General features: G+C 39.3%; 11 protein-coding genes across 25 annotated transcripts; 6 read left to right on the forward strand and 5 right to left on the reverse strand.

The window, feature by feature from the left end:
- Nucleotides 1-357: 357 nt before the first annotated feature.
- Nucleotides 358-6,173, forward strand: LOC137940229 (NADP-dependent malic enzyme-like). 4 transcript variants are annotated; one of them, XM_068785173.1, is made up of 20 exons: nt 358-555; nt 893-1,182; nt 2,272-2,392; nt 2,483-2,557; nt 2,649-2,800; nt 2,882-2,987; nt 3,081-3,146; nt 3,251-3,346; nt 3,439-3,510; nt 3,597-3,680; nt 3,827-3,925; nt 4,050-4,097; nt 4,221-4,274; nt 4,361-4,459; nt 4,603-4,692; nt 4,799-4,876; nt 4,980-5,054; nt 5,151-5,241; nt 5,510-5,638; nt 5,740-6,173. In XM_068785173.1, exons 1-20 carry the CDS (start codon nt 526-528, stop codon nt 5,826-5,828), a joined length of 1,944 nt encoding a protein of 647 aa, XP_068641274.1. In that variant the 5' UTR covers nt 358-525; the 3' UTR covers nt 5,829-6,173. The 4 variants fall into 4 exon arrangements, with proteins under 4 accessions (XP_068641274.1, XP_068641275.1, XP_068641277.1 ...); XM_068785174.1 differs by having other exon boundaries at nt 896-1,182; XM_068785176.1 differs by having other exon boundaries at nt 359-555; nt 943-1,182; nt 5,740-6,086.
- Nucleotides 6,174-9,637: 3,464 nt separating this feature from the next.
- On the reverse strand, nt 9,638-17,633 carry LOC137941839 (uncharacterized). 2 transcript variants are annotated; one of them, XM_068787436.1, is made up of 10 exons: nt 17,375-17,633; nt 16,274-16,356; nt 16,113-16,190; nt 14,066-14,178; nt 13,921-13,986; nt 12,219-12,320; nt 10,813-11,356; nt 10,475-10,680; nt 10,124-10,287; nt 9,638-9,869 (listed from the first exon to the last, which is right to left on the reverse strand). In XM_068787436.1, the coding sequence occupies exons 1-10, from the start codon at nt 17,494-17,496 to the stop codon at nt 9,728-9,730; spliced, it is 1,620 nt and encodes a 539-aa protein (XP_068643537.1). In that variant the 5' UTR covers nt 17,497-17,633; the 3' UTR covers nt 9,638-9,727. The 2 variants fall into 2 exon arrangements, with proteins under 2 accessions (XP_068643537.1, XP_068643536.1); XM_068787435.1 differs by having other exon boundaries at nt 13,921-13,998.
- A 2,066-nt stretch (nt 17,634-19,699) lies between these two features.
- Nucleotides 19,700-23,855, forward strand: LOC137941346 (transcription factor MYBS3-like). Its single transcript, XM_068786710.1, has 3 exons — nt 19,700-20,116; nt 22,649-22,857; nt 23,028-23,855. The coding sequence occupies exons 1-3, from the start codon at nt 19,825-19,827 to the stop codon at nt 23,538-23,540; spliced, it is 1,014 nt and encodes a 337-aa protein (XP_068642811.1). The 5' UTR covers nt 19,700-19,824; the 3' UTR covers nt 23,541-23,855.
- A 3,567-nt stretch (nt 23,856-27,422) lies between these two features.
- LOC137941724 (probable protein phosphatase 2C 6) lies at nt 27,423-43,409 on the forward strand. Its single transcript, XM_068787263.1, has 4 exons — nt 27,423-28,044; nt 31,367-31,651; nt 33,920-34,025; nt 42,724-43,409. The coding sequence occupies exons 1-4, from the start codon at nt 27,520-27,522 to the stop codon at nt 43,050-43,052; spliced, it is 1,245 nt and encodes a 414-aa protein (XP_068643364.1). The 5' UTR covers nt 27,423-27,519; the 3' UTR covers nt 43,053-43,409.
- A 302-nt stretch (nt 43,410-43,711) lies between these two features.
- LOC137940754 (tryptophan--tRNA ligase, chloroplastic/mitochondrial) lies at nt 43,712-58,292 on the forward strand. The gene is made up of 15 exons (XM_068785886.1): nt 43,712-43,779; nt 43,881-44,036; nt 44,402-44,489; nt 45,901-45,942; nt 48,765-48,854; nt 49,018-49,140; nt 49,269-49,340; nt 50,570-50,682; nt 50,820-50,841; nt 50,938-51,003; nt 51,202-51,258; nt 53,169-53,215; nt 53,283-53,364; nt 55,652-55,741; nt 57,936-58,292. The coding sequence occupies exons 1-15, from the start codon at nt 43,712-43,714 to the stop codon at nt 58,086-58,088; spliced, it is 1,269 nt and encodes a 422-aa protein (XP_068641987.1). The 3' UTR covers nt 58,089-58,292.
- A 2,333-nt stretch (nt 58,293-60,625) lies between these two features.
- Nucleotides 60,626-62,534, forward strand: LOC137941670 (pseudo histidine-containing phosphotransfer protein 5-like). Its single transcript, XM_068787173.1, has 6 exons — nt 60,626-60,682; nt 61,596-61,726; nt 61,829-61,897; nt 62,094-62,165; nt 62,293-62,365; nt 62,456-62,534. Exons 1-6 carry the CDS (start codon nt 60,626-60,628, stop codon nt 62,501-62,503), a joined length of 450 nt encoding a protein of 149 aa, XP_068643274.1. The 3' UTR covers nt 62,504-62,534.
- A 178-nt stretch (nt 62,535-62,712) lies between these two features.
- LOC137941669 (putative ABC transporter B family member 8) lies at nt 62,713-70,271 on the reverse strand. Its single transcript, XM_068787172.1, has 10 exons — nt 70,131-70,271; nt 69,978-70,032; nt 69,711-69,889; nt 66,238-66,695; nt 65,972-66,164; nt 65,624-65,893; nt 65,369-65,548; nt 63,877-65,169; nt 63,355-63,770; nt 62,713-63,240 (listed from the first exon to the last, which is right to left on the reverse strand). The coding sequence occupies exons 1-10, from the start codon at nt 70,269-70,271 to the stop codon at nt 62,889-62,891; spliced, it is 3,537 nt and encodes a 1,178-aa protein (XP_068643273.1). The 3' UTR covers nt 62,713-62,888.
- Nucleotides 70,272-86,749: 16,478 nt separating this feature from the next.
- Nucleotides 86,750-92,849, reverse strand: LOC137942200 (putative ABC transporter B family member 8). Of its 3 annotated transcripts, none has more exons than XM_068787898.1 (10): nt 92,777-92,849; nt 92,375-92,685; nt 92,136-92,190; nt 91,459-91,637; nt 90,866-91,323; nt 89,932-90,472; nt 89,416-89,595; nt 87,955-89,295; nt 87,427-87,842; nt 86,750-87,274 (listed from the first exon to the last, which is right to left on the reverse strand). In XM_068787898.1, exons 2-10 carry the CDS (start codon nt 92,636-92,638, stop codon nt 86,923-86,925), a joined length of 3,786 nt encoding a protein of 1,261 aa, XP_068643999.1. In that variant the 5' UTR covers nt 92,639-92,685; nt 92,777-92,849; the 3' UTR covers nt 86,750-86,922. The 3 variants fall into 3 exon arrangements, with proteins under 3 accessions (XP_068643999.1, XP_068644000.1, XP_068643998.1); XM_068787899.1 differs by having other exon boundaries at nt 92,375-92,632; nt 92,731-92,842; XM_068787897.1 differs by having other exon boundaries at nt 92,375-92,842.
- Nucleotides 92,850-95,289: 2,440 nt separating this feature from the next.
- LOC137940960 (uncharacterized protein C3F10.06c) lies at nt 95,290-99,407 on the reverse strand. Of its 9 annotated transcripts, none has more exons than XM_068786093.1 (8): nt 99,096-99,407; nt 98,797-98,954; nt 97,769-98,471; nt 97,112-97,215; nt 96,892-97,000; nt 96,732-96,791; nt 96,151-96,218; nt 95,290-95,779 (listed from the first exon to the last, which is right to left on the reverse strand). In XM_068786093.1, the coding sequence occupies exons 1-8, from the start codon at nt 99,373-99,375 to the stop codon at nt 95,696-95,698; spliced, it is 1,566 nt and encodes a 521-aa protein (XP_068642194.1). In that variant the 5' UTR covers nt 99,376-99,407; the 3' UTR covers nt 95,290-95,695. The 9 variants fall into 9 exon arrangements, 6 of the variants coding, with proteins under 6 accessions (XP_068642194.1, XP_068642192.1, XP_068642196.1 ...); XR_011110339.1 differs by having other exon boundaries at nt 95,697-95,779; nt 95,856-96,218; XR_011110340.1 differs by having other exon boundaries at nt 95,760-95,779; nt 95,852-96,218.
- A 583-nt stretch (nt 99,408-99,990) lies between these two features.
- On the forward strand, nt 99,991-105,774 carry LOC137941407 (clavaminate synthase-like protein At3g21360). The gene is made up of 3 exons (XM_068786798.1): nt 99,991-100,441; nt 101,604-101,857; nt 105,202-105,774. The coding sequence occupies exons 1-3, from the start codon at nt 100,076-100,078 to the stop codon at nt 105,560-105,562; spliced, it is 981 nt and encodes a 326-aa protein (XP_068642899.1). The 5' UTR covers nt 99,991-100,075; the 3' UTR covers nt 105,563-105,774.
- Nucleotides 105,775-107,880: 2,106 nt separating this feature from the next.
- LOC137941305 (lysM domain receptor-like kinase 3) lies at nt 107,881-119,784 on the reverse strand. The gene is made up of 11 exons (XM_068786654.1): nt 118,328-119,784; nt 117,162-117,245; nt 115,939-116,244; nt 115,088-115,233; nt 114,857-114,946; nt 114,653-114,758; nt 109,222-109,373; nt 109,038-109,135; nt 108,804-108,951; nt 108,509-108,616; nt 107,881-108,282 (listed from the first exon to the last, which is right to left on the reverse strand). The coding sequence occupies exons 1-11, from the start codon at nt 118,911-118,913 to the stop codon at nt 108,118-108,120; spliced, it is 1,989 nt and encodes a 662-aa protein (XP_068642755.1). The 5' UTR covers nt 118,914-119,784; the 3' UTR covers nt 107,881-108,117.
- Nucleotides 119,785-135,515: the final 15,731 nt, after the last annotated feature.

Consider the following 135,515-nt stretch of genomic DNA (forward strand, 5'->3'; position numbering starts at 1 on the left):
GAAAATCGTACTAACCTTATTTGTGATCAAAATACATTATTAACGTTTAATTAACTTTTATGGGGAGAAACAGGAAAGTGAGACTGAGACGCGTAGCAGTGGGTTTTAATGTAGATGGGCAGTTGGGGACGTGGAGCGGTGGGCGCAGATTGAAGGAAAGTGAAGTTTTAACCGGCTCGGCTCAGTCAAGAGAGCCGCGGAAACAACTCCTGGGAACGGGAACGGGAACATCGCAGAAACAAAGCGACAAAATGAAATGAAAAAGGGTAGAAAATGTGGGGAAAAAACATAAAAAGTAGACCACCCCGTCCGGACCTCGAGGGAGTATAAAGAAACGAAACTCACGCATCCGAAGCTTTCTCGCTCCCTTTTCTCTCCCTCTTCACAAATTCTTATTTTGTTGCCCGAGTTTCTCTCCTGAGAGGGAGAAAGGGAGCCGAACGAGGAGCAACCCCGAAGACTCTCTCCTTCGCTGGACACAGACAAAACCGAAAGACTCTCTTTAGCTCTCTCCATTTCTTCGCCATGATCTCTTTAAATCGAAGCGCCTTCCTGGTAAAAATATTAACTGCGCTACTTTTATTGTTTTATAGAGCTTTCTAGACAATTACTGCAAAACCAGAAAGGGTAATACGAATCGAGGAGATCCCTCTTTTTTGTTTTCCCATTCGTTGATTGGGTTTGTTTATGTGGTCGGTATTTTTGACTTGCCAAACCAGAAGATGGGATTTTATTAATTCTTTTTCCGCTCTGCTCTCTCATAGTAGTAGTCTTCTAGAAACTGGTTATGATTTCATTCTAGCTTCTCTTTCTTCTTCTTCTTTTTTTTTTTTTTTTTTTTTTTGTTATAAAAGGCGTTGTTGGGGTGCTTTGTTTGTCTGTCTGATTGTAGCAGAACACAAACAACAACTCCCTCGGTTTTTCTGGTATTTCGTCTTCTAGCTCCTCTCCTTCTCAGAGAAAAGCTTCCGGAGTCGTGGTTTTGTGCTGTGGTAACGGCAGAGGAGGATTGGACGGCAAAGGGAAAGTTCGTGCTTTCACTTTGAAGGAGACGATGGACGAGGCTGCAATTCTGGAAATGGACTCGAAATCGACTGTGGGAGGAGGAGTTCAAGACGTCTACGGCGAGGATCGTGCTACGCAGGATCAGCCTGTTACCCCATGGGCGGTTACGGTTGCTTGGTCAGTGACAGATTTTTTTTTTGTTTTCGATCTTTAATCTTGTGTCTTTCTTGGTTTAATATGCAAATGTCTACTTCTCTATGTCCTCCTTTTCAATTTATTTTGGGTGTATGTATATCCTTTTTTATTTTACTTTGGTATTTTTTTTCTATTGTGCGTGTATTTATGGTTATGTTGACGTTGTGTCTCTTTTCTGTTTCTCCCGTTTGGAAGTAAGGTTTCCGGGGATGATGGCTATGTCGTGTGTATGTGTTTTTTAACTTTTCGTGTTCGGTTGGCAAGCTGTCTAAATTTACTCTTCGTGTTTTTAAAAAAAAACTACTGCTTTAGTTTTATCGATGCATGAACCGAACTTCTGCTCTTTATTTTGTTTCTACCCGATGCTTTGAGTATTTTATTCCGGTTACTGTGACGACCTTTTCTTTTCCAGGTAGGATTTCACTCCGTCGTCAATGAATATGTGATGCTTTAGAGATTTAGAAACAGAACCAGGGGATCGTTACTCTTTTCCTCCTTTTTAATTGTTCCTTTAAGGATCTGTCGAATCCGGTATTACGTAAACGATTAATACCGCAGTCCACAATTTCCTTTTGACTTCGTGTTTTCGAGTTATTGTCACTCGCAAGATTTCGAATCGTGAAGTAATTTCTAAAGAACAAAATTGTCCAGGCTTTTCCTATTCCTTTTACGTCCTACCCTTTTTTTCCCGTTTTCTCCAACCGACGGAGCTGTTCTTTTCTCTAAATTGTTTGTCGACTATGTGTTTGGTTTTCCTTAAAGGACTTCACTGAATGTGTTTTCCGATGTTTGCTGGCTTTTTTATTTTTTGTCCTTCTGTTGAAGAGCAAGGCCCTGTCTAGGTCCGTCTATCTTCTTCATTATCCCAGACAAATTGCTTTTTAATTCATGCACATTATTGGTCGCGTTTGCCCTAATTGGAATTCTAGATATATCTGTTTCTACATCTTTAAATTCCTTTTGGAAAACTGTTCCCTTTAATTTGGTTTTACCACACACACTCCATTTCCAAGTCTCCATTCAACGTATAATTTGTCTCTGAGCTAATTCATCTTTCATTTTGTGTTATAGCGGGTATTCTTTGTTGAGAGACCCTCACCACAATAAAGGCCTTGCCTTCACGGAGAAGGAGAGAGATGCCCACTATTTGCGAGGCCTTCTTCCTCCAGCATGTGCGTCTCAAGAGCTCCAGGTACGTGATTCTCTTTGTTTTCAATAAGAAAAAAATTATTTATGACCTTTCCTCAATTTTTGACTTGTTCTGGTTCTGTTATTTTTGCAGGAACGAAAGATCATGCATAATCTCCGTCAATACCAAGTTCCTTTGCACAGGTACATGGCGCTCATGGATCTTCAGGTATTGACTTGAGACCCACATTTTTGGCATTGGGCTGCCAACTAAATGCTGTTGGTTATCTTACATTTTTAAAATTTTTTTTCTCTTGCAGGAGAGAAATCAAAGGCTGTTTTACAAACTTCTTATGGATAATGTTGAGGAACTACTACCTATTGTCTACACTCCAACAGTTGGTGAGGCTTGTCAGAAATATGGAAGCATTTTCAGTCGTCCACAGGGTCTTTACATTAGCCTAAAAGAGAAGTAAGCTTTTGATGATTTATGTGATTCTATTCATCTTTTACGCTTTAAAGATGGTTCCTGAATCTTCTACGATTTTGGCAGAGGGAAAGTTCTTGAGGTGTTAAAGAATTGGCCTGAAAAACGAATTCAAGTTATAGTTGTCACTGATGGTGAGCGTATTTTGGGTCTTGGAGATCTTGGATGCCAGGTAGCTTCCCTTTAAAATCCAAGTCATATCCAAGTGTTCTACTTTCTCCTCATTTAAAGTTTAACAGGTGACTTGTTGATGTAACTTCTGCAGGGAATGGGTATTCCAGTTGGCAAACTTGCTCTTTACACTGCATTAGGGGGTGTTCGACCTTCTGCTGTAAGAAATTTGTTATTCAAACTAATCAATACTATATCTCTATGGCTTCTGGTCCTTTATCTACAAGAACTTTGGAATTATAAATTCTGGGTTCTTATTTGCAGTGCTTGCCTGTAACTATTGATGTTGGGACAAACAATGAGAAGTTGTTGAATGATGAATTCTATATTGGCCTTCGACAAAGGCGTGCAAAAGGCCAGGTACATTTAGCAAATTTATGTGTAGCTCTATTTATACATTCTGTTACCTTCTATTAGCATTAAGCCTTTTTTGGGTTTCTATGTACAATTAGGAATATGCTGAGCTTCTTCAAGAGTTCATGACCGCAGTAAAACAGAACTATGGGGAGAAAGTCCTCATTCAGGTTAGTCATGTTCATAGCTCCATTGCCTTTTATTTTGAACTCACGCACTGGTTACACAGTTAAAATATTCTCTTCTCATTTTGCAGTTTGAAGACTTTGCAAACCACAATGCTTTTGACTTGCTTTCAAAGTATCGAAGCTCTCATCTTGTCTTCAACGATGATATACAGGTGATAATTGGTTTACTTAATCTGTTGGCAAATCATATTATATGCGCTACTTTTCTGAAGCAGATACGAGGTTGAAGAAGTTTGAACTGTCATCAGCTTCCTTCTAGTTTGCTTTCTTTTGATTGATGGAATGCTTTTTGTTGCAGGGGACAGCTTCAGTGGTCCTAGCAGGGCTTGTTGCGGCCCTGAAGTTACTTGGTGGGACCTTAGCTGAGCATACTTTCCTATTCCTTGGTGCTGGCGAGGTGAATTTGCCCTTTCTCTATTAGAATACTCTTGTCTTTGCAAGTCGGTCTCCTCTCTGTCTTTGCAAGTTGGTCTCCTGCTTTTCAGTTTATGACAGTATAAACATAATTGTTATGGTTGCAGGCTGGGACTGGTATAGCAGAACTCATAGCTTTGGAAATGTCAAAACAGGTATCAAGTCCCTGTGTCTTTTTACTCTGATGACTATTACCTAAGTGTTTTAGAGAGGTTTTGTTGTTTTTCCGCATCCTTTACATGAAAGATAATGAAATTTATCTGTTTGCTCTTTTTCAGACAAAAGCTCCACTGGAGGAGACTCGTAAAAAGATCTGGCTTGTGGACTCCAAGGTTTTGCTTTATTGAAGTTATTTGTCGTGGACTAAGTTTATTTTATATCTGTTTCAGCAAATTATTAATGATTTTCCTTTCATCAGGGGTTGATTGTTAGTTCTCGTAAGGAATCACTTCAACATTTCAAGCAGCCATGGGCCCACGAACACGAGCCTGTTAACAACCTCTTAGATGCTGTTAAGGTATGGAATCTTGGTTTGAAATTCAATTGTGCTTTTCTTTTCATTGATTGCGATGAAGTCGTTATTTTTGCCATGTTTTTTGAGTCAAGGTGTTCTGATGAGCTCTTCATTGTCTTATGCTTTCCTTTATTTATTTATTTCAGGCCATCAAGCCGACTGTTTTGATTGGGTCTTCTGGAGTGGGTCGAACTTTCACAAAAGAAGTGGTTGAGGCAATGGCTTCCTTCAATGAGGTCTCTCTCTCTCTCTCTCTCTCTCTCTCTCTCTCTGTGTTATGTATGAATGTCGTTTTGTCATGTCTTTACTTTATCAATTAATTAACATTTTATAATGGATCAGAAACCTCTTATATTGGCTCTCTCCAACCCAACTTCACAATCGGAGTGCACGGCTGAAGAAGCTTACACATGGAGTAAGGTAAGTGGAGTCTCTGCTGCTCTGCTGTTTTCCTCATAAAGTAAATCAGAAACGTAGCTTAATCTAATTATAAAACTCAATATAACCTTTTTTCTCTGAACAGGGTCGTACAATTTTTGCTAGTGGAAGTCCATTTGATCCTGTTGAGTACAATGGTAAAACTTTTGTGCCAGGCCAGGTTTGACTTCAAATTTTGCAACTTTAGATCCTTTATTCCAATTGGAGCAATTCTGATGGACTTTTCTTATATATATGTGTTCTCTTTGTAATGCAGGCTAATAATGCATACATCTTCCCTGGATTTGGTCTGGGGTTGGTTATTTCTGGAGCAATCCGTGTGCATGATGACATGCTGTTAACAGCCTGTGAGTTTGGTCTTTTGTCAGCTTGTGTCACTAATTTGGAAAGAAAGAATGAATATCGAACACTAGACCACTACAATGTGTCGTAGATCAATTCTGCTTAGTTGAGCTAGGCATTTGAAGTTGTAGGAGAGCATTAACTAACCGCTGACTGCACTCTTCTTTTTTCATAATGTTTGTCATAATGCATGTCATAAGATTAAGATTATTGATAGCAAACGAAGATTTGCTTTTGATTATAATGCTTATTAGGTTCTTTGCTTGGAAACAGCGGAAGCTTTAGCTGCACAGGTGACGCAAGAGAACTTTGACAAGGGACTGATCTACCCGCCATTCTCCAATATCCGAAAGATCTCAGCCCATATAGCTGCTAAAGTCGCTGCCAAGGCATATGAACTTGGTAAGCTTTGGATGTTCATTTGTTCTATGTGTCTGAAGCCTTCTTACCGGCCAGGCTTCAGAGGCTTTTTTAACTCGTTTTATTGGTCTATCCGTGTCCAGGTTTGGCAACCCATCTCCCTCAACCAGAGGATCTAGTAAAATATGCGGAGAGTTGCATGTACAGCCCTGCCTACCGCAACTACCGATAAATAGGCGCAACAGTCTTCAGTTTTGTAACCTCCAGGGCTCTGATGTTCGGTCCTTTACGTGTGGAAGCTTGTCGTTGTGCTTTTATCAGTGGGTTCTTCATTTATTTATTTTCTTTTAATCCTATTCTCTCTCTCCCTATTGGTTTTTTTTGGGGTTCCTCTTGTCTTAAGTTAATAGTCAAAAGGGAATGAATGTAATGGTTAGTAGGTAATTGTAGCTTTGGCTTATTTGAATAATGGTATCGTCCATTTTAAGTACGTTGTAGATCACTCTTAGCTCATGCATTTGTATTTCTTTCCGCTGTACACCAGCAACGCTTAATGTAGCTTCTACGAGTTGATATTTGGAGCCATCTTAACGAAGGATTGTAAGAAGCGGGAAATTCATGCGCAAGAGATGTTTTACAGCAAATATTCAGAACTTGAAGACATTTGGAAGGTAAGATCGGGCTCACTTAGAAGGCTTAGTTTCTATAATGAACCATCAAAATTGATGGACATTTCTTTGGGAAAGCCTTGCCTCGTCTATGAAACAGAAGTCGTTTTGGGTTAACCCCATTAGGCCCTAAGTCCAAGCAAAACTCTCCCCACTTTTGTTGAAATTGTGATTTTGATTTTGATTATAGGAAACAAATTTCACCCTATCACTGATTAAATGGGTTTGACTACAACAAAACATACTGAATCCTGAATATGTTGGTTTTATCCTAATTCAATTTCATGACTATCAATCTCATATCCAGTTCTCATCCTGATTTTTCTCAGTTCATGTAAAATCCCAATTTTCCACTCCTGATTCATCACCCGCTGCCTTGTCAGCTAGATTCTCTTAGGTTTCTCTCCAATTTCATCTGAGGTCACCTGAAATCCCAATGTTCCTCTCTGGCTCTCCCTATTTCTATCCCATTGTTTTGTCAACGGAAACAAAGCTAACCATCTTAGCAGGATATGCCATCTCACCTTTCTCTCCAATTTTTTTCTCAATTTACTCTAACAGTCTTTAATGCTTTCCAGTTTCTACTCAAATCCTTTGTTCATAGTAGGAGCAGGTTTTAACAAACTGTCATCTCATGTGAGATCGTCTAGTTGTTCCTTAAAACAGTCGAGCCCCCTTCCTATAATATATATAAATAATAATGATCTGGGTTTACCAATATCTCGTATTTTAATGATAAAAAAACTTAATTTATTTGAGTTGATGATTATAATTCAGACATTTCTTTCAAGAGTCTGTATATCTATACGAACTGAATCTGTTTCAATCACCATGGTTCGACTTGATTAAACCACTAGTTGGACCGTTAAGCAGAAGGAGAATTGTTGGTCTCGGTCTGACTGACTGATTGATTTAATGACTTTAGTAGCGTTTTGTTGTCCGATTAGAGAAAAATGTTTTCGACATCAAAAAGTCTAAATTCTTTTGCTAGATATTTATGGCTTTGGTTCCAAAGAATTACTGTCACTAGAGACATCAGCAACAATCAATCTTTGGTAGACATTTTCCACAACCAAATATCACCATCTTGTTTAATGAGTTCCACAACCAAATATGTTTGCTTCTTGCATGATGTATCAGATTCTTTTTTAGTCTTGCTACTCCTACGCCAACATTCAGTGTCTTTCGCATAAAAATAAATTGGCACTTCATATTATACTTCAAATGTTGAACCTTCTAAAATACCATATACATAGTGCTTACAGTTATAAGAATAGAATCTAGCTCACTTAGACGTTATATTTCGTTATAAGATTATATAATCAAGATCCAGTGGCAAACCACTGTCGGCTTCTCTTAGTAAGAAAGAATACCTAAAGAATCTACACTTATTTAAGCTTTTAAAGTAAGATACTCTAAAATAAGAGAAAGTCCGCCTCTTTCAGTCCAGGTTACAAACATGGAAAATAGATGTCTCTTGCTTATATTCAATGTAGCAGAAGGCTTTGTAAAATAGTGATGTGATGTGCCTCTAAATTGTGGAATTGATCTCACTACTTCGTAATCAATTATTTGATAACCTTCGCACTAGACCATACAAATGTTTCTTTAAGAGATTAATTGAGGCTTTGATTAAGAATTTCCCAAAGTCAACTCGAAATCTGTCTTTCGAATCTGGTTTTGCCAGCTCCATGGGCAGCCAAAGAGTAATTGAACTTGAGCAACTTGTTGCTGGTAGCAGGTAGGTCTACAGGTCTCTTGAATTCGCCGACGATCACAGATGCGATGATAGAGTTTCGCCGTTAACCACTGTGACCCCATTACAGTGGTTACATTCATCTCTTCGTAACTAATAAAATCCTTAGAGGTCTTAGCCGTCGGCCGGTTTGCCACCAAGTTTGCCGGAAGGAAAATAATTGAGAGATGGATGGATGGATGTCTCCTCGTTATGAACCACAAGATCGACGGAATGGAATCCAAAAGCAGCGACTAACAGAAGAAAATATTAAATGTTAAAAAGGAGTTGATTTTCTGATTGACGTACAATACAAACAAAAGGAGAAGAAAACGAAAAATAAATAAATTAAATGGCCGGAGAGAACTCGTCTATTGTCGTCGGAGAGTATCCTTCTTTCAGATACGATGTGAAAGCTGATACCGGCAGACCGGGCAAGAGTCCCCGCGTGAGAGCCATGCGGAGATGCAACTGCCGTGGAATACATGGCAGCATGGCAACCGCTTGCCGCCTCTTCCGGGCTCAAAATCCTCCATGCAAACCGAACAAAGCCCGCCAGATGCAGCCGTCGGCAAACTAGAGACAAACGTCTCCGCCGCTGTCGTTGTGCCGGAAACATCTCCGATGGTAAGAACTTCATCGAGATCGAAGCATAAATCCAGTGGACAAGCAGCCGACGTTGACGACATCCCTCTCTCCGAAATAGATTCAACTGGGCGTGTCTGTAATGGTTTTTATAGACTGAAAAGAGAAAAGTTCATGGGAAAGGCGGAAGGCGTTGGCTATCACTTTTATGAGGAGAAGGAACGCCGCGCGAATCTACGGAAGCTTACTCGTGGAAAGTGGAATAATTCGATCTTGGACTTTCTTTAGGGGTTAGAATACTAGGATCGCTTTTGTCCCTCAATGTTGACTGATCTGCTCGACGCGGCGCTTGATTGAATAGAAAAACAAAAAGTACCACAGATTAATGGTGGCCTGATCAGTCTTGCTCATCCAAGCGTCCTAATTTCGAGCTAGCAACTTGCACTCAAAGACTTAATAGCCAAGTGCAGCTAAACTGGACTCAAAAACCATAGTTATGACTTTTGGGTTCCACCACTCCCTTGCACAGGGAAAACCGTGGATAAATTAACCGGAAAAATCCGGGATAAATTCTGATACCATGTTGACTAAAATACTCGAACTTTTTAGAAAAACAACCCCACCGATCTTATACAAAGACTGACCCAGTTAATACAAATAAATATTCCAACATACTTCATCAACCCACTAAGTTGATGATGTCCGGGGTTCTTTGGATGAGGGCCTGAACTTTACAAAAGTCATATAACGCGATAGATATGGGAGATTTAGTGGTTTCTTTGGCGGCTACAAGAGGTGCTCCAAACGTCAAACTTAGAGCAAAACTTTACTGATCCGGATAACGCTTGCTAGTGGAATTGACTATTGTTTTTGTGTGTTTGAGCAAATTCGAATGACTACTTGATTATTTTGTTTCCATCAGACTAGTAATATTATCTGTATCAACAAAAAACTAATATTTCGAAAATAAAGAGGTAAGAAATATGGCAAAAGTCATATGAAATTTTCCACTAATGGATAGTCATAGTCACATAATAGAGATAATGTCTTGAGACCAATCCCTGCTATATTGACTGTACATGTATAACCATTTTGTATGAGACTTTGAAAGTAAGATAAGGAGGACCTCTCATCAATTTCCATTTAGAGAATCTCATCCGCCACTTGAGAACTCCTGATCCCCCAAAATGCTTTAGGACGAAGAATCTTATCGGTTGCAGTGAAAAACCAGCCCATGTTTGTCGTCGCTCCACAGGTAGCACAATAAGCAATTGTCCAAGCATACCTAAAACTAATTGATATTATGCTCCTTCCGTCAAAGAAAAAGGAGTACATAGCAAAACTGAACATGAAAAACCAAAAAAAAACAAAAAAAAAAAAAAGTCCAAAAGAGATTCCTGGCATCTACTTTCAACTAGAATCTTTGAGTTTACCCCCTCGCAGAGAGAAAAGACATTTTTTTGAAAAAAAAAAAAGATGTTTACAACCAAAAGCTAATAGAAGATGAAGCATCCAAAAAATTTAGAAGGTTACACATACCCAGGAAACCAGCTATGTTCTCTCTGTGGAGATCCCATCAGTGCTAGTCCCGTAGCTTTATTCAGAGTCATGACCTCGTGCACATAACCATGTGGGTTTGCATATGCATTGAGTGGACCATCTCTTGACATCATTACAGTATCGCTTCTCTTTGCAATCACAGTCTACATAAAATAAAGATTTTTAGACCAAGAAAGCTTCTAGTCTACCTGAGCACTATGTCTCTCTAATTCTTAAGTAATAACCAAAAAAAATTTCTGTCAAGTTTATCAACAAATGGAACTTTGAGAGAAAAGCCATGTGTGTGTGTGTGCACATGCTTGCCCGTGTATCTAGAGATATAAGTATTACCAAACAGTTTTTACAGCGAACTGTATCAAAGTGCTCGAGTAACTTGATTTCCCTTTGTAATCTATAGGAGATCCCATCGATCTCTAATAGCTCCTGTCTTGTAGATTCTGAGACAGGAATTTTACTGCCAATATGAAAGGATAAAATATCTGGTTTACTAGTAAGAGAATCTAAGTTGGAAATGCCAAGTATCTCCTTCCACATATCTGCAAGAAAACCATTCAGAATGATTGACAAGCTGAAGAAATAGCAATGGGGCAAAACTTTTTGGGATAGTTGAGTGACTCCATGTCAATGCAAATTTCACATAATTAAGAAAGAGAATCAAGAATTATTACCTGCTGCTCTACGAGCAAGAGAATAAGCATCATACATCCGATAAACCCAATGCGACCAAAAAGCCCTCGGTGCTCGATGTAACCACTTAGGCTCGTCCGCAGCCCAAGCCTTGACAGGTTGTCTATCCGGTAGTAATGCAGGAGGGACGGACCTAGGTTTACTGCTTTCACGCATTCTATTGCCCAAACTAATGAACCTAGATTTACTGTTTTCACGCATTCTATTGTCCAAACTATGCGGCTTATGTTCTTCATCACTACTGATGAACTCACCACTACTTCCATTATCTTCAGATACATCAGCATAAGAATAGTGACTTTCCATATCATAAATTGAATCATCACTTGCAGCTGAATCAGAGATGTGATCCAAGTCATTTAGGTCTTCTTCCTTAAGCCACATAGCAGAAGATGTATCACTGGATCCTCCACATAAGCCAACTTGGCTTCTCCTAGAGCTACTTATTGAAGCCAACGCTCCAAATGCATCTTTCGGTGTTCTCATGGGCTTATCCTCCTGGATAATCTGAACTTCAGCCATTGGCTGGTAGACAGCAAAGCAAAGTCATTAAAGGAAAAACACAAAAGTTCAAAGTCAGTGACTTTAACAAAAGGGCTTTCATCGGCAGTACCACATTGAGAATTTTGTTTACACAAATGTCAACAAACTCAAAATAATTTTCATACTACAGTATTCGTGCATCAGTCCACCATCATCTTATGTCACTGAATGACTACGACACTGAATGACAACTAACTTTTTCTCAAAAAGAAAGTGTGCCTTCTCTTCATGGTCAAACAGAAAAGTAGGCATCTGCAGATGCCTTGACACAAGGCAGCCTTCTGAGGTGGGAAGACAAAGATTTGGATGAAGACATTGATAAATTTGAACCTTATGTAACTCATTGCTGACTTGTGTGTTTCCAAAAAGAATGCAACAATCCACAGATTATATTTGGCTCAAATATGAAGAGACTTCTTGTCCTCCTTATAGAGATTGGATATGTAAAGGAAACTCAAAAACTTTGGGGCATGAAAACTGAAGCAATAAGCTCTCAGATGGTTTTTTTTCTTCTTCTTTTTGTTATTTTTTCCAATGAACAAAGCTCAAGACCTTTCCAAACTCACTAGCTTGATTGCCTCATTCTTCCTCAAGAGAGGCGGTGCTCACAGTTTTGCCTCTAGCTTTTCCCCAACTAATTGAGTAGGTGACTTTTCCTTGTCCACTTCATCATTTACTTATGAGAAAAATGCAGTTCACCCACCATGCTGGCAAGTAGACTGCCAGCCGAAGTCTGAACCGAGTAGATTCAGAACCATTCTTAGTTCATCAGTATTTCTGAAACTTAAATTTCTCTCCATGGTAGTAAAGAGGACATTTCTCCATAAAATAAAATAAAACATACCGTTCCTTCATTATCCACCCACATGCGACGCAAACGAAACCTTTGTTGGCCACGTGTAACCACATTTAATGAACCATTGTGCAGTTGCTTGTACTGCTGAATCTAAAGAGCATAATAAAAAAGTACAATATATCAAAACAAGATGTTAATCATGAAAACACCTCCGACAGTAATTCATAGTGTAAAATCCTCAGGATATTAGGAATATCTCAACAAAAAATATATTGGCCGTCACCACACCACCAAATTAGAGAATTTATAAAAAAGATAGCAGATTGAAGAATTTTATTGTTGTATTACAATAGTTATTATTAGGTTAAAAGGAGTATGGACTGAGGTCCTAACATAGCTGGACCCAAGTCTCATTCAACCATTAATTTTAATCTAATGGCAAACATTTCATTCTCTCTACACTAGCAATTCCCTCCCTCCCACTTCATTCACAGTTTCCTGCTCAAAACTTGACTTTCTGAAACCAGTAACTGGGGCTCAAGATCTTCTTTATCTCATAGGTATGATCTTCTCTAGTTTTTTCTTCCTCTTCTTTTACCTTTTTATTTTTCTATGCCCCCGGCCCTTCATTTGTATTTCTGTTTTTTACTTGTCATACTTTTCCTCCAGCAAATTTCCCCCTTTCTACCCAAGCTTCATTCTTTAACTAACATCTTCAAATTTAAGTTTTTCTTGCTCTCATGCCTACTGAGTTGTTCTTCTTTTTCTTTTCCTTCTTCATCTTCTCCTCCTCCTCCTTCTCCTTCTGCTTCTTCTTCTTATTCTTTAAAGAAAAGACTTGTGTTGTCAACGACTGAAGAGCAGATAAACGAATAAAATCTGAAAATGGAGCAGGATATGGATACTAATGCACACAAAAAAAAAACAGTTGACCTTACGAACCTCTAGCTGAAGTTAAAAAGATAATAAACCTAAGTAGATATTTTGTTTAGTTAAAATGGTTTTAGAGAGGATTTCCTGTTCTTGAGTACAGAGACAGCAGCAAGTATAGTCCTTCAATCTTTTGCTGCAATTTTCACTTATTTTCTGGCAACCTTGTGTAGATCCCATTCTTTTGTCATCCTTAGAATCAGGGAAAGGAGAAAATAGACGGATGGCAGTTTGGTAAATGCAACTAGACGTCTAGCCCGGTTTCTGTCTACCTATTAAGTCAGTACCTCTTTTGAAGCAGCCGATTACAAATGCAGGTCCAGCCAATTGTGACTCCAGCCTCAGTGATCTTTTGTTATTATTATCATTATATGAATATTCGCTAGACACATATGGCAAACATAGCACAGATATCAATGAAACTGAAATCTAAGACCTTTAAGAAAACCCCCATATGGCCATCAAACCAAAGGTCCCAACCACTATGAAATAAATTCAAACAATTAAGTATATTGAAGAAACTCAAAAAAAACTAAAGGTGCTTAAATGAAGAGACAGACATAGGTAAGCAGTACAATAGTGAAATTTAATGGCATAGCAATAAATACGCGTCCCAGCATACACTGTTGTAGCTTAATTTGGTTTCTTAAAGCATTCAAGGGCTTCAAGTATCCTATTCATTTGGAATGTCTTTGAATTCCAGGAATTTTTCAGATGAGATGTTCAAATACTTCAAAAACACAAGCATATTCAAATTCAAAAAAGGCTACTTGAATGAAATTTACAGAGAAAAGACCTAAAATGCACACGAATTTTAAACCTCAGCAGTTGTTCCAACTTCTGAACAATAACGCCTGGTATTGCCGGAACGGTGGTAAATGCGTATCTGCAACAAGCTCTCAAACATATAAAATATTAATTAAGAAATATGAGAGAGACATTAAAAAAAGGCAAGATTGACTTACTACACCAATAATGTAAGGAGCATCAGCCTGTCTCATTGCTTTTTCCACTGAAGCTTTATATCTAGATTGAATAACCCTTATAGGCAGAATGGCTTCAGGGAACAAAATAACACCTGGAAATTTATTAAATAGAAAAATAAAAATTACCCACCACGTGGAGAGGAAACTATCCATAATGAATTACACATAAATATTGACATAACCTACACTTCTTTAACCTTCTTGTTCTTCATGAAATTTTTTGTCAACAAATGAATTCAAATAAAGCCAACTTCACAATAGTCCTTTTCTTCCTAATTATAACAAAGCATTCAATTAGCATCAGGAGTGGGTAACAAAGCATTCAATTGGTATCAGGAGTGGGTGTCTTGCCAAGACGTCATACGTATCAAGCGAGACGTCTCAAATTTTTGGGGGATGAGACATCTTGCCCATGGTTCTCCAACCTGGAGAAGAGAAGCAATTCAAGCATATGAAAACTCATGTCAGGTTGCCCGAGTCAGGTTGGGACTCACATGTCCAAGAAGAGGACTCAAGGTGAATGGGCGAATCTCACCCACCCCCTCCCCAATCCAAGTAAATCAAGTTGAATTGCAGGTCAACTTGACGAATTATAAAACTAGGATTTTGTCCCTTGTATAAAAGTACCATTATATAGCAATATACTCGAAACCTCCCAAGGCATCTTAGATTTTGACATGGGCAAGAATCTCAGAAACGAACACAACCACCCCAAATTAGCATTAATAAGAATGACAATAGGATGATAGTTGTTCTAAACAATAATTGGCATATAAAATACACAGGGATGATACTAGTTTTTAAGCTATAATTGACATATAAAATACACCCCCGCATCCTAAATTTTGTAAATTTAGAGAACAGGAAAAAAAATTGACATGGAAAATAACCAGCACTGATGACATTTACTGGTGACATTTTTTTACATGCATTTACTGGTGTTGAGGGCATTTTTTGACTCTTCTACAACCACTGGGAATAGGAGTTCTGTTCAAGAACAAAGTACTAAGAGAAGATGCATCAGCAATTTATAGACCGAGGGAGTTCCCTATAACAAGATGTTGAGTGGAGTTTGCTTATTCGGACACGAGCTAACATTCGAAAATGATCTTAAAAATACAGAAAGTTATCTCTCAATAGGAGATCCAGCCCTCCAAGCATGGACGATAATCTTCAGCCCAGATATCCTAACCATCAAATCCCCCTTAACAATGAGGGATGAGAAAGAAGCTTACATGATCTTTGAATGTGAAGGAGGCCTTCAGTATTAGCCACAACGTAGTCTGAAGTCCCAAGAAGCCTTGACCCTTTTCATATTTTATCCATAAAGACTCACTTACTTTTCGAACAACTTAACTATTTTCAGCATATATGGGTTGACTATCTTCCAAAAATCTCCGCAATGTTAATACATCCAATAGTACTTTGCCCATATGGCAATTCGTAAAAGTCTTCTGGGAAACTTCAAATTGTTTTTCAGAGATGGAGTAAGCAAACAAAACAGTGAATATCCAGCATCTTACCCAAGGTCCAGTCAACAATATGGATGTTAATATACTCGAACTACCTGAAAGACCTGAGCTGGTTCTACTGAGGCTCGGCTTTCTTGTAGGAACCGTGAATAACCTCGTTCATCCAGACTCCAACTCTGCTATCTAATTAGTAAGACTTCAGTAAGACATAATGACCTTACTTTCATATGATCTGAAGTTATTTAAATTGAAATTAACATTAAACATGGGTCCTCAATCTGTCAGATTCTTATGAAAAACTAACCTGACATGTCTAGAAAAACATCTTTGAATTTCTATTCAAGCATCCTTTTAGAAATGCACAAGAAATAACACATTTAAGCCTCAGTGTTGTTGATGACTTCATATAATAAATTACTGGAAAAAGACAATGATGTAAACTTTCTTCTTTTTCAAAGTAACCAACATGTTATACAAAGAGAATATCATAAAAAGGAAGGGAGGTAACATCAAGATGTGCACTACCAAGCTAAGATCCTTTAAAAAATAATCACCTTCGAGGTAGAACATCGGAAGACTCAAGATTGCACCACCATCCAGGAAACTTACTCTACCCCGAGTGTGCTCAACATCTGTTACACAGAAGTTACCATAAAGCAGATCTCATGGATGAAGTTCTTCAGGAGCAAACATCAGGACATGTTGATAGGCCTACCACCCAGATATGAATGCAAAGAAGGCAGAGACGTATCAAAGGTGAAGTCAGCATCAGAAGAGTCTCCTCCATCTCCATACTCACTTCAATGCAAAAAAATAAAAAACACTCAAAACTGATGAGAAATTATACAAGTCACTGTGATTACAGCACAGATGCTTGAATAATTTAAATATGCTTCACTACAGAAAAAACTGTAGGTGTAAAAGTTACTATGTTTCGAGCATTTTAAAGTAAGAAATGTCTACATAGACAACTTGTTTTTCCAACTCCCAGCATAGAAAAGTCGTACAAGTTTTTTCATTAACCTTTTATATTGATTCCCCATAGACTTCTTATAATGAATGACAAATAATTTTACCAAAAAAAGGATCCACTACATTTACAGGTCCTGGTGGCATCATCTGCAAATTTTGTTTTCTGCCATTTCAGAAGGTGTTCTCTCATGGCATAAAAAATCACCAAGTTAAATTATGACATTACCCTTCACGTGATTATTGGGGTGTAATATTAAGGAGAAAGATGCCATATGAACCTCTTGCCACCACTGACGGAACAGGTAGCGGGAGAAGAGGACACTTTTCAAAGCAAACCAGTCCCTAATAGTTGATAATTCAAAGTTAGAAACATCGAATTGTGGGAGAAGTGATACTTTTTTTTAAACACTGGCATACAGCTGCCAACTGAAGAGTTCGACTGAAATCAGGATACATTCTAGTCCAACGGAACTTTAAACACCCAGAGGAAGCAATTTTCCACTCTCCTTTTAAGGAGAGCGGACAACCAAAACTGATTAGCATTCCTTTCTCTCCAACAACCTCTTCTCCAATAGCTTGTCAGAAATTTGGCAAAAGCCTATCAGATTAAGGTGGTCACTTTGTAAGAAAAAAAAAAAAAAAAACAGAACACGGAGAAAAATCCCAATTCCGAAATAAAGGAAACACTGAAATGAAAACAAAGATAAAGACATCACTTTCCTTACGAAAAATCAATGGAAAAACCGGAAGCAATACAAAATCAATACATGTAGCAATGCTGTAGAGGAGAATCAATTAAAAGATATCAGAAACCAAATCCAAGGAAAGAAGTAACAAACTCAACCTGAAATCAGAAGGATCTTCGGACTCTTCATCAGCTTCCTCGACTTGTAGTTCCTCCATATCCAGCTCTCTTATTTGATCCATTTGCCGTTGTTCATTCTCACGTATCCGGTCGTTGTCCATCTCTAGGTGTAGGGCGGGTAAGAGAGGAGGAGAACGGAACCGGAAGCTCGCTCGCAGTTACTACTACTATTACAGATACAGAGAAGCTCTTAACGTTTAAAAAAAGAGTGGGTTTTGGAGAAGAGTGGAGAGACGGAGGTTTCTCATGTGGGTTCGACGCTTGTGCGAAACTACAACGAACAGAGCAAATGCGCCAACAAATAGCTGGCAGAGCGCTTTGTCCACGTTGGTTATACAGTAGACAGCGGTCAGCGAAAGCCAAAAGTTAGTAGCTTATTGATGGACCCAGCAAAGCTTCACTTAAAGGAAGGGAAGCTTCACTTAAAGGAAGGGTCCACGGCAATATTTTTCTCAATGAAAGCAATTAATAAGGGAAAGCTCACAGCACACTTCCAAGCAATATAGGAGGTGGCAATAAATATAATTAGATACTGACGTCACTAAAGTTTTAAAAGTAAACTTGAAGAACCCTTTGCAATCGGCCCTCTGCAGCATTGAGTGATCTTTGATGGTAAAGCTTGAAAGAAATGAAGATGACCATTTGACCATTTCTTTGTGAACTACTAGCCCTAGTATCACACTGTTTATGGGTCAAACAACCGAAACATTCTGTGCCCTCATTCGTTGCATCAGGCGCACACCTTTGGTTATCTCTTTTCTGATTTGAGTCGGATCATCGAGGGAGGGAAACTTAGCCCCCTCTCTATTGATAATGGCCAGAGGAGGAGGAGCTGTCGCCGCTGCCCCTCGTCGCCCAAATTATGACATTAGAATTTGTAATTTCAAAAATTCCTCCTCGAATAAACAATTCTAATTATGGGATACGACTTTGTCGGATTAGCGCTGAGTAATTCGGCGGACATTCGTATCTCGCACCTTGTCCTAAACGCCTCCAACCCCCTTCAATAAAACCCGTATCACGTCGCGTCCAAAGTTCCGATACGACAAAAACTTCCTCCATTTCTTGTGGATAAAAGTAAACGGATGCGAATTCGGCGTATCCCTTTCCCGACGATATCCCTTTATTAGTCACTGTGTACGCAAATAAGAAATTACATGAAAATTTCGACCAAATTAACACGAACACGCGTACTATCTTCGCAATTTGACAGGGGAAAACCACGATCCCATGTGGCCCCCACTCCACTCCAGTGCACCGTATCGTGCTAAAAAATATTAGCCACGGCACTGGCAAGCTTCGCGTTAAGACGTCATTCTTGGCAGGAAATATGAAACTCCAGTTCTTTAGTATCTTTTCTTGTAAAATAATCATCCCCTGCCCCGAATTATGCTTATCTTTCCAGTAAAGTCTGGGCAGTTCTGGGCCTCGCCTCGCCTCGCCTCCTCCTTAAGATAATATAGTTATTTGCACGAGAAAAAGGTCTCCCTCATCCTTTACGGATATAAAGCAAATCCTAAGCTACGCTTTATCCACTTCGGTTCTCCCACACATGAGAGATCTTAACTTAAGCCAAATTTGCTTTACCACGCGTCCATTGCGATAAGGCTCGTTGCTTTTTTCGTCCGAATGGATGCTCCATGCCTCCAGCTTTCCCATAAGTAAACATGCATGAGGTCAGAGCGAGCGGCTTTGATCCGATCTGAAGATGCCATATTATTATTTAAATACTCTAGTGGATGGCTCGTCTGGCGCAGGGATCTAAGCCAATCACGTGAACGCCCTACGCGGGCCTCACCAAACAGATGTGTATCTTCAGGCGAGATGGACGACTGTTTTTTGGCGGACTGTTGGGTACAGTAACCATGATGGGGGGGGTGCGGGGGAGTTAGTGTGGATTTAGTTTAATTTTTTTTTCAAAATCAGGTGGTTAGAAGGAATTAATAATTTAAGATTCGATTTGACGGGCCGAGGGAATGGAGCAGATCTCTGAACGAGGAAGAGTAGATAGAATATGATCATGTATGGGGATTTATTGGAGGGGATGGATATATGAGACAACTAATTGATGGAGCATTAAAACGTAAAAGTATATTTAGCGGAGAACATTTTATGTGAGCACAAAACAGTAAACACGCCAAGGACGTAGCCGCATGGCTTACGGCACTCGCAATCATGTATACCGTACCCAGAGAAGAAATATCTTCCAAATGTCCGATGGCATTTTCGTAGTTGTTTGTCGTCTGTCCGACCTTATAAATTCGCGCTTTCTCTACCTCGACAACAAAGAAAGCCCGACACGGCGTCGCCTCCTCTTCTAAAACTTCCTGCCCTTCTTGGTCGAAGAGAAAAACGCAGAAAACTTTCACAAAGGATCATCATCCTTCACCGTCTGGCTGGAGTGGCCCAAGGGGAGTTGGGGTTGAACCATGACTCGGAGGTGCTCCCATTGCAGCAACAACGGGCACAACTCTCGAACGTGCCCGTCGAGAGGCGGCCTCAAGCTGTTTGGTGTGAGGCTGACGGATGGGTCGATCAAGAAGAGTGCGAGCATGGGCAATCTTTCTTCTGCGCACTACAACTCCTCCTCCTCCTCTCCTAACCCTGGCTCTCCCTCCTCTGATCCTTTGCAGGATCCGGCACCCGTGGCCGAGGGATATGTTTCGGATGATCCTGCCCATGCCTCCTACTCCTCCAATTGTCGTTCCGAGAGGAAAAAAGGTTCTTTCTTCATTTTCTTATTTCATGAATGTTGATTTTTGCTGTATTTATTTTTTTAGTTTTTTTTTTTTTTTTGTTATTCAAAAATTCAAGTTGATTTTTGTCTATCCTTGATCGTTTCTATGTTCATTCCAACTGTTTTGATTTTATCCTTTCGATATTTCTAATATTATAGCTTTTCCAGCTCTCCTATTACTACTATTTGTTTTCATTTTCTTTTCCCAAAGTTGAAGTGTTTGGGGAAAAAACAATGTCTCCTTTGGAATTGGGAAGGATTCCTAGTGTTTATTGCTTATCTACTGATTGGTAAAGATGGTTTTCATTTGAATTCGTTTTTTTTTTCTACCATCTATTTCCAAATATTATCCTTTAGGTCTGACGTGGTTTGATTTTGTTTCGTTTCCTCTTGTCTCCTTCTTCCTTTTTGTATTCATGTACCAGTTTCTGTTTTGGGCTTTTTTAAGACATCTCTCTACCTTCCTGTTTTGGCTATTATCGTCATTATGTATATTGTCTGTATAAGTTCGGAATCTACCTTGTATTACATTTTAGGAATCAGCTAAAGTAGACTTCGTTTCATTTCCTACTAAGTTTTCATGTAATTTCTCTGTTATGGTGTCGTGAGTGAAGTCTTTGGCTTTCCTCTTTAGAGCTCCTTTTTTCTTATTCTCCCGATCCTGTCTCTAGGTTCTTCAGTATGAGGCTTCTGCCTTTTTTGGCCTTCAATTACCCCTGCTGGAGTATTAAAAATGTTTTGGCAAAATGCGTCTCACGAAATTCTAGCATAAAATAAAACTTAATGGAACATGTGATGAACGCACTTTGAAGGAGGCATCCACCATTTTTTACCTGGCGGCATCTGTTTTTTCAAGGTCTTTTTCTCTTTTTTAGTTAATAAAATAAAAGTTGTATGACTAACACAAGCACAGGGCTTTCCTCCAACTTCGGGTGATTTTTCCGTTAGTTCAAATCTTCAGGGGTTGTTGTTGAAACAATTTCCCTACATGAAATTTTTCTATTAAGTTCTTGGCTCTTTTCGAGTTTTCCAAATTGATTGTTTGGGTTCAACCGAACAATATTTTTGTTGCACAATAGGTGTTTGAAAAGAGGGCTAACATGTTTATCAGCTGGCCTCTTAGAACTCTGTATTTGTCTTGTATATTTTTCTATTGTCAGTTTGCTGGAAAGTGGTTAAGATCCATCGTGCAGGCCATAAAGCCTTATCTTTATGCTCTTTCTTTCTTACGAATCTTTTTTACTTTTTTCCGGCTTAGTTTGACACGTCCTGTTGAGAATCTCCCTCCGGTCTTCTCTGCTGTCAATTTGTTTGTCTTTTATGATTTCTCTTTCTATCGTTACTACCTTTTTATCTGATATTGGTCTTTTATGATTTCTCTTTCTATCGTTACTACCTTTTTATCTGATATTGGTCTTTTATTGTGCATTTCTAGGTTCACTATTCTCCTTTTCTTTTCATGGATGCAAAATACAGTCAAAAGGGTTACACATCAAATCTTGTTATTCTACCTAAAGAAGCCCTTTTTTTCTCCCCTGCATTTGTCTTTTGATAAAGTTAATGCATAAAAATGAACTTTAGATATAAACCGTATTCATGGAAAATAGAAAGTGAGAGGAATGAAATGGATAATGAGAAGATCTATTCTTGCTAGAGGCTGGGATCAACCATATGTATGCTCTCGGCTGTCTGTATTATGTCTGAATATGACTGAAGCTCACATCTTCTTTGCTAGTATTATGCCCAATACAGCCTGAGATGCTATGTTTTTTATTTTTTATTTTTATTTTGCTTAACATGTTTAATTTTTCTTTCTTCCTGTTGCAATAGAATTTTTACTAGAAAACCTCTTTGAATGGCTGGCTTCATATCTTTATAGGTAATATGGTATGTATGTAAAAGACAGAACCAGTCCACTGCTTTTAAATACTATCTTAATTTTCATTTGCATCACATTTTATTTCAAAAAAAAAGAAAACTCTTACCCGGATAGCGGGTTGTAGATGTAAGAACTCAATATGTTTTTGGTCTAGCTTTAAGTTTTAATTTTAAGAGATGTGAGATTGAAATTGCAATTAAATGAGGGTTGAGGTGTTTTAGGTAGGCCTTTCCTTTTATGTCATATTATAATTTTTCCCTCGCCTACATATTATAGTTGTTCCTTTCCGAAGTGAGAACTATTGAAGAAGACAAGGAGTAACAGAAACTAACATGAGGAGGCGATTAAAATTCAGCACGATGATATCTTCTGATTGACCACTACTAATTTGCAAAAGAGTGGTCAAGCAACATCTGTGCATCCTAAAGAACTACTCCTGGTAGAATGTATTAGTTGCTTTATTGGATGATTAGAAAGCTGTATTAGTAAGGAACTAACTCTTCAATATGAGATTTTTCTTGAAGGAACATGGTACAGAAGTTTTTAGCTGTTTGTCTTTTACACTCGAATGGCATTTTGCATGGTTTCATCAATTAGTTGGTTAGTAATTTTGCCCCATTCTTTCTGCTGGTTTTAGGCATTCCTTGGACTGAAGAAGAGCATAGGTTATTCTTAGTGGGACTGCAAAAGCTGGGAAAAGGTGACTGGCGGGGGATAGCACGGAATTTTGTTGTGTCAAGGACTCCTACCCAAGTTGCCAGCCATGCTCAAAAATATTTCATCCGGCAGAGCAACTCAACAAGAAGAAAGAGAAGATCAAGCTTATTTGATATGGCCCCAGATGTAGTATGTTTCTTAGTCATTTTTTTTTATTTTTTTTATTTCTTGTGTTCTATTTTTTTCATTTTCTTATTCTGGTGGGTGTTTTTTTTTAACATACATGTTCGTGTTTCAGCTGTCAAACATATTATCCTGTCGTGGGCTTATTCCTTTCTCCTATTTGTTTTGCTGCACAGCCTTCTGATCGAATAACAGGAATGGAAGAGCAGTTTCTGCTACCTTCTGAAACTGAAAACAGAAGTCAATTGCCTCCTGTACATCTCTCTCTCAGTCGGGAGTCTGAAAGGTTGGAGTCCATTTCCAGTAATGCACCAACTGATCCAGAAGATACTGTTCCTTCCAACAGTTTTATGCCTCCAATGCTACCACCGTTTTACTCTGCGTATATACCCATTCCATTCCCTGTGTGGCCACCAAATTTTACTCCTTCATGTGAGGAGAGAAGGGAGACACATCAAGTTCACAAGCCTACTCCTATACTCTCCAAGGATCCTGCCAATGTGGATGAGCTTGTGGGCATGTCTAATAAGCTTAGTCTTGGAGAGACTTTTTACAACCGTATAGAACCATCAGAACTCACAATAAAACTCCTCGGTGCTCCCTCCCGACAATCGGCATTTCATGCAAACCCGGCACCCCGTGGTTCAGGCTTGAGCCAGGGCAGCAGCAGCCCCATTCATGCAGTTTGACTTCCAGTAGAAAAGAGAGAAGGGGGTTCATATCTTCTAATAGTTCCTTTTTCATAGAAATGATATTATGTATATGGACATACCTGTCTCCGCAGCAAGAGTTAGAACGCATGGTGCAGAACGAGTCTGTTTTCCCTAACAACCGAACAAAATTGTGACATCGGCTTCTTTTCTTGTCATTTGGATACCTTTTGGCATGGGAAAGGCAATTATTTTGCCACCAACAGCCCTGCGCTTGCAGCTTGTGCGATTCAATGTGACTAGCATTCTTGGGATGTAATGGTCGTTGTGAGACCAGTTTCCTACACTTCCATCCTTATTCATACCGTTTGAAAATGAGGGATTGGCCTGTTAAAATGCTGATATTGGTAGCAACAATTTAGTTGCTTCAGTCGGATTCTAGGATTAGTATAAATCTGAAACAAAATCTAAGAAGAAGATGAGAGAGCTCCTTAGTATTTGTAGGGAACAATACTCTTATCCAATGTAGGGGCTCGCCTTATATGATTTTTAGGTTTTGTATCAGCTTTATTTTCAACAGGTTGGCCTTCGATTGTCGACTTTCTTTCAGATAATATAAAATATATTCAAACCTACAACTAATGGATTGAACCTAAAAAAATTGGCGGTGTCAGATTTGGATCTGATTCGAGTGTAATGGTCAATAAATTATAATTTTTTATTTCTTGCTTTGTAGGTGATCAAAATCATAGTAACGAAAAAGATAAAATAACAATAAAAAGAGAATAACATTATAGTAAAGATGATCAATAGCAGTAGTTATACATATTCTGGGAAGACCATCCTTCATAGGTATCAAATCAGGCGTCTTGGATTTGGATAAGAAAATTTTCTGGGCTAGAACTAGACTAATGGCCAGACTTAGTGAATAGCATGCACGAGTGATTGATAACACAAAGATTGGATTTCCCAGAAACCGAATCTCTCTACTTTAAACAGGTTTGGCTCAAACACTTAAATCCATTTTTACGAACGTTTTATCTTAAGAGCTTAAAATAAAAAAGAACCTCCTACAATTATATCTGGAATCATCAAAACTTTGTAGAATTCGAAAGCGGCGCAGCGTTGAAGAATCGAGGCTCCGTCCCTGTCAGATGTGCTGCTGGTACCTAACAAGCCGGGGTGAGGTGTCCAACGACGGACAATCTCTTCCCCTGGAACTCTCTTTCGGTAGCAGCAGACGACGATAAGTACGAATACGGCATCGGACGTCGCCAATGGAAGTCAATTTCAGGAGTTGTGCAGGGACCGAAACGTTGAAACGCAGACCCGATAGGGAAAATGGTTGTTGGCCCTCGGGACATGGGATTCCCTGTTAAATTGGGGTTTTCCTTGACGACTGGAACTGGGGGGTCATAGTTATGAAAAGCAACGCAATCACGGGCATGTGTTAGAAACAGAGGGCTCGGTGTTTCTATCCTAATTAATGTGCAGGAACAATGCATGAACCTTTTCTTCCTTTGCGGCCTGTAATGTTGTCTTTTTTATCGGCAGTGATGCCGCAAAAGGAACAATGCATGAACCTTTTCCCCTAATTTTCGATTTTTTATTTTTTAAATGTTTCTATTTTTCGGAGATGGGAAATGGGATGGGGGCCGGATAATAGGAGCCGGGACAGGGATCAGGTTTGAGGACGTCACCCGTACCCACTCTTAGCCCGAACCCGAGCACCCGCCATGACTCTACTGCCCTCGCCACATCACAACTTGTAACGTCTCTCTTGTCTCTCTGTATTTTAAAGTCGTAACATACCATAAGAAAGAGTGAAAGCAGGGAAACATCTTCTAATAATCGAATTATTTGGAATGAAGATACAAGATAATAATTAATAACTGTTAGAAGTCCACAGTTTAAGCTTATGAGAGAACGTGTCGACGATGAGTGGTGACAGCGACGATCAGAGGAGCCTTCCACTCTAAGAATGGCTTAAAAGCGGAATTGTAATCAAGCGGAGCCTCCTTTGATAGATGGACGATCAGAGGCAGTTTTGTAATTTATTGAATTCGAAATATCATCGTAACTTTCCACTCTATCAGAATCTCTTGCAGGGAGATACGTGTCATCGGATGAAAGCGACGTCCAAACACATTCTAAAGCATCTATTTATCGTTTTTATCACTTCTCGTTAGGGGTGGCGTGAATCGATCGGAACCTATTTTGATCTCGAGTATCCTAACTCTAACCCAATAATTTTAATTGAGTTTGAACGTTTATTTTTATAAAATATATATCAAATAAATTATTCTATATACTATATAAAATTATTCATAAAACTATATAATTATACATAAATTTTATTTATTAATTAAATACAAAAAAATAATAATAAAACTTATTATTGTTTGATAAAAAATATTCTTCTATTATAAATTATTTAATGTAGTTAAAAATATTAAAATTAACAAGATGAGAAAAACATAAAAAATATGTAACGGATAACATTATCTCCAAAATCTTCTTTTCAGGTTGTAATCATAAAACAAATTTTTAATAAATAAAACTAAATAATATACTAAATAATATTATAATAAATAATTATTCAAAAAAAGTTTACCTTTTAATTTTTCCTTGACATCGTGAAGAGCCCAAACCTATATGTTAATTATTAAATATAATTTAAAGGATAGTTTGGTTATTTTATAGAGTCTATATATTCCAAGTTTCATAGTGTTTGGACATGTAATTAGGAAGATGTAAGAAGATGCATATAAGAGGCATAGTAAGAACTCATATAACTTTTATATACCTACAATAGGGTGAACCTTCCAAAATCATTAAAAAAACACGATGAAAATATAGTGTCTATACAATAACTAATGTTTCAATTTAAAAGTATAACAACAAGGGCATTTTACCAGTTACGGTGACCTAGGAGGCAAAAACATACGATGACCTAAAAACATAAAAATCAACAGTAGGGTGAGAGATTGAGAGCCATTATCCCTGAGAAAATGAGTAGGAAAGAGCTCTTAAAACAGCATCAGCATGAGGCATTTGTCTGATCGAAGATAAATAATAGAATATAGAAGATAAAAAAAAAAAAACCTAGAAGATTAAGAATAAAACAACTTACCTTTGTTTTGTCACTTCTGTCGACGAGAAAAAAGCTTGGAGGAATAAATCGAAGAGGAGGAAGATCAGAGAGGAAGAAAGTGAAGACTGAGAATGAGAGTAAGAAATCGGAGATTGAGACTGAGAGTAAAAAATCAAAAAGGGAGAATGAGGAATAAGAAAACGAAATCCCCCCATTTTTGCTGAATCATCAAACGCCGTTTCTCTATTCTCCCTGATTCCTGAGAGAATGAAAGACAAAGAGACTTGAACTCAAAGAGTCTGGCTTCTTGCTCCCGTTCCTGTCTCTCGATTCCTGAGTCCCGGGCCCTTGTCAAGTTAACAAACTAGTTTGCGAGTTTTTGAACCATATCATGGTTCAGTTGAATTCGACTCATTAACTGAAACAAATTTTATTTAGATCTACAATCAAACCGAACCAAACTCTAGCTGCCACTCCGGCCGCACCGTTAACTGGATATTTCAGAAAACTCGGTGGGAGACCTCGACTTTGCTCATGTAGAAAGAATTGAGCCGCCTGGCGTTACGTTTTTAAACGGGTCTCAACTCTTACCTCAAGCCGTTGAATTTCCGGCTGTCGACCCAGCAGGGCGGTGGGTAGTTGTATGCAGTAGCTAATCACACGTGGCTTAAAGAAAAGCGGAGGATACATTGATGAAAGCCTTTTCTCTCTCTTAGCGCGGATGCGAGTGTCCTTTTACTCATCAGGGAACACGTGTTATCACCTCCACGTCCGTTATATGCTTTTATCCCATCTTCTCCTTAGCCTTCTCTCCCCCTTCTCTCTCTTCTCTTTATGCTGCTGTCCGTCTGTTTTCCCCTAACAACTCTCTCTCCCTGGACAGCTGCAGCTTTTAGTGAATGTAATGACTTTCGGTTTTGACTAATGGACGGAGATTCTCCTCTAGACGACGAAGAAGATCCGGGATCGCACGAGCCCAGCGCAGCTCCACCACTCCTCCAACCCCCTGAGGAAGAGCTCCCTGGGGTGAGGTCTGATTCTGTTGCTTTGACGTCGGTTTTCGGATCTGACAACTGCCAGAGTACTACCAGTTCCGCGGGCATGTCGAGCAGTAGCGGCGAGATTCCGTCCGCCCTCGTCGGCGACGCGAAGGTGGTGGTGCGATCACCTGGAGCCGGCGGAAGGGACGATGGAGGAGGCGGAAGTGCTGGTGGTGGTGTCTTGATCAGTAAAGATAGATGCGTTGGGAGGTGGAGGACCCTTTCCTGGGGCTCCGCGTCTCTGCTCGGGAGACGGAAAGAGATGGAAGACGCCCTGGCCGTCGTCCCGGGGTTTATGTCGCTAACATGCGAGGCTTTCGGAGGATGTACAGCACCGGGTTCTAGAACCTCCGCCGAGGTCTCGCCCGTGCATTTCTTCGGTGTTTATGATGGCCATGGCGGTTCCCAGGTATTTCCCTTGTTACTTCTTCCACTTCCTCTTCTTTAAATTTCACTCTCTTTTTCTTTTGAAAATTTTCGTGCGAAATGAATGCGTAGATTTTCTTCTTTTCTTTTTCCGAAATTTTGAATTATGAGCGCCTCGTTTTTATCACAGTTATTAGAATTTAAGAGGAGCGTAAAAAAATTAAAAAACATGAACAACACATGAACAAAGTACAATTCCCTCCTTTTTATCTTATCTACAGCAGCAGACCCAACTTGAGCTCTTTTTTTTTTTTTTGTTCCCCTCGTAGTTTATCTTATTTTTTTTGTTCTTTAATGCGTCCCTTCGTTTCTCCAGTTTTCCTCTAATAAAAAGAAAAACACTGGTTCGTTTTCTTTCTGAAGTATTACGAGAATCTCGTCACGTTCGATATTTCCGACTGCTAAAGATGACCGCAAGTCGTGTGCCGCGGCCAAAGTTTCTAATAGTGAGAGTCGACTTTTACCGTCCGTCAGCGTCGGGAGGCTATGGAGGAGTTCACGTTTGGCCTCATCTCGAGAAGCTTTCCCCCTTGGACAGCCAGGGCTATCCTTGATTCCTTTCTTTTGCCATTCTAGCTGAACCGACGCTTCGGACACTCCAGTGCAATTCAGCATTGCCGGCAGATATGAATTAGGATTGATAGAAACAATGAGATGACTTAAATTTTTATCCTCGATCGGTGATGAAGTTAATTTATAAAAAAAATTATAAAATCCAAGCCGATTGAACAATTGAAAATTTGAAGGCTGTATGGGGATGGTAACTATATCGTAAATTGAAGATTAGTATCCTTTTGTAATGCAATTCCTCGATTTTAGGGATACTTACTTTTTTTATTTTTATACAAAGGACATTCTTGAACTAAAGAGCCCTGTAGATCCTCCCTATAACCCTTGAATGATTTTCATTTCTTGTAAAATCATGAAGTTGGAGCTTCAAAAATGTTGTGCCGTTACTCGCATTTGATCCAGACTCATCTTAGAGAAGGTTTTCTTACTTCTGGAGTAATTCTATGTGGGGTTTCCCTAATTCAATGCATCGCCATATTGGGAAAACGGCATTTCGAGAGAAACAAAGATGGATTTGAAGATTCCGTAAGCTAGAGGTTGTCTATATAGCTACTGATAAAAGTGAACTATGATGAAGCCATGAAGAAGTGACCGACTATGTACCTATTAAAAGAAGAAAACTAATACAAAGGGATGCTACAGATGTTAATGTCCAACCTTGGGTTTCCGCCTAATCTTCTGGACCTAAAGTACCTGCATGTTGCCTTTAAATTGGTGATGCTTCCCATCTCACTGAATCTAACAGTTATTCTCTCAAGCAAAATTGATTTATTGTGGTCTGATCCTGCTTCTGCCTTAAACCTCATTATTTTAATGGAGTCGAAACCACTCTTCATTATATTACTTGCTCTAGCAAACTCTTGCAATTAAGAGAAAATTTCTTGCTGTAAGCCAAATGCATCACTTAGTTTTCACGAGAAAGAAGTTTCTGCTCTTATTTTCTCTTTCGGCAAGACAATCATCAAAACTCTGGCATTACCTGTGAATCCCTCCCCAGACGCCTCAACACAGTTGGAATTCGTAGGAATTCCTGTAGAACCTCCGGAAGCCTCTCCAACAAAAGCCTAGAATTCATTCGTCCAGGTGGAGCTTCTCAATTCCTTTGGTGAGTTTTACAACCAGTAAAAGAAAAATGGCATAAACTGGGAGAAAACGACAAGTAGCTTCCAAACACCCTGGTATTCCAACACTATGTTGATCAAAAGCCATGGTTTTAAAGGAGAAAACCCAAAATTTTAAGTTCACCAGAGCAATGAATCAAAATTTGCTATGATTTGGGTAGACTGAGTTTTGCTGGTGGCTTCATGACAAATGACTTTCAACTAAAAGATCTATTGTAGAGGTCATCCAGAGATTTTTGTTAAGGCCACCTCCATGATTTTCAGCTCTTGGAAAGTATTTCAGAGGGTGGCTTTTGTTGGTCAATTTTTTGTCGATTACTACTAGGCCCGGATAAAAGAAGAAAAATGGGTAATAACTGATGACTATTAATTCCATGATAGTTTCGAGTATTTCTCTTAAAATATATTATTACATCAAGAATTTGTTCCTCCTAAGACTGCGTAAGAACGTGTTTTATATCAAAAGACTAGTTTGCTAAGAAACGTTGTATACACATAAATTCACAAAAGACTAATTTGCAAATGATCTTGATGGGAAGATCTGGAGCTCATGGCTATATCATTTTGATCTCAAGATCATTTTTTTTGTAAAAAGCAAACAATATCAGAACACATTCTTTTCTGATGACTGCATTTGGATTGCTTCTAGTGAAAATTTAGTCAGACGAGGGCTTGAAACTTTGCATATTTATGAGGGTGAATTTTCTATGGATAAAGCGAGAAGATCTAAAGCCGATTTAAAATTTTTTATGCGACAATATGAGTTTCAGTTAAAGCGAGTATACGGAGTCGTCACGTAGTGGAACACAGAACGACTTTTGTTGACGTCTACTTCCTACCAAAAACAAGAACATTTATGACAAAACGTGTTTGATGGTTTCGATTTTTCGATACGTGGTGACGGTGACGGTGACGGTGACGGACACCTCTCGCGTGGCCAGGCCAACTACACTGTTTCCATTATAACACTGTAATGGTGGATGAAAAATATTACACAAAAAGAGGATAATTTTTTTATCAGGTGACACATGTGCCCGTAGTCTTTATTATTCATTCGTATTGACTTTATGTATGTTGACTAGTGACGCCAATCTTTTAATTAAACATAAAAGATGACGTATGTGTATTTTTATTTATATATGAAAAAGAATAAATTTGTTATCAAACACGGTGTGTATTTGTATTAGGAATAAAACAATTTGTTAACAGACCAGATGAGCGACGGTATTTGATCGGGTCATTTCTGTTCGTCCGATCTTCTTGTTGCCCCTAAAAATGGTACTCTCTGCGAAGAGACAGTTTCTTCCTTTTTTTTTTATGAATTATTGTTTTGGGGACGAAAGAATGAAGCTTACAGAAAAACCAAGATGCGGTATATTTTTTTTTCGTTTTATAGGGGGGTAACGTTGATTGGGCCATTGGGAGTATGAAGATTTTAATGATGAGTAGGAGAAGTGTTAGACTTTTAGAGGGAAGAACCTATAAGCAGTACTATTTTTTTTTTTTTTTTCCAGTTTCAACGAGATCGATCTTTGCTTCCGTTGCTACTAGTTAAAATTTAAATATTGACGGTTTTTATATTTATGCTCTCACTTGTATGACAATGCACTCCAGGTTGCTAGATATTGTGCAGAGCGGATGCACGAAGTGGTTGCTGGAGAGTGGGATAAGGGAGGTGATGAAGGGGGATGGCGCAGAAGGTGGGAGGAAGCATTCCTCAATGGGTTCGGGAGGGTGGATAATGATGTTGCAGGAGAGTCTATTGCTCCAGACGTGGTAGGCTCCACGGCTGTAACCGTGGTGGTGTCAAGTTGTCAGATCATTGCTTCCAACTGTGGTGACTCAAGGGCTGTCCTTTGTCGAGGCTCCAAAACTATTCCATTAACCATTGATCACAAGGTCCTGGTGTTCATTTATGCACATTTATTGTTGCTGCCAGCATTTTGTTTTTGAACTCTTTCCTTTTTTTTTAGGGATAATGTGTTGCTTCAATTGTAGTTTATTTTTCCTTTTTTTGTTATATCCATGTTTGATTTTCTGCTGTTTCGCATGTTCCTTTGAGTGACTGCTTGAATCTCATTTAACAGTGCAGAGTCGTTTGTTAAAAATTATCCATTGGTGCTGATTCTTCACAATACGTGAATAACTCTAGTTTTTAAGTCCTAAAGCCTGTTAACCTGTTTGAAGAAGGAAACGTATCCCAGAAAAGAAACATGTTAGAAAATTGATTTCTTCCTTGTGGCTTCAGCAAAAATGACATTATAATCAAACAAGTAATTATTCCTGTGCAGGAAGTTGGAGCGTCTTTGGGGTAGATTTTTTGTTTTCTGTTTTTACTTGTTACTTTTTTTGTTTTTGTATCTGGTTTTGGAATCAGAGGGAAATGTTTTCAACGTTGGTCTTTTATCCAGTGTGACCCGGAGGAAGTTTCTCAATCCTGTTCGAAGAAAAGGAATGGGTGTCACTTTTAGAGACAGGATAAGTAGCAGGCAATTTGACCAAAATAATTGGATCATGGCTAGGAAAATGTTTGGCAACTCAAATAAAATAGTTTGCTCATGCTTTTGTTTATTTTTTCCTTGAAAATATTGTAAAAAATTGCTCTATGGTCAAGCTTAAATCTTAAATTGCAAAGGTACAGTCACCTACAGCTGTTGTTACCTTTCCTTGTTGTCTGTATCCTACTGGAAGTATTCTATAGAAATATATTTTATCAATGAGTTTTGCACTTAGGATGTGTTTCTGCTAATAAGAAATCGTAGAGAACAATGACTAGCAAAAATATTTTTGCTAGACCAAAATTTTCTGGCGTTTATGCTACTTTTTGAGGATTGAGAAAAATTCTCTGATTCTTCTTACTCTTCAAAATCCTAAGTGGATAGGAAAATGACTGTCCTATTACTCCGATAGGATATTATGGGAAAACTAAACAAAGAAGTTAAAGTGGTCTTGGACCACAGTCCTTTTTACCTCCACCTAGTATTTTACTATTTATAAAACCTTTCAGTTTGTTTCAAGTGTAGACACTAGCACTATAGTTGATTTTTCTGTTATTTCATATGATAGCAGAATGCCAGAAAACTAGTCAATGGGAATTTTTTCCAATAGAATTTTTTAACGGAAAAATTTGTCAAGGGAAAATGATTTTTTTCGTTGTTTTGCTTTCCTATGGATGCACGAATGAACCCTTAGTATAATGAGTGAAGTAAAAAATGTACATGTATTCCCAATTACACAGTTCTGTATACCAAACATGTTTAGAAACATTAACATAACGGAAAATGCACTTCTATCATACTTGGAGTAATAGAGAAAATGTCTGAAATGTAGCCATATTACTCGTGGGTTTTAGAGCTCAGTACTCTACCATGATAGCGTTGTTATGTCTGAACAATTTTGTTTTATCGGGACTATAAGATAAGATTCACCTTCTATTGAGCTTGTCCATTTTTTGGACTTGGTAGGTTGTTCTTTTTACTAGACTTGGTCATGTGCACTTGTCTAATTATAACCAGCAGCGATGTCAGTTTTCTACCTTTTTAGAGTCCGTTCTTCCTATAGTTAGGATATAAGGATAATATGCTAAGGTTTGACTAATATGGTAATTAATTCTGGTTTAATGTCACCATTGCCATGTCACCATTGCCACGAGCTTTCAATTCCGGTGAAGCTGGATAGATCTTATGTATGATATCCTTATCATAGTTAAGACAGTTTTGTTCCTAAAGGCTGATGATCGAAACATAATTTGGACTTATCTTGTTGCAGATTTACTCTTAAACTGCAACTGCATGAAATTTAACTTCTAAAACTGTCCTATTTTGCAAACTTTTTAGAGCAACTCTCTATTTTATTGATGTTCCCGAAGAAATAGCCATTTTGTGCATACTATCCTTTATTGTCACTGGCAAGAAAAATGAGATGAATGACAAGTTTGTTGTTTTAGCTGTTAGCTTTTAAAGTTGCTAGACTACTTTTAGGGGAGAAAATGTTCTAATGTTGGTGCTAGTGATTTATTATGTTGATAACCGTTCCTGGTGCACTCTTAAGTTAAAAATTGTTTTGTTTTTCTATACTGTTATCTTGCACAAATCCTTGATGCCATTAAATACGTCTTTAACTGTATTTTTCCGTTGCATATTCATTTTGTTCACGTTGTTTATGCAGCCTGATAGAGAAGGTGAGCTGGCAAGGATTGAGGAAAATGGTGGGAGAGTCATAAAATGGAATGGTCCTAGAGTGTTTGGTGTTCTTGCCATGTCCAGAGCGATAGGTAATTTCTCAACCATGATCAGTCATTTTCTTCCCCCTTTTTGAAAGCAATTTGTCTTCTGACATATTGACTCTTTTGTCAACTTGACCAATACCTTATTGATCAAAATTGTCAAAATATCTCAAAATATCTCACCTTTTCCATTGGAAATTCCTAAAACTGGTTGTAGTTTTTATTATCAATTGCCAGAAAAGGATTCATTTATTGGATTAGTAAAAGACTTTGGATTCTATTCTCTCCTTTGCTGCACTTCAAAGGATTTGGCTTGTCACTATTTGTAAGCCATGTAATAGATGCATAAAATAAATGGCAGGTAGTGGATAATGTTGGATGCAGCTGTTTGCAATTATAATTTGTACTGAGCTGGATTGTAGGGTTAGGCTCTTTTTGGGCCTATAATAAAGCTGTCTCACAAACTCTTTGGTTTTATGAGTACCTATAACTTATAGATTGGTTATAAGGCATGTATTTTACTCCAGTACATGCCTCCTACTTATGTAATACCTTGAAAAGGAGTTTGTTATGATTCGGGACTTTGCTAAGTTGAACAACACGAATGGAGCTTACTGCTTACGTGGTTAGCCACACGTAGGCATTCCATCGACACACCATGTAACTTATTCTTTCCAAAATTTTCATTTTATTTCTACTTTATGAGGTAAAGGTTTATTCCAAAGTAGTCAGTGCAGATGCAGTAAGACACTCCAATCCAGTCCATAAATGGTTAGTATAATATACTGTAGGATGAAGATTTTGTTCAAATTAAAATTTTGAAATTAACTATTGTTATATTTAGTAAAGTGAACAAATGGGGAAGTAATTATCACAGTTATCTTTAAAGTCTATATCCAGAACACTGTTAACTAGTATTTCTATTAAAAAAACTGATTTTTTTATGGTACTTTATTTGGCTAATGTCACTTGCCACTTATGCATCGTTAGGTAGAGGCATGTTGGGTGGCAACAAGCCAAGCTCGAACCTTGGTAGGTTTTGACTTGGCTTGAACCATGAACCTCTAGTTTAAGCTCAAACTTGAGCCTGTACATGAGCACCAGCTCAACTGGATTAAAACTTTTATGAGCTTGAGTTTTCACTTGAGCTCAATTTGATTGCAAGGTGGGAAGGGGTGCCGTGGTCCCTCCCAGTGGAGGAAACAGGGGACGTTCGAGTGCGCCACCCCTGTCCCCCAAACCAAAAAGTTTAAAAAAGAAAAGGAGAAGAGGAATGAGAGAGAGGAAGAAGAGGTAATTTTTTTTTTAAAAAAGAACAGGAGGAATAAAAGGAAAGAGGTAAGAAAACTGAACGAGAGGGGGAGAGGTTTCAACCCTCCCCTTTCTTTGTATTGGGAGGTGTAGTGGCGCAAAGAATTAAGAAAAAGATGAAGAAGAGAGAGAGAAAAAGACAAAGGAAGAAGAGGAGAAGAAGATGGGAGGAAGAAAGAACAAAGGGAAGTAGGTGGGATGAAGAAAACAAATGGTAAGAAGGTAGGATGAGAAAGAAAAGAGAAGAGGATAACTGAGGACCAAGGCTGAATGGATGTCTTTGCTAAAGAACCCAAGAACAAAAGATGCCTTTCTCTACTGCATTTATCATTTTGGCAGAGAAAAGTACAACTTTCTCACATTGCATTTATTGTGAATGAGAGAGATGGGAGGAAGATGCTAGCGGGGCCAGTTTTATTGGGAATTCGATCTACCCTGTTAAATGTGGGGATGACCTCATGGAATGTTGGATAGGTTAAAGTCTAAAAACCCACACAAGTTTGAGGTGGGAACAAGTTTTTCTATCCCTGCCCCATGGGATTTCGAAATATTTACCCTTAAATCTTTTTAATTAAATCATTTTTGGTTTGTTGATTTTTCAAAATATTATGTGATTTTGTAGGTAAACTGCCATATGACGCAAGGTATTGACATAATTACAATCAAACCTATTATGTGGTGGGGTAGCATTGCAAGGTAAGATAGGGTTGAAAAATCAACCATGTGGTATGTGCGGACAGGGTTGCTGACTGGGGTTGAAAAACTGACCCCGTTGCAAGGGCAATGTTATAGGATGTTGGGGCAGGGTTGGGTCCTTAAAAAGCCGCCCCAAACCCGCCATACTGTGATGCCTAGATGGGGGGAGTTATGAGTGGGAACAGATATGAACGGCATAATTTTGCTCCTATTGCAAATTGATTTTCAAACGACTAGTTTTTATTCTTACTCTTTTAACATTTTGGTCATTCTTGTTTATTATATTCTTTGTTTATTGTCAAGGAGTAAGAACAGAGGTAGCATTTAATGCATTATTATTTTCCCCTTTAAAATACTAAAGTGTTTGTGCCGGCTCGACGAGCCTCTAACAAAACTTGAGCTAGCTGGATTCAGTAAACAAGCCTTATTTAATGCTCGAGTTTGATTCAAACTTAAACCTAGCAGATTCTAAGCTACTTGCAAATTTGCTCAGCTTAGTGCCATCTATAGAGGTATGAGTTTGGTTTAATCAATATGGTGCCGTAAGTGCTGAGTAGATTTATCATTGTTTCAATCATAAAATACTATTTGGATCCTGCTCTAGGTATTGAACTGCTTTTATTTCAGGTTCTCTTTTTTTTTTTTTTTTTTTGAACGGCAAAATTTATTAATTTATTTTTTATTCTTTAGGTGGTAAAGAAGCTGTAGAGTATTTGTCCTTTTTTAATGAAGAAAATTAGGTAAAAGAGCTTTAGAAACGGCTCAATAATCTATAGAATTAGTTACATGTGTTTATGCTGCAACAACTTTTTTCTATCTTTTAATGTCAATCCGATTGAGCCTTTAGCTAAATATTTGCAATGGGGGTTTCTCATTGTGAGATCTTCATTTCAAATCTCACAGGTTTGGTGTCTCTGGCAAGTGTCTTGGGGTTTTTGGTATCATGGGCATTGTTGTATAAATATTCATAAGAAACATCTCATTAGCATCATACTTTGAAGATCTAATTGGTCCTCTAGATAGTTCAGACATGAATGGCTACTAGTTCTTTTAAGAGTTTAAACAAGAGATATTGAAGTAAGAGAAAGATAAAAAGAGAAATAGGAAATCAACTATGGATGATTGGGAAGAAGAGGAGGAAGAAGAAATGAGGTCAGATTGGGGAAGTGAAAGTGGGAGAGAAGACAAGAAGAAGAAGAAAAATAAAACCTTGTAAAATAAAAGGAAAACATGTAGGAGAAGAAGAAGACGAAGTAAGAAGAAGAGAGGAAGAAGGAGAAGGCGAAAGCAGTGTGAAGGTTGTTGTTCGATTAGGGGAGGAATTGACCCCTAATCTCTTTTATTAAATTAAGTGTGAGAGGGCCTAAAAAGACAAATGCACCTCTTCTACACTCTTACATAATACACATAAAACCAATCAGAAAAAGATAACAAAAAGACTAATTATTAAAATACTCTTGTAGGTTAGCTCCTAACAAGATACCTGGCTACTAAGAGACAATATTACATAGGTAAAATTACCAACATACTTCTGTACCATATTTTCTAACACTTCTCAAACTGGAGCATAAATATTTAATAGATCTAGCTTGTTATAAAGTATCAAATGCTCACATATCTCAAAGGGTTTAGTGAAGATGTTTCCTACTTGTTTAGATGACCGGACATAGGGAGTACACTCTATCCCTGTATGACAACATTTCAAATAAAATGACAATTTACTTCAAAGTGTTTTGTCCTTTTATAAAGCAGTGGATTGTTCGCAATAAATATACTAGCCTGACTGTCACATTTCTTAACCATAGACTCATTAACTTGGAAACGCATTTCCACCATAACAGATTTTATCCACATGAGTTCACTAAATTTATGTGTCATGACTCTATATTTCGCTTCCGCATTTGATCTAGCCACAAGTTTCTTACTTTTCCAACTCACTAAATTGCCTCCCACATAATAACAATATTCAGTTGAAGATTTTCTGTCTTATTTTGACCAAGCATAGTCAGCATCAAATTATCCCATAACATCAACCTTACCATGTGATTTATACGACAATCTTTTTCTAGGAGATCTTTTTAGATACTTCAAAATTCTGTGGACAACTTCTAAATGTACTCTGTGTGGGTATTCCTTGAATTGATTAATCGCTCCTACAACAATGAAAATGTCTGGTCTTGTAACCGTAGCATACAATAGCTTTCCAACCATACCTCTATATTGTGTTTAATCCTGAAGTTCAGAACTTGTGTCATCATGAAGACCATGGTTGATTTTCATAGGAGTCTTTAGCGGATGTGCACCTAACAATTCATACTCCTCTAACATGTCCATATACTTCTTCTAAGATAAACCAGCCCCTTTCTGACTTGAGACTACTTTGTCAAGATTATATTTCAATTGCCCAAAATCCTTTCATTTGGAAATGTTTCCCTAGATATTATTTCACCTCTGAATACCCTTACAATAATTCCCGGATAAAACAATGTCGTCTACATACACAACTAGAATCACAATACCAAATTGTCTCTATAATATATACATGGAATGGTCACAATGGTTCCTAGTAAAACTAAACTCTTTAACCCCTTTACTAAAATTTTCAAACCATACTCTAAGGACTTTGTTTAAGGCAATAAATGGCTTTCTTCAACCGACACACTTTCCTTGTCTCTCCTTGAGCAACATACCCAGGAGATTGGTCTATGTACACTTTTTCTTTCAAATCCCTATAAAAAATGTATTCTTAATGTCAAGCTGAAATAAGGGCCACCTTTTATTGACAACTATTGAGTTCAAAATTTGAATAGACATAAGTCTAGCAATAAGAGAAAATGTCTCAAAGATATCTATGCAAAAATGTCTATGTGTACCCTTTTGCTACCTGTCGAGCCTTATATCTTTCAAGTCCCAACGGAACCCTACAACAGCTGCACAGGTAGGAAGGTAAAAAAGAATTCAAATCCCCCTAGACACCAAGGCATCCATCTCTTCATCCAGAATTCATTTTCACTGAGCAAAGCTAGAGTATCCTACATAGTGGGGTATAGAAGATATAGACAGGAACATAGCAAACAATCGATAGAAAGGTGATAATGAATCAAAGGTACATATTTTGATATGGGATGAGAAGTACCTGACCATTTAGCTTTGCAAAGGGAAATAGGCAAATCTAAATCAAAGGCGAGAGGATTCGTAGGCAAGGAAGAGGATGGTTGGTCTAGAGAGGGGGCTCAGGAATTTGAACATGCACATCTCTGTGGCTGGTGGTAATGCACGTGGGTTGTGACTATACACTTTAAGTGTTTGTGGATGTGTCTGAGGCATTTGAGACAAGAGTATTCATAATATCTACAGGGAGTAGACTGTGTCCAACTGAGAGTGAGACTGAGAAGAAGAGTGATCTGAGAACAAAAGAAGTATTCTCAAAGAATGTCACCTCTGTAGATATATATGTCTTGTGAGTTATGGGATCATAACATTTATCCTTTTTAACGACATGAATACCCCATGAGAACACACTTGTAGAATGAGGAGATAATTTATTAGTGGAAATATGAAACAAGTGGCCAAAACGACTACAACCAAACACTCTAGGTTGTACATCAAAAAATTTGGAATGAGGTTTTAACACTTACATAGGAACATCCCTATAAGACAGATGACGACATTCGATTTATCAAAAAACATGATGTTAAAACAACATCACCCCAAAGTGATTTTGGACAATTCAAGTGAAACAATAAGGCGTCTGCAACTTATAGCAGGTGTCTATTTTTCGCTTCTGCTGCTCTAGTTTTACCGAGGGATATAGACACATGAAGTTTGGTGAAGTTTGCACCAAAAGTATGAATAAAAGCACCAAATTGATTTTTATGTCTGAAAAGAACTTTAAGAACTCATCCAATACTTTGGACTTTTCCTTCAAAAGATACACTCATGTAACCCTACTGAAATCATCAATAAATGAGACAAAGTATTTAAAACCAAACAAACTAGGAATCCGACACGGGCTTCACAAAGTGAAAATTATGGCACAAAATCAACTCCACACACCTTCTAGCTACTCTCCATTCTTCAAAACTATACTAGGAGACTTTATTCCAAACATTCAGCAAGTAAACCAATCAATACATCAACCAGTTCCAAATTTTAGGGCAGATGCAAGCACAAAGATGATGATGTAGGCAGCATTTCAGGGAAAAACTCAGAAATTAACCCTCATAAGGCAGTAACAGCAGGATAGGTAACTCAATGAGCAGTACTGGCCATTAACCTGACAGTTACGTCAGAAAAAATGGGAGGATTTTTCAAAGAAGAACCTTCTTGGAGAGATTGAACCTTGAGAAGAAAGAAGAATTCTGTACAGTGGAACTCCCAAGCCTGATGTAATACTCTGATACCATGTAATATCAGAGAAAATTAGATGGGAAAACAAGAAGAAGTAAGAAGAAGAGAGAGGAAGAAGGAGAAGGTGAAAGCAGTGTGAAGGCTGCTGTTCGATTAAGGAAGAAATCAACCCCTCGTCCCTTTTATTAACTTAAGTGAGAGAGGGACTAAAAGGACAGAAATGACCCTCTTCTACACTCTTACATAATACACTTAAAAAAATCGGAAAAAGATAAGAGAAAGACCACATATTAAGATACCTGGCCGCTAAGAGACAGAATTACATAAGTAACATTACCAACATACCCCTGTACCTATTTTTAACAAAATTTCTTTTATCTTCTCTTTTTATTTCTTCACTTTTGAGAAAAGCCGCATTTGATTAAAGCCCATGGGAAGAGAACAAATCTAGAGGGGGCACCCCTTACAATGAGGGATTGGAGGGTGACCCCCTTCGGCCAAAGAATCAGCAAAATAATTTCCTGCTATACATGAATCTGATTATAAGCTAGGGAAGATAAATCTTGAAATTTTGGAAAAATAGGACCAATGACGCCAAGGTGGGTCCTTGTTTCCAATACACCAACTGATAACAAGGGACGAATCCTCTTCCACATGAAGGATCCCATTAAAGTGATCCCTGAAAATCTTAAACCTTAATCTCAGTGCTTGGAGCTCGACTATAGTGGAACCCAACACAGCAAGAGGCCTGATAAAGGAAGTGAGAATAACATCAGAGGCGTCACAGAAAACACCATCGTAGCTGGCCAGTCCTGGATTACTGCGTGAAGAGCTGTCGAAGTTGAGCTTGAGGACAGTGTCACCTGGAGGTTGTCATTCAGCATGCCCAGACCTTTCACTTATGGATAGTCCAGCAACAAATTTTCAAGTACTTCTTAGATTGCCTCCTCCAATGTCATCAAAGGCCTCAAGGATGTTGAGCCAAGTCATCAAAGGCCTCCTTATATTTTCTCTCTTCACTTATTCTTCTTTTTCTTCTCTCCAAATCCTCTGTTGCCGCATTCTTTTTTCTGACTTGTCTTCTTGTTCTCTCTGAACCTTCTGTTGCTGATTTCCTTTTCCTTTTCTCTTTCTTTTACTCTCACAATTGAAAGAAATCTGTCATGCATGATTTTTGTTTTTGGAATTTGATGGCAAATGCATACTCACCCCTTCTCACCTTAGTGAGATTTGGACCCAAGACCTTTGATTCAAATTAAATGTCCTGCTTTCAAATTACTACCTGTCCTTGTAATATCATAAAAAATGCCATCATAGTCTGTTATTTATGTGATACTGTCATTCAACTCTCACAATAGAATGAAAAGTTATTAAAATACCCTTATTAAAGTGGTTTTATGACTAGTGGTTGTATGTGGCACTCGTTCAACATAGTTCTATGCAAATGAGATGGGCCATACAACAACCATGTTTAGAATAATGACAACTATAATGACAACTACCTAAACTAAGATTATTAGATGGGTTGCCCTAAAAATATTTATGTGTTGCGCTTAGAAGACTGCCTTTACTGCTGCATGGGAACTTTTACGCCACAGGTTCTAAGGGAGATAGTTGATGGCCAGCCTGTTACATGATGATTCTGGAAGAAGCTAGACAGAGTTATAATGAAAATTTGTAGAATAATTCTTGAGCACGAAGAGATTAGGAATGCAACAGCCGGCTAGGCATGGCAAGAAATTGTCTATAATTTAGTAATTGTGATACCTCTCTGGCGTACAGATGGACTATCTTTTGATTTTCTGAGATTCCAATCGGGCTTCTGAGTAGTAGTTTTGGCATTATTGCTGAGATCTCCTCAAATGGCACATATCTTAACAAACCAATATAGAGATGGGAGGTTTATGGAGAAGATCCTCTTAGAGAGCACAAAGATCTTTTAATTATTCTTTTGAATAATCTTTTCATCTTCTTGTTGCTCTAATCATGTAGTGTTGCATGAAATATGCTTATCCATGTTGCGGCTTTCTTGTTGAAATAGTGATAGATTTGAATGCCCTTTTCTTGTCTTCTTGTATCACTGGACGAAATATGATCATCTGTTTGGTATGGTAGGGTCCTCTTGTGAAATGGCTAGAGGTGTGCTTGTCCTTAATATGCTGGAGCTGTCCACTGTCTTAATATAGGAGGCAACTCTATATCCTTGAGCCAAAGTAGGAAACTGGTGGCATTTCACACTGTACACATGCTTCAGGGAGAGCTACTGTAATTTGCCCAATCAATTTGTAACTTCAGCATATTTTACAATTTGTCAAAGAACGTTGTGTATATGCTGTCTCTAAAATATGTTTCTGTATTCGGAGGTCCTAAGTCTTCTTTCCATTTTCAGGTGATCATTATCTTAGGCCATGGATTATTCCGGTGCCTGAAATCACCTTTACGACAAGGACCGAAGAAGATGAGTGTTTGATTGTGGCAAGTGATGGGTTATGGGACGTCATGTCCAATGAGGAGGCTGGGGAAGTGACCCGGCAGATGTTAAGGCGGCACCGCCGGCTTGCTTTGACAGAGGAGAAACCATCTTTTCCCGCCCAAGCTGTTGCAGAGCGTCTTGTGGAACTTGCTCACCACAATAATAGCTCTGACAACATCTGTGTTATTGTGGTGGATCTTAAGGCCAAGAGAAAACGTCATCATCAGAGTCAAGGAAATGAATGAATCATTTGACTTTTAATCACTTGATCCAAGAAATACCGCCAATTTCCGGAAAGAGAAGATGGAGCAAAGGAAGAAAATGAATTTTTTCTTCTGAAAATTTTATTGTTTCTTTCATTTCGAGTCTTAATCCCTTGCACAATCTGGAGATTGCTGGTGGTGAATGGGACTTGATCGTAGGGCCTCAACAAGCTTCAAAAGTATTTCTTTTAAAATATTTTTATGTTTTCGACCCCTATGCAGCCTTTCGTCTTTTCGTTTTTTTTTTTTTTTTTTTTTCAAACTTTGTAATTGGTTCTAGGCCTCTAGGGCCAGATTTTGGTGGCGTAACCCTCGAGAATTATATATCATTCTTGTCTACTAGGATGGTTGATGAAAAGCTGAAGTCCAATTTATGACTTGTTTGTTTGGATATCCCATGAGAAAGTAGGATTCTTGTCTCAATCCATGCGTTATGCTATACAATTTTGAAGGCCTTTTTTTGATTTATTCACCGATGGGTGTAATTTTTTACATCAGTATCAGACTGCTTAAAATTCACAATGTAAAAACGGATTCTAACACCTGAATAACCGGATACGGATACGGATATATGTGTTGGGTACGTATTCTCCTTTCGATAGAGTTGTCATTTGCGGGGGCTCGGAGGCTGCAAGAGACGCATGGGTCACGCAGCGTTCTCCCATTCCTCTCTCCTCTTCAACGCGACTCCTCGTTTAACCACTTCCACGTCTGGAACCATAACCCTTAACTGTTCTCTATTCTCTATCTCGGTCATTATCTTCGGGATCTCTTTTCTGAAGCTCTGCCTGTTACCTGTTTCATTTGCAGATTCTTTAGCTGCATTCCTAGAAGCTACTACAGAAGGAAGGCATTCCCTCCGTTATTTTTCTCAAGCAGAAATGGAGCTCATTTCCGTTGCTTCTGTGGTGATTCTATTCCCGAAACCGAAGGCCCAGGGATACCATCACCGAGCTCCGTAATGAAGTAAGCATCGTTAGGCAAATTGCGTTATAATCTTCTCTTCATGCCACGCAAAGTTTTTGAAACGTTAATGCCAGACACGGCATCTGTAGTAAAAATCGTAGTATTTTTCTCTTTTCTAATTTCTAACTTCCTTGTGAAAAAAAAGAAAAACAAAGTTCACATGTTATTCAATTGCCCGTCTTACCGTCTGAATGGTATCCAACTTGACTACAGTGGATTTCTCTGCAAAATTTATCTGGAGTCCTAATTTTCTTTTCTCAATGAATGATAAGTTCGGTTGGCCCCGACTTACTTTCTAATCTAGCTTGCCATGGAGTGAATTTTGAATCTCGTATTCGTCTTTCTTTCAAAACTCAAATCTACAGGAAGAGGGTTGTGTCTGGTGTCCAGCCAACTGGGTCGGTACACCTTGGGAATTATTTTGGTGCCATTAAAAATTGGGTGTCGCTTCAGGTACTCTAGAACTTCCTCTTTAGTCTTGCCTTTGAGGATTTCTTACTTCATTTTCTACTTGTTCTGCACAAAATGCGACTACGGTAGGACAACTTTCGTTTTTATTTCATGATTTATTCGCTTTTATTAAGTATTCATCATTTCTAACAGCTTATATTTGTAGACAAATGCGTTTTATTCAACTTTTTCGTAAATAAGAATTAAAAATGACATGTTAGTAAATTTTCTATGTTAAGTCTGTTTCTAAATCAATGTCTTTTTTTATGTGATAAAGAAAGTTAATTTCCTTTTTTAAGTTAGTTTCTAAGTTAAAATCTTACTTTTGACAAGTTAAAAGTCTATTTGCTTTAGTCCTATTTTCTGTTCCTTAATGTTTAAACATTTTACTACAGAAATAGTTTGTTCGAACATTGTAGTAGTCATTTTACTAATGAATAGTCTATTTAAAGGGGCTGACTAATCACTGAAAACTAGTGTTGAGTTTTTTAGGTTGAGCCTGGTTCCTTCTCAAAATTACTAGCCACTTAAGAGGCCTATTGCTCAACCCTATGACCCATTAAATTTTCTTCTCGTTTTTCACTATGGGACTTTTTCCTACTCAACACTCTCCCTCACGTCCATATTTACACATAATAGGCTTGAGATGTGGCCACAAACCCTCTAATGGGCATACACACTCCTTCATGGAGCCCACTGCACATAGAAAACGTGGGGAGCACAAACTGAACTTTACCCAACACACACAACCTACTCTTTTACCATGTTGAGTTTTTTGGATTGAGCCTGGTTCCATCCCAAAATGACTAACTACTTAGGAGGCCTATTGCTCAACCTTATAACCCATTAACTTTTTTTTATCATTTTTCAATTTGGGACTTTTTCCCTCTCAGTAACTAGTTTTGTGATCTCTTCTTCTCTCTGTTCCCATTATTCCTTAGAACTTTTTCCAAATGTGTTTAACTAATTCATGATAAGGGAAAATATACCGGAGTTCATTGTAGATAATGCTCACGTTTCCTTGGATTACGGTTCTCTAAAAGCGATAGGGTGGTGTATGGTAGGTTCAATACCCTAACATCATAAGCAATTACTTAATCTCTTATTGAAAATAGAGGCGTATCTGACCTTTATATACTTGTTGATCTGTATTGACCTAGGAAACTGCCTTGGAAATTTGTAAAGCTAATCTGAGATTTTATGGATAATTCCTCGTTTTTGGGTAACAACTCCAAATAAAGTCTTAGGTACTAACAAAAGGCTGCATTAATGCAGTATGTCTGTCTTGTGAGATTCTTATTGCCAAGATGTGGCAGTAGAATTCTGTTTTATTCATATATATAGATGTATTATCTTGTAGCATTTATATCGTGATGTAAAGCAGGTGTTTATTAACTGTTTGATACTTTTCCAGGATTCTTATGAAACGTTCTTCTTTATTGTGGATCTGCATGCGGTGAGCCTTTAATTCATTTATATCATTTTCTTGAGTCGCCCTTGGACTCATTGGTGGACAATATATAGCATCTCTTTCCTGATATACATTTATTCTTTATACATGTAATACTAATTTGTTCAAAAGAGGTAATTAGTCCTTTGACTCAATGACCACATGGTGCTTTTCTACTGTGAGGAATTGGATTCAAGTCTCTTCAGGTTATGAGGTGTAATATGCATATGCAGTCATCATTAAAACAAAAATTGTTCAAAAGGAAAGAGAGAAGCCTGATATCCAATTTGAGATAAGTTGGGCTTGTTTAAAATATACTATATACTATATTATTTTATTTTTGTAATTTTGTTGTATTATGATGGGGATCAACCTGAGCCTTCATTAGGACATGTGGTTTGTTTTGTGGATCTTGTTATTGCTTTAAATAGTCTTTGAGTGATTCTGTTGGTGGCATAATATTGGTGTGAGGATCAGAATTCACAAGTAGTTTTAAAGATATTCCTTGAGCATCCTATGAAGTAATTGGAAGCTTGTGGCTGGCCTCTTGGATCCTAAAGTTAAGGTGGTGTGGTGGTTGCTTGGTGGAAGCATGGGTTGGTTGAGTCAAGTTTTGATGTCTGCTCTATTTGGAATCCTGGGCCAGCAGTTTTGGTAGGGTTTTCAGATTGCGTAATGGTGTGGGTTGCTTGGCAGTATTGACTCCATTACCTCTGAGCTTCATGCTTTGCTTCATTGCCTTGAGATCTTTCGTTCCTCCACTAGTGGTTCTGTCATGGTTGAAGGTGATTCTAGCGTTGTGATTAGTTGGTGCAAGAATGGTCTTGATGCTCCTTGATGCCATTGGCACACATTTCATGAGATTCAAGACCTTGCTGTAAATTTTGTATTTTGTAGGGTTCATGTCCTCACTTAGCCAATTGTATTGTTGATTCCTTAGCAAAAGAAGGGGTTAACCTTCATGTTCCCATTGTTAGGGGGGGGCTTCTTAGCTTCTCATTTTTTTTTGCGTTCAAGCTTCATAAAATTGCTCATTTGAAAAAAAATGTTGTAGGAATCTCAAAATATTTCTTATCAATCCTCCCATACCCAACATCCATTGGAATGAGGATAGAATCAATGCAACATAGATTCTTATGGTGTGGAAGTGACGGCAGTTTACTTATGCACTTATTAAGTGAAGCCAAGTTTGCAAAATAAAAAAAGATGGAGTATTGGGGATCAAGAGAATCAAAAGGATGAACTCAGTGTTGATAGCAAAATAGTTATGGAGGTATATGACCGAAAAAGGTGCATATGGAGAAAAGTAAAACAAATTCAGGCAAAGCATCAGATATCATGCAAGGGGAGGCAGATGGATACATTTCTGGCTAGACCATTGGGTTGGTACAGGGAGTTCTATCAGGCATTCCCAAGACTTTTAACCTGGCAAGAAATAAACAAAAATCAGCATTCACAAATCAAAAGTTCAAGGAGAAAGGTTGAACTGGAACCTCAATCTTAGAAGAAACCTAAATGAACAAGTAGTTGAGTTAGCTGGCTTAGTACAGGTGCTGGAATCAGTATATATTTCCGAAATAAAATGTGATGATCCAGTGTGGATACCATGCCTATCAGAACAATTTTCTGTGGTGTCTTTTTTCAGCCTTGAACCACAGCTGCCCCTTTTAACTCCAGCCAATGGAACCAGCTGGGCGTGGAAGCTATTAGCCCCCAAAAGAGTACAACAATTCATAAGGACTGCAGCTCATGGAAAAATCCTGTCATTTGACGAGTTAGCCCAAGGAGGTCAGCTAATAATCAACAGCCTATGTAAGCTATGTGGAGGTTTCAAGAAATACTCAGACCATCTTCTTCTACACTGCAAGTTCAGCAAGGAGATAAGGGGAGGAGTGTTGTCAAGATTTTCAATTCCAATTTGTATGCCACACACATTTATAAAGTTTGTCTTGCAATATCACTCCTGGCAGCTATCCAAGTATAGCCAAGTGTCATGGAAGGCAGCTATGGTAGCAGTACCATGACATCTTTGGCTAGAAAAAAACACTATAACATTTGAAAGAAAGATTAACTCAATAGGAGTCATAAAAGGGGTGTTCGACAGTATATTGCATTGGCTAGTGCATTACACGGAATGTCACCCTTTCCAAGCTCAGTGGTAGGGAAATTCTGGAACAAAGTCATGCTATTTGGTGATCCTAAAAACCCCCTATAGTACTTATGCTGCCACCTCCAAATTGGTTGAAGTTGAATTTTGATGCGTCCTCGTTGGGAAACCCAGGACCAGCAGGTGTAAATGGTGTAATTTCAGCTTCCTATTGAGAAATTTTGCTTGCATTCTCAGGTCCAGCAGGTATTTGTTGATTGAATGAAGCTGAAGCTAGAGCCTTATTAATCGGTATAAGTTATTCTGTCAGAAATTTTCTGGACATCTAATAGTGGAGGGTGACTCAACTCTAGTCATAGGATTGGCAAGGAAATATTTGACAACAACTTGGAAACTCAGGCATCTTCTCAATGAAGTGGCAGATCTTTCAATAGATTGGGCTATTGCAGGGAGCAAGATTCCAATATCCGCAATGCAGCTTCTGATAGATTAGTAAAAGCTGGATCCTCTAAAGAAAGTCTGGTAGTCTGAAATTCTTTGGAGCTTTAGCTCCGTTTGAGCTACCTCATAATTAATCTTGTGCACTGCTTTACATCAGTTATAATACAAGCACATCAACATTCTTAAAAAAAAAAAAAAAATTGGTGTCTTCACTATGGTCCTGTAATTTAAAGTACTTTAATAAATCTCAAGTGACATCTCTGAGTTTTCTTTTTCACAGATAACTCTTCCATATGACTCTCAGGAGCTGACTAAAGCAACGAAAGCTACGGCAGCCCTTTATCTAGCTTGTGGTGTTGACACAGACAAGGTTTAATCAATTATATATGGTTTACTTTTATCTTGAAGTCATCCACATAATGGGTCTTGTTTAGTATCATTATTATCCCCTATTTTTTCATTAGTGTCAAATATAATCTCTATGCCTAATCTGTCATTCTTGTGTGCTTCTTGATTTCTTGTTCACTCAGCAGGCCTCTGTTTTTGTGCAATCTCATGTTCGTGCCCATGTGGAATTGATGTGGCTTTTGAGTACTGCAACTCCCGTTGGTAGATTAGGTAGAATGATTCAATTCAAAGAGAAATCAAGGAAGGAGGTGTTTTGCTTGTATACTAAATCCTTTTAGCTTCATTTTAAATATCTCAAAAGCTAATGCTTGCTCTTTTAAAGGATTCATCCATTTTCTGGTTTATTAGATCAAAATTTACTATGGCTTTGATGTAGGGAGATGAAAATGTTGGCGTTGCGCTTTTGACTTATCCTGTTCTTATGGCATCTGATATTCTTTTATACCAAGTAATTGTTTCTTTCTCTCTCATCTCACTCTCTATAAATGTTACCTTCCTAAAAAAGGAATCTCATATGATTGTCCAAAAAATGAGTCTTTCACTTAAAGCAAGGTCAAACCAGCCAAGAAACAACAAATTATTACACAGTAGGGACAAATGATCCCTTTGGAGGGACTTAATATGATAATAGAACCTTTATAATGAGATTTACAAAATCGCTCTTGGGAATGGTCCCAATTAAATTTTGAAGAGTTTAAAATTAAATGTCTACAACGGGGCATATCCCAGCCTCTCTCTCTCTCTCTCCCTCTCTTTCTCTCTCTCATGAACACACATACACAAGCACATGTATCTGTCTTTCATTGTTACTTTGATGCATTGCCTCTTTAATATAGTGACTTTTATTTAAAAAAATCACCTGGAAATATTTAAAGAAGATGCAGGAGAACTCAGAAAGTGAGGATAAGTTTCTAAAATCTTTGCTTCAAGTTGAAATTGTCTCTCGCTTGGCTAAGTTAAAGAAATATTAGTTATCTTCTCCAGTATGAGGTGGTCCTTGGTTTAAGTATTAACTTGGATGTAGTGTGTGTGTTAACCAACATGTAAAACAGAAGACTAGGGATATGAAGGTCAATGTTATCAGATTGGGTTTGGCCATCAACAGCCAGGTCTCGTTCAACTGGCTGAACTGCAAAAATTCAATGGTTGAACGGTTTTGGCATCATTTTTAATACAATTAAAAAATATTTAAAATAAAACATTTTGATAGAAAAACCAGTGTGTAGTCAGGTGTGGGAGCCCCTGCCTCCTTCCCCCCCCCCCCCCCACCCTCCTCTGTTATAGAGAGGCAGGGGGCTCCATCCCTCTTCTTCCCCATTTCTGCCTGTAATGGATGTTTGCCTTTCCTGCTATCATGCAAAGCTTTGCATAAGGTTGGGGAAGGTGGGTCTCTCTCCCATAAGACAGATGGATGGTTTTAGAGAGAGTGAGAGAGAGTGCACACCCCCCATTATTTTGTGAAGGGAGAATCTGATCCAGCTGTTCACACTGGTTTGTGCAGTTCAATTCACTTGTTGAACTGGGCTTTCCCTTTCCTTGGGGTTTTAAAATTACATACCTGGATAGGGGCTGGGTCCATTAAATCCATTTCCACTGGCTCAGTTGTGATAATACTGATAGAGATACATTTCTGGTAGTCCCTTTTATTTTTAAACTTGATTATGGATGAATCTGCAGACAGATTTTGTTCCTGTTGGTGAAGATCAAAAACAACATTTAGAGTTGACTCGTGAGTTAGCAGAGAGAGTAAATTATTTATATGGAGGCAGGAAGTGGAAGAAAATGGGTGGGTAAGTATCTGAATTGTTCTGCTTATACATGACTCCGATTAAGAGATTATTTCTTTGTGATAATTTTCTTATGAATGTTGTCCTTAATTTCAAGAAAAAGAAAGTTGACCTTATTACCTTTCATATTCTTGTTGTAGACGTGGAGGTGCACTTTTCAAGGTGGGTTCCTTTTTCTCCAGAACCTGCTTGAGATTCCTGCCCACATCGACATCAAATTAGTGTCAAAGTTTTATTTTTATCAATGTGATGTAGTAGGTTCCTGAGGCTCTCATTGCTCCTGCTGGAGCTCGTGTGATGTCCCTTACTGATGGTTTTGCTAAGGTGCTGAAAGTATTATCTGAATATTTACATGTGTATTCTTCTTTTTTTCTTGTAATAATCTACTTTAAATTAGTGAAAGTTTCATTGAAAAGTCTAGAGTTTTTCTTCATTTAATATTACCTAAATAGAAGCCCTTCTAATTTTCAAGCTTTTCTATAGTTTGTCATTTATTTTTTCCTCCTTTTCTCCTGAACATAGATGTCAAAGTCTGCACCATCTGACCAGTCCCGCATCAATCTCCTAGATCCAAAAGATGTGAGTTGATGTTCTTGTTCGCTACCTGCATTCTCTATATTGTACCTTTGTATTATTTCATGTCCCCTTTTGTTTGCTAGCTGATTTTTTTATATCTTGGGTATTGGCTATTTATCCAGCTGAAATCGTAACGCATCATGATAATGAGTCCATGTTGATGAAAACCAGACATCGTAAAAATTGGGGTTGATGAGAAAAAAATCTAACTAGTACTGTCTAGTTTTCTTTCTTTTTTTCATCTCTAAAAAATAGACAATGAAAATTATTTTTTTTCTCATCTCCCCCATATCAGTGACCTCCTTGAGCAGTTGTGACAGTCCCTCTGGTAAGCTGGCTTGAAAGCTTTTTAGATGCTTAATGGCAGTAGTTTCATGGTGTATTTTGTAAGACAATAAAGATGAGAACCATTGATGAAATGAACCAGTCAAGTGGTGGAGGAATTAAATAAGTTGACCACCACATCTTATTTTAGGCCAACTCCACAAACTTTATCATCTACATAGTTGCATTACTAGAAGCATCCAGCAATTGGTGGTCTCCTTTGTGGATTTGGCATTTGCCTTAATGGCCACTTGTGTGTGTTTGTTGGGACCTGTCTAGAGTTGTCACTCATTATATTTGTTTAGTTTGAGCTCTCATTTTTCTGTTTGTTTTGAGAAAGGCGAAATTTTCATTCAAAACTCTATTTTTCAGCTTAAACTTTAAAGCAGTATTGTTTGGACTCTGGACATGCTAGCAAATCTGGTCTTCTCTGCCCCTTTAATCACTGGGAATCCACAAAGGCAGAGTTAAGGGCTCTGCTCTAAGATTTGAAGGTTTACATTGATTGTTGTCGTCAGTTGGGCATTAAAGGAATACCCCTCCATGCCCCCTCTTCAAGTAAACAAGGACCACTTCTGGAACTTCCGACTGCCGAGGGGGCCCTCTAAGGTGTTTATTGGATGGTTCAAAGGTAGCTTACTTCCTGCATGGTGGCTTTGCCCTTGCTACTATGACATTGAAGACATTGCATTGTTTGTCTTAGATACATATGTCCAGGGCAGCAAATTTTACAGCCTCTTCTTTGTCCAAAGATGGTGTCAACCATCAATAACTAGTTGTAGACAAACACTTTGTCTCCTTCGGCTCTTCCTTCAATATCTCTTGTGCTTGTGTTCTTTTCGCTTTATTAATAAAACCTTACCATTTATGTAAAATAGCTTATCAGTTTGTTGGCAAGAAAGTTCATATAGGGCCTTTCTTATACTTTGATCAGGGTGTCTTAGTTTGTACTTAGTTCTTTTTTTCTTCCCCCAGGTATTCTTCTCTTCTAGTTTCATATGTAAATTCTATGGGAAAAGCATTGCTTTCTTCATTTGTTTCTTCACTGTAGATGCTGTATCAAATTTGTTTCTTCACAATTTAATTTTCTGTAATCACCTTTTTTTAAAGGTCTTTTCTATAATCACACGACTTTTATCCTTGTTACTTAAATACGCTGGTTTCTTTCAAGGATGGATGTTCATTTTTGTGGAGATAAATCTAAAAAGAAATCAAGTGATATGTTGCTATGTGAATCTCTGTTCCAGTTATATATAGGTCAATCTCCAATTACTTTCTGGATGTGAGGTGTCTACGTAGTGGGACTGGTTGTGACATAATGGTGTGTTCCTTGTTAATCCCTGTATCCGTAGTGGGACTGGTTGTGACATAATGGTGTGTTCCTTGTTAATCCCTGTTCCCTGCGGATACTATTTAAAAAAAAAAATTGGTTAAAAATGCTGTTTGTTGTCATACCTTGTTCGTGTGTGTCATGAAACTGATGAACTTCTGCCAAAAGAAAGCACCTGGTGGACATTTGTTAATTATATTCTTCTATTTGTCACGTTATTGATGTTTTGCAAACTTCTCCAAATGGTGGATTTTTGTAGGTAATTGCAAACAAAATTAAACGCTGCAAGACTGACTCGTTTTCTGGGTTGGTACATCTCTCTCTCTCTTTGTCTGTCTCTCCCCTTTATTTTTATTAATCTTTCGCTATGTAGGTTGGAATTTGACAATCCAGAGCGGCCTGAATGCAACAATCTTCTTTCAATTTACCAATTAGCTACTGGAAGGACAAAAAAGGTACTAAATTTTACATATTTGTCATCTATTTTTTTTTTTAAGGCTTAGTGGTTGCCCATGTATTCTTTTTCTATTTATAGGTTATTGTGGAAAGATTTGTTTGTCAATGTTAAAAGACACCCACATGTGTAGGATGACATTATAATAAATAGACATTACAAGGATGACATTACAATTTTCATTTGTAAGCTATTAAAAATGAGTAAAATGTATAATATGCTTTTTTAGTTTTTGAATATGGTGATTTTTTATGAAGTTCTAATAAGCTCCTATTAAGTTCTAATAAGGCTTCCTCCCCCCCATGGCGCCATTGGGATTCCTTGCGGGAAATCCTTGAAATTTCTTCTCAATTTTCTTGTATTTGGTCTCACATTCCGAGATCTACTAACTTTGTGGCAGATGTGCTTGCCAAGTCAGAAGCTTCCTTACAATCTCTTGTTGTTAGGGAATTGCTCCCCGTCCCTCCGTAATTCTTTGTTCTTTTGTTAATATATACATCCTTTTTCAAAAAAAAAAAAAAAAAAGTTTAGTAAATGTTTTAATTCATTTCAGAAACTTTAGGAAATGTTTCTAAAGCGTCTCTTGAAGTTTTCAAAAAGTTGTCGTAAATTGTGGGAAAGTTTTCATTTCAGTTTCCAAATGAGGTTTCTATGTAAACGAGTATTCCAACCCTTGAAGAGTTACCTGTAACTATGGTTCATGCAAATTTTATTTCCTCCAAGTATACTTCACTTCTGGGCTCTTTTTAATACTACATGGTTTTGAGGCTTTAAACTTTGTTTTCTGTCAAATAACTGCTGTCCTTTTTATTTGTTTTTGGCAACTGAATTCATTGAGAGGAGATTTTTCTAAACTGTTGGAAGGTCTGTTCTAGATGCTCATTCCCTGTTTAAATGTTATTTGTGTTATTGCTGACACGTCAGACATTGGTGATATCTAGTGTACCAGTCAGTCTCAACAAGCTAATAAATCTTAAATACAAGTTCAGCTGCTGTTTCTCTCACAATTCTACTGAATAATTCAATCGCCATTTTCAATTTTTGGTGTAACCTGTTATATGCTCAAATGTTTTCTTTAGAGCTCTATCATCAGAAGGTAATTGTGTTTGACAGAAGTTGTTGGATGACCACACACTTACAATTTGATGCTATCTCTGTTTATTATGTATCATGGATTGGTGTTAAAATTTATTGCTGAAGGGAGTTTCCAAGTCACAGTCCTGTTGATCTCACGAGGATTCATTTTTCATCAAGATGATCTGCTTACATTTTTTTAGTTGCTGACCACCTTTTTCCATCACCTTGTATATTCTTGAAAGCTTGTTACTACTTTCTGTCTACAGTTAATGAGGTCAAATGGTGTATTAAAGGGGAAAAACAAACAATTTAACATTTTCTACAACACTGGGTTAAATATAGATGCTCTCTAATGATTATTAAAGAAAAGTTAGAATGACTGCGCTGATGTGGTAGGGTTACAAACTTTCCATTATGCTGCATTGGATCGTTTTGGTGATTTGTTTGTAGATTTAAGCTTATAAAATCGTCTGTTGGAGGGAAAGCCAAACTGTCATAGGTTTCTACTTACATCCGACTTGGATATAAATATAAAACAGTCCTTTTTTTCCTATTAAAAAGTATCTTTATTTGAAAATGGTGAGTACAAAGCATAGTCTTTCAATGGCAAGACTACTGTTTTTCTAAAAATGGTAAGCTAATTTACATGGGTGAACTTCTTCCTGGAGCTGCTTGGTTGCATGTTGCGGTTGCTACATTATCCCGACTGCTCAAAATGAAAGTATACTGAAACCTTCATAAGTTCTCAGGCTCTTGTTCAGGTATGATAACTAGACTTATTGATGCTAAGAAGAAGCCATTCAAGGGATTCAGTTCTCTGAGTTGTGAAAAGTAAAGAAAAAAAACAATTACACTGTAAAGGTGACTCTTGCAGCCATCCGTGGTGCCTCTTGAAAGAGAGGGTGTTTGGGACTTTTCCAAAAAAATTGTGTATTTGCTCCAACTGTCAGTGGTGGAGTTATGTTTTGTGAACTTAATAAGTTGCTTAGTCTGTGTTATATTTAGTAGTGTGGCACATGAGGTTCTAATAGGGTAATAGTATGCTACCAGTTTCAAAGAAGACCACTAGTCCTTTGATTTCCCTCATTGCCATTGATCTCCCTCTGAAATTCGAAGATTAAGGTGGAAGGTCGATTCTTTTTGTCATTTGTGCCAACTTCAAGGCATTCAAATCACTCTTCATTTATTGTTTCTGAAATTGTTTTTCACAGGAAATTGCAGATGAGTGTAAAGATATGAATTGGGGTGTATTCAAATCACTTCTTGCAGATGCTTTGATTGAACATTTACAGCCTATTCAGGTAGCTCTTGCTATTCTCTTTCAGTTTTTTGTATGCTACTATTTATGTTGAGATGGTATTTGGCTTGCTAGCAATAATGCTCCTAGAATTATTATAACTTGAATGACAACATTAGGTGCTAAATCATCTTGTGTCAGTGCCTGGATCTACTAGTCGTGCTCCCACCCTGCTACTTCTTGTGCAAAATGATGTGGTTAGACCTTTGGAAGATTATCACTTACACCTTGTCCATCTAAAGAGAGCTGCTGCCTACTTCATGTGCAGTGCTTCTTGTGGCTGGGGAATGGATAATGCACACCTCCCCGGTTGGATGCCAATGAATCATTTTGGTCTTTCATTGTCTTAAAAAGTTTGGTTCTCATGTAACTTTGCTACCCTTTAGCTAAGTAAGGTGTAAGTCTCAAAACCAGAGTATTTAATCTCTTTTTATAATAATGTTGAACTGGTGGATCTGTTGACCACAATTTAGTTGGTGCAGAATAATCCCACGTGGATCCTGGATTAGAAAATTCTTGTGCTTATGACTTAGGAAGAGATATCTAACTTCAACTAGTCTGTTTACAATGGACTTGGACTTTACTTTTAGCATAGTATTAAAGCAGGTGCTCGTACTCTAACCAAAGTTGTTTACATGTAGGAGTCATGACGAGGGTGTACACATGAGTGAGAGCATTAAAATAAATTCTACATGGATTTAAGATTAAAAAATCTTATGTTTATGACTTGGGGAAGAAATATCCTAACTTTAGATAGTCATTTTGGGATGGACCTGGAGCTTACTTTAACAATTGAGAAATAGTTTTAATGTTGATGTCAAAGAGTTAGACTACGTCATTTGCTATCTAAAGTGGCATAAATGATCCGTGCAAGTCGGATGTCATATATTGGGCTCTTGAGGTGTGAACATTGTTCCATACAAAATATCATTGTAGAGTTGGTTGAGGTTGAATGGGACAGTCTTTTAGTACAGTTTCATAGGTCAGTTTCAAGTCAGTTTGCTTGAACTAACTTGCTCTCTTTCAGGTCATGCTGTGTATGGTTAGCAAAATATGCCCAAATTTAGGAAGGGTGTCTAGAGGTGTTTCTGTTTCCCCTGGAAGATGAAAAATTCAGCTTCAGTGATTTTGATTTATAGGTAGGTTGTAGGGTGGTTGTGATGTTGTGTATTTTCCTTTTTGGTCTTTTATAGGTAGTGTTGTTGGCAGTGACAGCGGCTAGCCAATACACCCAAAAGACCGATCTGTTAGGTGCGGAAAGGTACCGCCTACAAGAGTGGACAAAACCACTCTGACACCCACCCCGCCCATTCTTGACCCGCTTCTCACGGGATTTGAATGCAGGACGTGGCGTGCCCAGCTCTGATACCATGACAGCGGCTAGCTAATACAACCCAACAAACCGGTCTGTTAGGTGCGGAAAGCTACCGCCTACAAGAGTGGACGGAACCACTTTGACAGGCAGATCTTGGTTATCTGGATCTTCTAGTATGAGTCTCAGATCTCTTATGTTTGCTAGGATTAATTTCACTTATCAGATCATTGAATTACCTGGCAGATTACCTGATTCCCCATTGGTACGGTAACTAGGTGTCCTATATTTTAATAATATATAATTAATACAAGTTTATCTGTTTGAGTCAGCATGGTCCTGAGTTTGATTCGTGATGCTTAAAAGATTACTTGAACTTTAGAAAAAGTTCTGAGAATGACGTGCATTGGCATCCATATGCCCACGAATCGAGGAGAGCTTACTCACTGGCTTAGCTCAGCTGGACTGAGATATACATTTGATGGATGAGTTTGTCTCATCTCCTCCCCTTCATGTCCTATCCTGTGGTTGTTGGGAACTACTATGGCTGATGTTTGCCGACTGTCCATTCACTCTGTTCTTCAAGTGTGTTTTCTTATTGTATTTACATTTTAAGATTGGAAGGCTGGGTGAGTCTAATATTTTTTTCATTTGTTTCTCTTTGGAAGTTAATATGTGGCTTCTGTCAATCAACTTGTTCATGGTGTATGTTCATTTGAAGTTTGATGTGGAAGCTTCGTTTCAGAGGTTAATACAAGGGTTCTCATCATTTTGTTTAGTGACTAAACAAATACATAGTATTATGGACTTCTCCTTTTCTGTGGATATTTTCATTCTTCATCTTTTCTCTGTTTTCATTTTTCATCATTGACTTCCCCATTCACAGGTTCGTTACGAGGAAATCACATCTGATGCACCTTATTTGGATAAAATTTTACTGGAAGGAGCTGAAAAGGCTGCCAGTATAGCGGACGCAACTCTCAATAATGTCTACCAGGCAATGGGATTCTATCGAAGAGGAAGAGAATCAATGCCGTGAAAAGGCTTGGGAAGAAAAAGGCAACCATAAAGTTTCCTTTTGGATGATACCATTTAAAACCCGATTGGTATATTATTGAGATGGATCTGTTTATTCCTATAGAAGGTTCTGTTAGGTATTAATTCTTTCGCCTGAAAGAAACATCGCCCATATTCTTTATAATTCTTTTCATTGCTTTGCCCTATCGATCTCATTCTGTAGCGCCTGTCGGTTTTTGCAAGCGGTAAGTCTTGGTTCTTGGGAAAGACGAAAGTATTATCTGCAGGAGCCATAGTATCGTGCAGCATGGGCATGATCGTAGACCCTCGTATCATTGATGTATTCGACTGCAGGTGAAGGTTTGAATTTGTTTCATGTGACGCGGCGGTTTATAGAACAAGTCTCGTAAAGAACATTCCGAAAAAGAAGATTAGGGTTCATGTGTAGATATCTGATTTTCATTTCATCTATATTTTCGCCAATTCCAAACATTACTAGCAGGTTTTATCGATCCAGGTTGGGATTCTTATCAACATGAGACAGCGATCTAAAGCAAGAATCCCTGGGTGAGGAAATAATTCGAATCCCACTACCTGGCTTTTCTCCTTTAAACGGAGTGGATGAATGCATCATGGGAGCTCTATTGCTGTCCCTCCTATGGTAGGTAACAGAGAATAAAGAACAAACTCGATCACTGGACATCTGGTTCATTCACTTTACGGAAGGGTCTGACAAGGACCACTCTTGTCTCTTCCACAATTCAACCATCACCGAGCCTCTTGCTACTGAAACAAGTTCGCGGTGTGTGCGTATCTACTCCTACTAGTCCAAAGCATATGGACTGTTCTGACTTTGTCAATCTCTTGTGACATAGGTTTTTTCTGTTTCTTCTCATCTCATGATTGGATGTGATAACACGACAAAAACCAAAGATGCCTCTTGCCTTACCTTTGAAGCTGTTAAAAACTTTCAATTTTTGGGATATACACCGGAGGAGTTTCGTCCCATTGCCTCATTTCTGATAAATAGAAAGGTTTTCATTTCGTGAAACTGGGAAGGATCTTTTGAGAATGAAGAAGACGTTTCCGGTTGCAACAATTCCTTGTGCTATAATTTGCAGGGTAAAATGTATGGAATCCCGAATTGGTGGCCTACCTTGAGCCACCACATCACTCGAGTACACATAATTGAAACTTCAGATAAGATTTTCCTTTGTCATGATCATTGTAAGTCTCAATATGTGACGTCCCCTCTACGGACTGATAAAAACCATTTCAGTGAGAAGATATAGATTGTTAACGTTTTTGGGGGGACTCAAAGAAAACCTGGAAATTTACAAGTTACAGACTTGGGACAGCAGTAGTATTAGCCGATTCTTGGGCATGTGTAAAGCACAACAACGGCGCGTGCACTCACGAGCTGAAACCTCAAAGACACATGGTCACAAGCCTACATATATTTTGGACAAGAGACCTGCCACATCTCCAAATTACACACGCCAATTGACGAGAGCAAAAGCATTAAGGTCTTTTGATCTCAAATCGTTACCGTAACTTGAACATCTTCATTTCCAAACTTGTGAGTTGCACTACGCCACTAGGATGCTTATTTTAAACATAAATCAACATAATTCAACAATGTAATTGAAATGAATGATGTCATTGATAGAGTCATAATTGGAATATTTCTCCTCTGAGTCCGGCTCCGAACTATTGAAATATCCGAAGCCCTGAACAACGAATAGAATACTCAATTTATGGCTCCTTCGTCGATGATATGCGAAATGGAAAATAGGGAGGCGAGGTGAGATTTTTGTGCCTGTGCTCTCTTTATTTGAACGGTTCGAATGTTAGAACTGGGACCGATTTCTCTTCCTCTCCCCTCTTTCACTCTTTTCTGGTGGATGGGGATAGGTCCCTTATCGCTCCGTGTAAATGAAGGAAAGCCCAACAATTGAACCACTGGAACATGTTAGTTCAACTAGTGTTTTTGTTTTTCTCTCCCATCATTGTTTCAGATTTTGACCCAGACTGGTCTGGGATTTGACAACTGAGATAAGCAGCAGGTGCCTTTTTATCTGGAGGGAACTTTTTTTTTTTTTTTTTATAAATATTTTATCTGTTGGCCAACTAAACACATAAATGAAAAAAAATCACTTTCGTTGCTGTTGACTTGTCAGGGCCGAGGGGACACATTTCAGGTTCAAGAATCCGGATTCGGGAGATTTAGTGCATCATAAATATCATGAGTTGTTCCTCAGTAAAGGCAGTTTCAGAATCTGGACTACATTTATTTCCGCCCTCTCAAATTAGCTAAATATCTGGAATTTGTGATTTCCTAGTCCCAGCTATCTTCCTTTTACTAAGTTTTTGACAGGCACCAGCTTAAAACGCGTCCATACATGGTTGCTTCTTTTGGGGTGACGCTCCTCCCTTTCATCTACTATATATACGCCCCCTCTGGCCTCTATTCTTCACACCCCCCACCTCCGGCAGCTTCCTCCCGGTATTAGTTCTTCTGCAAACCCACTGTTCTGTTCCTATCCCCTGTAGATCGTTATGGAGAATCCATTGCATCGCCAGGTTGCCAACTTGAGGAAGGCCCTTTTTGATCAGGTAACCTTCACTTCTACTCATCTCTCAGAATTGATCCCATTCTAACTCTCTCATTTGAATTATTTGACCAGCCATTGTCCATCACCGGGTATTTTCCATTTTTTAATGCTTCTAGTTAGTTCCTGATCTCCTTAACTTGTCTATCGACGATTCTAGAAAGTAGTTGGGAGGAAAAATGTCCAGCCTTTTCGGGTCCCTGTGCGGAGAGAATAAAATCGTAGACGGTCTTCTCCCATGCAAATATTTTCACCCTTCATACTCTTCATGGAATATATTTGTAGCTCAGTGCTCGCTGTTCTTGTCATCCCTGCACCCGAGATACCGTTGGAATCGGTGACATGATTGTTAATATGTCCACCACATCTTGGATGGCTAAAATAGGTGAAGCTGATGGGAAAGAATATCTTTTTTATCTTTCTTTGCGGCGATTGATTGAAAGAGTATCTCTCCGTTTCCTTCCCCCGGTTGAGTCCAGATGGGACCGCCATAACTGGTGGGGAAGGAAGGAACCAGTGTTAGGTCCAGATTAGGAAGAGGTACTGACTTGGTCAGACAATTAATGGGCTTTGGCCTCTCCAGAAAGATTGTCCTCGTTAAACTGTAGAAGGGATTTGTAGCACGACGAAGGAAAGAAAAAATGGGCAGAGTTCTAAAGCTCAGTTGCTTTACAGGATACTTTTCTTGATTCCCCTGGAAAGGCACGTTTTGGGTTCTGGTCGAAGCGGAGGGGAAAATCTCTTTCTGACAGCTTCCGTGTTCCTGATCTCTTTTCAACTCCGTACTTCATCTGTAATCAAACAGGGTCTCATAGTTTCGGACTGTTTGTCGCCAACTTATCTCATTTCTAATTAACCGATTGTTGGTTGTTAATTAAGCGGTAGTTCACATAAATTAATTTTTTGGGTTGGTGCAGGGTTTCATTGACGAGCAATTTATACAGTTGGAGGAGCTGCAGGACGATGTCAACCCTAATTTCGTCGAAGAAGTAGTAACCTTGTTCTACAAGGCTTCTGTCAGAACGATGCTTAACATTGAGGCCGAACTGTTAGTCACCTTACGTACTCCTTTCTCACTTTTTATGGTTTACGGCTTTGAAAATAGTAATCTGAAGCTGCTACTTGTACTTATCGCATGCTTGTTATTCAGGGAGCAGCGCCCCTTGGATTTCACTAAACTGGACAGCTGCATGCATACTTTCAAGGGCAGTTGTTCCAGGTAAATAAAATTCCAGCTCGGCGAGGTTATTGCCTTCGTGGTCTTGGGAACAGAAATATGTCTAATCTTCGTGAACTCTTCGCTGAACTTAAGAATTGGCTTTTGAAAGCAATTTATTTCTGTTTTGTAAACATCTACTGATATAAATTTGCCTATGAAACTTGTCCTAACTGATACAATCTGAACATTTTTCCAGCATTGGAGCTCGTAGGTTGAAGAGCGAGTGCTCTCGTTTTAGAGACTTCTGCCAGGAGCGCAATTCAGAAGGGTACCGTCATTTCCTTTCGTTTGACATTTTTCAGAACCAAAATCCTTTTTCCGTTTTACTATTATGCGATGAAAGTCCTCCACTTTCCCTTTTCTTACTGATAACTTATACCCTGATGTAACTGCAGATGCTTCAAAACTTACCAACTAGTGAAGAAGGAGCACGACACTCTGAGGAAGAAACTCGAGACTTACTTTCAGGTCCCTTGCAGTTCCTGAACTTCTCAATTCTGACTCTTTCCCCACTTCCAAAGCGCTCAATTTGTTAACATTTTCACTTGAAATTTCCAGATGTCGAGACAAGCCGGTCCCATCGAAGCTGCATGTCGGCCTAAGTAATTTGATAATCGTGGTGACGCTCGAAGACGACGACAATGGAAACTGGAAAGACCCATCTTGTAGAGTCATCTTTTTAGTTGAAGTCAAAGAGTAGTAAGATGCCCGTGTTGTTGAAAAAATGGCCTTTTTTCCCCTGTATTTCCCCTTTTCTGTTGTTTCTAAGGCTTGTCGAAGTAGCTTTTTTTAACTTGTACTCAAGAATTGAAGGCTTGTAAAGGAATCGTCTTCCTAAACTTTATGATATTAGATTAAATAGTTGTTCATGTAGTATGTACAACGCATCAGCACGTCACTCTTCTATAGGACTATGGATAGGAGCTCCATCAGATTTCTACACGCTAGCCCTCGTCGGAAACGAACGAGACGAAACGACTTCGCTTTATCTTTAGGACTGGAGGCTAGCAAGGTTAAAGAAGGCCCCTCTCTTGCTCTTCAGCTGACTGTAGGTTCCGTGCTCGGCTACCTTCCCTTCTGCAATGTAAGCGATGGAGTCGAGCTTCTTAACGGTGTTGAGACGGTGAGCCACCACTACGGTCGTCCTCCCTACCATGATCCTGTCAAGCGCCTCTTGGACCACTTGCTCTGATTGCAAGTCCAAGGCGCTGGTTGCTTCGTCAAGTAGCAGAATCATTGGATTTCTTATAATTGCCCTTGCGATGGCAATTCTTTGCTTCTGCCCTCCTGATAATTGCACTCCTCTGTCTCCGCATTCCGTCTCGTACCCGTCTTTCAATGACCTGCACCGCCGTCACCATCCGTCACCAATGACTCAACAAATACTGAAATTAGCTTTCTCAATGGAAATCATAACCGATTTATGCTGGGAGGACGGGAAGAGAAACCAGACTTACGAAATGAAATCGTGTGCATTAGCGGCTTTGGCAGCCTCCACCACCTCGTCCTCCAAAGCTTCCGGCTTTCCGAAGACGATGTTGTCTCTTATGCTGCCGGAATAGATCACAGGCTCCTGACTGACGAGCGCTGTGTGGCCTCTGTACCACCCGATATCCAGTTCTCTGATGTCCACTCCATCCACCGTCACCATCCCTCTCTCTGCGTCGTAAAACCTTTGAATCAACCCGATAACTGTCGATTTCCCACATCCGCTTCTCCCCACAAGACCGATGCTCGTCCCCGCTTTCACATCTAAGCAAAATTCCCGCAGGATGAGGTTTTGAGGGCGACTCGGGTATCGAAAGTCCACCTTCTTTAGCTCAATTCTTCCAGATATCTTCTCCAATCGCGTCCCTTTGGGGTTCCCACCTACCTGGTCGGATTACAGATGCACATTTGGTTTGAGTACTTGATTGGACCGTTTCAAGTTAAATATGCAATTAATTCGTTAATTGGCTATAAAAAAAAAATTTGCTTACCTGGTCGGACCCGGGTTGCATCCTCGATTGCCTGTCCAGCACCTCGAACACCGATGCCACTGCAGTGGCTCCCTTGGCCAAGTCTGTAGTCATGCTCCCTGCTTCTGCTATCACTTTTCCGGTACTAACCAAAACAAAGAACGTCTTAAACACGTCTCCCGCCGATATCTGCCGGGCCTCCACCAATCTCCCCCCGTACCAAAAATCCAATGCCCAGCAAAGAAATGTCAAACACTGGGCGGAACCAATCCCTATTCCTGCCAGCCAAGCCTTTTTTCTCGCTGCCCTCTTCGGCTCCTCCTGCGCTGCGTCGAAAATTTCCAATACCTTCCCTACGCATCCGAATGAACTTACGATCCGATGGTTTGAGACTGCCTCGGCTGCAATTTGGGTACTTCGATTCTGCGCTTTCACCATGTCCGACGATAGCCTCGATAACAGGACCTTCTTTGTATAGAAACACAGTATTGTGAGTGGCTGTACTGCTATCATGATCAGTGCGAGCTTCCATGCGACAATTAGACCCATAACCATCGCCACAAACACAGCTGATGCGGTTTGGACTAATAAAGAGACTCTATCAGCAACAAGCGACTTCACCCTCGAAGCCTCGTTGCTTATCCGCGAACATAGCGCCCCACTCGAGTTGGCATCCTCATCGAACCAAGCAAGTTCGAAAGAGAGGATCTTTTCGAGCATTCGGATACGGATTCTTCGAGTCAGATGCTCGCCCATATAAGCAAAATTGTAATGCTGGGACAAGTTGAGCACAATAGAGATCAAACAGAGGGAGGAGAAGATGAAGGAGTAGGCACGAATACGAGATCGCATTTCGTCGTGGGTGGGAGCAAAGAATGCCGCGATGACCCCACCGATGGTCAAGGCGTAGATGGGTTGCACAGCACCGAAAAGGATCGCAGAGAGGCTGCCGACGAGAGCCTGCTTCCATTCGGGGGCGTTTAAGGCGAGAAGGCGGGAGAAGGATGGGGGCGGATGAGAGGAGGGAGGAGGAGTGATTTCCTGGAGGGAGGAGTCAGCAGTGAAAGAGGCGGGACTCGATCTAGGGACGCTCTCTCGGCCGGCGCTGTTTCTGGTCGCTGAGCCTATGTGGGCATCAGAGGCGTGGTCTCGATCATCACAGCTGAATTGGCGCTGTAACTTGACAAGTCGGGCATAATGACCATTTTTTCGGTTGATGAGGTCGCTATGGGACCCGGTTTCAATTATCCGACCACCATCGACGACCGCTATCTGTTCGGCGTTTTTCACTGTGGAAATCTTGTGTGCCACCACCTAATTGAATTTGAAGGAAGTAAATGCAATTAAAATAAATAAAAATGATTAATGAGGAAAACGATCAGTATTGCGCTCAAACAATGCTTCTTCAATACTTTGAAATCACTGAATAGAGAGAGACTCCTGGTAATATTGATGCCATTATGCACCATCTCAGAGGGCATGTTTATCGAAGACATGAAAACAAATAACTCACCAGGGTTGTTCTTCCCATGGAGGCCTGATCCAGAGCGTTCTGGACGAGTTTTTCTGACTCGGAGTCGAGAGCACTTGTTGCCTCGTCCAGAAGAAGAATGGCGGGATTCTTTATCACGGCTCTGGCTATGGCTATTCGTTGTTTCTGCCCTCCTGATAAAAGAGCTCCTCGCTCGCCAACCTAGAAGCGAAAAATACACTACTGAAGAAGATAAACAAATAATAAAGCCAAGCTTAGTCTTTGGACCAGACTTACCCTCGTCTCGTACCCCTCTGGGAGCTGCCTTATGAAGTTATGAGCATTTGCAGTCATGGCGGCGGCCATTATCTCGTCAAAGGTTGCATCCAGCTTTCCGAACATAATGTTCTGCTTTATGGATGTTCCAAAGAGGGCATGGTCTTGACTAACAAGACCCATTTTCCCTCTGATCCATTTCAGCTGTAGGTCCTTGATGTCCACCCCATCGATCTTCACTAGCCCTTCATTTACGTCATAAAACCGTTGTAGCAGGGAGATCGCCGTGGACTTACCACTCCCGCTTGAACCCACCAGTGCCAATGTGTGTCCGGCAGGAACCACTAGATTGAAATCCTGGAGAACGACGGAGTCCGGTCTAGAAGTGTATGCGAATTTGACACGCTCAAATTCAATCTCTCCCCGAACCTTCTCCAATACGAGACCTTTCTCGTCTTCTCCATCAATTACAGGAACTCTATCGATCCGCTCGAAAATTCTCCTTGCAGCGACTGTTGCTTCAGTGAAATACTTGACATCCGGAAGAGCCATGCCTAGAGAACTGCATTAAACATCAGTAAGCAGAGCGCAATCACAATTTCAGGATTAAAAGACAGAAAATAAAGAAAACTTACATGCCACCCAGAATGAAAGAAATCCCAGCTGCATATACCCTCCCTCCGCTCTCCCCTTTATACATTACCAATCTACTCCCGTACCAGGCGAGAAAAGCCCATATGGCAAAAGAAAGTCCTGTGCTTCCGACTGCTAATCCTTTTGCAAAGCCTTGAGCTATCCCCAGCTTCGAAGTTTTCTCTAATATGGCTGAATACTTGCTTACGGTTCTCTTTTCTGCAGTGAAGGAGTAAACGGTTCTGATCGAGCTCAGAGCTTGCTCCACTATGATGTTTGCTTTACCATACTCTTTATGGGATTTCTTAGACAAATACAACAAATATTTGCCGTAAAGGAGTCCAGGAATTATAAGTAATATTACGAGGGGAAAGGCCACAACTGATAGCCGCCACGAGAAGTAAGAACAGAACGCGAGTCCGGATATAAAGACCGCCGAATGCATCAGAAAAGTGGGAACCTGCGATGAAGTCAACAGAAGGTATGAGCTACAAGTGATTCCTGGACCATACAGGTTCAACATCATTAGTTTCTTTACCAGGAAGACTCAGTGGTCTAACTATATAAAACACAGATTAACAGAAACATTAAAGGTAGAACTGCATTTGGTTCTGGGTCAGGACAACCCGGAGCCCTTATCTACTGAAACATAATTTTGATGCACGGCAAAATCGGTTAGGATGTACTGAAATGAAAAATTCTAACACACATCTAATAAGAGGCTTGTAAGCAGTTTCTTAAATGTGATTTGCTCACCCCTCGAGTAAATTGGTTTGGGTTAGTGATCCCTTAACAAGCTTTTGTTTGGAGAGGGATGAGACCAGCTGAAGTAGAAAAAATGTATGCCTCTAAAACAATACATATTAATATATCAGGTGAAACTAGACTTATTCCCTATGTAAATGGATCTCGTTCATCCTAAGAATTAGTACATGTTATTTGAAAACAGGTTTGGTCTCTTCTCTGACAAGGGATTATCATAATCCTTTTAGTTATCAGATTAGATCTTATTGTATTTATCCCATGTTATAATTATCTTCTCGTGTAAAGCTTATCTTTTCTATTCTAAATTCTATTCTATCAGAGTGAATAAATCTTCTGCATTTGCCATCCTCTGAATTTTTTTTCCCTTCCTCATCTTCTCCACTTGTAACTCACTCTCTACCACATCCTCCCAAAATGAACTAACTTGTCAATGCGCTCTCTTCAATTCCATCTGCCCCAACCGTTACCAGTGCCGCTGCTCTTTCACATCTCTTCATTGATGCATTCTCTCTAATTCCGTCCGCCCTAGCCACTACCAATGCCGTTGTTCTTCCACATCTCTTCATTAGTTGATGTGTTATCTTCGATTTCGTCCACCCCAACCGCTACCAGTGTCTCTGCTCTTCTACATCTCTTCTCCAATCAATGCATTCTCTTTGATTTTGTCCACCCCGACCATTGCCAGTGTCGCTGCTCTTCCACATCTCTTCACCGGATGATGCATTCTCTCTAATTCTGTCTGCCCCAGTCGCTACCAGTATCACTAATCTTCTACAACTCTTCACCGGACGATAGGTTCTCTCTGATTCCGTATGCCCTAGCCGATACCAGTGTCGTTACTCTTCCCCATCTCTTCATTGGCCGTTACACTTTCACCAGTTCCATCTGCCCCAGTCGCTACCAGTGTCGGTGCTCTTTCACATCTCTTCACCAAATGATGCACTCTGTCCGATTCCGTCCACTCTAGCCGCTACTAGTGTCGCTACTCTTCCACATCTCTTTACTGGATGATGCACTCTCTTTGATTTTGTCTGCCTTAACCGCTACCAATGTCACTGCTCTTTCACATTTCTTCACCGGACAATGCACTTTCTCCGATTTTTTCCACTACAAGTGTTGCTGCTTTTCTCGTCCTTTTGCTTCCAAGTACCCTCGAAACAAATATTCATATATAACCAATGCCAAGTTCACAGTTTCAGTTACTACGAGACAAGAATGATCTCTTTGACAATGATCTATCTTGAGGAGGCATGATAAGGGATTAGCATAATCTCTTCAGTTATCAAATAAGATCACAATGTATTTATCCTATGTTGTCATTATCTTCTCATGTAAATCTTATCTTTTTTGTTCTAAATTGTATAAATACCACACTTAATCAATTATAAAGTTGTAATTCAGTTCAATATCTAACAATTTGAAGGTCTTTATTTTTGTAACAAATTCCAGCCCTCACAAGATCTCATTCACAAGGTAAGTCCTGTGACCAAGATCAAGCCTTTATACCAGGGTGTTTGTGGTAGGCAAATTTTTATTTTGTTATTTATTTATAGAACAATGTGAAAGAAAATAAAAGAGCTCAAACAGGATCATGAAGAACTAGATCAGCATACTGCCGTCTCCCTAGACACCCAAGATTGGCACTCTCTTTCTAGACTTGGATCTTCGAACCTCCAATGTGGAGCCTTCAATTCACAGCTCCAATTGAACACCGTAATTACAACCTTGACCGAACCTGAATTACTTCTTATATATGTGGGGCTATAAACAGGAAGTTCCACTAATGTTATTGAAATCTTTTTTCAAATGAAAGGAAAATTGAAACAGAAGGCTCATAATGATCTCTACAAGACTGACTTTAAGGTAAGGAAGAAGAGGGCAAGTGTTTGCTATTTTACTTTATGACTCCATACAGATTTTTACAATGTTGAACTCAACTCCAATTGAACAATGGGAAGGTTTCACACTTGCCGTTATTAACCTTGAATTCACAAAAGTGCAAAATCTAGAAAAAAAACTAAAGAATTTGCTCTTCTCAACAGACATAAAGGATGAGAACTCGGGAATGAGCTCTATGTTGTGCTAAAAGAAAAAACTCTCTCAACGAAAAGTCAGGTGAACAGTCGATTAGATCTTAAACCAGACGTGACTGTTCTCTCTTCTTACCTATTCATGAGTTTACCCCCATGATAAAGAGAGAGACTTTAAGAGAAGAAACGAATGGAAAATTCCGAAAAGTGGCGCTAAACATCTGGTCCGAATAAAGCTGATCACGACAATTAGGACCCATTTGTCTTAACTCTACCCCACCTGAACTGGAGTTGATGTAAAGAAAGATACCTAAAACCCTTCTGCAATTACCTTTAAAAGATTGGGATTCGTTGAAACAGTAAATTCGTGTCTCTCAGAAATGAGGCACGCCGATAATCTCATTAATGGAACCCTTCACATCTCACACAGTATCTTGCTCAAGGACATGGTGCTTTTAGCTACTTTTCAGTAAATCAGAGGTTATCTATCACAAATTAACAACCACATCACAGCTCTGAAGAAGAGCAGTATTGGCTTACATTGACTGTAGAAGGGCAACGAAAGCTTTTCTAAGGTTCTGCTATAAAACTAAACTCGCAGGAGATATTTTCTGGTGCATACACCCATAAAGGCTATGTTTTCATGCATCTTGCCTTATAAATATGGTTTACGAAAATACCTTCTCGCCAAGAACTTCTTGTATGAGTGAGGTGTCTTTGGAAATGCTGTTGATAATCTCTGAAATGGTGGCTTCTTGTGAGTCGAAGAATCCAACTTCTTGACGGAGAACAGCTTCCAAATAATTGTAACGAATTTTTAGCACCTGTCTTTCGCTTGTTTTGCTCCAGCAGTATCCTTCTGCGGTGGACAGCTTTTAATATCAGTTAAGACACTTAAACTTCATGACAACAATAAAGAGTGAAAAGTAAAGGTCTTCTTCAATTACCCAGGAAAGCCACCACCAGTACTGCCAATCCGGAGTAGACAAAATACATAACACACTAGCAAAACCCAAAAAAGATAACAGGAAAGACTTGTCAGAGCAGGGGAACAAGGGAAAAGAAGGAAAGAGCCAGGGAGAGAGAGAAAGAGAGCTTACTTTTTCAACCTCATCCATGAAGTCTCCTTGACTGACCATGGCCTTTCCATAGCCTAAGGCGTTCATCAGTCGGCTAGCGAAAACCAAGAGTACATTAGTAGACATCCCGTCTCCAATCGCTCCAACGGTACCCAAAAGCATTAGCATCATGTCAACCCCATCAGCGTATCTAAATATTGCTGCTACTGATTTCTTCCTTTTCGTTGCTCGCGCTCCTTCCCTCCGTGCGCCGTCCTCTTCCGAGGAACCCATGATCTTCTCTATTTCTCCCGAGGTCCCAGCGGCAAGGGCCTCCAATGTCTGCAAAAATAAACAAAGAGAAGACAGACCCAGACCGAATATCCAGAGTGGGCTCTCAACTTTGAAACTGAGAGCTAAGAGAGCCAAATATAGGAAACGCTTGCTTGCTTTTAGGTTGGACGAAACGGTCTCAGCTCTCCTTCATGTGGGGCTGACAATTTATTCTTAATAAAGGATAAAATTATTTACTAGTTTCGTGGTTGTTGCTTTTGTGCCCTCCAAAACGTAGACAACCATTTGTAGGGTGTTCAGTAAGCTTTCTTTACCTTTCTCTCTCTTCTATGCAACTATAAGCTAGGTACCTTAACTCTCTCCTTTTCTGTTTATGGGTCGTCTTGTGTGCATGCTGGTCAAGTTTATTTTGCAAGAACTATTGTTTTAGCTTTAGATAATGGGTTGGTACAGGAGATTCAGTCATCATAGTTCTGCTTAAGTCGGCTTTTAAGTACTTTATGATCAACTAATCAAGTGATGGGCTTCTTTTTTCTTTCTTTTTTTTGTTGTAGCTCGGGTTTCATGTGGGTATGAAGGCTTTTTATTTTATTTGGTTAGGTTCCACTTTAGTTCAGGAGCCATTAAGACTAAAGCACTTGAGACTAGCACTGGGTTATCTTCATTAAAAGTCCTAAACAAGACATGCATGAGATTATGCAGCCAAGGAACAAAAGACTAGGGGAATTGGGAAGATGCCCAGAACCAATTCTTTAACTACCTTGCCTGACTCACCGTCGTCCAGAAGACGGCCGAAGCTTACCGCGTGTAGAATATGATCATTGAAAGTCAAAAGCAGGCAAGCTGAGTATGGGCTTAGCAGATCAATTGAGGTTCTAAAAGCACTCCGATTAAGATAACTTAAACTACTCTGCTTGAATGACCACAACCACTAATTGCACCAAAAAAGGTTTATATGCCTTAAAACTTTCCGAATACCCCTGCTAGTAAAGAATAACTTGCATTCTGAATTCTTTTCATCTTCTACAGCAACCTTACACTAACTTTGCTCTCCGACTATGTATTTTTTTATCGTCGTTTGGTTATTGCAAGTAATCCAACAAGTGGGGCATGAAACAAAAGCCTTTGGGAGAGTTGTAACGATCAAAGTGAAGATAAAAGGAAATTTTTCGTATTGAAAATCTTAACTTTATGTCTTATTCCGTCCCTTTAAGAATTCTTGACATATATCACCGAGTAAATACCAATCTCGGGGCCTTTTCTTAGGAATTTTTTTTTTTGAGCCACCTAAAGAGAGTTTGTGCCTAAATGGGATGAGAGAGAGAGAGAGAGACAGAGAATCCAATAGGATAAGGGGAAACGAAAGGGGAAATATAAAGATACTTGTATAAACTAAGGGCTGAAACTGTGCTTCAAGACTTCTACAATCTTAAGTGTAATCCCATAAATGGATTTCTATAATAAGTTTTACATCTAGTAGTAAAATCAAGAGCCAATGTATATGAATGCACGAAATGTGTATTTCAATGAAGCTAAGTGTCACAGACTTACTCCCTCCATCATGCCTTGGACAAGCAGATGTTCACCAAATAGCGTTTTCCTGACTTTCTAATAGGTTGGCCGATGGCCAAGGGGCGTAGACCACTTGTCGAGCCTCGCTTTCCCTATTATATGCCCTGGGTTGCTCCTCACAAAATGGAGAGCCAAAGATTGCGGTTCCATCTTGTGTCCACTGATAATGGAGAGCCGTCCTGGTGAAGTTGCCCGTGTCTTTACATAGATTAAGATGCCCAGGAATGATGATACTATGTACGATTGAATCATAGATGATTTTGGGGACCCGGTTTGATTGAGAAGGTGATCCAAAAGGCATATGACAGAATACAATATCTCAAAATGTCTGGTGGATCCATCCCTACTTTTTAGCCTGGAAAACCGTTCGTCTTGCTTTTATTTGAAGCATCTTTGCAGATCCGATCAGAGCTATATTCTGATAAGTACTTGCATTTTCTACAGATGAAAAGAGATTGTTTTCTTTGCTTTGGCAGCACTTAGGTGCAATCAGACCGCACTCGGATGAAGTAAGAGTCAGGTATTACTGAGGTTTAATCAAACTACGTAACTAGACAATATAACCTGCAACTTGGTTGTACGTAGATGAAGACTAATTTCAGGTGAAGTTGCGTTGGAGTTAGATGAAATAGAGTCAGACAGCACTTAAGCATATTTACAATATGGTAGTTAAGTGTAAGTAGACGAAACAAATTCAGTCTTAAAAAGTTCAATGCAGCCTGCCTGGCTGCGCTTTCTATAGCTTGTGTAGTTCGACGACAACTTCTACGTTTTTGAATCTTTTACAGTCGTCAGTCGCACCTGTCTGCTGGTGCTCTGGTCTCTGGTCAAATAAATGATGTTAGAAAAAGCTGTCGTCAAACTCAAAAAAACTAAAGCTCTTACGCTAGCTGCAAGGGGTGAATCACGAACCACAGAATTTCTGGCGAGTAGCCATGGGAAGGGTGACATCAAAGCTTAAAAAACGCAGGACTTGGAACCACTCTCCGGCAGCCTGGCTCCACCATTTCCTGGTGAGAGAGAGAGATACGGCATCCCCCTCTCAACGACATGCCCCCTTGGAAGAAGATTTAGGACATGATCAAAGATTCCTAGCATGTAGATGAGGTTCCCTTTGAATCTTTAGTGTGATCTCCTTAATGTAAATCTGAATCTTAAAATGTGAACATAATCACATGAAATGCAGTTGGACAGTAACTGTATGCCATAACCAGTGTTGAAGGCCGTGGAAATCGTCGGTGGCTTTTCTTTTATGAGTGCTGTATACATAAGAAAAATTTCATTTGATCAGAGACTGGATATCGGGTGGGAGGAACTGGTCGACTTCCACTTGACTAATTTAACAAAAGTTAAAGAAGTTACCTTGTTGCTAAGCCTACAAAAAACACTAGAAGCTTTAAAGAGTGCCAGAGAGGGTTGATTGACACCGTGCACCCTTTTGTTTATTTCAAACGAAACACTATGCATTTCATCATTAATACCTAATTGTCTATTTGTCCTTCCTCTTTTCAACCACCCATATCTGTACTTACCATAGTCTTATTCCTAATCTTAAGAGGGCGGCCCTCAAAAGTACACGTGAATGAAATTTAATTCACAACCCCCATATCATCGCTCTGCAGTCTGCACCTAATCTTTTACTTGCATAAACAAAAGTGGGACAGCCAATGAAGAAGATGAAAAAAAAAAAAAAAAAAGAGTTATTGAACACTCACTGAAGACGGCCACTCGATGTGATGATGAGAACGCAAGGGTCAGTGCTCGTCCTTTTTATTTGGTCGTGAGCCAGCCATTCAAGACACAAACATGATTCTTTATATATGATCAAGAACAAGTCCCAACAGTTGGCTTTTCCTTTTATATGCTCAAAAGCAAAGTCGCGTATCTGTTGCTTTATGAAATTGCAGTTATTAAGGAATACCCAAAGCTAGAATTGATTTTCCTTTCTTCTTTCAACTTCACCCGGTCCCTCATCTATATAGAGTAGCTTGTCAACATAGGGAGCATGTTCAAAAGGAAAAGTCCTCCGTCCTCTTCGCTCCAAAGCTGATAGCACCATTAACATTAGATTAGTATTAGTGGTCGGCTACATTCTTTGGCTTTTTGCTTATTATTTAATAAATCCAAGTTCGGGTAAGATGGCTAGATGCCTGTCGTATAGCAGCCATAGTAGAACCAAACATGAGAATGTTGGTGGAGGCAGTTGGTTTTGTGATACGTTTCGTCTTGTCAAGTGCCTGACAAAGGATAGTTTTAGTCTGGACACAAATACCTTCAATACAGAGTCTACCACAACGAACACAGCATCGGTAATATGGAGTACAACAGTAACCTCTGAAGAAAAACCAGCATTCCCAGGTGAATCAATCAAGCCACTTCACTTCCCTTTTTAAGTTTTTTAAGGAACACTCATTCATCTCATGGTAGAGAGAGAGATTACTGCTATTTTTGATAGTGGGGGTGAGAATTCAAGTAGGGGTTTGCGACTATTAGATCATCTGCTCTAGCTAAATCCCACCATTAACAAAAATTACCTGCAATAACAATTGCAGCAGTAATTAAGTTTAAAAAAAGACAAGTATTGTTAGAACCTCGAATGACAAAGAGCCGTTGAACTCTGTCGTCGGGAAGACGAAAACGGAAGAGAAAATAAAATTATTTTTCCATTCATTTACAGGATACAGATGGGGTTTTAAAGAATAAGGGGCAAAATAGTAAAATACAGTCATTACATAAAAATGAATTAATAAAATAATTAAATAAGTAAATACATTTCTAATACTCCCCCTCAAGGTGGCTTATAAATGTCCTTGACAGCCATCTTGGACAACAAAGAAAAAAGGTGAGTTGAGGGAAGAGGTTTAGTGAACATGTCAGCTAACTGGTATGGAGAACGAATGGGAAGTAACTTGAGGACGCCCGAAGTAACCCGTTCACGAAAAAAATGGCAATCGATCTCAATATGTTTGGTACGCTCATGAAATGTAGGGTTAGAAGCAATATGTATCGCAGCTTGATTGTCATAGTATAGCAGCGCAAGAAAGTCGACTTTGATGTGAAAATCTTGAAGCAGTTGCTGTAACCAAATAAGTTCACTGGCAGTTGAAGAAAGTGCTCTATATTCAGCTTCGGCGGAGGAGCAAGAGGCGGTGGTGTACTCTTTGGCCTTCCAAGAGACCAAATAATCACCAATGAAGATGCAAAAGCCTGTAGTAGATCGGCGAGAATCAAGGCATAATCCCCAATTAGCATCAGAGTAGGCACGTACCTGCAAGGAAGAAGCAGAAGAAAACAACAAACCTTGACCAGGACTGGTCTTGAGATAACGAAGTAGGTGATGTACTGCCTGGAGATGAGGAAGGCGGGGTTGGGCCACAAATTGAGTGAGCTTGTGAACGACAAAAGTAATGTCGGGACGAGATAAAGTGAGGTAAAGTAGTTTCCCAACAAGCCGCTAATAGTGGATTATATCAGGAAGCAGGTCACCGTCAGTGGCAGTTAAATGAAGCTTGGGATCCATGGGAACACGAGTAGGTTTACAAGCTAGGTAACCTGAGTCTTCAAGTAATTGTAAGGTGTAATGACATTGAGAAAGCACAATACCGGTCTTGGAGTGAGCAATTTCAAGACCAAGGAAGTACTTAAGACAACCAAGATCCTTTAACTTGAACTGAGTATGCAAAAAATGTTTGAGCTCAGCAATAACACTAGAGGAAGGACCAGTTAGGATATCATCCACATAAACCAATAGTGCAACAAAGGAGGAACCATGACCTTTAGTGAAGAGAGAGTAATCAAATTTCGATTGGAGAAAGCCAAAATTGATTAAAACATGAGAAAATTTGGAATACCATTGCCGCGAAGCTTGTTTGAGGCCATAAAAGGACTTGTGAAGCTTGCAAATGAGTTTGGTGAAAGAGGGAGAGGACTCCCACTGTCGAAGGTAGCCAAGAGGAAGATCCATATAGATTTCTTCAAAAAGATCGCCATCTAAAAAGGCGATGTTGACATCAAGCTGAGCGAGATGCCAACCGTGAGAAGCAGCAAGGACAAGAAGAACCTTCACAGTGACTAATTTGGCCACTGGAGAGAAAGTGTCAACAAAGTCCAAACCCTCTTGTTGGGTGTAGCCTTTAGCTACCAAACGAGCCTTATATCTCTCAATAGAACCATCATAATTAAGTTTGATTTTATAGACCCATTTGCAGCCAATGGTATGTTTATCAGGAGGTAGAGGAGTGACGGTCCAGGTATTGTTGGCTTCCAGAGCGGCCAACTCATCACGCATAGCCAACCTCCAGTCAGGACATTTCACTGCTTGGTGATAGTACTGAGGTTCAACTTGAGAAGATAGGTTGAGTACAAAATTTTTGTGCGAATCAGAAAGGGCATGGTAAGAAATGGAATTAGAGATTGGATAAGACGTACGGGATGAAGCAAAGGATGAAGAACCTATAATTAAATTGCAGTGATAATCCTGCAGGTAATGAGGTGGATGAGTCGCCCTAGTAGATGTTCGAAGAGGAGCAACAGCGAAGGAGGAAGGAACAAGTGTAGGAAGAGTAGGAGGTGGGGGATCATCAAATGGAACACCAGAAATAACTGGTGAATCATGAAGGGGGAAAGAATCAAGGTCAGGAAAAGGCGAAGCATGGAGGGAGGAATGAGGCAGAACGAAATCAGGAAAGGGGTCAGTAAGTTGAGCTGAACTGGTAATAGTATGAAAAGGGAAAACTTCTTCATGGAACACGGTATCTCTTGAAAGAAAAACTTGGTGAGTCTCAACATCATAGAATTTATAACCTTTCACACCAGCTGGATGACCAAGAAAAACACAAACCTGAGCACGTGGGTGGAACTTGGGGCAATGAGCAGCTAAGGTGGAAACGAAAGCTAAACAGCCAAAAACACGAAAGAGGGAATAATCAGGAGAGTGGTTGTAGAGCAAATGAAAGGGTGTGTTATGTTGCAAGAGGGGAGAAGGAGTTCTATTAATCAAGAAAGCCGCAGTAAGAATACACTCGGTCCAAAAAGAGATAAAAATGCGTGATTGAAACAATAAGGACCGAGCCACATTCAAAAGGTGTTGATGTTTTTTTTCAGCAACCGAGTTTTGTTGAGGCCGTTCAACACATGAAAACTGGTGCAAAACGTCGTGAGTATGAAAAAAATCAACAAAGGATAACTCAGGTGCATTATCAAATCGAAAAATTTTGATTTTGGCATGAAACTGCGTAGAAACCATGTTAAAAAAATGCGGTATCATAGAAATAGCGTCAGATTTAGTTTTCAGTAGATAAATCCAAGTAAATCGAGTACAATCATCAACAAGAGTTAAGAAAAAACAATGACCAGTATAAGAGACAGTTTGATATGGTCCCCAAATATCACAGTGCACAAGATCAAAAGGAAATTTTGATAAATGATTATGGGATTCAAAAGATAGTCTACATTGCTTAGCAAGAGGGCAAATATAACAAGGATCTGCTTTGTGTAATCTAGTTACATCACAGTGCAACTGATCCTTCAAAAAATCAAGTTGCTTGAAAGAAATGTGTCCTAGCCTATTATGCCAAACATGGGCAGAAACATTGCTAACAAAAACATGAGAAGCAGAAGACAAATGTTGAGCACGGAGGACATAGAGATCTTGGACTTTGTCACCCTTGTCAATCGTCCGCTGGGTGGAGAGATCCTGGATAACAAAACAACCAGGAAAGAAACTTACTGTAAGGCCAGAAGCAGTAACTAAAACACTAACAGAGATTAAGTTGAATTTGAATTGAGGAACAAATAGTACATCTTTAAGTATAAGGTGAGAATGTAATTTAATATCACCAGCAAAACGGACCAAAAGATGAGAATTATCTAGCAAAGTAACAGTAGAATGAGGGATATCATGCAAGGAGATAAAAAATGAGCTTGAAAGCAAATATGTCTAGTAGCTCCGGAGTCGACAATCCAGAATGGAGTGGAAGAACTTAGAGGACGTAAGGATACAGAAAAACAAGTACCTGCCAAGCAGCTAGATGTAGAAGAGTTTGAAGCAGTGGTGACCGTTGCTGAGCTACTCAGTTGTGTAGAAAGCATGGATATGAGCTGCTGACATTAAGTGGGGTCCAGATGCTGAATAAAACCCCCGACAGAAGAAGAACCAGTGCGAGCATCAGCAAGGGAAACTTGATGAACAGCAGCAGGAGAATTTTGCTTGGTGTTGAATGTAGATCCAGACGGATAGCCATGGATCTTGAAGCAACGAGAGATGGTATGGCCAACAGTCTTGCAGTGGGTACAGTAATACTTGTCCTTGTTTTGATTCCGAGGAGCACTGGAATTCTGAGTCCGGGAAGTATGGTAAGGCAGATGGCGTGGAGCATTGTAACCTCTGTCGTTGTTGTTCCCAGATTTACTAACCTCTGTCTTTTCAAATTTAACCGCAAACGCCATTATGTCAGTGGGAGCATTCGAACCCGAGGCATGAGTAGTTCGTCGTTGTTGTTCCTCTTGGACAACCAGAGAAAAAACACGATTAAGAGGGGGCATCGGATCCATGAGGAGCAACTGACCACGAACATGGGAGAAAGAGTCGTCAAGGCCCATTAAGAATGACATGATATACTCCATATGGTGGTGATCATTAAGATTTGTAACGCCACCGCAAGAGCATTTCCCACAAGAACAATGAGGACAATAGTTGCACAGTTCTTACCAAATAGTTTTCAATTTGGTAAAATAAGTACTAACTGAATCCTTGTCTTGACGCAAATTCATCAATTCTCGTTTAAGCTGAAAAATACGAGGGCCGTTTTGCTGTTGAAAACGATCCCGAAGATCGAGCCAAATTTCTCGGGCAGAGGCAGCAAAGATAACACTCGCAGAGAGTTCCTTGGAGACGGAATTTAAGATCCAAGAGATGACCATATTGTTGTTCCGGGTCCAGGAGTTGAGTAGAATAGGATCAGCACTTGGAGGTTCAAGGATGGAACTATCGACAAAACCTACTTTGTTCTTCACGGATAAGGCGATCACCATCGCATGGCTCCAACTGGTGTAATTTTCATCGGTAAGCAGCTGAGAGACAAGGACATGCTCGGGGCTGTCCGAGTGGTGAATATAGTACGGATTTGATGATTCGTCAAATACTGAACGATCCGAACTGGTACGTAAACCAGAATCTGAAGATGAATAAGTTTCCATGGAGCACTGACCACCAATGCAGCTCCAAATTTTTTTTTTTTTACCAGTTCTGCCACCAAAGCTCTTCAAAAGAAATCAAATCCGTTTCCGCGACCTCAGAATCCAACAACGAGCTCGAAAAAAAAAAATTCGAGCTGAAATAATCCACAGAAAATACCCAAAGTAGCCATTGCCCTCGAGATTTTTAAACCAACGGACAGTCCTCACCTCTCGGCCAACCAGAGAAGGCCAGAGAAATCCAACCAGCGCTCGGCCAACCAGAGAAGGCCAGAGATCCAACCAGCGCGACCCTCTCGGTGCCAGAAACGATACCTCTTCAAGGAATCAAGGAAAACACCCAAAATCGACGCCCAAAAACCAGAGAACGAATGCAGCAAAGAAAACCCAACCTCTCGGTGACGGAATCCAGAAGAAAAATAAATGGGTAACGGAAGCTAACCTCTTTGCCGGGAATAACCACCGGAATCAAGACGCCGAAAACACCAAAAGAGCCTCCCAATAGCTTGAATCGTAGAGTCCCGTCCGAACAGAGGACAAAAACCCCTTTGTCGGAAATAATGGCGAAACTGCCGGAAAATCGTAGCCGAAAAGAGAAAGGAAGAGTCGTCGTCCAAAAGAGAATCAGAAATTGCGGATCATCCGCTCTGATACCATGTTAGAACCTCGAATGACAAAGAGCCGTTGAGCTCTGTCGTCGAGAAGGCATAGTCGGGAAGACGAAAACGGGAGAGAAAATAAAATTATCGTTCCATTCATTTACAGGATACAGATGGGGTTTTAAAGAATAAGGGGCAAAATAGAAAAATGCAGTCATTACATAAAAATGAATTAATGAAATAATTAAATAAGTAAATACATTCTAATAAGTATAAACACCAAAAGGAGAAAAAGACGACTATCAGACATGGATATTCTTCATGTCAACTTGCTTTGTCTCAACAAAAACAACTCAAGGATATTCTTCATCCCACCAGTATGAGTCTTGTAAACCTATAAAATATCTTCTCTCCTAATATTAAAACCAACACTTCTCCCCCTATACCAAAATATCGATAATTACAGGAGGGAGCCTTATTGGATCCTTACCATACCTACCTGATACTGATCATGATTCATGCCAACATTCACTGGCAAAAAGTCTAAAATTTGTTAGCAAAACTCCAACCAACCAAACAATAGCTAAAACAACTCACTTTTGTGTTTCCGTTGGTAGAACTTGTACAACAAAAGTTAAACATATAGCAGCGAATCTACAAATTCACTACTAGAGAGTTTACACATCAGGCAGTGAATTTTAAAAAAAAAAATTGCTGCCATATGCTTTAACTTCTAGTAGCAAATTTGTAAATTCGCTGTAAGAGAGAATTATCTCTATCAATGAATTTGTAAATTCATTGCCAGAGACTACGAGAGGTATTTTATAAAAAAAAAATTATTATTTCCTACACAATATTGAAGTTCTCTGGAAAAACTTTAAAATTATAAAGAATATATATTGAGGTTTTACTGCTGACTGTTCTTAAAAAAGTTGTGGCTATTACGAGTTACAGCTTGGAGACCATGAGCTATAATAACTTTTTCTAGTAAAGAAGGTCCAACCTCCTTCCTCCTATCTCTTATTTTTGGAGTAGGAAATGCCCAAGAACGACCAGTTTGTAAGCCTAAACATGAATTTCTAACAACAACATGAAATTCATCATATAATTTAAACGGAAGCAAAATTATACCTCCTTCCATACGCTTCAAATTCCTTCTCTCTGTTCTCTGTTTGGCACTTCCGATCTCTGAACACTCTAGGCGATGGCTCAACTAAAGGGGCTTGAGTGACGAGACAGAGGACCGAAAAAACAATGTGAAGCCAACCACCCATCAAGGTTATTCATGGTTTCGTGTTACTAAGGGAGTTACAACTGCCAGAAGTTGAGACCACGATTAATGAGAAAACCGTTTCTCATAACAACGGTTAACATTTTCCCACTTGGTCCAAACTTCTAATATAATTTTAAACCCATCGATAATCTGAATTTAAGTAATAAATACATGAATCATGGCGATAGGTCCTCTAATGACGAGTATTATCTTCCATGTATTACTATGTATGTATTACTTATACTTTATGAATAAACCCTATGTTTACTCTTGGTCCAACACAGATGAATTTTCTCAAAATTAAAGTGCACATAAATATGAGAAAAAATATCACATTAATTAAGAATTTTACTGAAATAACATTATTCATACAATGAAAAAATTTATATAATGGAACCAAGTCCCATATTCACAACATGATCCTTGAATTTAAATGGTGGTATGCCCTTAGTCAAAGGATTTGTTATCATTAAGTCAGTGTTGACGTGCTCAATGACCACTTTCTTTTCTTTAACACGTTCTCTTATGGCCAAATATTTTATGTCGATGTGTTTACTTCGACTTCGACTTTTGTTGTTTTTAGCCATAAAAACAGCAGTTGAATTATCGCAATATATTCTTAATGGCCTAGAGATAGAATCCATAATTCTAAGCCAAAAAATGAAACTCTTAAGCCATACACCATGTGAAGTAGCCTCAAAACAGGAAACTAACTCGGCTTCCATAGTCGACGTGGCGGTCAAAGTCTGTTTGGCACTCCACCATGATATTGTTCCACTGGCCATCAAGAAAATGTATCCTGATGTTGATTTGCAGGAATCGATACAGCCAACAAAGTCAGAATATGAGTAACCAATGACTTCTAGATTGTCCGTCCGTTTATACATCAGCATGTAATCTTTAGTTCCTTAAAGGTACCTCATTACTTTCTTTGTAGGTCTCTAGTGGTCTAACACGGGATTACTCTGATATCGCCCCAACATTCCAACAACAAATACAATATCAGGTCTTATGCAGACTTGAACATACATTAGGCTTCCAACAGCAGAAGCATATGAAATGTCCTTCATTTGTTCCCTTTCAAGGTCGTTCTTCGAGCATTGGTTCAAATTGAACCTATCACCCTTCACAATGGGAGCTATACTAGGTGAACAACTCTTCATCTGAAATCTCTCTAACACTGTATTAATACAGGTGTCCTGAGACAGACCTAAGATACCTCAAAATCTGTCTCTATGAATCTTAAAGCCAATGACATAAGATGTCTCACCCATATCCTTTATATCGAAATTATTAGAGAGAAATTATTTCACCTCATGTAGAAAACCCTTATCATTGGTTGCTAGCAAAATGTCATCCACATATAAAACAAGAAAACAGATTTTACTCCCACTGACCTTCTGGTATATACATTGATTCATAATGTTTTTTACAAACCCAAATGAAGAAATTACATTATGGAATTTCAAATACCATTGGCGGGATGCTTGTTTTAATACATGTATTGACTTTTTTAGCTTGCAAACCAATTGGTCACCATCACTAGAGGGGAATCCTTCAGGTTGTTTCATGTAAACCTCCTCCTCTAGATCTCCATTGAGAAATGTCGTTTTCACATCCATTTGTTGCAACTCTAAGTCAAAATGGGCTACTAATGCTAAAATAATGCGCAAGGAATCTTTCTTAGATACAGGAGAAAAAGTTTCTTTGTAATCAATTCCTTCTTTCTGAGTGAATCCATTAGCAACGAGTCTTGCCTTGTATCGCTCAATGTTGCCTAATGAGTCTTTCTTTGTTTTAAAGATCCATTTACATCCAATGGCTTTAAATCCACTAGGCAACTCAACAAGATCCCATACTCCATTACTTTTTATAGAATTCATCTATTCCTTCATGGCATTGTACCATAATTCTGATTCTTTACAATTCGTGGCTTTTGAAAAATACATGGGATCATTTGCGGTTCCAATGTCAGATTCTTGCAGATACACAATATAATCATTAGGAATTACTGATCTCCTGAGTTTAGTAGATTTCCTGAGAAGTATGTGGTTCAACTAGTTGTTCAAAAGTGTTTGGCAACTCTTGAAGTACCTGATCTACCGGAATGTTGTCAGCATTTTGTGGAACTTCAATGATTGGTTGTTCAACACCAATTTGTACTTGTGGGGTGTTGTGAACAATAATCAATCTATCACTTGAGGTGGAAGGCTGAGATTCTGAATGATCCTTCTCAAAAACTATGTTGCAAGTTGGATTCATCCCATTGATCAAGTCATTTTCAAGAAATTTTGCATTTCTTGATTCCACAATCCTAGTGTTGTGAGATGGACAATAAAATCTATAACCTTTAGACCTTTCAGCATATCCAATGAAATACCCACTAATGGTCCTTGGGTCCAACTTCTTCTCTTGTGGATTATAAATTCACTTAAGACAGGCATCCCCAAACGCGCATATGTCGAAAACTCGGTTTCCATCCTTTCCATAATTCAAATGGCGTTTTTGGAACAACCTTGGTTGGAACTCAGTTTAATATATACACTGTCGTCTTAAGTGCTTCAGGCCACAAGGATCTAGGAAGATTGGAGTTGCTAAGCATACTCCGCACCATGCCTAATAATGTTCGATTTCTTCTTTCTGCTACACCATTTTGGTCCGGAGAACTAGGCATGGTATATTGGGCAACAATCTCATGTTCTTGAAGAAACTTTGCATATGGCCCAGGTGCTTGTCCATTCTCTGTGTATCTACCATAGTATTCTCCACATCTATCTGATCTCACGATCTTAATTTGCTTACCGCATTGTGTCTCTACTTCAACCTTAAAGATCTTAAAGGTGTCTAATGCTTCATTCTAGTTATAAAGTATGTAGAGATAGATACATGTATCGTGAGGAATCATCTATAAAAGAGATGAAGTATTTCTGACTATGTGAGTCCATGTCCGGACTACATATATCAGTATGTATGATCTCTAATATGGTTGAACTCCTATTGGCACATTTCTTTGACTTGTTAGTCTGCTTTCCCTTAATGTAGTCTATACAAGTCTCAAAATCAGTAAAATCCAAAATATTAAGTACCCCTTCATTCACTAATCTTTTAATTCTATCTATGGAGATATGACTTAATCTCCGGTGCCATAATGTGGAGGAATCCTCATTAATAACACCTCTTTTATTACCAGTGTGAACATGCATTGAACCGTAAGTGGCATTGTTTTGTAAATTAATGTTATAAAGACCATCAGTCAATGTACCATTCCCAACACAATCAGACTTATAATATAAACTGAAAGATGAGTTTGAAAAGTTAAAAGAATATCCATAAGGTACAAGCCTTGAAAGTGAAATAAGTTTCTGGAGAAACTGCGAACATAAAAGGTCTTTTCTAATTTTAAAACAAAGCCTCTACTTAAAGTTAAATAGCAAGTTCCTATAACTCCCACATGTGAGCTCATCTAATCTCCTAAAAAAACATGATGCTCACTTCCCACTAGTTTACTTAGGTTTTGCAAACCCTGCGAGGAATTCGAGATGTGGATTGTTGATCCAGAATCAATCCACCAAGTGTAATTATTGACATTAACCATATTAGATTCATAACAAACAAATGAGGTTGGTGTACCTTTGTCAGCAAGACATTTCTGAAACTTGGCGCATTCCTTCTTCATGTGTCCCTTCTTTTTACAGAAGAAACACTTGGAATCTTTCTTGATACCAGCTTGGGAATTATTGACATGCTAATGTTAAAACTGAGGCCTAAAATATCATACTTTACCAATGTAAATCATGCTTAAAAATCAAATCAATTGACATAAAAAACATTGCCTATGGGCTAAATGTTTTTTAATTCAAGCAAATTCAATATTCTTTATGAGTAAACTTAATGATAAAACTATCAAATTATTTATGAAATCATAATTCTTGTGGGTAAATTATGAATAATTTGATATTTTATCCTAATTAATATACTCAAATATAATAAAAATTCATGTGGGATAAAATTTATTATATTAAGTATAATTAATTACAATTAATATCTACTTTGTCTTTATGATAAAACTATCAAATTATTTATGAATTCATAATCCCTGCGGGTAAATTATGAATAACTTGATATTTTATCCTAACTAATAAACTCAAATATAATAAAAATTCTTGTGGGATAATATTTATTATATCAAGTAAAATTAGTTACAATTAATGTCTAATATTCTTTATGTGATCCTAATCATAATATATAATTTTTATTAAGTTAAAGATGTTGTGGCTACTCTCTAATTAATAAAAATTATATGGATCACTAGACATTAAATCTGATAAATGTATGAGAATAACATGAATTGCATAATTTTAACTTACACTAACATATTATCATTATGCACAAAATATTCTCATAAGATATGCATAATTAAAAAACTATAATATTATGCATAAATTTAATTTTATGCATTTAAATATATGCCAAAAATACATAAAATTTGTAACAGGAAATAAATCTAAAATTTCCAATATATATAACAGTCGACGGCCAGTGGCCTAATGGTCACTAGCACAATTGTTTTTGCCAACGCGCAGGTTCAAATCCCACTGGTGCAAAAGCAATTATAAGTACCGAGTCGGATCGGTCCAGGAACGGCGAGTCTAATTAACTCGTCCAAGTCGACTCGACGGTTTTTTTTTTCTTCACCGAGTCACGCCGACCTGAGTTGCGGTTGCCAAGTTGGAATGGCGAGTCGCAGAAGACTCATCTCGAGCCAACTCGATGGTATTTACAAAAATACCTTATGAATTTAATTAACCTATTTCTGTGCAGCTGCACGTAGAAAGAAGGTTCGCGGGCATTCTTTCAAGTCGTTGACGCCGGCAAACCTGTCGGAATGGTCGTCGACATCGGCGCTGTGGCTCCGGAGCTCTAAGGCATCGCGAGAGAGCCACCGACAGTCCCGCACCGAGAGCAGACAGAGACTGTCAGCACTAGTTGTTTTTATACAATGTCGATGCCGGCAAACCGTGCGGAATGGTCGCCGGTGTCGGCGTTGCGTCTTTCTCCGATGCAAGAGCCCCGACTGCCACAAGTAGTGAGCACATAATTTGTTTTTTTTTTTTAAATAGAGACCGAAAATAGAGCTTTTAAACTTAAGCTCAAATGGAACCGAAACGCGGATCAGAGGTCTGCTCTAATACCAACTGTAAGCCTAAACATGAATTTCTAACAACAACATGAAATTCATCATATAATGTAAATGGAAGCAAAATCATACCTCCTTCCATAAGCTTCAAATTCCTTCTCTCTGTTCTCTGTTCGGCACTTCCGATCTCTGAACACTCTCAGCAATGGCTCAAATAAAGGGGCTTGAGTGACGAGACAGGGGATCCAAAAAACAATGTGAAGCCAACCTCCCATCAAGGTTGTTCATGGCTTCGTGTTACCAAGGGAGTTGCAACTGCTAGAAGCTGAGACCACGATTAATAAGAAAACCGTTTCTCATAAAAACGGTTGACACAGTCTTGTTATGGCAAACGCCTCACACCTTAAAAGATAGAAAACATCAACCAGAATCATATTTCTATTCTATGCGGACATAGCTAGCAATATCCCATTGAACTGGTTAAATTTTCATGGAGAAACAATTGCTCGCCATCTCTAGTCTCTCCACTTTCGTGACTTGGTTAACAGAATTTCTGCGAGTTTAGCTAGCCTCTGACACCAAATAACTGTGGTTGCCACAAAGCGGGTGCAAAAGCGCCAACTTTTTCTTGATATAAGAAGAAGACTAAGCAAAGAAGTTTCTAACTACAAGAATACATTTCCCCAATATGTGAGCCATATTCGTTCACATAATACGAACATAGGGGAAGGTGAACCGAAAGCACTCTCTTTTTTGGCACGTAAGCTATTCCTGAAGGTTTGCAAGGTTGAAGAAGGCCCCTTTCTTGGCCATGAGCTGAGCGTAAGTTCCTTGCTCCGTCACCTTCCCTTCCGCCACGTAAGTAACGCAGTCGAGCTTTTTTATAGTGTTGAGACGGTGAGCCACCACGATGGTGGTCCTCCCCAACATAATCCGATCAAGCGCCTCCTGCACCACTTGCTCCGACTGCAAATCTAGAGCGCTTGTTGCTTCATCCAGTAACAGGATGGTGGGATTCCTTATGATGGCCCTTGCAATGGCAATTCTCTGTTTCTGTCCTCCTGATAATTGCACTCCTCTATCCCCACATTCCGTCTCGTACCCCTCATCTAGAGACCTGCACACCAGAGTTACATTCGAAGAAGAAAAAGTATGCATGTTAGGAAGCCCAATTGAACGGTGGTGTATTAAATGCCATGTTAGGTGTCTAACAAAGTATAGGAAGAATTGAAGGTTGTTGGTATCATATCATGTGATGATCATACTTACGAGACGAAATCATGAGCGTTCGCAGCTTTGGCAGCCTCCATGACCTCTTGTTCCGACGCATCAGGTTTTCCAAACACGATATTGTCATGAATGCTGCCGGAGAAGATTACAGGCTCTTGGCCAACGAGCGCCGTGTGCCCTCGGTACCACCCGAGATCCAATTCCCTTATATCCACCCCATCCACCCTCACCACTCCTCTGTCCACATCGTAGAACCTCTGAACGAGTCCGATTACGGTTGATTTCCCGCATCCGCTCCTTCCCACGAGACCGATGCTCGTGCCTGTCTTCACGTTTAAAGAAAATCCTTGGAGTATGAGAGTTTGAGGCCTATTGGGGTATGCGAAATCCACCTTCTTTAGTTCTATCCCTCCGCTTATCTTCACCAGCTGTGTCCCTCCATATCCGTCTCCAGTCTTGATCAATTTACATTTTGTTTGTTAGGTTTGAACATTGAATTAAACAAACAAAAGTCTACTGTCCTGACCAAATTGATTGATTAATGAGATTGCACGAGTCAGGTCTTACCCTTTGAATATTGTTCTGCATCTTGGACTGACGATCCAATGCCTCGAACACCGATGCCACTGTGGCGGCTCCCTTGGCCAAATCCGTCGTCATGCTCCCGGCGTCCGCAATCACTTTTCCGGTGCTCACCAGCACGAAAAACGTCTTAAACATTGCCCCTGCAGATATCTCTCCGTTGTCTACCAGCTTTCCCCCGTACCAGAAATCCAGTGCCCAGCAGAGAAATGTTACACACTGGGCAGAACCTATCCCAACCCCGGCCAACCATGCCCTTTTGGCCGCAGCCTTCTTTGGTCCTTCTTGCGCCGCTTCAAACAATTCCAGTATCTTACCCGCACACCCAAACGAGCTCACGATCCGATGGTTAGAGACTGCTTCCACTGCGATTTGGGTGCTTTGACTTTGTGCTTTAACCATATCTTCAGAAAGACTCGATAGCAAGACCTTTCTAGAGTACATGCATAGGATCGTCAGCGGTTGCACAGCAATCATCACAAGTGCGAGCTTCCAGGCCAGACTTAGACCCATCACTATAGCAACTATCACGGCAGAAGCAGTCTGAACTATTAAAGAGACTCTGTCGGCCACAAGGGATTTCACTAAGGATGCATCTTTGCTTAATCGTGAGCACAGAGCACCACTTGAGTTTGCTTCCTCATCGAACCATGCAACTTCAAAAGTCAGTATGTTTTCCAACACGCGGATTCGAATTCTTCGAGTGAGTTTCTCGCCCATGTAGGCAAAAGTGTACTGTTGACAGAGGTTGACTATAATGGAGATTACGGAAAGGGACGCAAAGATCAATGAGAAGACTCGAATGCGGGACCGAATTTCGTCGTGGCTGGGAGCAAAAAAGGCGGCGACGACGCCACCCATGGTAATGGCATACACGGGTTGCACAGCTCCGAAGATCATCGCGGAGATGCAACCCATCAAACCCTGTTTCCATTCGGCAGCGTTTAATCTGAGAAGACGAAGGAAAGAAGGGGGCGGGTGTTGAGAGATTTGAGAAGGCGTTTCTTCAGGGAAGCTGGGAGTAGGAACAGAGAAGAGGGCCGGACTGGAAAGGGGGAAGGCGGCAGTGAAGGAGGCAGGGCTTGAGCGGGGAACACTGGACATGAGTCGGCTACTAGTGCTTCGAGGAACGGAAGAGATCCGAGATTTGGGATTGGGGTCCGCATCATCGAAGTCGAATTTCTCCTGTAGTTGCGCCATTCGTGCATAATGGCCGTTCTCGAGGGCAACCAGATCACTATGGGACCCAATCTCTACGATCCGGCCCGCATGGACGACGGCAATCTGGTTCGCGTTTCTTACTGTGGACAACTTGTGGGCGACCACCTAAACCAGTTAAAATATATATATTATGTTTAAAAAAGTAAAAACTGTAAATGCTACTAGCTTTTACAAAGCTCACCACCGAGGGAAAAAAAAACAAAAAATGGAAGACAATGAGATTACCAGCGTAGTTCTCCCCATGGAAGCTTGATCAAGAGCAGTTTGGACAAGTTTCTCCGACTCAGAGTCGAGAGCACTGGTGGCTTCGTCAAGCAGGAGAATTGCCGGGTTCTTTATCAACGCTCTGGCAATGGATATTCGCTGCTTCTGACCTCCTGACAGAAACGCTCCACGCTCCCCAATCTGTCCAACCCATATATACGAAAGATGTAGGGTCAAAAATTCCGTGACAACTGTTAAGCGATCCTTCCTGGTCAATCAGAGGTAAGCCTAACAATGATCGAATAACTATGAGATGTAAGAACTGTTTCCCACATCTCTGGATACCGGATTGGTGCGTATTTTAGAGAGCCCCCTAGGCTTTTCATACGGGCCCAGTAAACAGTACACCGTAATAAATTTTGTTGAAGTTGTGTAGGGGCTAGTGGAACCTCTAAGAGCATGGCAGCGGTGCTATCACGGGACCAAACAACGTTTAAAGGTGATGGATGTGAAAAGTTACTTGGAACAATATCTCACCTTTGTCTCGTAACCCTCAGGGAGCTGCCGGATGAAGTTATGAGCATTCGCAGCCATGGCTGCGGCTATCACCTCTTCCACGGTAGCGTCGTGTTTTCCAAACATTATATTCTCCTTGATCGAAGTCCCGAAGAGTGCATGGTCTTGACTCACCAGACCCATCTTCCCTCTGATCCATTTTAACTGGAGCTTCTTCACGTCCACCCCATCGATCTTCACTACGCCTTGGTCCGCGTCGTAAAACCGCTGCACGAGAGAGATAGCAGTGGACTTGCCGCTCCCACTGGAACCCACGAGTGCCACCGTCTGTCCGGCGGGTACCACCAGATTGAAGTCTCTTAACACAACTGTGTCCGGCCGGGAAGGGTATGTGAACTCGATATTTTCAAATTCCAGCTCGCCTCGGACCTGCCCCAGTATTATACCTGTCGTGTCTTCCGCGTCTATCCGGGGAGTCCGGGAGATCTTTTCCAGAATCCCGGCCGCTGCGACGGATGCTTCGGTGAAGTACTTGATTTCCGGAAGGGCCATGCCTAGGGATCTACATGAGGCACCGGAAAAACAATATTAAATTATAGTGGCAAAGAATATGGACACTCATAAGAGTCGAAAACTCTCGGACAAGGAATTAAGGCGGGTGAGGCTAACAAAAAGTCCTCATGCAGATTCCTCTTTGGAAAAATAAAAACCAAATTCGTAGGCGGCAAAAAAACAATTATGAGCATGAGCTCAAAGTATCAATTATTCTACGTTCGTCATCCCCAAAGAAAAGCAAGCATCCCGGTAACAAGGTCACGTCCACTTTACTTTTTGAAAGATGCTTGCAAAATTATTGACAATGATAGTCGGATCAAGCGACCACTTATGCATGAAAGCTGCTGTGAGATCTTCAGAAGAAAACAATATTTTAAAGAAAAAAGGAGAAGCCACTTACAATCCGCCAAATATAAAGCAAAGTCCTGCAGCTTGAATCCTTCCTCCGCTCTCTCCTTTATACATCACCAGTCGACTACCGTACCAAGCAAGGAACGCCCATATAGCGAAAGAAAGGCCCATTGTGCCCACCGCGATTCCTTTCGCGAGGCCTTGAGCAATCCCCAGCTTTGTAGTTGTATTCAGTATGTCGGAGTATTTCTGGACAATCATCTTCTCGGCCGTGAATGAATAGATAGTTCTGATTGAGCTGAGAGCCTGCTCCAAGATGGTGTTTGCTTTGATGTATTCTTTATGAGACTTTTGAGACAGAGAGACCAAATATTTGCCGTAAACTAATCCGGGAATCATTAGTAACAGGAGAAGGGGTAAGGCCACCAAGAACAGCCTCCATGAGAGGTAAGAGGAGAATAAAAGTCCTGAGATGAACACGGATGAGTGCATCAAAAAGGTGGGCACCTGTAGCAGCAAAAAATGTTTTAGTATTCCGTCTTTTGAGCCATAATCCATCGGAAATCAAAATGGAGCAGCACTAATAATCAGAGAAAGATTATGTTCGTCGGCCAATAAATTATATAAAACAAGTATATATACCTTGTCGCTCAGAACCTCTTGTATGAGGGAGGTATCTTTGGATATCCCGTCGAGTACCTCAGAGACGGTTGATTCTTGGGAATCAAAGAAGCCAACTTCCTGCCTAAGAACAGCTTCCAAATACTTGTACCGAATCTTCAGCACTTGCCTTTCACTAGTTTTACTCCAGCAAAACCCTTCTGCAATTGTTTCATTTTTTTATAAAAAAACAAAGCTAATTAGATTGGAAATGCTTTTAAAAACTTTTCATTTTCTACTGCAGATTACAGAAAGCGGCCCAAATTGATTATGGCGTTACTTTTTCATGTGGAAAAGTGGACAGTGGGATATCCGACAACCCGAAGACCTCCATTAAAGGTTTTAGGACAATTAGTTAGTAATGTCGAAAGCGAGAATATGAGCTGTTACTCTCTCTCTAAAAATGCATACTAATTAAGATGCATCAATGAAAGGCTCACTATGACTACTTTAAGCTAAATAAGGATAAGTTTGTCAAGGCAAACAAGGTCGGGTGTATCTGATACATGTAGAAAAAAACGGATACAGTCAGAGCCCACAAGTGAATTCTCGGAGGGTTTGGGGTACTACCTGCATTCATTTTTTTTTCCTAGTAATTCTGTCTGCATAGTTCATTAAAAATGGAAAGTAAGGAGTAGAAGAGGAGGTCTCGTGCTTACCAAGGAATGCAATCACCAACACTGCCAATCCTAGGTATACAAATTGTAGCGTGCACTGTGACATCAAAGAGAAGAGAACACGTAATTGATATGGAAATCTAAAAATGGATTGTAAGAACCATGAGTTGACTCCGCTTGCTTTCTCTCTTTAAACTTCATCAAAACAGATGACATAGCTTGAAGAGAGAGGGGGGAAACGAGAAAGTGAACGCGCGCATGAAAGAGCTTGAAGCTGGTACCTTCTCGACCTCACCCATGAAACTTCCATGGCCCAGCTTCGACTTGCCGAACCCCAAGCGATTGATTATTCGACTGGAGGTAACGAACATCACGTTGATGGACATCCCATCTCCGATTGCTCCCACGGTTCCCAAAACCATCAACACAATATCAATCCAATCGGAATAGATGAATATAGCAGCCGCGGACGCTTTCCTTTTCATGGCTTTCTGCTCCTTTTCTTGCTCAGAGTCCCGTTTCCAAAACTTCATTTTTTTCTGCATCAGTGTTTCAGGTCTTTAACGAATGAATGAAACGACCAAACTGGAATCTGTCAGCAAGAAATTTCAACAAGCCAAATAAAAGGTGAAACGACCTCTAATGGGCAGCATTAGAACCAACGCTATGTGAGTACTTATTACCAGATAGAACTGTTCGATGTAAAGTGGGGGAGGGAGAGAGAGGCAAGAGAGTGCAAAGATTTAATTCCACTGGATCGACCGCCTGCCTCATAAATCCCTATATTCAATAAATAGTCTGCAGGGTACATAAGAGCCACTCACTTTTAAAAAATTTACAGACCAAAAACCATCCATTAATGAATAAATGTGTGTCCACCAGGTTTATACTTTAATAGTTTATCTCACCTGTAAATAACATGTTGCTATACGTTCATTAAAGAGAGACATCCCTTTCAACTTTCCAAAGCAGTGTCGTTGGTTTTCAGCTTTTTCGTCTTGTATACAAAGAAGAAGATACAGTTAAGAAGGAAAGGACAAAAAAAAAACAGGGCTCTCCTCCGAGCATTGGTCCCGGTTTCCAAGTGTCGAAATCTAATGGGTTTTTTCCTATTCTGCTCTTGACCCCAGATCAAAAGTATTGCAAACTATATTTTGGTGGAAATATTCCAGGAAAAAAGGTGGTCGGGTATTATGGTAAGCGTCTTTGATCGGCCAATTTAGCTGCACCGCTCCTTTGTTTCAACCTGGGCCCCCTAATTAGGACACGGACAGAACACTTATGGCTCTCACCTCCTCCGAAAAGACCCTCCGGAACTAGCTGGAATATGCACAAGACCAAATCATTTATGACACCTTTGGGGCTGGTCCCGGGGAAATGGTACTCCTTTCGCGCATAAATTGCCTCATTCGTGTAATCGGAACGACAGATTTAGCGACGTTTGCCCACTGTTTGTTCTATTCAGACTCTGGCGTAAAGGAGTAAAAACCTTTTAATTACTGATGTGATCTTTGTATGTTGCATGTATGACCCCCTTAATTATTGCAGAACGTGATATCCGTCTTTGAAATAGGGACCCCCTTAATTATTGCAGAACGTGATATCCGTCTTTGAAATAGGGTTCCGTGGGTTGAAATTCGCCGAAACAAGTTGCTGCTTATTGGGACCCATTTAGCATTAGCGTTCGGAAGGTCACCTACATTAGATTCTTCGAAACAAAGCAACCTGTTCCTGATTACAGGGAGGTTAAAAGTTATAATTAGGAATCACTAAAGTCGATCTTTTATGGTTATCTTCGTTATCTTTCGTTTGACGACGATAAGGAGGTGTTGATGGAGCCATTACCAGCTGAAATTTGGAATCTTACGAACAAAAGGGGAACGAGAGCACGGAAGAACCTACCAGAAGGCCAACGGTGGTGGGTATAACACAACGCGTGTTCCTCCTCCGTAGTAGCTCTCCGATGATGCCAACAGTAAAAAAAATAAAAACCTTCAAAGGACCCAGAATTTATTGGACTAGCTGACTGCAGACTGGCGACTGCCCCTCTGTGGGTCTAGACAAGGTTCTGCACTTTGTCCTTTTTTGCTGTACTCAGTCACACAGTCGTGACGTGACGCCTTCTCAACTCTAAACCTTAACAATAAGATCAAACATGAAATTTCGAAGCGTTAAAGATTTTAATAAAATAAAATTCTGGAACTGGTGGGACGGAGTCGGAGATAATATAAGCTGCACTCTCAAACTCTTTTTGAGTAGAGGACAAATATCTTAAGCCTGAGTTGTTTATAACTAGGGAACGGGTCTTCCACGTGAATAACGACGACAACCATAGTTAAATCTATCCAAAAGTTGAGCAGCTGGAGTGTTGACCGTCTTTTAATCTCTGGTTCACGTCGTGACGCCCTACATAACAAAAGTGGGGTTTGCCTTTTGACCAAGTGTCGTCTTCCGGCCACCGTCCTTCGCCATCGCACTGTGTAATCAGCCAACCGAATGAGGTAACTTAGGCAGTGGTCAGTCTCTGTTTATTTCGATATTTTTAAAATATCTTTCATTTCTATTATCGGTTGCAGGGGAGTTGCAGCTTCTAGAAGCGGGGAGTGGGAAAACACTCTTTATCAAAAGCAACTTGTATGAACATGGCGATCGTCGTTCCTTTTTATCTTCGACGAGGGAAGACACCCCCTGTGCTAAATGTCTATCACCCGGGACCTACCACTAGCGACTGAACTCGTTTGACATCAGCCATTATCGTCACGGACCTATTCATTGGAAAGTGTGGAACATAAAGCTTTTGTTCACCGTCAAGTTAGACCATGTCGGGGACACTTGGTGGCCTTTAGGGGCTGTATTTGAACCTCAGAGTTAGCTTCACGACAAACTACTGCCTTGATTTCATACTTTTTATCCGATCCATGAGAAACATATTCTCTAATCCTTACTACTTGAATATGATCGTTACAATTACAAGACAAAACATCAATAAAGCTAGGGGCCTGATGGAAAAGTGGCCATAAACTAATGGGTCAAAATCAGAGACTCCATTATTCCCATCTACAGACACTGTAAAATTCGTTCGGAACAGCATACGTTGGGGACTGCTTTAGGAGTGAGTTAATCAGAATAGAAGGATCAATTCTAGCATCCCAATCCCATCCGATTACTAAACCAAAGCGGGGGCGATTTGATGTACAGTACTTTTTTTTTTTTTTTTGTGTACAGAAAGATATAAATGCCATGGATTAGGTTAAAGTTGAACCCTAAATTCCTACTTGCAGACCCAAAGAGGACGAAAAGTAGAAATGGGATCGTCGTGCCCAACTCTTTACCTTTGTTATTGCTCTAGTCGGTTTGGTCCAAGTTCCCATGTTGGATCAATTCTTTTTCTTTTTGGATAAAGAATCCAAACTCAATTATTATTCCTAAGAAAAGAGTTTAAAATTCATGCACTGCTGCTACAACAATTTCGAGTAGAGGGCCTGAATTGCTTCAAAATTTCACAGCAAATTTAGGTTTCTCTTTACTAAGTTAACAGCTTTCGAAGCAAACAAATTCAACAAAATGGATACCGCTACCTTCCAAATCTCAATGGGAAACCATCAATCGGTAAGCAAAGACGCCATTTGTTGCTTGAGAATGCCATGCCGATCACCTGCTCCTCTAAAGTTGTGCAGTAAACCACTCTGCAACACAGCCTTCTGAGTGAATAAATGATACAGTAAATAAACATCTCAACCACTGATTAAGTTACGCACCCACCAGTAGAAGATTAGTTCAACACATAGCAGAGGGAGGACGAGGAAGTGGGCAAACAACAAAAACTACATATCGCTTTGGACTTCGGTAGTTTCTGGTACTGTTTCAAAAAAAGACTCCGGGACCCTTACAGATTTCTCAAGTTGAAATGGACATTTTTGTGGAGATTTTCTATTTTCTAGGCTTGGTCTGGCACCACAGAACTAGATGGATCTTGTCTCTGATTAAAGAAGTTAAAAACTTGCTTCAAGTTGCCTCTAGATGGTTGTGCATTTACAGCAAATTTACAGATAAATACCAGCTTTCTTCGCATCTCCAACTTGGTGATATGTGTATCCGTGAAAGACTTGCCATCATCAAAAGACCCTGACAAGCATTTGATGCCCAAGATATCAGAAATATTTACGTACTTTCTTCACAGATATGATTATTACGAATTTTAGTTGTAAAGATTCAACATACGCATTCATGGACTTAAAAAAAAAAAAAAAAGTTCAAGAAAGGAGAGAAAAAACGGCTGGAAAGTGAAAATAGAATACAGAATAGGGTTTGTTACTCCCTCCCACTGAGAAATAGCAAAATTACTCTCATTCCATTAGCCCAAGGGAAGTCACTCTCATCGTACTGCTTTCTAAGTTCTTTTACCCTTTCAACCTACTCTTCTTTTTTTCCCCTTACAAGGATAAATATCCTCTTTGCATAATTTTCAAAAAAAAAATTAATTGTGGAGCTCACTGGTGGTGGACACTCCCCTCAGTCCTCTCCAGCAGAGCTGAAAGAAAAGACCAGGACAGATGCAATCCATCTTTGTCAAAAAAATAGAAAGATAATTAGTAGTTATTCTTTCTTAGACAACAGAAAAGAGAGGCAGATAAATACCTTCTCCATCAAACAGCGATGTAATGATTGCTAGAGCAACACAAACACTGATATCTTTCCCTGCAATCAGAGGTCACAAAATCTGTGTTTGCATGTTAAAAAATAACAGCTAACATGGTACTACAAAATCAAGTTCTGATGAGAGGCATGTTGCTTTTACCAGAATCACAGCAAATCAGAAGTTTCTTCTTGTGTCTCAAATTCGATTGAGCAAAACTAAGTGCAGCAGGAAGATTCCTTAGCAAGGAAAACCGGTCCTGTTTCGAGCTCTGCCATGAAACCAGTTGAAATTACCAGAAGGTTACTTCATAAAAGAGACAATTAGCTCACAAAAACAAATAAGCAAAGCCATGTCCAGTCTGTGTTTGCTATGAACGTACCACCATAGGTAAGTGCAAATATGTGTCAGAGCATGGAAAACAGATGGAAGATAATTCAGGCTCACAATTCAATGTGCAAGCAACTTCCTCAGTCAAATTTGTAACTGCACCAGGAAAGAGAAGAATACACCATGTTCAAGAAAGGTAAACAATCCCAAAACCTGATTGTCATAAAAATGGGCCCATGTTCATGTTATATGGATCTAACGTTGAAAATTCTCATTCCTGGTCAATTTGCACATCTCAAGCAATCTATAACTAGAAAACAGACCTAAAATTAGAGGAGCCTTTCATATGCATGCTCATGAATGAGAAATACAGAAGCCAAACAAACGAATCCTATTAATGAGTTCACCTTTGTTTCCTGAGAAATTTTAGAATTCAAAATGGAGCAATATCACTTGGTTACCACCATAAGCCATAACATACAGGCAAAGGAAATCAAAGGAAGATCTGCCTTTCCACTCAAATAAAGAGGAAACCAGTGTCCCCAAGTACTACATGGTATATGAACTTACTCAACCCATTCAAACAAAGACACATGAAAATTATCGTAGTTAGATGACATGCTTGGGATAAATAGGAGCACCAGGATATTGAACAAAGGATGGAAAATTATTGTTTTTGAGAAGAATAAACAACTATCAAATAGCTTACCAAGTTGTGTTGAGCCCACTGCCAAATTCGTTGATCCTATCCAAAACATTGACCTCTGATGACCAAGAGAGCCCATATCAATGTGATTATTTGGATACTCAGAACCCCCAAGTGGAGGACATGCATTACATTCTTCATTATAATTATTATGATTCTCTACCGATAAATTTTTTGGCTTAACTATGACTTGAGGAGCATCTTCTCCCCTTTGACAACGATACACCCTGTCCTTCTCAACAATATCAGCTACTTGTTGGTTACATAAATCAGGATCAGAATCTATCAGATCAATCACATTCTTCCAGAAAAGCTGAGGTGTTAAGCCTCGTGCCCAGCTTTCCTCATCATCTCCTGCTCCAGATATATAATGCCAACTGAATTCCGATGTGAATCTATGCTGAACTATACCATTTGAGGAAGATGCTGAAACAAGAATTACAGGTGTGAAGTCCCATGAATCAAAATCAGGTACTTCATTCAACCAGACAACAGTTTTTTGTGAAACCCAAAGTGGACGAAGGGGTTTCTTCAAGGATTGTGCAAGAGAGCTAATATCAACACCACTGGCTTCCAATTGTTTAGTCCAATCTTCAAGTCGATCTTCAATGGCAGCTTTCTCCATTGCAGATACCCAAAGAGGGAGATATAAAGAACAATCCCATTCAGGAGAAGTATGCTTTGTACCAGGACAGACATTAGACTCCTGGAAGTAATTCAGTAAAAGAAAAGAGAATAAGTACAGATACAGAAGAAAGAAATGTGGACAATAGAACTTGATGAACCTTGTATTGCTGAAGGGTTACAAGATTCCAAAATTTTGCAGATAAAACATATTTAATTAGTCAACAGTTTTTGGCTTTAACCACCAAAGCACTAAATGCAACAATTGGACGGTGTTTCCATCTGAATGAATAAAGAGCATGAAAGTACTGAAATTTTTTAACATTTTGCATAGCAAGATTATTCTATGAGATGGGACAAAGCATATGTGATATAATGATGCCGGATTCGATGAGAAAAAAGATTACCTGTTGCTTCGTTCCACTAACTGTGGAACATTTCTCTAGATAATTCATAATCGCCCGATTCAGCACGCAAGACCATATAGGTATTGTTTTTGACATACTGTCTGGAAACCGCTTACCTTTTCGAGTGGAATCGACGATGATACAACCCCCTTTCTGCGCTATACACAATAAACGAGACAACAACAATACACTGACGCTTAATAATAGACAGAAGATAACGCATTCACCAAGTAAAGATTATTTCGAGTCTTTAACATATTTCAATAACAACATATAAAAAAAATATATATATAGAATACCACAGAGGTGGGCAACATGGAAATTAAGGCGGGATATGCTAAATGACCAATTTTTGCAGTGGCCATCGGTAGACTTGAAGTAGCAGGTCCCATCGAAGCGAGAAGAGTACCAAAGACCGCAACGCAGGTTGGCGACGAGGGGAAGCTCTCGCCACAGCTCAGCAATCTCTGACACGAAGATGGAATCCTCGTAAATCGACCTGAGAGCGTTGTAGAGAGAGTTTTGCTTTTTCTTTATGCTTCTTGAAGCCCTGTAAATACTCAGCCTCTCCTCCGCCATGGCTGAAAAGACGGGCTCCAAACCTCCGAGAAAGTTTGAACCCTTGCAGTTGCAGTGGCTTGCTGACTTTTGTCTTTTGTCTTTTGGCTTTGGGCTCTAAGCTCATGGCGTATGGTCTCTTTCCTGAATTGCCCATGAAAGCTTTGGCTCTCTGAAAAAAAAATTAAGGCAAAAGCGAGTCGATCTTTTTCTTTTCCGTTGAATATTTGAATCCGTACAAATCATATGAAATAAGGGTGAAAATAGTATATAAATAAAATGAAATAAGTTAGTTTTATTTATTTTTGGTATATCAAAAAATGTTATTATTATCGGTATATAAAATAAATTATTTTAAATAATATTTATTTATCTATTTATTAATAATATAGTGGATAATCAGATAAATAAATAGAATATTAACAAAAATAACTTAAAATCGTTTGGCGATTTTGAAATAGTGTATCACCTTAATATATTAGGATATATATTTTTAAATTAAATTACTACACATTTATAGTTTGTACTTTGTACCTTAAATTTTATAGTAAAAATAAATTATATAAACCAATTTAAAGGCTATATAATGGGCCTCGGAAATAGTCTATATGGGTAACCTATTTCGGAGTAGTGCTTTTTGTCCTGATTCAGTGAATGTGGATGACTCCAGAAGCAGCAGCCTTTGTAATCCTTTCGTTTGGCTCGAACGCAGATACGAAAAATGCCGGCCGCGGATTATTTCGTCCAAGTTCGACTCCCGCAGCAGAAACCTGTTGGCGGGGTTCTCTTTCCCGCCATCGTTTCTCCGAATCCATCTGTCGTAGTGGATTTTGTTCGTTTTACGAATTGCATAAAGCGGGATAAAGAAGGATTGGAAGCCGTACTTCGTTCGAGCGGCGCGATTATTTTGCGGGATTTTCCGGTAATGACAGCTTCGGAGTTTAACCAAGTAGTCGAGGCTTTCGGGTACCATGAGTTGCCCTATGTGGGGGGTGCTGCTCCCCGAACAAACGTTGTAGGCAGGGTTTTCACAGCCAACGAGTCGCCACCTGATAAGAAGATCCCCTTTCACCATGAAATGGCTCAGGTAACTCTTCCTCTTTGACTTCCGGTTTTTTGTTTTTATTTTTTCTTTGTTTCATTTCTACTCCAGATTTTTCAGAGGAAATAGATATGTTGCGTTTTGTTTTAGTTTTCGTGACAATGATAAAGCTAGAAGTATGATTCAACCTGGAAATATATATATATATATATATATATATATATATATATATATATATATGTATATATATTGATGAATTTGAAATGTTTCTTCAGTGTATTCATCTTGTCACGGCCGTATTTGTTTAGCGTTTCTGATCATGTAAACTAACATGAACTTCTAATGACCTGTAATTTCGAACAAGTGCCAAACAATTTCATTTGTTGCATTTGTGTTTACTTATTTTATTAGGACAGAGAAAATATGTTCCTGTAGTAGTAATAGTTGTGCTATCCAGTTCACAAACAACTAACATAAACTTAAGAATACGCATTAGTGAACCCTAATGTCATTTCTTGCTCTTTTCTCAAGATAATACGTATTCTCTCTCTTTTTTAAACTAAAATGGAGGATGCATTTTTGGTGGATTGATAATAGAAATTGCTAATTGCACTACTCACTGTAGTGAACTTTGTCAAATCTGTGGTTAATATTTTGCGCATTGTCTTGTTTCTTCTTTGCTGTTTGTGGTCATACTCTTCATTTTAGATACGTTCAATTTAACAGAAAAATTGATTGTAACTTGTAACTTTAAACAAGATGTATTCTTAGAGATCATTGATTGCATTCCTGTGGAATAAATTTGTTCTACCCCACATAATTTGTTGCATGTAGCACATGACATGTGAAAATTCTTTTGAATCTCCTGATTGATATTTTCTTTGTGTTTCTATGACTAATGGGGAACAGTTAGTCCTCTAAAGAAGAAATGTGGTGAATTATCAAAAATATATTTTATTCAACTACTGTATCAATGTTTTAAAAATTCAAGGAGAAAATTGGCGCAATGATGGTTCATGGTGTGAAAAAGAAAGCATGTGGATGATGGTTCCTTAAGTAGGAGCCAATCTCATCCTCCCACCTTATAGAACATCTAATGACTAAATTATTTTTTGTTTTTGATTTTTTGAGACCATTCAATGTTTTGAAGTAAGTTTCGCTTCTAATTCTAAGTACCTTTAAGTCTGATAAAGTTGAATTATCGTAGGTTCCAGATTATCCATCCAAATTGTTTTTCTTCTGTGAGGTGGAGCCAGGAAATGGAGGTGAAACACCTATAGCTCTCAGCCATCTTGTTTATGAAAAAATGAAAGAGAGGTACCCAGCATTTGTTGAAAGACTTGAGGAACATGGTCTGATCTATACACGGGTTCTTGGGGCAGAAGATGATCCTTCTTCTCCCATTGGTCGTGGGTGGCAGTCAACATTTTTTACCAAGGATAAAGGCATTGCTGAGGAAAGGTAGTCAGCTGGTTAATAATTTAATTGATTTCGTTGTCAACTAACTAATACCTATTTCTGTGCTAACAATGGATAACTTAGACTTTCAGCTTCTTTCTTCTGTATCTTTCTTCAACAAGCCATTGTAGGTTTGGGTCTTGGAAGTGTTACAACAGCATAAGGCAGGATAGCACCAATTCATGGAGACTTAGGATTATTGACGCTGGACAAGATAGTGATTATCCTGTAGGCGGATCAAGCTGAGAATCACGGGAGGAACGCACGAAATCCACCCTGAAATCGTAGAGAAATTCTCTAAATCGATTCAAAATATCATTCAACCACCATCCCTAAAACCTAAACAGTCTTTTAACCGAACTCAACGCCCCCGACAAGCCCGGGCTGTAGCTCAAAATAAAGCAAACCCTAACCCGGGTTCAATACAATAGATCCGATTAAGAATCCGACTCTGATTAAAGATCCGGCTAAAGATCCGACTATTTACACCGGATCCGATGAAGGATCCGAATATGTACCCGCATCAGTCTCCTTGGGTTGGAAAGAACTCGCCCTCGAGGTCATATAGTGTTAGCGGAACCCAGAAAATAAGGAAACAAAGGGGGGACATGAAAAACATCAGAAGGCCGCAAATGACACGCGGGAATGGCCAGCTGCGCCTGCTCAGGAAGCAGTCCAGGAGGAGGATCCTCCGCGACGTCTCCATGCTCGACGAAAACCCTGGACAGTGAAACCAGGTTAGTAATACCAGCCATCGGAGGAGGAGTGGGTCTTGCCTGACGAGGTGCCAACACAATTTTCTTCTCGTTGACGCTAAAGGAAAAGGTATTTTTTCGCCCATAATGAATAACACGGCGATCATACTGCCAAGGGCGGCCTAACAACACATGACACGCTTCCATAGAGGCAACATCACACCAAACAGTATCAAAATATTTCATGCCGATGGAAAAAGATATGAGACATCGCTAATCGACTTGTACCTCAATGCCTTTAGTCAGCCATGTCAACTTGTACGATTTGGGATGACGATCTGTCTTCAACTGCAATTTCTGAACAGTCTCTTCAGACACGACATTCTCACAACTGCCACCGTCAATGATCATCGTGCACACTTTATCGGCGACTGTGTAGGTCGTGTGGAAAATAGTGGTCCGCAACCAATCATCCCCTAAATCCACCTTGGGAGTCAACAGACTCGGACGAACAACCAGAGTCGCATGGCCATCACCCTACAACACATCTCCATCTTCATCATCATCATACACAGGCTCCCCAAGCTCTGCATTTTCATCTACCACTTCTTCAATCAGAAGAATTTTGCCCTTCTGATTAGTAGGGTTACTACACTCAGTGGCCTTATGGCCCTGTTCACCACATCGAAAACAGCGAATTCGTGAAGTAGAAGTACCTTGTGTAGGTTGCGGGGCAGAAACTGAGTCTGTAGGACGAGCTGGTGGGCTGCTTTGATCGCTTCTGATCATGGGCCTCCGGTTCAGCTGTTGTTCCATAGCCAATGCACGCTGGAAGGCTTCAGAAACGGTCCACAACGAGTGAAGACAGAGGACATCCGGCAGGGGCTGTTGTAACCCCCCCAAATACCGTGCCACCAGCTGCTCTTCTGTCTCAGATAAGTCATTCCGGGCAAGCAACTGAAAGAACTCCTCCGTGTAATCATCCACTGATCTCGAGCCTTGCCGCAACAAATGAAGTCGCTGAAACAAGGTTCGAGTGTAATCGAAAGGAAGGAATTGACCCTTCATCTTCTACTTCATCTTTTCCCAATCAGTGAGTTTGGCCTTGCCCTGTCGGTCTCGTGATCACCGCAACTGCTCCCATCACGCAGATGCTCTGCCCTTGAGTTTCATGGCAACCAATTTCACCTTGATGTTATATGGGACTTCCTTATACTCAAAGATACGCTCTATCTCCTGCAACCAGTCAATGAATCCATCGGCCTGTAACGTACCAAAAAACTCGGGTAGCGTCATGCGGAAACTGAGGTCTACAGGTCGATTCCCACGGTGTTCCCCGAATTGAGCATGATTGCGATCTAGGTTTTCAACCCTGGCATCGGAATCGTGATCTTCCATCTCACGAGAACCGAAATCTTGCGTCGTTAGACGCTGGGTTAACTCCGCGACTTGCCTCTACAAATCTTCCAATATCACCGCCTGAACATTACGGCTACGACCACGACCACCAATCATGGAAGACAATATTTGTCCATTAGTTTTTTTTTTTAATAAAAAATAATAAAAAAATAAAATAAGATAACTTAGGTTTGTCCCCAAATCGAAAATACCTCGACACTGGAAACTGTCCCGACGCCGATGGAGATTTCCTCCCGAAATCGGGATTTCGGAGTCCCTTGTTTTTTTTAAATCAAGACCTCTCCGGCCGTTGTCTCCGGCAGCACTAGGTGCGCTTGCCTCGCGCGAGGTTCTCCTCTCTCAGACGAACCTCTGTGTTCGGTCAATCCTGAACTAGTTCCGTTCGGCCAGCTTCATCGACAGCTATGCCGGCGACGGCAACAGCGATGTCGAACGATAGTTCCGGCGGTGACGACGTCGATGCCGAACCCTTTCCCTGCCGATTCCCTCGCTTCCGGCAACTCCAGAGCCTCTGCTCTGTTTCTGTCCTTGCTCGGTCGAATCCCGAGTTTTTCCGGCGGCGACGTTGAGCGGTAGCTCAACGGTGATGGCGACGGCGTCGTTTTCATTGACCCTTCTACTCGCTGCAGCGTCTCTGGCGTGATCAGCTTCTTCTTGAGCCTGAAGCTCTGATACCAACTGACACCGGACAAGATAGTGATTATCCTGTAGGCGGATCAAGCTGAGAATCACGGGAGGAACGCACGAAATCCACCCTGAAATCGTAGAGAAATTCTCTAAATCGATTCGAAATATCATTCAATCACCATCCCTAAAACCTAAACAGTCTTTTAACCGAACTCAACGCCCCCCGACAAGCCCAAGCTGCAGCTCAAAATAAAGCAAACCCTAACCCGGGTTCAATACAACAGATCCGATTAAGGATCCGACTAAAGATCGACTCCGACTAAAGATCCTGTTAAGGATCCAATTATTTATACCAGATCCGATTAAAGATCCGAATATGTATCCGCATCAAATATTTTCGCCTGCATCAATTATCCTCTTGTGATTCTTTAAATCCTATAAACAATATATTCTGATCCACTTGAGCGGAGGTTGTAAAAGTTTCCAGGGCTACCTATTCTTTGTGCTCGTGGCAGTGAAAAATTCAATATTTCATGTTTTAGTTGTGAATTAAAACTTTCTAACCCCGATTATAGGTTTTAACTCTTTGTCCTGAAATTGATGCAGAGCTAATCGATTGGGTATGAAGTTGGAATGGTCGGAAGATGGAGTGAAAACAGTTATGGGTCCTATACCAGCAATCAAGATGGATGAACTAAGGGGACAAAAGATATGGTTTAACAGTATGGTGGCTGCTTATACCGGATGGGAAGATGCTCGTAATGATCCAGTGAAAGCTGTTACTTTTGGAGATGGTACCCCTTTGCCAGCTGATGTGATTTCTGACTGCCTAAAAATTCTTGAGGAGGAATCTGTTGCTATTCCCTGGAAGAAAGGTGATATTCTCCTCATTGATAACTTAGCTGTTCTTCATTCTCGCCGATCATTTGAACCTCCTCGCAGAATATTGGCTTCTCTATGTAAATAAAGGTTGGTCAGATGTTATCTTGTCATATTAAATCTCATGGGTCCAACACTTTGGACTTGTTAGTCACCAATGACAATGTACTTATTATTCAGGAGCAAAGTCGTGAGCTATGCAAACCTGATGAGATTACAGTAAATACCTTTTCAGGAAGCACTTAAAAACTTGCCCGCTAGTGGTGGTCTATTGATACATGAAACTTTTTACCCGATTTCTCTCGAGTCATGACTACAAGAATTCATACTGCACTGGGATTATGAGGCTGTGTAGGTTCAAAACTGCACAATAAAAGATGGTTACATAGGTGGCTCTCCTATATTAGGTTGCTATCGGTTTTATAGGATGCTCTCCTAATTTATGGTTGCTATCTTTGTACCCATACCAAGTCATTTACAACCTAAACTTCTAGTGCCATTCTGGGTGGCTGTCTGGCGGTTTCTCTTGTTCGGAGGTGAATCAAATCACCGTCTATAGTATTTGATCCGTGGATGGTTTGCCTGATGTTATTCATGCTTGTTTTTGTTCCTCTGATTGGTAAACTCCACAGTACTGGTTAACAGGATGATCGAGTGCGAAACTGTTTTTATTTTATTGTAAAAGAAAATAAAAGAAGGCTACTCGTCATGGCCCCATATCGGACGATGGACGTCGGGTTGAAGGCTCTTCTAATCTTAAAGATATTCCAAACAGTCCCAGCCGCATGCCCTGCTGTGGCTAACGCATTGTCAGTCGTCTCTCTCGTGGCTCCTCCTTGCGTATTGACAGAAAGAACGAGTTTATGATTTATGCGTGAAACTAATGACAGACATCGGTGGCTGTGAAATAGTTAAATTCCTATAATGTGTACTACGAAGCAGTTCGATGCGGCGTCTAATTGGATTGTATCCTGATCCAACGCACGTATTTTAAAGCTGGATCGTCGAGACTCCGGCTAAAGCTAATTCGCTGATCAAAGAATTGTGGCCGGCTTACTGAGCCTTGCAAGCCTGGATGGATGCAAGGAAAGATTTCGAGAGAGGTAAGGAATATGATTAGTTGTTTTTCCTCACAAAAGAAGTTTTTATTGGTCTCCACAAAAGTGTCTTAAGCTTGTGTTTTGTTAGAATCCTAGTTAAATTAAGTTTATGCCAAAGAGAGAGAGAGAGAGAGAGAGAGAGAGTAGAGGAGTTCTGTGGGCAAATAGGACTTCTTAGGGCAATGGAGTTCGTGATCCAATAGGAGCCTATATAAATTATAAGTGAGAGTAAAACAAAGCATCCCGAAGAAGTGGGCAACAAAAATATGATTAGTTGTTTTTCCTCACAAAAGAAGTTTTTATTGGTCTCCACAAAAGTGTCTTAAGCTTGTGTTTTGTTAGAATCCTAGTTAAATTAAGTTTATGCCAAAGAGAGAGAGAGAGAGAGAGAGAGAGAGAGAGAGTAGAGGAGTTTTGTGGGCAAATAGGACTTCTTAGGGCAATGGAGTTCGTGATCCAATAGGAGCCTATATAAATTATAAGTGAGAGTAAAACAAAGCATCCCGAAGAAGTGGGCAACAAAAATAGGTTTTTCTTCATAGAAGAAGGGTGCATTGTATAATGACCAAGCAATGCATAGCATACGAGGAAGAAGGGTCCCCGTATAGGTGGGATTGTGCATTTATATTTGTACACGAGTGTTCCTTGTGCGGGGGAGTGTTCGAATGTGCCTGTCTTTAATATGCAAGTTGCACCTTCGCTAACAGATCGATCTTTTGGCACAATGGTTAGTAACACTAAATAGATTTTTCAGTTTATGTAAAGTTTTTACCTGCGATAAACTTGTTTAAAATATGCTCTGAAAATCCTAGGTAACGGGATCCTAAACTAAACAGAATTACCAAAATTTAGAAGAGCCTAATTAGGAGATGCATGTCTAATTAGATTCAATTGAGGCTCTAGGGAGGCTAATAGAAGCTATCAGCTAAATAGCTTTCTCAATTCATGTAAAGTTTTTATATATAGTAAACTTAGTTGATGGGAGGCTATCAAAATCCTAATTAGACATGCAATAGGAGTGGAGTTTGTGTGCAAAAAGGAGACTTGCCTGGTTTAGATTTCTAATTTAAGAAAGTATAGTTAATTTTCTCAGGTTTGGGAGCAGCAGTTTCAATTCAACTAGGAAATTTGCCATGTCATTGCCGATATGAACTGTACATGGGTTTAGTTTTTAAATAATAGACAAAAAAATTAGAAACGATAGGTGTTTTCAAAAATCTAGAAATTTCTTCTTTACTTCTCATTATTTAGAAAAGACATTTTCAGAGGCAGGTTTAGCTGCTGTAAGTTGCTAAAATGGCTTATATCAACTCTCGATACCACACGGTTCTGTATTTTCTGTAACACTTTTAACATAAGTGTCTTACAAATCAAAATTTTCTTAGGCAACAAAAAAAAAAAAAAAAAAAAAAAAAAAGATGAACTCAAAAAAAGAAAAGACTAGTACTACTTGTAAAAGAGGGTTTAAAGTAGGAAAAAGGAACCAATTCTGCTCTTATAAACACAAATTGTTGTAAAAAGGTGTCGAAAAGGAACTAACCGATCATCTTCCTTGTACAAGCCCACTGAAAATTTGGCTGTTTCCTGCAAGGGTAGCTTCCCACTCAATAGAAGAGAGAAGGATCTGTGACAGTGAGATTACTACTTCCTTCATGTCTGGCCGTAAAATTGGATCTTCCTCCACACATTGCTTTGCCATCATGGCCATCTACAGTGGAGAAAATGCAAAAAAATGTTTCAAAACAAGGTGAACTGTTGCCTTCAATATGACGTTCTTGCACATGCTTAGGAATGGAAGAGCTTTTGTAGAGATTACACAGGTCACAGCCTTTTTTTATGCCTTTCACATTATTAACTATTTTTTTTAAATGGCGGATTCTACAATATAACTGGATTGCAAAAGAAATGGTAAGGCAGATTCAACAGAGACTTACCTTATAAGCACAGTCAGAAGGATATAAATCAGCCAAACTGGGATCAATGTATTCTTTCAAGCTTTCCATGTTCACTGAACTTGGACAGTTTCTGAGGGCAGCTACCATCTGAATATCACCAAGTGACCAGTGTAAGTCATCCTTACTGAAGGACAAAGCATGTGTATCATGACAGCTATATAGTTCCACAAAATTTAATGTCCACAGCCACGGAATCACTTACATGGAGTTTCTTTGCAGCCTTGACATGTTAAAAGCTAATTTACATGACTACAAACACTAGAACAGGACTTACAATGGATGCCAAAGAGCGCCTTTCATTGTTGCTCAATGCTCTGCCTTCAGTTTTTGTTATTGCTTCCTTTCCCGATATTATCTCAAACAGAACAACTCCAAAAGCATATACATCACTTTTGGTGGTAGCAAGGCCATCTCTAAGGTATCTAAAGGAACCATGGAACAAAACCAGTGAATGGCACATTTCAGACATCATTTATTAAGTAATGTAATTTATACTGCATTTGCTTACTCTGGAGCCAAATAACCAAAAGTTCCCACAACTCTTGTGACAGAAGCTTCTCCATCGCCAGCTTTGCCAATAAATTTTGCCAGTCCAAAATCGGAAATCTGCTTATAACTAAATCAAATCATACTCATGCAGTCAAAACTTTAGGTAACAACAATAACAGTGATTTCATATATAAATTGATAACCTTTGCCCTTAGTGCACTATCAAGTAAGATATTGCTTGTTTTGATGTCTCGATGAACATAATGATCCTTGGTGTGTTCATGAATATATTCAAGGCCTCTTGCAGCATCAAGTGCAATCTGAACTCTTACAATCCAAGAGAGAGATGTATGACCTGAATGTGCAGTGTCACCACAAATAAGAACCTAAAGGAACTATTTCTTAATACCAAATATAAGAAAAGTTGAAAAAAAGAGTTTTATAACTGGCATTGCATATTTTGTTGTTTATGTAGATTGCTTAAGAGAAACTCTTATAACTGGCACAGGATAACAACTTGTTGCGGGTTCATCTGAATCTGCCGTACCTCTTTCAGGTGGTGTGTTTGGCTTGGTCCAAATCTGGGGCTTACCCTAGCTGGCCCTACCCCAGCGATGAAAGTTTCTAGCTTAAGTGTGACTGCAAGAATTTCAGATCAATATGATTATAATTAAGAACTTCCACCTTTGTCCAGGAAGAGCATTCAACACTTTTTTATACCTAGCATATATTTCTGCATATGGTTGTAGTCATGGCTATCTTTCCAACCTTTTCTCAGAGGTGTATCTTGTGTATATAAGGGAGACTTTAAGTATCCATTTGTAAAAATATAAATAATTTAGAAGTTTAACAGTAGAGAGGGGTTGTGTAAAGAGAACAGTGTGCTGTACTCTCGTTAGGGCTGAAATTACCCTAACATGACTTTTATTCATTCTGAGATTACAAGGATATAAATATTTACTTAAATACCCCTACTTCTCTCAAATAACTACTTACAGAAATACTCCCCATCAAGTTGGGTTATAGATATCAAATAATCTCAGCTTGTTACACAAATAAAGAAAATCTTTTTTGTCCAAAGCTTTTGTCAAAATATTACCAAATTGTTCAAACAATATAACATACGGCATTCTCAAATAAATATGACGATCTACTTCTACACTTTTTGTTCTCTCGTGAGAGATTGGCTTACTCACAATAAAAATTGCAACTTGATTGCTACAACCCATCTACATTAGCACTAAAGTAGGAAAGACAAACTCTCCAAATTAGCTCACAAGCCATATGAGCCATCACTCTATATTCCACATCGTCACTAGACTGAGTAACCATAGTCTACTTTTTACTCTTCCACGTTACTAAACTTCCTCCAATAAAATACAAAAATCACTAATAGATCTTCTGTCTACTTTAGAACCAGCATAATCTACAAAAAAAAACCTCAAATTTCAAAATTCCTATGTGACTTATAACCAAGAACCCCTTTCCTAGTGATTATTTTAAATATCGCAGGATTCTATAAACTGCATCACAATGAACAACTCTAGGAGACTAGAAATTGGCCTACCACACTCCTTGCAAAGGATATATTAAATCTGGTCACGGTGGCATATAACAACTTGCATACTAACTTATGATACTGAGCCATATCCCATAACAGTCGACAATCTGAACATTACAAACCAAGACCATTATCTTTTGGAGTCACTGCAGGTTTTACCCCCAACAAACCACTTTCCTACTAAAGATCAATTACATACTTTCTCTAAGACAACAATATCCCATATTTACTTTGAGCCACCTCAATACCAATAAAGTATCTCAAAACTCCCAAATCTTTGATTGTACATCACTACCAAACAAAATAATGTCATCCACATACAATAACAAAATAATAATACCAGTCACCTGCTTTAATACAAACACCGATTGATCACAGTAACTTCTAAAAAAAACAAACTGCATAACTACCTTACTAAATCTCTCAAACCAGGCTCGATGACTCCATTTGAGACCATAAATGGCTTTCTAAAGCCTATCCAATCCTTACCCTCCTCCCCTTAAATAAAATAGTTAGGCGGTTGCTCCATATAGACCTCTTCAAGCAAATCACCATACAAAAAAGTATTTTTCACATCTAATTGAAAGAGAGGCCGGTTCTGATTCACGACCACTAAAAGTAAGATATCTACTGAACTAAGGTCAGCTACAATTGAAAATATCTAAGCATAATCCACACCATAAGTCTAGGTATAGCCCTTGGTGACCATGTGAGCTTTATATCGATTTTTTTTTTTTGATAAAGATGTATTTATATTAACAAGAGAAAATTTACAAAGGGAGAGGGAGCAAGTCCCTTACAACAAGAGATTGCAGGGAAGCTCCCTCCTTGGCAAGCACATTTGTTACTGAATTTGTAGATCTCGGAATGTGAGACCAAATACAAGACAAAGATGATACAATATCCAAAATCTCCTGAAATATGTCCCAATGCCTCCATGGGGGAGGGGAACTATGCTGGAACCAACCAATCACTACCTTGGAGTCCTCTTCAATGTGAATAGGCCCATTGCAGTTGTCTTTGAACACCCGAAGCCCATTAAGAAGGCCATGTAACTCTGTCGACGTAGAGTCAGAGATACCTAAAGGACTAGCAAAGGAGAAACACTGATTTCCAGATGAATCCAAAATCACGCCCCCAAAACCAGTGATCCCTGGATTGCCAAGAGAAGAGCCATCAAAATTCAATTTTAGGTAACCAGTCTTCAGGGGAGTCCATTCCTTCATAACTTGAACCTTGGTCTCAATGTGCATCCATCGACAACCAACATACACACAACCAGCGGGTAAATCACATAACTTCCAAGTACCCCAAGAGCATCCATCTTGTCATCCATAGCACACTTCTACTAACTAGATAATAACACCTCTTGCACAGGCTTAGGAATAGATGTAGTAAACAAAGAGGAAGCAAAAAAACGGACGAAGGAGAAACACGAGAAAAAGTAACATATTCAGACATAGGATACCGAGTAATAGGCTTCAAGCGAGAAGCCTTGCGCGCAAGCAAACTCAAAGGTGAAGATCAGAAAAAATAGGTACCAAGCTTACCGGATCCACTGCCAAAGAAACAAATGTAGGAACTAGCAAAGAGAGAGGCTCAGGCACTAGTAACTCTATAGGACTGTCCTCTTGTACATCTGCAGTAGCAAACTCCCCCTGATTAGAAACAGTATCTACAACACATGAACAGGCAAAGACACAACCGTTGAACTGAAGGACCTAGGAGAAGATGAACCAAAATATGGAACGTGTTCAAAAAATGTGACATCAACAAAGAAGAAAAGTTTCCAAGAACAAGGATCATAACAACAATATCATTTTTGGGTGCAAGAATACCCTAAAAAATTCAATTTCATGCAGAGATAATTTATTCACTGCAATGCCAACCTGAACAAAGCAAGTGTAACAAAAGACATGCAACCGTAATTCAAATAATAGCGATCGAACCCGAAAAGGAATCTGGCCACACAAAACAGATGAAAAAACCTTGTTAATTAAGTAATATGCGGTAAGAACAGCTTCTCCCCAAAAAATATTTCGAAACACACATCAAAAGTGACAAGCGATCAACATCAAGCAAATCTTAATTCTTTCTCTCTGCAACCCCATTCTACTAGGGAGCGTACATACACGAAGTTTGATGAATAATACCATGTAAAGAACAATAATGAGCAGACTTAAAATTGACATATTCTGAACCAACACAAAATCTGAATAGAAATACTAAATCGTGTCTTTACTTCATGATGAAAATGAGTAAACACATCAAATATTTTTGTCTTCGTCTTTAACACAAACAACCACACAATTCGGCTCACCCGAAAGACTAGGAATCCGACACAAACGTGATACATCAAAGTGAACTAAATGAAATGGAAAAGAACTCCCACGGTTAACCATACTAGAATAAGAAGAATGATAGTGTTTTCTCAACTGACAAAATTCACTCTCGAACATCGGACTAGACGAAATGGAAGGGTAAAGCTCATGAATCTTCACAATAGAGAGATTTTCTAGACAAAAATGTCAATCATAAGTGAAAAGAGCACAAGTGAGAGCAACAGGTCAATCACATTAATGAACATCACAGTCAAAAAGTCCACCCTCTCATAACCCATACCAATCATCCTCTTCAATAGTAGATCCTGAAATACACAATAAGAAGAATTGAATGTGATTGAGCAATTTAATTGAGAAGTTTACTACTAGATAAGAAACTCACAGGAAAGTTAGGAAAATAGTAAACAAAAGACAATGATATAGAAGGGGAAGTATGAACAACACCTTCACCATCAACAGGGGGACAGAGACCCAACAACAAGAACGATAGACGCAAAAGTGGAAGAAGGATCAAAAGAAGAAAAAACAGATTTATTACCCATCATGTGGCCAAAGGCTAGGGGTGGGCACAGGTCAAACCCCAACCTTGAATCCCGAACCTGAATAGAAAAAACCGAAATGTCAAACCTTACCTCAACCTTGAAAGCCGAACCCAAAAAAAAAAAAAAAACGAAATGTAAAACCCGACCCCCTGCAACCCCGTCCCCTTAGAATTGATTTAAACCCGACCCATCCCCACGTCATCTCTGAACCGTCCATATCCTGTTTTATATCCCGACTTCGTCGTTGTTGTTTGGTTTTTGGAAGCCCCGTCCCCAACCCGAAACCAACGGTTTTTTTTTCCTCCCCCCATCCACGACCCACGAGTTGAAACCTGAAACCCAAAACCCGAACCCGGGGTTTTTAGGTCGAGCTGGGTCGAGTTCCCTGTGAAACCCAACCCAATGTTCACCCCTAGCAAAGGCACCTAAATCTAGAACCTAACTGGAGCTATGAGTAAGATGAATGGGGGTAATACTTGAGTGAGCATAAGATGTATTGATAGTAGAAGATGCTCGACCGTAATGAAGGACCAATTGCTTCTAAACTAGGACTCACTCTTTCCACTTCTCAACAAGTTTTGATAACTCATCCACAAAAATAATATCACCAGGACAAGTCACCAAACCAGGAGCTACACTATTGCTTGCTCCTGTTTAATATGATATGCCATCTTACCATACAAAAGTGTAAATTGTTTTATTTTGTCCATTGATTCCCATCACACTTATTGCATTTTTAGTCACCAACTAATGTAATGTTTATCTGGCAGGTATTCTCATTTGCAGAACTAATTCCAGTTAGTGTTCATATTTTCCAAAGAATGATATAAAAAAAAACTGTTCCTAGAAAGTAGAGCTTGTAAACAGAATAAACATAAAACCAAATTAGCTTTTTATACTGATGTCATCAATTTCCAAACAAAGGTTGCACCCAAGATCACAAAGAAGTTCATCCATTGTTGTTCACGCTCAAATATTCATTGGTGTTTATTTAAGCAAATAATTAACTTTAAGAAATGAAAGCCCATGGAATAGCTGAAGCTTCTTAAAAGCAATATGTAACCTTGAATACTTATTCTATAAAACCTCATACAAAAAAGATTCTTTCTTATTAACAAAAAATATGAAAATGTAAAGGCCCAGGCTTCATTTAAAAGTAATCTCGAATTAGTTTTTGAGATGCCGTTACCCTTGTTCTGAGGATCATGTAGATGACTTTTAAGAGAACCCTTTTGAGCAAATTCATAAATGAGGAACAGCTCATCATCAGTGGCAGCATAACCGATCAATTCTACCTTGATAAAGTGAAGCACATGATAATTAGAAAAACTGTTATCAAGCCAATGAAGCAACTTGGAAATTAAACAGTCACATAATAGAGGATGAGCAGTACCAAATTCATATGATGGACCTTGCAGAGAACTTTCATCTCTGCCATGAATTCCTTTGTTTTTGTAGCAGTCATTCTTTTGATAGCAACCTCCTACAAAGTTCCATTATTCTCTTGTCAACAAAAAGTTAAGAAGAAAAGTTTTTTTAAAAAAAAAGAGAACATATTAGTTTGAAAGATAAAAATGAAAAAAATATTGAAAGCAAAAAACGTGTGTTGAATGAAGATGCTGACCTGATCATGGAGAACTCCATAATATACAGAACCATAAGTCCCATGACCAAGCAAATTTGCATCAGAAAAACCATCGATTGAAGAGAAAATGTCTTCATATGAAAAAACTATGGGCTTCTCCACGTCAAGAACATCTGTAACAATAGCTGCACAGAAAAAAAAAACAACAAATCAGCATACAATAACCAGTGTATAAAAGATTGTACCAAAAGCAGGATTTAGAAATGTATTGGATGGCCTATGAAAGATAGGATTGACAACAGCTGGAACTAAAAAGGACATTCATAGATTCTTTCTTTTTTTCTTCAACAACACTTGTCACACTGCTCTACTATGTATCAAACAGCTTTCATAAATATAGACTGCATTTAATGTTCATAGAATTTTTACTTTTTATGTGAAATCAAACTCACATAGCTTCCATGAAACCCATATGTTTATGCCAGCTGAAATGATGAAAAAATCTTTAGATGAACATAATTTTACATCATAAACCACCAATTCATATTTTATTCTCTCAATATAATTTCTTATAAACCAAACAGGCAAACCTAACCATTAAAAAGTTAAAATATAAAGTTCTTCTATCAGGCATTTGTTTGTTGAAGTTTGCCTGAAATGCTTGTTACTTAATTACTAAAACTGCATTCTTGGACAGAATAGGTATTGGCACAAAATTAACATGAATTTCAGCACTAAGGACTTTATGCCTTATCGACTAACTTCTTACTGGAGCAGCTAACTAGACAACTCACTCTAACATAGAAAAGCCAACTACTACCAGTTTGAATTGTTGACAATATGGACTAATCACTAGTTAAAATAGTTGACAGTAAGGATAGAGTTGGGACCTTTAGGAACACGAATATCTATTTGATGACGTGCCGCATCACCATTTGCTGGGTCCCATTTTCCAGATTTGCAGCAAAGGTACCGTGCTGAACCACAACAGAAGCTGGGCCTTTGAAGGATTTGAAATTTGTGAGAGATCCTCCTATCGGGATCTTTTCCATGACTCCCTGGGATTTGCTTACAACAGATCCTTGATTTAAATGAAACGTATCTGATTACACCACAAAATATCAGGACCAAAGCAACTCCCATGCTCCCTAAGATCCATTCATATGGGAAATGAGAGGAATGGTGCCCTTCAGAATCTGCAAAAAGAGTTGCAATTAGCTCTCCTGTTTAAACGTGTAAAACAAGACGTACACTCATTCCCTCTGTAAAGTTCTATCTTTTCATTAGTCAACAGAAATGAGAAAGGAGCTGATACTTTACATAATACGTGAAGTGGAACTCATCAAATGTTCCAGTACACTGGGGTCTTCAAGCAAGACATAAAGTGCCATGAGATCCTAAATATTTATCCAGTTGCAAGTTAACTCTAGTGGCACTCACCACTTTCATTCATATGTTACTATTTATAGATAAGAACAGCTCAATCTTGAACAGAAGTTACATAATTTTGTATAATTATGATGTGTTTTCTAGATTTCACTACTTTTTGCAGTCATGGGATGTTAATCTTCCACAAGTTTGCACATAAAGATTCTGATTAGCCAAATCGAAATGCTAAACATTCATATAGACCAAAGCGACTCGCATGGGCAGAATATAACAATTTATTTTCTATTTTTATTTCATCAAAAGGCTCAAACCATATAACAATTTCCACTTGCACATATGTCAATTCTCAACCGAAAATTACATTATCACTCATGGAATCAACATATTTAACTCCAAGAAGGAGAATTAAAATATCAAATATGCTATAAAAATTATTTTTTAAGTAAAAAATATTTAAGTCAACTTTTTAAAATATTTAAATATTTAAAGGAGAATTAAGTCAACATATTTATACTACCTGAGTAATTGATATCAGCTGAAACAGGAATTAAAATATTTTATAAATATTTTTAAAGACTTGATTGATATTTTTATAAATATTATTTTATGGAATCAACATATTTAACTCTGAGAAGGAAAATTAAAACATCAAATATGTTATAAATATTTTTATTTAAATATTTAAAGGAGAATTAAGTCAACATATTCAACATATTTAGACTACCTGGGTAATTGATATCAGCTGAAACAGGAGGTAAAGCTGGAGAAGGAGAGATCCCTTTGTCTATAGAATATGGCTCACCAGGAACTACAAAAAATAGATATAAAACATCAGATTGACACCACCCATTTCATAAGCATTATCAGCACGAGCATCTTAGAAATTTCAAAAATGTCATGAGGTATTTTCCGAGGATGTTTGCCAGGTATTATTGCCCTTAAAAGACAGTAAGTTGAAGAGATGTCCACTACATTGTTGAGGGTCATTAGTTTGTGGACACCTCCACGCTACTTTTCCATAGGAAGGCAACATGTATGTTGACTTTCTTAATATCATTCTGCAGGTGTCAAAATTGAAGCAAAGACTTCATTGGAGCATTGTAGTCCTTAAGCTCCAAAGGATGTCAGCTATAGTTTCAAATGTTTATAATAGTGCTATTATAATAAGAAGGTCATTTATTGAAACTTGGGCAGCCGTATTGTCTTTTAATGGAGGGTTTTCTTGTAGTAGGGCTCAAATCGTCTCAGATTTGAGCCCCACAGCCCGGGATTTGGGTTTAAACACATTGTAATGAAAGCCAGTAAATAAAAAAACTGAGACTATCTTTTACATATCAGTAAAAAAACAGTAAAATTTGGTAAATTACTCTTCTTTTGAGAAATTGGAAGGGCTGGTCCATAGAACAATACCAAACCTTGGAACTAGTTTATTTCAAGTCCCTGGACCGGATTTGACCAGATTAGCATGTTCTTCGATCAACCTTATAAAGACTATGTGGCAGCAGCCGAATTGACTTGAAATTACAGCTGTTTGATAGTTAAAATTTCTGTAAACTAATACTTTTTACTTCCGTAATGTTCATGTTTTATCCTATGCTTTTTAGAGACGTCAACCGCATAAATGGAAACGGACAAGCTTCTGACTAGAGACGAAGATGAGCAGCATATCAAAGAGTCCAAACAAATCTTTCCTTCCTATATTACAATAATTGGGTTTCACCAACCCATGAATTAGATATGAAGTCACAGACAAAGATCCTCTCTTCCAGTTCTTGGCCCAAATTTTAAGTGCCTAACCACATCTATTTCCACCTCGACCAATTTTCCATAATGAGACACATAAATAGAGAAATACTTATGCGAAAGATAAACGAAGGGAGTAGTGCATACCTGAGTTCAGGGGAATATAATACAATGATCCCACTGTAACAGTATCAGGATCTGCAATCCCATTCACCGTCTCAATGCTTTCCATGCTCACACCAAACCTGCTTGCCAATAACGCGATTGTATCTCCTTCTTGCATGACATAACTCACCATGTAGTTCCACAAACGACTGGAGCACCCGCACAATAGATGCAATGAGACCACGGCACCGGCTTGCGCCTTTCTTGTCGTGTTTGGCAGAAATGCAAGCCCACCATACTCATCGATGACCATAGGATATACCGATCCTTCATCGTTCTTGATCGTGAAAGTTGTGTTGGTGAAGTATCTTTTACCCGAAGAACAGGAGCAATTTTTTTTAATGTAGTAGTAGTCATAACCGTTGCCTTCAATGGATATATCATCGGGGAGAACATCGAACATGCTCTGGATTTCAGCAAAAGTTTGGTGATGAGTGGGCTTGAAAGCGATAAAGGAAGTGCATAGCCGATCGGCGTCAGAGCAATTTAATGCCATCGGAGCAGAAAGGACCGCAGTTGGACTAAGGAATAAAAGGAGAACTAAAATGGACAATCGCAGAAAATTCATTCTAGTACACGGGCTCGCAATGAAATCAATGAACTGAAAGAGACAGGATTTTACTAGTCTCGATGAGCAAATTTGTGAGTAACTTCTACTTGGCAGAGTCAGCAGCTACTAGTTTGTAGTTGTTGGAGAAAATTTACACGAGTTTGATGAGAAAAACAATACTAAAAATGAAATAGAGGAAGTAATATCTGATGTAAATACTGGAAATCACAAGCATATGAGAACACAGAGCGTAGAGCACGATTCGGCCAACAAATAAAGTATTAGATATAAGAAAAAGGAAGAAAAAAAGTTACCAGAAATTAATGAACTGAAACTATGATCTTAGATAAAGGTTCGACATGGAAAAAGAAATTAATTTCCTCAAACAGGGCGGGTCTGATGAGAAAAATGTATAAAAAATAAACAAAAATATACAAAACAAACTCGTATATCGGGCAGAACCACATCAATGTATGAATAAGGCCAAACAGAGGAAGAATCACCGGAATTTCCACAATAGAGTTACAGAAAGTCTCCCAACGAAAAACAAACAGAATGTTAAAGAAAGAGAAACAGAACAATCGATGTCGAAATTCTAAGGGGCTGGAGGGTGGAGATGGCAAAGAAATCAACTACGGGCAGGAGCTCGTTAGAAGAAACTACAATCACAAACTGCCGAAATTCACGCAAATTTCACGGCGGACATCCGAAACGAGTACGCAGAAATACTGAGAAGAAAGAACGAGAGAGAAGCGAGGGATTTGTGTGCACCGTGCAGTGGAAAATGGAAAGAGACGTCGAACAGAGCTTCACATTTGCTCTCGCCGTCACACGCTGTAAAGAGTGGAAGGACAGGCGAGCTAAAAAAAGGCGGGTAAAGATTTTTAGAGTGAACATAATTTTTAGAGTGGGCTCTTATGGGACATGAAGATGTAAGGCTCCGATATACTCCTCTAATTCGGATTTAAGATAGAAAATAAACGAAATAAAAAAGAAAACAGTGTGAGGGATATTTTGGGAAGTCAATTCTACAATTTCTGTAAACCTCATCGGGGAATGCACGGCACAAGTCGCGAGAATAGCGAGGGGCGGTGGGAGATGCATATGCCGATTTAAAATACCTGCCCCCTGCAAGACCAAATTAATAAAAAAATCGGGAAAATTCCGTTTACGTAGGTTCCGTTATAGTCTGTTACCTCGACGATGCCTGTCGCGTCGTCCGGCCGGGTGCCTCGTGAGCTACGAACAACCGTCATCTCATAAGACGACGAAAACGACCAGTCTGCAGCATCAACTAAAGAGAACTGTGCTTTAAAAGAAGCTAAAGATTATAAAAAAAACGTAAACTTTAAATGGCAGTGAATGTGTACCACGAAGTTCTGCTGTTAAACCTCCTCGCTCTTACGCAAAAACGTAAAAAACTCCATGACAGTGCTTCGTATTTCTGCTCTTGCCATTGTAGTGAAAGATAATTCGTTTTCCCTTGGATGTCAAGAGACATAGGTAGCTTTCGGATCTTTAATCCGATTACACTCGTCCCGTGATTTAATTGTAGCTGCTCCGTCTCCGACCGACAGGGGCAATCAGCGCCAATAAAAGATCTGTGATGAGAGGGGGGAGAGAAATAGATGTTGACTGTGAGGCTTTTTACTACATGTCGGAAGCTTTTGAACTTGTTAAATGTAATAATCTCTTTCTAATTATGAGCCTAAGGAAATTTTAGAACGCTCTTATACTTAGATTTGACTAGAAAGAATGAAGTGTTGAATGATACTGATGGAAATCATGTGTAGTAAAAACTGGGTCAAAGAGTTAAATCTGACTGATTATATGTCGAGGGAGGACGTACGAGTCTGGCAGATGAGTAAGGAGTGAGCTATCTTTTCCTTCTCCTTTTCCTATTTGCGCTTTTTGGCCGCCGACAGTTCATTTCGTAGAACTTCACTGCACAAAAAGGAGCGCGGAGAGGACTAACGCTGATGCATGGGCTGCCGAACGCATGTGGGTTGCCGTGCTGGATTCCTGAATCCAACAATTATTTGGCTTGAAAAAATCAGCCTGCCAAATGAAGTGTCGTGTACAGAATCTACAACACTCTCTCCCGCGTTTTTTGAGCGAAGGACTGGGCCGTGGTTGACCCTCTCCGATGTGGAATAAATGAAAATGTTTTAAAATAGATTGCAACAATATATTGTATAATTATTAAGTATTTAGATGTTGTATTTCTAAACGTAATTAACTAAATATCATAATTTAAAATATAATATTGTGATTCCAATAGAGTGATAATTAGATTTCTATGATTACTAAATACCAAGAAATATTTAAAATATTTTATTTTATAATATAGACAAAAACCTTAACCTTTAGGGGCAAAATTAAAATTTCGATGAGAAATATCAACTAGTAGCAAAAGAAATCTAATCTCGTTGAGAAAAATTAAAGTAATAAATATCTTATATTTAACGGTGAAATTATAGTTTTTTAATATAATAATATATTTTTAATTTATTTTATAAATAGATTTATCTGTATTTGGAAAAAAATTATGTATCTATTTAATTTAATTGAGAATTAAATTAAATCTTGTTTAATTTTTACGTATTATGCCAAAGTAATGTGTATATTTACTCAAAATTCCCGCCCCCTTATTCGATCGGGATAAGATTTTCCCACCGGAGGTGATTTTTTTCCCTCCCTCCTGTTTTTCTCTTTGCCTCTTATTTTTTCCTTCTCCTCTCCCCGCCCAATGTCGTCGGTGGTTGCCGTAGCCGCCGCCGTACAGGTTAGTTTTTTTGAACTGTTGGAACGAGAGGGAGGGAGGGACCAGCTTGCGCCGCGCGGCATTCGGCGGCCAGGGGGCGGTCTGCGCCGGCCAATGAGTGGGCCTGCGCGTGCGTAGGGAGGCTTGCGGCTGCGCCACGTGCGCCTTAAAATTTAAAAAAAGCAAGAATTTTTTTTTCAAATAAAAAGGCAAATACTCACTGCCACACGCTTTCGCTGTTGAACAAACTTTGTTGAAACCATTGCGCTAAAAGGCTCGACCCTTTTAGGAAATTAACCCCACGGATCTTATATAAGGACTGGCCCGGTCGATACAAACACAAATTCCAACATTCCCCCGCACGGGGAAAACTCATGGACAAACTCACCGAAAAAACCCAGGACAAATTCACCAGAAATACCTGGGACAAAATTCGATGGGAGTGGGACTCAAACCCGGGACCAACCTGCTCTGATACCATGTTAAAAAAACGCGGTATCACGAAAATAACATCAGATTTAGTCTTCAATAGATAAATCCAAGTAAATATAGTACAATCATCAACAAAAGTTAAGAAAAAACGATTACCAATATAAGAAACAGTTTGATATGGTCCCCAAATATCACAGTGCATAAGATCAAAAGGAAATTTTGACAAATGATTATGAGATTCAAAAGAGATCCTACGTTGTTTAGCAAGAGGACAAATATAACAAGGATCTGATTTATGTAATCTAGTTACATCACAGTTCAACCGATCTTTCAAGAAAGCAAGTCTCTTGAAAGAAATGTATCCTAGCCTATTATGCCAAACATAGGCAGAAACATTGTTTACAAAAGCATGAGAAACAGAATTCAAACTTGGAGTGCGGAGGACATAGAGATCTTGGACTGTGTCACCCTTGCCAATCGTCCTCTGGGTGGATAGATCCTGGAGAATAAAATAATCAGGAAGGAAACTTACTGTAAGTCCAGAGTCAGTAACTAAAGCACTAACAGATATCAAGTTGAATTTGAATTGAGGAACAAACAATACGTCTTTAAGCACAAGGTGAAAATTCAATTTAATATCACCAGCAAAGTGGACCAAAGTTGAGAATTATTGGGCAAAGTAACTGTAGTGTGAGGGATAGCATGCAAGGAAACAAAAATATGAGCTTGAGAGCAGATATGTCGAGTAGTTTCTGAGTCGACAATCCAGAAATGAGGTGAAGAAATTAGAGAATTTAAGGATACAAAAAAATAAATACCTACCAAGCAGTTGGATGTAGAGGATTCCAGAGCAGTGGTGACATTTGCTGAGTTACTCAGGTGGGTAGAAAGCATTGACATGAGTTGCTGATATTGAGTTGAGTCCAGATTCTGAACAAAACTTCCAATAGTAGGAGAACCTTGGTTATCAGCAGCAGCATGAGAATTGTGCTTGGTTTTGGATGTAGAACTATTTGGATAGCCATGGAGCTTGTAGCAACGAGCAATAGTATGACCTATATTCTTGCAATGAGTACAATATCGGTCCTTGGTCTGATTCCGAGGAGCACTGTAATCCTGATTTCAGGAAGCATTGTAGTGTGGAGGCCGTGGAGTACTGTAAGGTGAATGAAATTTCTGAGAGGTTTATGAGCTAGGTTTAGTAACTTCTGTCTTCCCAGATTTAACGGCAAATGCCATCGTGTCAGTGGGGGGGTTCGAGCTAGAGGCATGAGTAGTCCTCATTCGTTGTTCCTCTTGGATAACAGAGAAAAAACACGATTAATGGGGGGCATCGGATCCATAAGGAGCAACTGATCACGAATTTGGGAGAAATAATCATCAAGGCCCATTAAGAAGGACATGATATACTCCATATGGTGGTAATCCGTAAGAATTTTAACGCCACCACAAGAGCATTTCCCACAAGAGCAGTGAGGACAGTAATTGCTCAGTTCTTCCCAAATGGTTTTCAGCTTAGTGAAATAAGTGCTAACGGAATCCTTGTCTTGACGCAAGTTCATCAATTCCCGTTTAAGCAGAAAAATGCGAGGGTCATTTTGTTGTTGAAAACGATCCCGAAGGTCAAGCCAAATTTCTCGGGCAGAAGCAGTAAAAATAACACTAACAAAAAATTCTTTGGAAATCGAGTTTAAGATCCAAGAGATGACCATATTATTATTCTGGGTCCAGGAGTTGAGCAAAATGGGATCAACACTTTGGGGTTCTGGGATGGAACCATCGACGAAACCCACTTTGTTCTTCATGGATAGGGCAATGAGCTTCGCACGACTCCAACTAATGTAATTTTCACCGGTAAACAGCTGCGAGACAAGAACTTGCCCGGGACTGTCCGAATGGTGAATATAATAGGGGTTTGATGGTTCTTAAAAAACGGAACGAATCGAACTGGTACGAAGACCAGAATTGGAAGCACCCGTCGAGGAATAAGTCTTCATTGGAACACTGACCGAATCTGACTGTCTGACTGTCAATGCAGCGCCAAAAAAAAAATTTCTCTACCAAATCCTCCACCACAACTTCTCCAAAAAAAATCAATTCCTTTGACACAACGTCAGAATCCAACAGTGAGCTAGAAAAAATAATTCGAGCGGGAATAATCCAGAGAAGGAACCAAAATATGCATTGTCCTCGATACTTCAACGTGAACACCCAAATAAAAAATCGGAACCTCTCGGCCAGCCAGAAATCCAACCAATCACACGAACAGAGCCAACCTCTCGGCCAATAATAAAACAGAGATCTGATATCTCGTCAAAGAAAACGCCCAAAATCCAGAGAGCGAACGCAGACAACATAGCCAGCCTCTCGGCAACAGAATCCAAACGAAAAATAAAAGAGGGGCAAAATCTAACCTCTTTGCCGAAAATAACCAACGGAGCGAGGAACCTAACCTCTGCAGAACACCGAAAATGTCAGAAATAGCCTCCCGACAGCTTGAATCGTGGAGCCCTTTCCGAACAGAGATGAAAAAGGGGACGAAAACCCCTCTGTCGAAAAAAAATGACTGGCCGGTGAGCGTCGTCGGGAAGAATCGCCGAAAATAGACGAGAGAGACGAAGGTATGTCATCATCCGAAAAAAAAATCAGAGATGGCGGATCATCCGTTCTGATACCATGTTGAAACCATTGCGCTAAAAAGCTCGAACCTTTTAGGAAAGCAACCCCACGGATCTTATACAAAGACTGGCCCGGTCGATACAAACACAAATTCCAACAAACTTCAATCAAAATTCGAGAGTTGCTGAAGGGGAGAAGAGAGGAAAAAAAAAGTTTTCTCACTCTTATTCATTCTACTTCTGTTCTCTTAGAATAAAATAAAATTTTCAAGGATGAGGATAAGATCTCTTGTTTTCTATTGTAATATGGGTATTTAAGATTTTTTTTCGAGTGGTGAAAATTTTATTCAAGAGTAAAGCTTACAAGAAAAAAAATGTTAGGAAGGGGTTGTTGAAACCATTGAGCTAAAAGGCTCGAGCCTGTTAGGAAAGCAACCCCATGGATCTTATACAAGGACTGGCCCGGTCCATACAAACACAAATTCCAATAGGGGCCTTACAAGGATGATTGGACGGGCACCCTTCTTTAGCTAAAGATTCAACAACACTATTAGCTGATCTTGGTATATTACTCGAAGAAAACTTAATTCCGACAACTATGACCATAGTTTCATGAAAGACAGGCCAATGCTTCTAAGGGGAGGACTGGCCCTTGAACACCAACAATGACACTGGCAAACTCTCCTTCAATTCATAGAGGTTCACCGATGGACTTCTTGTAAAAGATGAGTCCTTGCCGAATACTGTGTAGCTCAGCCATACTAAGTCAACAGTACCTATGGGTTCTGAGAATGTGGCAACAGAGATTCCTTCGTGATTTTTGAAGGCCTGTCCAATACCAGCTGGTTTGGGTTCCCATAGGCTCTCCCATCGAAATTCAGCTGATGACATCTATTGGAGAGGAGATCCATTCTTCATTTGCTTGGCGCTAGGGGGTGAGGCCATTTGGGCAATTGAAAATGGAGAATGGACCTCCCCTCCTAGAGATGTCATCGGCTGGACTCTAATTGTTTCTGATGATACCCCCGTTTAGAGATCTGAAAGTTTTTGAGTGCTAATGCATGCGAGAATTCCGCTGGAAGTGGTTTCGATTACTCTGCCTTTGTTGCTTCGCCTATTCTCAGAGCTCCTCTGGTTTCTTTCAATCTCGATTAACCAAGGAATGAGTGCAATGCACACCCCAAGCAGGCATCGGGAAGCGCTTAACACCCAATGACAGATAAAGGAAACAGAAGAAATACTCTTAGGCTTGCACTACGCTCATGCTTGCTGCCTTGTTGGTTATTCAATCACCAAGGCAGACCCGGTGGAGCATCTCTCTTCCTAGCTCCATCTGGGTCTGTACCAGATTCCAATGCTTCAAGCAGTGAAAGGCCAGGGTAAAGCCATTCATCTCCCATCATCTCTACCCTTATCCACCAGCAAGAAACCCCAAATATATGTTCTTGTTAACCGGGTGTCTTGATTTCATTAAGCCCGGTTTCGCAACCCATTCAGACCCGATTGGCGCTCGACTCAACCCAACGGTGTGACCTCGACCCGGATGAAATAGTCGGGACTCTCTGTTCGGAACTCACTATTCAAACATTCAAAATTTAGGGGTTTACGGAAACAGGGTTTCTGGGGGAGAAATTGAAATATGATTTGTAAATCGCTTGGAGCCGCAAAGCTCTCTTTTCGATTTAGTGGAATCGCTCTTCATCTCTTTCCCGTGGATGTAGGCTATTGCCGAACCACGTAAGATATGTGTCTCTCTTGTTTGTGATTGATTTAGTTTTTTGCATATTTCCATTATCTCTTTTAGATATATATTTCGTAGTTTGATTAAACCTCGGAATCGTGCTCGGATTTTAGTCAGTGCTCTAACAAACTGATATCAGAGTTGCGTTTCCAGCAACAGCGCCGGACTGCTCTGAACGGGAAGAGATTTCTCTGTCTCGAGAGAGCGACAGAGCTACCCTTTTCCGGCAACAACGCCGGAGTTCAACTCCTTTCTCTCTGCTTCCTCTGTTCTGAACAGGAAGAGATCTCTCTATCCCGAGAAAGAAGCTCGTTTTTTTCATGAGTCCTGAGGGAGCACTGTTCCACTGCTGGTTTCTGTAAGCGCCGAGAGATGACTCTGTTTTCTGAGAGCCCCAAGGGAGAGAGGGCTTAATCAACCGACCCAGGGAACGAAATTTGTTTTTTCCCTTTTGCGCTTGAGGTTATTTTGGTCAAATGGTTGTGAAGTATACAGTAGAGAAGTTCAATGGGTAGATGAGTTTCAGTCTATGGTGCATGAAAATGCGTGCCCTATTGGTATAAAAGGGTTTCTACAAAGCGTTGAATGGGAAGGAGAAGCTTCCAGCAACGATGTTAGAAGAAGACAAGGAGGAAATTGACATCAAAGCACTGAGTTCAATTCAGTTGTGCATGATGGATGAGGTTTTGTGAGAGGTTGCGGATGAAATTACCACAGTTTGTTTGTGGCTCGAGTTGGAGAGTATTTATATGACTACATCTCTCATGAACAGGTTGTACATGAAACAACTCCTCTATACTCTGCGGATGAAAGAAGGTACATCTATTAAAAAACATCTTAATGAATTTAATAAGATTGTTATGGATTTGAAGAATATAGATGTTACCATTGAAGATGAAGACACTAATTGTACTGTGCTCTTTACCCTTTTCTTTTGATCATTTCGTTACGACTATGCTCCATGGGAACAATACCATCTCTATGGAGGATGCTAAGGCATCCTTATACTCTGAGTTGAGGAAGAAGGTGTCTACCAGTGGGAGAGAGGAACAAGCAGATGGTTTGTTTGTTAGAGGGAGAACGAAGGGAAATGATTTATCGAATTCTAAAGGTAGTGGCCGTTCTAGGTCACAATCAAAAAGGAAAAAGGGCAAGTGCAATTATTGTCGTCAACAGGGTCACTTTGTACAAAACTGTCCAAAACTCAAAGAGACGGAGAAAAAAGAAGGAAAGAAAGATGTTGTTGGGGTTGCTAAAGATGATTATGATGATTCAGAATATGTTCTCTCAGTTGATGTTTGTGCTGCACACTCACAAGATGAGTAGATACTTGATTCGGGTTGCTCCTACCACATGTGTCCTACCAAGGATTACTTCGCGACATATCAGTCGACAAATGGTGGTACAGTTTTGATGGGGAATAACATGCCTTGTAAAACTGTCGGGATTGGAACGGTTCAAATCAAGATACATGACGCTATAGTGAGGACTTTGTTAGAAGTTCGGCATGTACTAGATGTGAAGAAAAATCTAATTTCTCTGGGTTCTCTTGATTCCCTTGGTTGCAGATATACTGCTGAAGGTGGAGTCATTAAGGTCTGTAAAGGTGCGTTGGTTGTGATGAAAGGAAAAAAAGTTGGTAACCTTTATGTGCTTTAGAGCAGTACAATTATAGGTGCTGCAACAGTTTCCTCATCTGCAGATTCAGATTCAGACAAGACTCGAAACAGTTTCCTCATCTGCAGATTCAGATTCAGACAAGACTCGAATGTGGCATATGTGAGAGGGGTATGACAGTTTTGAGCAAACAAGGTTTGCTCGGTGGTCAAAAAACAGGGAATTTAGGCTTCTGTGAACATTGTGTTTTTGGGAAACAGAAATGTCTTAAATTCAGTACGGCCATCCACAAAACCAAGGGTACAGTGGATTATATTCATTCTGACTTGTGGGGTCCCTCTCGTGTTCCTTCAAAAGGTGGTACTCGGTACTTCATTTGTTTCATTGATGACTACTCTAAGAAGGTTTGGATTTATCCATTGAAAACAAAGGATGGAGCGTTTCTTATTTTCAAGCAATTTAAGGCCATGATTGAGAACCAAACTAGAAAGAAGATCAAGCATCTGGGGACTGATAATGGTTTGGAGTTCTGTTCAGGGGAGTTTAATGATTTATATAAGAATATGGGAATTGTTCAGCATCGCTCAGTGAGGAAGACTCCTCAGCAAAATTGTGTCGTCGAACGCATGAACAGGACACTCTTATAGAGGACTAGGTGTATGCTCTCTAATGCGAGTTTGGGAAAGGAATTTTGGGCTGAGGCAGTTTCCACAGCATGTTACTTGGTGAATCGGTCTCCATCGACTGCTATTGAGTGTAAGACTCTTGTTGAGTTATGGTCTGGTACTCCTGCTAATTATTCTAGTTTAAAAATTTTTGGTTGTCCAACTTATGCTCATGTTAATGAGGGAAAATTAGAACCTCGTGCTAAGAAATGTATATTTATGAGTTATACATCTAGGGTGAAAGTGTACTGGTCCTAAGTCACCCAAGTTTCTTATTAGTAGAGATGTTACTTTTGATGAAACTTATATGTTTCACCCAAACCCGAGAAAGGAGTCTGATGATGCAGTTAGAAATCATGATATCAGTGAACAGGTAGAGCTAGAGTGTGACACTTCTAGGAGAAACATAGAAAACACTCCAGTTCAGTCTATTGAGGAAAAGGTGCAAGATTCTAGTGAGGTAGAAGATGCATCACAAGAGCAACAGTACAGTTTGGCTCAAGATCGAGTGAGGAGGCAGATTAGGCCACCTCAAAAATACGGCTATGCAGATATGGTTGCTTATGCATTGACTGTGGCAGAGACCGTTCAGTTTCAAGAGCCTTCTAACTACCGTGAAGCTGTCACGGGTAGTGATTCTGCAAAGTGGACTATGGCTATGAATGAGGAGATGGAATCTCTCCAAAAGAACCAAACTTGGGAGCTTGTGAAACCACCAAAGGGCAAGAAGATTGTTGGATGCAAATGGGTCTTCAAGAGAAAGGAAGGAACTCCAGATGATGAAGATGCTAGATACAAGACACGTTTAGTGGCAAAGGGCTATAGTCAGAGAGAGGGTGTAGACTTCAATGAAGTATTCTCACCTGTTGTGAAACATAGCTCAATTCGCATGTTGCTTGCTATCGTTGCTATGTTTGACTTAGAACTAGAACAGCTTGACATCAAGATAGCTTTTCTACATGGTGAGCTTAAAGAGTAGATTTATATGCATCAGCCTGAGGGGTTTTCTATTTTGGGAAAGGAGGACTATGTTTGTTTGCTTCAAAAATCTTTGTATGGGCTGAAACAATCACCTAGACAGTGGTATAAGCAGTTCGGCATATTTATGGTGGACCATGGTTATTCTAGAAGTGAGCATGACAGTTGTGTTTATTTCAAGGAGCTCGCAGACGGTTCATTTGTGTATTTGTTATTGTATGTTGATGACATGCTTATTGCAGCAAAAGACATGTCTGTGGACAACAAGTTAAAGGCTCAACTCCGTGGTGATTTTGAGATGAAAGATTTGAGAGCAACAAATAAAATATTGGGCATGGAGATTCACAGGGATAAAAAGGAAAACAAGTTGTACCTGTCACAAAAATGTTATATTGATAAGGTACTTGAGTGTTTTGGGATGCAGGATTCTAAACTTGTGAGCACTCCACTTGCTGCTCATTTCAGACTTTCAACAGAGTTATCATCGTAGACTGAGGAGGAGGAACACATGTCTCATGTTCCATATGCTAGTGCAGTTGGGAGCCTTATGTATGCCATGGTTTGCACTCATCCAGATATTTCACATGCGGTTAGTGTTGTGAATAGATATATGCACATCCTGGCAAGGGACACTGGTAGGTTGTGAAATAGATATTTCGATATCTGAAGGGTACTACTAGTACTGGTTTGGTATTTGGGAGTTGCAGAGATAATGGTGTTGTTGGCTATGTTGATTCTGATTATGCTGGCGATCATGATAAGAGGAGATCTCTGACAGGTTATGTTTTCACTCTCTCGAGTTGTGCTGTGAGTTGGAAGACAACATTACAGACTACAATTGCCTTATCCACTACAGAGGCCGAGTACATGGTTGTGACTGAGGCAGTGAAAGATGCTATCTGGTTGAGAGGTTTACTTGGTGAGCTTAGTTTGCCACAAGGTGTTACAGTTGTTCACTGTGATAGTTAGAGTGCTATACATTTGACTAAAAATCAGATATATCATGAGAGAACTAAGCACATTGATGTCAGATATCATTTTGTGAGAGATATTGTCTCTCAAGGCCAGATTGAGGTAAAGAAGATTGGTACCGCAGATAATGCAGCAAATATGATAACCAAACCAGTTCCTACACTCAAGTTCAAGCACTGCTTGGACTTGATTGGTGTTCGCAATATCTAAAGAGGATGCCCTAAGGGGCAAGGTGGAGATAACGATAGATAGTTTCATTTCTCAAAGAGGATTAATTGAATTCAAGCCAAGGTGGAGATTTGTTAACCGGGTGTCTTGATTTCATTAAGCCCGGTTTCGCAACCCATTCAGACCCGACGATTCATCCCTGACCCTGATGAAATAGTCAAGACTCTCTGTTAGGAACTCATTGTTCGGAACATTCAAAATTTAGGAGTTTACGAAAATAGGATTTCTGGGGGAGAAATTGAAATACGATTTATAAATCGCTTGGAGCCGCAAAGCTCTCGTTTTTTATTTAGTGGAATCGCTCGTCATCTCTTTCTCGTGGATGTAGGTTGTTGCCGAACCACGTAAGATTTGTGCCTCTTGTTTGTGATTGATTTAGTTTTATACATATTTTCGTTATCTCTTTTAGATATATATTTCGTAGTTTGATTAAACCTCAGAATCGTGCTCGGATTTTATTCTGTGCTCTTGATTCCATCAAGAGGGTTCCCACATACGCAAGCAAAAGAGACACATGAAATAAAGAAGGGAAGGGGGGGCTATAAAAAACAAGATAATGAATAACTTGTAATAATATACTTAAATAAAATATAATACTTAAACCCCAAATTAGGTAAAACAAACACAATTACTATACTAATAAGTAATTTAATGTATAATTAAAATATATTAATATATTGATTAATTAAATTATATATTATATTATTTAATGATTGTAGAGTATTGTACATTAATACAGTAATTACGTGAGCCAATTAACTATGCACATAATTAATTATAAAAAATAAAAATAAATTTAAAAATAATAAAAACGAATATAATAAATTAAGTTATTAATTTATTAATAACATAAGATATACTTTAACATAAAAAGGAATGATTAAACAAAAATAATTGATCAAATGCTTTAATACACTATATATTTTTACTTATTATTAATTAATAATATTTTTCTGCTAAATTTTAAAAAATTGGTTTTATTAATTATAAAAATGAGTTCATTAAACCAAAATAATTGATCTAATGCTTAATTTAATAATATTTTAATTACACTATTAAATCACTAATATAATACAGTAATTAAAAAAATATAATCAATATATAAATAAGGAATACAATAATTAAAAAATAAACATAATGAATAAATAAATCACTAATATAATACAACTGTCTGTACTTTCATGGTGCATTATACTCGGTGCTGCTGAGGGAAATCGCCTCATTCTCGTGCTCTTCTAAAGTTGTTCACGGTCATGGGAGCTGCGGGCTGAAAACTCGAGATTCAGTGAGACAGCGGTCGATAGGGAGAAGGGAGAAACGAGAGCGAGAATAGAAGGAGACTGAGAGGGAGAAGAAAATGCGAGAGGAAGAAGGAAACCGAGAGAGAAGAGAGCAGGAGAGAATGGAAAAAACATTTTGGGACAGAGGGACGACGCGTCCCGACGGTTCATCCGAATGAATAAAAAAAACTAAGGATTCCTGATTCCGAAAATTATACCTTGGGCATCATCTTCGAATTCATTTGGTTTATCAACATAAACCGGGCATGGTGGATGAAAATACAGGTGAACTACATCTTCTAATTCATGTTGACTAACCCCCCTAAGAGTTCCAAGCAGAAAAGAAAGACATCCAATATTCCCTGAGTAAAAGAAAACTACAACCTAAATCCGCCATTAAAGAGGGTCCAGAACTTCTGACATAAACTGCTAGTGACGAGGAAAAAAACTGAAAGATGGATAAAAATCACAGCATAAAACTTAAACAAAGACTTGCAAGATGAAAAGAGTTATGACTATACACCTTCCCACTCAGGTTTGGAGGAGCTACTCTTGCACCACCTGCATGGCTAACCACAATAAATTACTCGAAAGAACTTTTAAGAAGACTTAGACTTAATGGACTTAAACAAGTAAAAAGAAAAATGGGACATATGTTACCAGTCTTGAATAATAATGAAGCCAAGAAAATAACTCCAAGTAGGCTCCCAAAACCAAAGTTATTACTGTCGCCAAAATAACTTTTTGCATGGTTGATGCCGATAACTGTTAATGTGAAGGCTTGGCTGTTGAAAGACTATCATGTGCGTGAAAGTGCTACTAATTTCATGTTAAAAGAGGGATAAGTTGAGTGACAATGATGGTGTTCTTCAGGAATGGGAATATGTCATCTGCAAGAGTTGTTTCTTGAGCAAAGCTACTTTTTAAATTTCTATTTCTTGTTGTTGAGAAGGGAATTGAAGGGTTTCATGCAAAATTATTATTATTATTTTATGATTTTTCTCCCGAATCACATTCTCTGCTGACTGCTCTGGATGCAGACTCTGAATTATCTCAAAAATTGCATGTGTCTGTTCCTGCATTCGTTTCGCAGCCGCAGCATCTCAAACTGCTAGTTATAGACATGTCCAGATGCTATCGGGAGTCACCGCTCTACTCTCAACCTCAAAATGTCACACTGCATTACGTGGACGTGGGGATTAGGACAAAGCCAAAACCCTCTCAATTTCATCAGATAAGCCACGAACTTATAATGATAAATATGCTTTCTATGAATTTTTTTGTTCGAAATATAATTTTTTATTAAAAACCAATAGGTCCGAAGACTAGGGAGCTGCAGGCTGCAGGATCCCATTCTTCGAAGAGGAGAGGCAAACAGTTCGATACAGAGTTTCATTGAGATCGCTGATAAAACAAACTAGAACTGGGCATAAGAAGATGGAAAACCTTGAGTCTTTTTTTTTTTTAATATTAAATAGTAGCAGAGCGGGAGTAATCTTGAATCTGGCCTCAAACTTCAAGCTACTTTCACAAATTGTTGTCATCGTGAATTAAATTTTTTGGTGTACCCAACCCGAACCATCACAAGTAACTCTGTAATAGGCTAATCTACCCCATTCGTACAGCATTGATTAAAATGCCCTTACGAACTACGACTGCGAACACAGAAATGCCAGAACAATCATTTCTCCGCTTCGACAATGGTTCGCACTTGTTACCCCACTAAAAAAGGGAAACGAAAAAGAATCTGCTGAGATTCTACTTGATATGTTTTCGGCGTTAGTCACATCCTCTTTCTGCTCTCTCTCGCCCACTCCACCAATGTCCACGGGTTTAACAGATAGGCGGCGGAGCATGTCCATACCTCCTCCTATAACCAGTTTCTCTGAGGATGTTCTCTGCTAGTGGGCGGCTCGGAGTAATACTGGTATCTCTTTACCACTCACCGGTATTCCTTTTTTTTTTTTGTAGGTTTTAGTGGTCTACTTTGTGGATTAGACATTGGTGGACGCGTTGCGCTTCTAATTTCTGGAATCGAATCCGAATTGATCCGTCCCCCGGTAACTGAACTTGTTTACCGGGACCCGAGAAGAATTCTTCAAGTCCCATAAAGAATGTAGGCCAAACGGAGCCCGAAGAAATCCAGTCCAGACGAGACACCCAGCTCGGTTTGGGAGAAATGAGCAATTAGTAGGTTCAATGAATTGGCCGCGTTTGGTTGCTCCGGATAAGGTGTCTCAGTCTGCACTGATATAAGTGCCAAGTCAAACTTCTTCCGAATTGAAATCTTTTTGTAAACGTCCTCTTTGAAATGAGTGAAACCTCAGCGTCTAAACCAACGTTCAACTAACCCACAATATAATACTGGTGATTTATCATTTCATCCCCTAAAAATTAACGAAGCAACGCGACTAAGAGTGTTTAAAGAAACTGGTTATTCATCTAAGCGATAAAATACCCGAGCAGAATGATTCAAAGGGAAAGCGTAAGGGATGCGCGGGGGAGCTTCCGTTTTTAGCATAACGCGTGAAAAGAACAAGAATTCCTCGGTCAATGAGGGTAAATTGCATACCAGAAGTCTCCGCTTAGGTGACTCACTTAACGCTAACGAGAAAGACTTTAAAGCCAGGTTTTAAGATTAAGAAAAAGAACCGAAAGGTAGACTATGATATGATGTACAGAGAACCGAAGAATCATGCAACAAGTGTACTCCCTAAAGAGGCCTTCAATTAAAAAAGGGAATCCTGGTTTCATTATGCCAGCAAAGAATAGTCTTAGATATAAAACGAAGTAAAATAAAGACTTGGAATCTCTTTTTGTCTCTCAAATCTACTGTGGGTCATCCATTGGGTTAAGACTCGTTTCCTTACGGAAACCAGTGAAAGCAGGACTGATGAAATGCTGAAGTACCTTTCTGTTGTTGTCAAGCCTTCAAATAAGCTACGTGAGTGTCGAACATTAATCCGTTCGATTGATAAACACTACCCACATCACATGAAGGAGAGAGAGAGAGAGAGAGAGAGAGAGAGAGAAGAAGAACCTCCTTCTTTCTTCGTTTCTTTGCTTCATCGTTAGAGGAAAGTCATGATACGAATATAACCATGTAGGACATGTCTCTGCTTCTGGAAGTCGAACTACAATTATTTCCATAGAGATCAGATGAAATATGTCTGCCCTTTTAGTGGAAGTAAACACATTTTTCTCCCCCCTCTTTGCGCTCCGTCTTTTCTTTTCTTTTCACCATGAGAATGATTCTAGCGCCAGTGGAGCACCATACAATGAATGTACTACTGCTACCTCCCACTCTCTTCTGTAGCTCGATGCC

This window comes from Aristolochia californica, unplaced genomic scaffold (genome assembly GCF_029961685.1).
Source record: "Aristolochia californica isolate CCGP_79_NKW_82.1479 unplaced genomic scaffold, dmAriCali1.0.hap1 SCAF_9, whole genome shotgun sequence".
NCBI classification, from domain to species: Eukaryota; Viridiplantae; Streptophyta; class Magnoliopsida; order Piperales; family Aristolochiaceae; genus Aristolochia; species Aristolochia californica.

Coding starts and splice junctions, on each gene's coding strand:
- LOC137941670 (XM_068787173.1), top strand. CDS start 60,626: ATGGAGAATCCATTGCATCGCCAGGTTGCCAACTTGAGGAAGGCCCTT. Junction 61,727..61,828: donor CTTAACATTGAGGCCGAACT/GTTAGTCACCTT, acceptor CTTGTTATTCAG/GGAGCAGCGCCCCTTGGATT. Junction 62,166..62,292: donor CAGGAGCGCAATTCAGAAGG/GTACCGTCATTT, acceptor ATGTAACTGCAG/ATGCTTCAAAACTTACCAAC.
- LOC137940754 (XM_068785886.1), top strand. CDS start 43,712: ATGGGTCACGCAGCGTTCTCCCATTCCTCTCTCCTCTTCAACGCGACT. Junction 53,216..53,282: donor AAGACTGACTCGTTTTCTGG/GTTGGTACATCT, acceptor TTCGCTATGTAG/GTTGGAATTTGACAATCCAG. Junction 55,742..57,935: donor AACATTTACAGCCTATTCAG/GTAGCTCTTGCT, acceptor CCCCATTCACAG/GTTCGTTACGAGGAAATCAC.
- LOC137941839 (XM_068787435.1), bottom strand. CDS start 17,496: ATGGACAACGACCGGATACGTGAGAATGAACAACGGCAAATGGATCAA. Junction 14,179..16,112: donor TCCGATGTTCTACCTCGAAG/GTGATTATTTTT, acceptor ATAAATTTCCAG/GTGTTATTTTGTTCCCTGAA. Junction 11,357..12,218: donor GGGTGGATAATGAAGGAACG/GTATGTTTTATT, acceptor GCTGTCTACCAG/CCAATGGCTGAAGTTCAGAT.
- LOC137941305 (XM_068786654.1), bottom strand. CDS start 118,913: ATGAATTTTCTGCGATTGTCCATTTTAGTTCTCCTTTTATTCCTTAGT. Junction 117,246..118,327: donor TTATATTCCCCTGAACTCAG/GTATGCACTACT, acceptor TATTTTTTGTAG/TTCCTGGTGAGCCATATTCT. Junction 108,952..109,037: donor TTTGGTTATTTGGCTCCAGA/GTAAGCAAATGC, acceptor TGGTTCCTTTAG/ATACCTTAGAGATGGCCTTG.
- LOC137942200 (XM_068787898.1), bottom strand. CDS start 92,638: ATGCAGAAAAAAATGAAGTTTTGGAAACGGGACTCTGAGCAAGAAAAG. Junction 92,191..92,374: donor TCATGGGTGAGGTCGAGAAG/GTACCAGCTTCA, acceptor TTGATGTCACAG/TGCACGCTACAATTTGTATA. Junction 87,843..87,954: donor TGCAGAACAATATTCAAAGG/GTAAGACCTGAC, acceptor AAATTGATCAAG/ACTGGAGACGGATATGGAGG.
- LOC137941669 (XM_068787172.1), bottom strand. CDS start 70,271: ATGCTTTTGGGTACCGTTGGAGCGATTGGAGACGGGATGTCTACTAAT. Junction 66,165..66,237: donor TCTTTCATTCTGGGTGGCAT/GTAAGTTTTCTT, acceptor TGTTTAATGCAG/TTCTCTAGGCATGGCTCTTC. Junction 63,771..63,876: donor TGCAACCCGGGTCCGACCAG/GTAAGCAAATTT, acceptor TAATCCGACCAG/GTAGGTGGGAACCCCAAAGG.
- LOC137941346 (XM_068786710.1), top strand. CDS start 19,825: ATGACTCGGAGGTGCTCCCATTGCAGCAACAACGGGCACAACTCTCGA. Junction 20,117..22,648: donor TCGTTCCGAGAGGAAAAAAG/GTTCTTTCTTCA, acceptor TGCTGGTTTTAG/GCATTCCTTGGACTGAAGAA. Junction 22,858..23,027: donor TTGATATGGCCCCAGATGTA/GTATGTTTCTTA, acceptor TTTGCTGCACAG/CCTTCTGATCGAATAACAGG.
- LOC137941407 (XM_068786798.1), top strand. CDS start 100,076: ATGCCGGCCGCGGATTATTTCGTCCAAGTTCGACTCCCGCAGCAGAAA. Junction 100,442..101,603: donor TTCACCATGAAATGGCTCAG/GTAACTCTTCCT, acceptor GAATTATCGTAG/GTTCCAGATTATCCATCCAA. Junction 101,858..105,201: donor AAAGGCATTGCTGAGGAAAG/GTAGTCAGCTGG, acceptor AAATTGATGCAG/AGCTAATCGATTGGGTATGA.
- LOC137940229 (XM_068785173.1), top strand. CDS start 526: ATGATCTCTTTAAATCGAAGCGCCTTCCTG. Junction 556..892: donor TAAATCGAAGCGCCTTCCTG/GTAAAAATATTA, acceptor GTCTGATTGTAG/CAGAACACAAACAACAACTC. Junction 2,988..3,080: donor TTGGAGATCTTGGATGCCAG/GTAGCTTCCCTT, acceptor TAACTTCTGCAG/GGAATGGGTATTCCAGTTGG.
- LOC137941724 (XM_068787263.1), top strand. CDS start 27,520: ATGGACGGAGATTCTCCTCTAGACGACGAAGAAGATCCGGGATCGCAC. Junction 28,045..31,366: donor ATGGCCATGGCGGTTCCCAG/GTATTTCCCTTG, acceptor AATGCACTCCAG/GTTGCTAGATATTGTGCAGA. Junction 34,026..42,723: donor TGCCATGTCCAGAGCGATAG/GTAATTTCTCAA, acceptor TTCCATTTTCAG/GTGATCATTATCTTAGGCCA.
- LOC137940960 (XM_068786091.1), bottom strand. CDS start 99,375: ATGGCGGAGGAGAGGCTGAGTATTTACAGGGCTTCAAGAAGCATAAAG. Junction 98,955..99,095: donor CCATGTTGCCCACCTCTGTG/GTATTCTATATA, acceptor TATTGTGTATAG/CGCAGAAAGGGGGTTGTATC. Junction 96,219..96,731: donor ATCGCTGTTTGATGGAGAAG/GTATTTATCTGC, acceptor AATGCTTGTCAG/GGTCTTTTGATGATGGCAAG.